General features: G+C 41.6%; 4 protein-coding genes across 5 annotated transcripts; 2 read left to right on the plus strand and 2 right to left on the minus strand.

Moving 5' to 3' along the window:
• Nucleotides 1–2173: 2173 nt before the first annotated feature.
• LOC133027820 (interleukin-8-like) lies at nucleotides 2174–3631 on the minus strand. Its single transcript, XM_061094966.1, has 4 exons — nucleotides 3499–3631; nucleotides 3197–3329; nucleotides 2998–3081; nucleotides 2174–2402 (listed from the first exon to the last, which is right to left on the minus strand). The coding sequence occupies exons 1-4, from the start codon at nucleotides 3548–3550 to the stop codon at nucleotides 2390–2392; spliced, it is 282 nt and encodes a 93-aa protein (XP_060950949.1). The 5' UTR covers nucleotides 3551–3631; the 3' UTR covers nucleotides 2174–2389.
• Nucleotides 3632–9585: 5954 nt separating this feature from the next.
• LOC133022659 (interleukin-8-like) lies at nucleotides 9586–10846 on the plus strand. The gene is made up of 4 exons (XM_061089518.1): nucleotides 9586–9836; nucleotides 9954–10095; nucleotides 10216–10302; nucleotides 10445–10846. The coding sequence occupies exons 1-4, from the start codon at nucleotides 9770–9772 to the stop codon at nucleotides 10455–10457; spliced, it is 309 nt and encodes a 102-aa protein (XP_060945501.1). The 5' UTR covers nucleotides 9586–9769; the 3' UTR covers nucleotides 10458–10846.
• A 2525-nt stretch (nucleotides 10847–13371) lies between these two features.
• On the plus strand, nucleotides 13372–50632 carry camk2d2 (calcium/calmodulin-dependent protein kinase (CaM kinase) II delta 2). Of its 2 annotated transcripts, XM_061092051.1 has the most exons (20): nucleotides 13372–13601; nucleotides 17193–17287; nucleotides 32432–32491; nucleotides 33921–33975; nucleotides 34716–34781; nucleotides 35483–35555; nucleotides 37559–37661; nucleotides 37820–37903; nucleotides 38151–38245; nucleotides 38698–38820; nucleotides 40751–40834; nucleotides 41156–41198; nucleotides 42286–42326; nucleotides 43370–43423; nucleotides 45162–45206; nucleotides 45862–45910; nucleotides 47279–47354; nucleotides 47463–47557; nucleotides 48778–49006; nucleotides 50359–50632. In XM_061092051.1, exons 1-20 carry the CDS (start codon nucleotides 13540–13542, stop codon nucleotides 50360–50362), a joined length of 1536 nt encoding a protein of 511 aa, XP_060948034.1. In that variant the 5' UTR covers nucleotides 13372–13539; the 3' UTR covers nucleotides 50363–50632. The 2 variants fall into 2 exon arrangements, with proteins under 2 accessions (XP_060948034.1, XP_060948043.1); XM_061092060.1 differs by lacking the exons at nucleotides 43370–43423; nucleotides 50359–50632 and having other exon boundaries at nucleotides 48778–49010.
• A 3846-nt stretch (nucleotides 50633–54478) lies between these two features.
• Nucleotides 54479–116991, minus strand: LOC133017516 (ankyrin-2-like). The gene is made up of 54 exons (XM_061083626.1): nucleotides 116857–116991; nucleotides 114974–115075; nucleotides 109750–109848; nucleotides 108987–109085; nucleotides 108615–108713; nucleotides 108341–108526; nucleotides 108002–108025; nucleotides 107527–107535; nucleotides 106949–107047; nucleotides 106463–106561; nucleotides 106206–106304; nucleotides 105774–105971; nucleotides 105171–105269; nucleotides 104955–105053; nucleotides 104724–104822; nucleotides 104376–104573; nucleotides 104152–104250; nucleotides 103877–103975; nucleotides 103491–103688; nucleotides 103207–103305; nucleotides 102734–102832; nucleotides 102509–102607; nucleotides 102310–102408; nucleotides 102117–102189; nucleotides 100859–100985; nucleotides 100697–100775; nucleotides 100502–100602; nucleotides 100080–100115; nucleotides 98896–99120; nucleotides 98665–98763; nucleotides 98000–98154; nucleotides 97641–97852; nucleotides 97328–97535; nucleotides 96992–97088; nucleotides 96607–96835; nucleotides 96194–96319; nucleotides 95976–96098; nucleotides 95842–95874; nucleotides 95721–95742; nucleotides 90703–93980; nucleotides 89569–90426; nucleotides 85857–89286; nucleotides 85081–85158; nucleotides 84852–84983; nucleotides 84380–84520; nucleotides 84077–84287; nucleotides 83721–83799; nucleotides 57372–59168; nucleotides 56802–56891; nucleotides 56273–56356; nucleotides 55982–56146; nucleotides 55671–55844; nucleotides 55393–55484; nucleotides 54479–54686 (listed from the first exon to the last, which is right to left on the minus strand). Exons 1-54 carry the CDS (start codon nucleotides 116989–116991, stop codon nucleotides 54479–54481), a joined length of 15297 nt encoding a protein of 5098 aa, XP_060939609.1.
• Nucleotides 116992–135196: the final 18205 nt, after the last annotated feature.

The raw sequence follows: 135196 nt of genomic DNA on the forward strand, positions 1-135196 counted from the left end.
TTTAAAAATAGAAAGAAAGGGGTGTAAACATAATACTCAACCAGAAGTAATACCTTTAATAGTCTGCATATCTGGTGCTGTAGTATGGGGTTAGGTTGAGACAAGCAGGTGAGCTTGTCCCAGCATGAGCTTCAACAACACAGTTTTACACACACAGGAATGTAAACTCAAAGTGTGAAGTATAGGAAAAAAGCTGTCAGTCCCAATTCTTTGTAATTTATATTTTATTTTTAGAATTTGAAGATAAAGATTGCTTAACAATTTTAGTGGAGATATCACCCTTAAATATAATATGTGCTGACATTTTTTCAAGTAAGTTTTGTATATAATGTTGAAAATATTGAAACGAACTACCTTTCATTATACATTATATCCAGACGTTTCTGAGTAATATTTACATATTATTTGATCTACCTTACAGCACTATATAACTATTGACTTCCTGCATTCTTAATATGAGCTACTTTTGTCAATACGATTGTTTCTATGTTAAACTTCTATAAAACATGAAATAAGAGATGTTTTTACAATACAGCACCTTTTATTCCCCCTCCTTAGATATACATTACAAAATATCTAAGTCAGTGCGAACAACAGTATTTCAGATTGTTATTTTAAACTTTGAGTCGGACTAAATCATTGTCAAATAGGTAATTTGACCTTTTTGATGCATTGTATCTCTTAAACAGGTAGATATCATTATTCACTGTGTAATTCAGCTGACCTGCAATGCATATTTTGGGAGTGTGATGGAAATTCATCTTGAGATTTGAATTGATGAAATTCTCAGACTGGAGTTGCTTTTGAGTCTTTATAATAATAAGCTCTGAAGGTTTATACAACAAGTCGGGGTGCTCAAAATGGAACTGGCCGCAAATTCACAAAACCCAGAACTTATACAAAGAGGTGTTTCCTAAGACATAATATGAAAAAAAAGAACACTTGAAAGACATGCGATCATCCTTTGTCTTATCTGCTGTGTCCGTCCATCTTGGAAGAAAGACATCACCAAATAAGGTTCCATTCTGTCATGCAGAAAGTATCACAGCAGTGAGACACCTAGTCAGGGGATTTCCACTTCCTTAGACACTGGTCAGTGGAATTTTCCTCCACAGGAGTAACATATGATTTTACACTTCTGTGTTTGTTTTGGTCTTTGGCTTATTTTGATTAATTCAGGTTTTCATTGTATAAACAGAGAAAAAAGCCAGAACGTTGATCAAGTATAGTGAATGATTTTATAAATCTGTTTAAAATGTATGAGGATCATATTCTCATAGGAATGTTGTGTTGTGTATAAGCAAAATTATGTGGTTGATAATTAGTGTAAGATGGACTGATGATCCTACTATCACTGAATCAACATCGCCATGTGTATTTGCTACTAACCGCTCCATGGTGGTGATGACCCTCTACCTGCGTAATGCACATTGGTTGACGTCTCTAAAAGATGTGTATTATGATGTAGGTAAATGTCATTAAGTTTTTGATTTTGATAGAAGTTGTTAAATCGAATACGTTTATTAAATTCTTTTCGAAGACACTGTCTCCTCTCCATGAGGCGTAGTGCAGCTGTCTGTCGTGTTCAGGGAGTGCGAGAGCAGGGCCAAGGTCAAAGGCTTCACTCCCTAGACAACATAGATATGAGAAGAGAGTCCCCACACTGACTTGGATATTTGGTGCTATACAAATAGAACGGAATTGAACAATATTGGTTGGAATGTAATTTTGATAATGATTTTGTGTAAATTGATTTCCTCCCATGCTTGCTCTTTGCTCATGAAAATGGTGTTTCCTATTTATTTTTGTGATCATTGTATAATCAAAAGGAAGGAGTGTATGGAAAATTATAACAGTATACAACACTATACTGTATATTATCTATACTTATGCGTACTATTTTTGCTTCTGTAACTGCCAAGATGACATCAGGTCCACAAATCTAAGACTGTGCTCGTCTCCCCCCACCAAGACCTCAAGCAGACCTTCTATTCACCTTGCTATTCACTCTGTTCACACACACACAAACACACACACACACACACACACACACACACACACACACACACACACACACACACACACACACACACACACACACACACACACACACACACACACACACACACACACACACACACTTAGCAAGGAGTAAAGTATACTTAAAAGACTATTATTCTCAAATGTCTTTATTTCAGAAGTCTCATCAGGTCAAATTTCCATCACACAAGTATTTTAATTGCTTTTAAAAACAGCTCTTTGAAAGTGTGACACTCTTCAGAATAAAGCCTTGTTTGTGTCCGCACTCGTTTGTTGTGTTGACGATTTATTTGCACAACCGCTGTCACGTGAATCCTTCCTGGGAAAACGTGTCCGGGTCCGTTATTTTTCAAGCTGTGCGCCTGAAGAGAGAAAAATGACATGTGTTATAGGGCAGGCTATCTAACTTACACACACACAGTAAATATATAACAATATGACAGCTGGAGCACTATTTACATCCTGTTTTGATCACAATAAATCAAAGAGTTTCTTATTGTGTGAAAATAAATGCATGACTTGAAACGGAATGAGATTGTAACTAGAATTTGTGTGAAAAAATCCCCAGTTTTGCCACTGTTTCATTCGTGTTAGGTGAAAAGTTTAGCTGCCGTCGTTGGTTTTCAACGCTTGCCTCACCCCTGGTCTTTAGCCAATTCAAGTCATGAATATTAACCAGCTGCATTCTTGAAGAGTTTTATGGGTAGTGATGGGAAACTTTTTCTGCAAGCTTTCCTTCCCTGATCTGTGTCTAAGAATGAAAGCCCAGTGAATAATGTTTTTTATGCCGCTGCCATAAAGGAACCAGAGAGTCTTTCAATCAACACAAAGGTGAGGAAATTCCCTTCAATAGAAAGACTTGCATGCACTTGTTTACCCTGAGGAGTTCAAATAAAACCTGATTCTTGTGCTAATCTTTTCAAACTTTCAGTCAACATGGATTGAAGCTTCACTTACTCCAAAATTCTCTTGAGCACTCTTTGGACCCACGGAGCTTCAGGGTCCAGACAGACTTCTGCCCCATTGTTTTTAAGAGTGGCACTGCAGGACCAAAAAGAGGATGAGGTAATATTAGAGCAAAACCAAACAGACACAGGTTAACACCTCAGACGTCTGCTATGCAGGAAAAATACACACTTTAGATCCTGTCGCTTACATAATCTCAATTTCTGGGCAGTGAGAGTTGGCAGAGATCAACTCCACCTTCTCTATATGACGTCCGATGTGCCTGCTCTCCTTGTTGATGCAGCGACATTGCAGAGTCACTCCTGGATCCTCCGTACTGGTACCTGAGGTGGTGAGAGGTCAGAGAAACGCATTGATTTCTGGATGCACCTCACAAATATTCAGCTGTGCAGCAATAAGGTGCAGGCAGCAATAAGTAAAGTAAGGCATCACATGTAGCCTTGCAAGAAATTCATCTTCTTATATTTGGTCTGTGGTTGACATATTACTCACCCTCAGCAATAGCCAGAAAAACCACGAGTGACACAATTGTAAAGAAAGACATATCTGCTCTTAAACTGGAGTCTGAGATTACAATCTGATCTTTGCAGTGTTCTTCAGTCGTACAAACTGGGAAGGAGGTCTGCTTTTTAAACCCTTCTCCTCCTTTATCATGTCCCTCCCTGAACTCTGGAGGGTTTTTTTTACATCAACATAAACTTGCTGATGAAGAACTGATCTTGTAACCCTAAGGAAGGCAGTTCCCCAATTTTTGTGCAATAATCAGTTTCAAATCAAAGCTGACACAGCAGTGATGCAACTTTGATCAGATGGCAGAGAATTACCATGGAATTAGGACATCTCTACTGTGTACGTGTATTTACAATCACATATGTCACCACTCAGAAACAAACTCTTTTCTCAACTTGTTATTCACATCAGTCTAAATATGTCACATGACACATTAATACATGTTACTGACCTCACCTCTTCCTCGGAGTCCTTGTGCTGATCCAGGATGGCAGCTGCGACCAATTATTTAATGAATCTTGTGACTATTAAAATTTATTTATTTGTACTGTGTTGTTTTGTTGTTGCTTATGTTATATTTTATGTTGCTGATTATAAATGTTTCATGTCCTCAAGCTTCTCTTGGACAAGAGATCTTGATCTCTTAAAGCTTCCGGAGGTTGGTCGGGCTGCCTTGGTCGATAATGATCCCACCGCAGGTTCACCTTCAGAGACTCTGTTACGAGTTTTACTTCCTCTAGATCAGGGGTGTCCAAACTACAGCCCGCGGCCCAACTGCGGCCCGCCATCCATTTTTGATTGGCCCGTATCAAAGTCTAAAAATATAATTGACTATGGCCCACTGTATTGCACTTCCTAGTTTAAACACTAGATGGCGCCAAAGTTACTCCTGACCTGCCAGCTGTCCATCAGACCGCAGGCCACCACCGCCACGCCCCCCTTCATCAGTCGCGAACCCGTCCAGGGCGAGGGGGCGTGGCGGTGGTTGCCAACATGTAATTTACCTGCATTTGATTAATTTTGCCAATACAAGTGAGGCCCAGTCCTTCTTTTATTTTTCTGCATGTGGCCCTCGGGAAAAAAGTTTTGACGACCCTGCTCTAGATAGTCCAGTTTGATCGTCTTCTCGGCGCTCCGGCAGGCCTGTGACCGACTCTGGAGGGGCCGATCTGAGGATCTCACTAAACCATCCAATGGGGAGCAGCAATGTGTGCATAAAGGGGAGGGACTTAATCAACGCAAGCACATTCCCCATCCATTTATTCCCTTTAGAATTATCCATGTTCTCATGCAGGAGCTCGGTCCAGTCTTTATTATTTGGTCTGAAACCAGTGTCCAGCTATTTTTTTCTTCTCTGTACTAGCATTGTCCAGGTTGTTAACACAAGAGGAAAACCATCATATTTTGGGCCTAGAACTTGTTTCCTTTTGCTGAGTTATCATAAGGGGCAGTGTGTATCATTCCTGCTTCTGATTAGAAAGTGAAAGGTCCATGTTTAGTGATATTTACAGTTAACAATTTGTTAGTGTTCTTAGGTAGACACAAGAGACACTTGTTTATTCTGTTGTGTTGGTTCCTTGTTGTCCCTAGAAGTTCAGAGGCACTAGTCAAATACTATTTGAACCTCAGCATCTGGGGTTCAAAATGTGTAAAATTATACATTATATGTATATTTTTGTTATAGTTTTCAGTAGAAATAAATCCTGAAGAGAGCAATTCTGGGTTGTTTTGTGTCTGTATAGGCCTACTATAAAAAGCACTGTGCATTTTTTAAGTTTGGTACTTGTACTTTTACTTTTGATACTTAAGTACATTTCACCACCAGACTTACTCAAGTCATTTTTTGACGGGTGACATTTACTTTTCCCGTACTTTCAGGTAAGATATCTGTACATTTACTCAAGTATGGCTTTCAAGTACTTTATACACAACTGCTGCCTGATTAAATGAAGATTAAATAAATACATAATATGCCTTTCAACATGTACTATTATTCCTGGTAGTACTGCTATCATTACAATTGTTATTGCTGCTCCCTTCATCTCTATCAGACCTTTTCCTTTGTATAGATACTTTAAACATTGTGATACAACTCCATTTATGCTGAACACTGTCCCTTCTCAAGAATGTTGCTCATATTTATTTTGTTAATTTGCCATTTCAAGATCCAGACCCAGATTCCAGGGAAAAATGCATTCCTTGCAGCAAGTTTGGTAGAAATCTGTTGTTTTAATCTTGCTTACTATCAAACAAATTCAAAAATAGAAGGACAGGGGAGAAAAAATAATACTAAACCGGAAGTAATACGTTTAAAAGTCTGCATATCTGACGCTATAGTATGGGGTTAGGTTGTGACAAGCAGGTGAGCTAGTCCCAGCATGAGCTTCAACGTCACAGTTGTACACACACGAGGAATGTAAACTCCTGCAGGGCCACCCAGCCTCAGACAGATACCCTCACTCAAAGTATGAAGTCGGAAAAAAGCTGTCAGTCCCCGACCCCTGGGTAGGTCATCTGTTTGTAAATCCCAAAATTTTCTCAGATATCCTGAAATCCCTGAAGGCCAATTGCATCTGAGAGTACTGTTTGTTAAGCGGTCAGTGCCTCATGTTGTTTATATTATCAAAAGTCCAAGCAAAACTCAGTGTTTGCTATGTGGATCCTGCTTACACTGCAGAACAATACTGCTCAAGCATGCCTCTCGGCTTAGCAGTTAAGCACAAGGAAGGAAAGCAACAAGCCAAACAGGGTGATGACAAATCCATGATTCATTCCTGATTTTCCCAGCTCCTGTTCATCTAAGTCTTTTGTGTTGAAGTATCAGTGAGCAATGTTTGTGAGCATTTGCCTGTGGTTTGTAAATCACACTTTTTGGATATGGTATTGATAGTGAGTGTTACCTATTAGTAAGCCATTCAATACTGAGTAGCCTATCTGTAAATGTAAAGTAGACTTACTATACCTCACAGAACTATATATATAAATAAATATATATATACAATAGTATATATACCAGATGCTATGCTATGGAATGCTATGCAGTACCTCACTGCACTATGCCACTTTGTCATTACAAAGCCACTGTTAGAGCAGTTGTAAAACCATGTAAAGTATCTCTGTACAGATTAAAATGGGTCCCCACTTCCTCCCACTATCCATAAATGAAGCCAAAATATCCCACACAGGAACTTATGCATCTGGAGCTTAGATCTGCGCAATAGCGATCGGCCAAAGGAGCGGCACTATTGAGGTCCCATTGATTCATGCACTTGCCCAATCACGGGTCATTCTTAGCTGTCTATCAATTAAAAACAAAAAAAACAAACCTATCTGGAGAACTTTACAGTGTAGCCTATGTTAATAGTAATAGGGACAAGCAATGCAATATTTGCCTTAATTGCATTTGAGATTTGAGTCTTGGGTTTGATATACCTGTTATTTCTCTTCTCTGCAACGATGAAAGTTTTAGCTCGGGTCAAGAGGAAGTTCTGGGATATCCAAACCTCGAAATGACACCAAGATTTCACGAGGCAATGATACCTAATTCCTCTTTTGCGTGTGTGAAATCGTTCTTCATAATTTAATGTTAGATATCTGTTACAATAATTCTGTATAAATAATAATAAAAGCGTTCTTGATTTCCCAGCACTTTTTGTAGGTAAATAAAAATGCCATCAATGCATTTCTCAGTATATTATTTATTTAAAAGCTCTTGCTCATATTTGTATTGTTATTAATAATATATTAACACTCTCCTACCTCACCACAGGGTAAATCTGGGGGAAAACCAATGGTTAGAATTTATCATATGTTCCCTAATTTATTCTGGTCACATGCGGTTTATCATGTGCAATCTCACCTGATACATCAGCCTATTCTCAAAAGGACCAAACACTAAGTTAAAAACTTTCCACTGAGGTTGATCACATCCTCTATTGGACCAAATTTTCCATTCCAGTCTTCAGTCTTAACAGATATGACCACTAGGACATATGTATGTATATGGGACATATAATTATAGATACATATTTGGCCATAACCTCTAGTCTATCTGAGATTTATTATGATTCCTGTTAAAAGAAATAAGTTGCTAAAACTAAAATACTATAATAGAATATTGTTATCCTCTTAATTAAACATAATTGTGTCACCTGTCTTTAACCTCTGAATCACCACATGCTGAAATGATGCTGCGACTGAAGAAACAATCCGTCAAAACCACACAGTTGCCCCCCTGGTTAAGCAGTTACCCCATACTTCCTTCTAACTTGTGAGTGTTGCTGAAGTGACGTGACCGCTGCAGACAAATGCGTGTTGGAGCCCGTTGAGATTGTGTCAGCTCAGCAGCGGAAGTCTTCTGGCACATATCCTACGTGGGATTTGAAACAGATGAGCTCTAGAATTGCATGACCTATTTGATGACTATCATATTGCCTTGGAAATAATTCAGTTTCCCCTTTTGAACTTTTCCTTATTTGGTGTAGGTCTTTAAGGATATGGTTCCGTTCACAGGTGACACTCAATTCATTATTTACCATACACAATGGTTCTCTGTATGTTTCTATATGGTAACATTGATAAGGTGGAAAGCCGCAACAAACAGCCAGTGTCTCTGCGTCTCATGAGCTGCTTCCACACGTGCACCGAACTCTGGAGATCCTCCGCAGGTTCACTGGAGGATGTGTATGTGTGAACGCAAATGTCCGAGTGAGAACCTCCGGAGTGTCTGCAGAATTTTCCCGCATGGCTCCCGAGTATTTAAGTCACCAGAAAATGGTGATAGGCACCACTCACAGGAATCCTGCGGAGGATTTGTTGCTGTTGTGAATGTGCCTGAACAGAAAACCTGCCGCAGCATTGTAAATAAGGCAAACTGCAGAGAAAGTTGAGATCCTCCGCAAAACATGTCTGAAAACAGCCTTATGGTAACATTTACATTTTACGGTTTACAGTTTCAGAGGAAAGCTGCTACCAGCATCACCACAGGCCAAATCACACAGGTAGGTTCAGAGCTGGCGCTGCTCTAGTATGAGTAATAATCAGTCCGTTGCAGAATTTAGGAGGGAATACGTGAATTACTCAGCAAAAGACGCAAACAAAGTAAAAGAACATATCAAATCGATCAATCTGGCTTTGATTGGCAGATGAAATCACAGTATATAGCAATATTTTACCACCAATACCTGCAAGAATGTAGCTAGAGATATGCTTGAGTGTTGCCTTTTGTGTGAGTGTGAGTCTGCCTGTTCTTTGGAGAAATGCCAATTGCAGATACCTGAGATAAGGGCAGAGATTGTATTAGGTGTTCATTTACAGTAAGTAGATCCTAGGCTTGTTTGGACAGGAGTTCACTCACATCCGACACCAGCTTTCTCTCCGTCTCTTCCTAAATACCTAAAGAATGTTTTACAAGGCCTTCGAAACATGTTTGTGCACATTAGACAGACGTGCGTCTTCTGTACTTTCACATCAATCACCTTGATGATGCGGCAATTACGTAGCTCTTGTTGCTGTGACATAAATGTGTGTGACATTATTGAATTTATACAGCAATGCATATGTGGCTATGCATTGCAGTGTTCAGAAATTCATATTGTCTAAAAAAAGTAGCTTTTAGAGTATGTGAGAGATTATTTACCTTCTTGAAAGTGAAATTTCAGGTGACAAAACCTATTGACTGAGCCATTCATTCACAGATTGTGACTAATTGTTCGTTATACTACATTTCACCTGTGAATCAGATGCCAGTTGTTCAATCTGTAATTATCTGTGTCAGTAATGGTGCAATACTCTATTAACAAGCAATGTTAATGGTATTTCTCCAATCATTCTTCTCATGTCAGTCAGTATTGCAGATTTTTAGTCACTGTCTTTTTATCCTTTTTTGTTTTTTTTCAAATGATAAATCTGCATTAAGACCAATCACCCGTGAGCTCACATCATGCGTTGTAAATTCCCCTATCAACAATCCCAGCTTGCGCAACCTGCTGAAGGCTGGGAAATGACTCATTTCCCAAAGTCGGCTATATAAGGTGTGCTCCTCAGCGCTAGATTCAAACAGCAGAGCAAGTAAGCAGCTGAACTGAGAGCAACAAAGGAAAAGTAGAGGAGAAAAGGAACTGAACTGAAGCAAAAGCTGAACAAAACCTCTTCACTTTTCAACTTTTTATTGCACTGCACTCTTCGTTCGAGAGCTTTCTGAAGAACATTTTTTACATTTTAATACTCGAACAGAATTGTACTAACCGCAAAAATGATGAGCAGCAGAGTCATCGTCGTTGCTGTAATGGTGCTCCTGGCCTCTCTGGCCATCAGTGAAGGTAAGACTATTTTGTTATTCATTAACTTTCTTGCCCTCTTTTTCTCAATGCATGTAGAGGTAGACCAGCAAACACTGTTGCATTTAGTGACCCTATGTGACTCCTTCCTCCTGACAGGGATGAGCCTGAGAAGCCGGAGAAGCCTGGGACCGGAGAAGCACTGCAAGTGCATCAAGACAGAGAGCAGACACATTGGCCGCTACATTGAGAAGGTGGAAATGATCCCTGGCCACTCTCACTGTGAAGAAACTGAGATCATGTAAGACCTTATTTCAAAGCCTTCATTCCTTCTAGATATGATGCGATGATGTTGGTTGTTGTCATTTGCTTTTGGCACCAGTCGACTCATTCTAACTGAATCTCTTGTTGGGTGTTGCAGTGCCACTCTGAAAGGAACCGGAAAGGAGGTATGCCTTGACCCCGAGGCTATCTGGGTGCAGAAAGTGATCAACAGGATGATGTTAAAGTGAGTACAGTTTGTTCATGCTGTTAAAGGTCATTATTCTATATCAAGATTAAATGATAACTTGACAGAAAATGTCAAAGTTGCCACTTCTGAAATCACTGGGTAATAATAATCATCCCTCTCTGTTTCTTTTCCCCTGCAGCAGAAGACGCTGAGCAGATGGAGAGTGATGGATCATGGGTCAGAGCTGTTTGAAGACAACTGAACACGAACCTAATGTCTTAGTTTGAAGTAAATTATATCGGGGGACTGCTCAATGTCCTGATCGCCTATTGAAATGGACAGATTTTATCTGACAAAGTTACGTTTGTATCAAACATGCTATTTATTAACAAGCCCATGCTTGTTTGAAGGGAACTTTTATAATTTATGAAGCAATTTGTATTTAATTTTGGCTGCTGCTCCTATTGTCTGCAAAAGTCGATTATCATTTTTTGTCTCTCATTTATGTATTTTGCATATTTATTGACATATTTAAAAAAGAAATATCCAAATGCTTGACTGTTATTTTATTGATTAAATAAAAGTGTTACTTAAAATTGAATGGAATTGCTTTGTTTTTTACTTAAACTAACTGTATTATTATTATGCAGCTATTTGTGCCACATGTCCTCACACGCATTGTCTTTTTCTTTCCATTAATTTTACATTATTTACATTATTTTTAATTAAGGGATGAAATGCACTGTAAATAAAAAAACAAAGTAGATATGAAAGCAAATTGAAAGAAAAACATTCCCTAAGGCTTTATCTGATCATTTGAAAATATTATCTAAACTATTACATTGCATTAGAACACAAATTCTCACATACATTACAATTACTACTGTTTTATAAAACAACTATATCTAATAATCTAATATTCTTTCAATAAACCCTCTTCACCCGTGAAGAATTTGGATGCTGGATTGTGTCCTGGATGGATTGGTTTCCACTTCCTCTGGTCCTCACCCAGACAGGTCCATCACTGTCGGCAACAGAACAGAGCCACAATACTTGAAGCTCCCACAGGGACAAACCATGAATCGATTCTCACACAATTAAATATTGTAAATTATTTTAAGTTGGTTGAGCTTTTAAATGTAAGTGAAGTGAGTTGACAGAACCTAAGTAAAATAATATCTAAAGAGATGGAAACCCACAAAAACAAATGTGATCTCATAACTTGGTCGTGAAGAAGAGATATTTCATGGGTGATGCTGCAACATAGTTATAACGTTATCTTAATCAGAATCAGTGCTGAGCATCAGAATATAAACAGTACAGTGGTAAGTTCACTATGCCTTTGAATGCTGATATGTTCACCTGCTGTTGTATTCACTGAGGTGCATTTCAAATGTGATGCTACTGCAAATGAATGACATATACATAAGAGATATGTCTTTGAACTGAACTGAATAATTTTGGAATCAGAAAAAGTTATTTATTATTCATATTTCTAACATGAAAACGATTCAGTTAACTTGATATTTTGGCTCGAAACAACTCAACAACAACTGATACACTCTTTATTGAAATTGTCAAGTTTAATGAATTGTAGTTTCATTTGATTAGACAAACTTGAAGCTGCAGCTGAAGACACCGCTGCATCTCTTAATACAAAGAGAATGTGAGAGGCTGCTCATGTTTTGTATCTTCCAAATTCCAATAAAAATCTGGTTTGAATGGGAGATAATGGTGGCAGGCCAGGAAGAGGCAACTGTTACTCATGTTTTTATAAAATAAAAAAAAAAAAGAATTTAAATAAAAATTCAATACATTACACAAAGCAATCCCAGCACAATTTCCTGAGAGAAATCATTTTCTGTTTCAAATTATGAAAGAAATTGTGACTTGACTAAATATCTTTTAACTATCAGAGATTAAAAAAAAAGAGCAGTGTGACCACAGACTAGCAATCACACAAGGAAGACAGATCATGAGTTCACTGTTCAACACGTGCAGGTTCCAATTTCATCCTTTTACAATTCTAGGAAGTTAGGAACATTTACTTGTACTTCTGTAATTCCAGATTCCATTGAGCTAATTTACAAGTACAAGGCACAGCAGGTTTGCATCATTTCTGTTTGCTTCAAACCAAAAAAAGAAGGATCTCTGAGGAGTTTCAACTCTAAAATGCATCATCCAATGTTGCTGATCTTGTTTGTTTAAAAACGTGAATAAATGTGAGCTCTCGGCAAAATGTGTTAATTCAACTCATGATTTCAGAAGTCCTATATTCCTATTTAGAAGTCCTGAATGACAACCAATTACCAGCTTGACTGGACTTTACCTTATGTTATGTTATCTTACCTTACCTTACCTTACCTTACCTTACCTTACTTACCTTACCTTACGAACCCTTACTTTACCTTACTTTACTTTACTTTACTACAAATGTGCTGCTTCACAACTAAGAAATCAAGTAAAGCTGATTGGTGGCATAGTTGCTTCTGCTTCAGCCTTTAATGACCAATAACTAATTAATATTAATAATTAATTCGCTTTTTTAGCCCCAGCTCCTGAGCCTATTTTGTGCATTTCTGGTTAATATTAAATAAACAATATTTTACCATATATATACTTTACATTTACATTATTATTACTTCAGTAGTATACCATATAATATAGTAATACCACAAGTATACAGAATAGTAATATATGGCCAATGCATTGCATGCATAGGCACACATACTGGAATTACTATATATATATTATTTTTCAAAATACTTTTCTTTTCAGAATATGAACTATTCATGAAATACATTAAACTACTGGTATGGTAGTACTATTGTGCACAATAATAAACGTACGATAAAGATGGTTATAATTATTATCGTCAATATTGTTGTTCTTATTTTTTTAACAAAAACAACAATAATCATAATCATTAATGCTATTTGTATCGCTTTTGTTACCGTCAATATTATTATTATTATTATTATTGGCCATGTTGAGGATGCAGGCAAAGTGGGCGGGACTGTGGGCACAGTGGGGGGTAGGTGCGGTAGTGCGGCGGCTGGTGCGCGCAGAGAGGAAACACACACAGCGCCGGACGGACTCGCACCAGATACACACACGACACACACAAAATGCTGCGTCCACGAGCCCTGTCAGGCTGCTGCATGTGAACCAGAAGAAGAAGAAAACGAAGAAGAAGAAGAAGAGGGTAGACGACTGTGTGTGTGCGGTGGACGTGGCTTGTGAGTGCACCTTGAACCGCTTCGTCTCCTCCTCGCCACCGGCCGCTCCGTCAGGATGGCGTTAACGATCTGTACGAGGTTCACCGATGAATACCAGCTGTTCGAGGAGCTGGGGAAGTAAGGAAGCATGCTTGTGCTTTTTTTCTCTCTCTCACAATATCCTCATCCTCCTCATCATCATCTGGCATCATCACCATGATCATCATCACCACCATCATCATCATCACCACCATCATCCTGTAGGAAATGTCAGCCTGTTATGCAATAGGCCGCCTTGGCTTAAGGACTCGGATTCCGGGCTCAGTGTGTGTCTGTGCGGGGACAGTGTGGCCATGCGTGGTGTTTTAAATATCATATGTCCCGCAGATCGTGTGCAATGACACACGATCTGCTTTAATGCCACATCTGAAGCCCTGCTCACGTCTGTGTGGTTGCGGAGGAAGACGTCGAGTCGAGCGTGCACGCGTCCTTTGCACGCCGATGCATTTCTGGCCTGTGGGTGCCACAGGAGAGAGAGGAGCTCCAGGGGGTGAAATGCATCGGTGTGTGTTAGTGTGTGTGTGTGTGTGTGTGTGTGTGTGAAATGGTGAGATTTGGTGGACCCACCTCCTCTCTGTCTCGCTCTCTCTCTCTACCATCCCCACCACCCCTTCCCCAAATCCTCCTCCTCCCCCCTGAGTGACAGAAATACACACTCTGTAATGCGACAGCATGCAGGCATCAGTCGGCGATGACACATTCCCCGGCCAATCATCCAGTTGCGGTCAATTATCAGACACAGGCAGGGAATTCCTCACCCCTGAGAGAGGGGGGGGGGGGGGGGGGGGGAGAGAGAGAGAGAGAGAGAGAGAGAGAGAGAGAGAGAGAGAGAGAGAGAGAGAGAGAGAGAGGTCCACTTACTGTATGTGAGTGTGTGCTCATGAAGATGCATTGTTTCTGATAGTGTGGTTCAAGGTTTATTTTAGGGCAAAGCAACATGACCAGACATTATATCAAGATAAAAAGGGTTCAGTCGATATCAGTAATGATCACGATGAATTCCACACATTATTATTTCTTGGCTCCTGAGTGAAGGTGGTGGATTTTACACTCTTCTTTGTGAATTTTACACATCTGAATTCAATTCAATTTGGCTCCTCACTGTGCATTCACAATGCATAATAATTATATATTATATATATTTGGTAATGATGGAAATTGATTGATATTGTTTGATCGCTCCACTCTCCAGCTGTTCTGTGATAAATCCTCCCTTCAAGAAGCTTATGTTCTTTAGTTTGTGTGGAAACTGTTTCATAGAGGTCTTAATTTAGCTTTGTGCTCATTTCAGAGGCTGCAGTTTGTGGTGCTCTTTAAAACAGTGCTGGCACAATGCAATAATATATCGATATGTATTGAACCTTTGTTATATTACTATTTATGAAAATTATATTCAGATAATTATTGATTTATTTGCACATATATATACACTAAATGTGTGTGGTAATTGCCCTCAGTCCAGATGTCTGCAGCTGAGGCTGATGTTCAGCCGGAGCGCAGAGAGAGCAGTGTACTCCCATCGAGCGTTCTAACTGGAGTAATTGATCTCTCATCAACCCCCATCTGATGCAAGCACTGGGTTTGAGGGAGAGGAAATCTTCTCCACCGTCCCAGCCCCCCCCCAACCGCTTTTATGATCCTATCCTGTGTTCATCTAACACCATCTGTCATTAATAATGCAAGCTTAATGCTTTTATACTATCTGAATCACTCACCTGGTCCCCTTACTGTGTGCAGCACCAGTTCCTCCAAGCCGACACCCAGAAGATGAGCTGGCACTGATGAATGGAAAATATCATGTTTCTGACCAAACATCTGGATATTGTCAGTGTTTCAATCACCTGCAGATGATTATTTCAAGACATTTCCATGCTGGAAACTGTTGGAAATGTCAATAAGTGATATCAAATATAGATATTCTGATCAATTCAGCCCCAGCATCAATTCTTTACATTTCTGAGTATCAAATGCATTCTATATAGTTTCTGTTTGTATATATATCTCCAACCAGGCACCTTTTGCTTTCTCTATATTTTTGTTCTTATAGTGTTGAAACCTGCTGAAGCTGTGCATTCCATCAAGGACAGACAAGTTTCAGTCAGAGTACATCATTGTTGAGAGGTTATGTAGTTTAAAAGTAGTGTGATGAAAAATAATTACTATAAAGTAAATGTAGTATTTCACAAATATAACACATTCCTAATCCTGACAGATTTGAATATTGTGCTGAAAGTACAAATTCAACCAATTGTTCAAGGAACTTAAATTACGAAAATAAACACATTTTTTGTGTAAAATGTGAAAATAGATAAACAACTTTTCTGCTTTGTTTATTCTGTTAAATAAACGTTTTCACAGCAGCACATATGAATGCAGATACCGTGTGTTGGTGGATGGCTCTTGCTAACTGACAAAGGGTTACTCTCTACAATTGCATGATCAGATGTTCCACTGCAGATGGTTTATCTGATACCACTGCACCTTGTTCCAGCCTGTTTTTACAATAAAACACAAAATAATGAGTACTTCAACTGTGCTGTTATTTCACAGACACAGTTGACGTTTGTACTTCCCGGTGCCTTGTTGCCCAACTCTGCAGGATAGTGAAATCCTTATGTAACATGTTACGCTATGATCATTTCCTTCACCAAATCCCCTATAAATTAGAGGTAAGCTTTAGTGGCAAGCTGCTCGCTCCAAAGGACGTTAGATAACATGGTCATGGTACACATCACTATACACTGAGCACTAGCTGGACATTGGCACAAGGCTTGAAATATCCAAACAACAAAAAACCTCATCTTCACAGTAAAGTCAGTAAAAGAACTGGGTTAATTTTAGGTTAATGAGTTTTCTCAGGTGTGTCCGTCCCGTGCCTCTGTTTGAGCGCCTCTGAGTGTTTGTGAGCCAGGAGGAATTTGCTGCGGAAAGACGGGAAGAGATTGTACTTGAGAGAAAAAAGACGTGCACAGACAGAGGCTGAATAGTAAAGCGGCCCTACATGGCTGCAGAGGTGAGCGGAGCTGAGGAAGCAGAGCCGCTCCACAGCTGCATTTAGAGATGAGAGATGCAGCACTCTGCTCTTCTCCTCCCTTCAAATATAGCTGACCTAGTTTTGTAATCTTCATACATGTGCCTGGAACACCGGAACAACACATGGCTGAGGCAGCAGTGGGCTGGTGCATGGGCGCGTTTTTGTCGGTGTTAGTTGTATCATGTGGCGATGAGGACAATGTGTACCGTTGGTGTGTGAGTGGGTCCGTGTGAGTAGTTGCATTGCGACTGGGTGGACGTGTTTATGTATATTTATGTAAAAATGTGACTGTGAAAACCAAATTTGAGCTGATCTACATTTGCAATTAGTCATTTTGGACATGCGTGGACTGAAAACCCTATTTATGAGGCTGGAAGCTGCTGGTGGAAAATATCCATACACACTATAATCTGCAGAGAATGTCAAAGTTATGGTAATTTGACACATGCTTCCATTATAACAAACTAAAAGAATCTAAAGTATCCAATTCATTTTTCTTAGGCGTTATACCTTGCCTTTGTGAGCCCCTGTTTTGAAACACCTGTCTGATTGCACATTGGATTCACGCCTTACTGTATGTTGTCTTGAAAACATGAATACACATCTGTGTGTGTGTGTGTGTGTGTGGATTTCAGGGGGGCGTTCTCTATCGTCAGGAGGTGCGTGAAGATCTCCAATGGACAGGAGTTTGCTGCCAAAATCATCAACACCAAGAAGCTTTCTGCCAGAGGTAGGAAATACACAATGTGTACAAAAACGACACGTGTAAACATTTACAGAGACACACGACATGCATACATGCAAACATACAATACACACACGGACGCACACACCACAAACACGCAGAAGGACACACATGAGGAGGAGAACATGCTCCCAGTCTCACAGTTTTGCGTGGATGAGTTGTGAACATTACTGCCCCTGAAGTAATCTCTGAAACTGTGTGTGTGTGTGTGTCACACAAGTGCATGGGGCAGAGACTCATCTGGATTTTGCTTGATTAACTTTTCGGTGTTCGCACTAGAAAAGGTGAAAAGTGTGTCAAGTGAAGACTTTAGCCGTTTGCCTGCTTGCACTTTTTTTGTGCTGTGTAGTACAGGTTCCCTTTTTTGTGTAATTCATATCTGTCCTCTGGTTTCGGTCTTAATGTTTGTCACCTGCAGCGTTGTGCGTGCACGCCCGTGTGCGCGTGCATGTGTTCCGTATTGATTCAGGGCTCGGGCTGGTCTTGTCGTCCCAGGGGCAGAACTCTTGCGAAGCCGACCCAATTCTTTCACATCCGTCACCGTAATTGTAGCCGCTGGCCTGGTTGCTTCAGGCTCCGGACCCCCCCCACACACACAGACACACACACACACACACACACACACACACACACACACACACACACGTGGCTCATGTTCATCTGCAAGCACACATATGACCCAAGAACCGCCAAAAGCGTATCAGTGATTACGAACCAATGGTGCGTTGAGCCTTTGCTGTGCCACCTTCTCTTCAGCCAATGACGGGTTTCGTCAGCACCTGCTTGTCTGTCACAACCAATGACCGCTGTCATGCCACACAAGGAGTCAGGCTGGTGTAGATGTGAGCCGAGTTTACTAACTGGAATTTAATGTGTTAGAATTTATTGGAATTACCTTCTGCTATTTTACACACGTTGCTCCACTGCCTATGGTTTTATTATGATGGTGCGAATTTCTGATATATTGTAGAGCCGCAGTAACTGTGTATTGCCATAGAGCCTCCTTCCCCTTTGCTGTTCCTCTCCAGAAACTTCCTTTCCACCCTCCTCTGCTTTGTCTACTAACTCTTCTTCCTTTTGCATTGTATTTTTCTCCATCTTTCATATTTATTGTCTTTTTTGCCTCCCCGTCTGTCCTTGCCCTCCGTCCTCCATCGCTCTTTCTTATCGCCACGTCTTTTCTTTTCACTTTCTTTCGTCCCCCACCGCTCCTTTGCCCGGTCCCTCCTTCTGTCAATCTTCCCCCCCATGATGACCCTGGCGCTGGCTGAGTGCAGTGTTGGTAATAGATACCTTGGCAGCCAGATCAGTGTCTCACCATTTGAATGCTGGAATAGGTTTTCCAAAAATACTGCAAAGAGGTTATCTGCCCTCATATGCACGTGGGTCTGCACACACACTAACACACCCACATGCATACGCACTAATGGGAGTACACATTTGTGACTTTAGAGGATGTAATTTACACATTATACATCTACTGTAAATTCCTGGAGCTGAACTCAAATCCGTACCCTAAAGCCTTAAAACACTCTCTCTCTCTCTCTCTCTCTCTCTCTCTCTCTCTCTCTCTCTCTCTCTCTCTCTCTCTCTCTCTCTCTCTCTCTCTCTCTCTCTCTCTCTCTCTCTCTCTCTCTCTCTCTCTCTCTCTCTCTCTCTCTCTCTCTCTCTCTCCCTCTCTCTCGCTCTATTGCATGTGTGTGTGTGTGTAGAGGTTTACACACCGGGCGTGCTGTCGTGTCAGATGTGGTCTTACCCTCTTTCTACGATAAGCCCTAGAATTGCAACTCTGATTCCCTTCTCTCTGGCAGGATCATGACCCCCCCCTCTCCAACACTGTGCACGTATACTTGCCTGTGCGAGTTCATGTGTGTCAGAGTATATATAATTGAAAGGGGTTTAGAGTAGGATTGGTGGTTGCAATGCTGGCAGATCAGGCAAGGCACTGTGTGTGTGTGTGTCTGGTTTATGCATGCACACATGTGTGCCCTTAGCCTATAGGACCAGTCACACAGTTTTGCAATCTGCAATCCTGATTATGCAGCATTTCATTAAGAGCAGCAGATGAGTCAGTGAACGAGAGGAAGCAGTGGGGAGAAGGGGGAAGAAAAGGAGAGGAAGCAAAGGGAGAGAGAGATAATCAGAGACAGAAAGAGGGAACGGGAAGTCAACACTTGTGTGTGTGTGTGTGTATGTGTGTGTGTGTGCACACTGTATCCCTCACAGCAGTTGAATATTTGTCCTCTCCTTTCATGCATGCTTCAGTGTCCTGTCACTATAACTCTGTCTGCTATCTTTTGTCACTTTGCATTTTCATGTGATGCGTGGGTGGGTGTGTGTGTTTGTTCGAGTGTGTATTTGCTTGTGTCTGTCTTCCCTCATCTGTGTGTGTGTGTGTGTGTATGTGTGTGTGTGTGTTTGTGTGTGTGCATGTGCTAGTGTGTTTGCCTACCCTCATCTGTTTGTGTGTGCCTGTGCTTGTGCGTTTGTCCTCCCTCAGCTGTTGTGGATGTGACCGGGATATTGTGCACGAGTGTCCTCCTTGTATGTGTATTTGTACGTGTGTGTCCTTGTGTGTGTGTGTGTGTGTGTGTGTGTGTGTGTGTGTGTGTGTGTGTGTGTGTGTGTAGCAGCCTGGTTGCCTGTCGATGTGACCCTCTCAGCTTGTCTTTATATTTGAAACCATTACAACAAAAAAACATCTGCTCAACTCGCTGTGTGGCTGTTGCATTGCATTGTGCGAGTGTCATAGTGTGAATAAATATGGCTGCATTTACACGTAGGAAGGAATCAAAACAGAGACTGGTGGAAATCTAATTTTATGCCGGACTAATGATGCTTGTCATCCTTTCTCCCAGTTTAAAAAACAATGCAGGCTCTTATTTTTCCTATTTTGTGTCGAGACGGCCTTAATATTGTTCCTGGCTTGATATCATTCCAGTTCACTGAGTCGTAACTGACCCTCCTCTGGAGTGGACAGTTACAGCAGTAATTGGGGTGTGCCATTGTTATTTTTGTAATGTGGAGGTGTCATGGTAACAGAGATGATAGCTGTTGCGGGGATGTAAGCCAGTCCGCCTCAGTGTTATACAATTCACACATCCTATCTTTATATATATATATCACGCTCCTTCTGCGGCGTATTCTCTCATTAGTAAAGATAATTATTATTCTGTCCTTCCCCAGCTTATCGTTTTCGTTCCTGTGTTTGTGTCACCGTGGTTCTTTACCGCCTCACTTTGAAGTGAGAGGACGGAGGGAGAGAAAAAGAAAGGGAGAGAGATGGAGAAACGAGAGGAAGGGAGAGGAGAGGGGGGATCAGCGGGAAAGAAGGGGAGGGGGATCACATGACTCACTGGGTGCTTGAAGGCTAAAAATAAATGTTGGTCATTCTCTCACTGTGGGTGTCTCTATCTGTCTCCCAATCTCAAGCACACACACACACACACACACACACACACACACACACACACACACACACACACACACACACACACACACACACACACACACACACACACACACACACACACACACACAACACAACCCCTCCCCCCCCACACAAACAGTATTGATAATAATTTTGAAAGAAGCTCGGTTCTTGGTTTCAGTCGATGCTCCTCTGTCTGACCAGCCAGTAAATAACACGTTTATTAGCACATGTTTTTTATGTCCTTGTATTATATATTTGTGTAAGTCTGTGTAATTCAGATACTTCAGTTCAGTGCAATACTTTTTGATGCCGCTCCCTTTCCGATGTGTGAACGTTTCTGCAGGCATCAGAGAAAACGCTCGGCTCTTAAAACCGTGTTAATGATGTAAACTGTAATGAAAAATCACAGCTTGTGTATTTCTAAAATGTCAGGATTTCAATGTAAAACTGATTGATTGTTGAGTCCGGAAAGAAACCTCCAGTCTGACTAACAAGGGTAATGGACTCTACGGAAAGCAAGGGCATTCTTAATTACAGACTCGTGCCTCTGTCCTCTCCCACCTCTTTCCCTCTCACCTCTGTCAACTCTGTCTGTGGTACTTCCTTATCAACCTTGTTTTTTCTGTTTGATTTACTCTTTCCGTCTATAACCTCTGTGTCCTCCCTCCTCTTCCTCCTCACTTCTCCTCTGGCTAAAACCAGTTTTAGCTTGATTAGAGTTTCATAATTGAAAATGCCAGGTCTGATCTCCCTGGAGTGTTTACAATTAACACCATTACATTCCAGGAATGAAACAGTTACCGGTTTCACCGTCGTAAAATTCTTGATGGTTAGTTTCCCCATTTCCATCTTTTCATTACCATGATTTGTTTGATACGGTAACAGCATGAGGGAGGCCGGTCGCTTTTTCTAAAAGTCAAGTTTGAACGAATTTGAGCCCTAGAATGAGCTGCTAGTATTCTGTCTGTATAGCAACTCCGAGCATCCACTGACCCACAAAATGCTAATATTTTGTCTGTTAATGGTAATAATTCTGGTCACAATGATCACGATGCAAACCTTTCACACTATTACATTCTCTATCAAACTTGTTCAACCTTACATGGTATCAGCCTATGTTGATAGACAGAGGCCACAGATAACACTACCATCAGACATGAATAATAAGAAAAAGATGTACAGACAAATGTGTGTGTGTGTTGTATTATTTTTCCAGCACTACCAAATCAATAAAAGCACTTAGAGTCCGTCAAAATCCATGCTAGACACGATAGTAATGTGTCTTGCATTTCCGTCTCAATGAACATTAAGCAGATGGAGATGGATGGATGCATCTAACACTGACGACAAAAACCTTTTCCATTTCTATAACCATCAAGTGGAAATATCAGGTTTGGTTTTAACAACTAATTCACAAGTTCCTCATCTAATTTCGATCCGATGCTCTAACATTTTGCAGAAGAGAATCAGCAGCAGAAGAGGTTTTTATTTTCTGACAAAAGGAGCTGCAGTGTCGACGTGTATTGCATCAACTCTTCATCCACCTTCACGTGAAAAGGAAGAAGGACGTAAAGTTCAGGCACATTCAGGAAAAAAATGTAGGAAGAATTTTGTGGACTGGATGAAGACATCATGGTGTTTTCCTTAAAGTATGAAGAGCAACAGTGGTGTGCTTCCACAAGTTTTCTCAGAATTGCTGTTTACATACTTTAATGTGCATATATGTATTTATATTAGATTAGTTATCTACCTTTTTAAAATATTTTTATATTCATTCACTTAGGAAATTTCCTTGTTGTGCTTGGCTGGAACGGCCATGTTGCTGAACTCCATATACAAACATCAACAAATGACTGGGGGATAAAGTTACACCAGTAAACATCCTGCAGAGCGTTTCCCTATTGGCTGTTGCTCTTTCAAAATAATGTGGTGTGAAAAGTTTCTCCTGCACCATCAAGGACGTCTTTGTCCAAGAACAACTTTACTTATATTGACTCAGTACAGTTAAAAAAGCAACCAATCAAGTGTCTCTTCTGTGGTCTATGCTCTTATCAATAGACCACAGAAGAGAGTCATCATGCACTTCCCCACAAATGCAAGGTTGGGCTTTCCCTCTGTAAGCACACTTCTGTGCTGAGGTCGACGTGGAGGAGGTTGTAAATAAGAGCAAACCAGTGGCTTTAGTTGGTCATATTGGTTATAAAAACCAGGGTTAAGTTACTATATCATAGGAAAAAAAGGGAAGTTTGTCTGCATAAAATCCTGTATATACAAACAGAGAGAGTAGGGAACAGGGATGTAACGGAATTGAAACTGCTCTCACAGCATTTCCAGCTACTTCCTAAATGAATCACAGTCCAGTCATATATATGTTGAAATAACAGCCCTCATATTCCAGGAGTCGACACCACATACTGTATTGTAAATGTTTCCTCAGCAGCATCACCAATCTTTGCACAGAATCCACTACACAGTCGGGCTTCATTGTTGCATTTAAATCTATAGCTTTTTGTGTCATATATGTGGATATATAACACAATATAAAGATATACCACACAGGTCTCTCAGATTAAACCACTTTTACACATTGGTGGAATGTGTGTGTCTGCATTACGTCAGATAAGATAAACGCAGGCATTACAGCGTGTTATGACACTCCCAGTATTACTGAGGGCATTTTATCTCCAGCCACCTTTTGTTTCTCCTTCGAGGAGAAAGCCGTGGACTTATCAGTCTCATAACTCTTCCTCAGTTGGGAACCAGCGGAGGGTGACGGTGTCTCGGCGTCCAGGATGGTTTCATTAGACCCCCGGGCTCTGCGGGGGGTAGGAGGGAAACGTATGGAGGAGCACTACTTAGCCGCTTGCCTCAGAGGATGTTACATTCAACCCACTACATCTTTTTTAATTAAAACTCCTAATTAAATCGAGGCAGAGCAATTCCAGCGCCCTGTTGCGATGTGTGGTGGGTGAATTTGTGTATTGAGGTTAAGGCTTCAACCGAGGTTTATTGTCGCCATTGATTGAATCATTGATTTCTTTAAACGGATTAATCGAATTATCGCCAGTTCCCTCAGGGTGTTTTCAAACGTTCATCTCATCTCACCAACATCCAAAGCTTTTACATTTACAATTATGTATAGAAAGGATAATTGAGAAGCTGCAATGAACGAAACTTTAGTTTTACATTATGCATTTTCAATTTAACACACTTCCAATAGTGCCTTTGTGTGTTTCCCTGATGACCCTCTTTATATTTGCTGTTGTAAAGGCAACGTTCCGATTTTTTTTACTTGGTATTGTAACTGCTCACACATTTTGCTTTGGTTGAGTTCGAGCTGCAGTATTCAACTTCAAACACCTGATAAGGCAACAAGAATCGACGAGACACACAATACATTCTTAACAGTAAAAATGATTTTACTCTCCTGGTACATGTCTTTCCTGCAGTAACAAATGTCCCTGCTCACATCAAGCTAAATAAAGGCTGAAAAAAGTCATTCTGTATCATATAGGTCACATCGCTAACCAGTTAATTAAGCTTCCATTTAACCACAAGCGTCGGTGGAAGAAGACATTGGATGCAGGTCTACTTGTCGCACCTGGAAATAGTCACTAACACTAAATCTATTACGTCCAGAATCAGGCGAGGACCGAAATGCACATTTTTTTGTGGGTCTGATTTATGAAAGACGACAGAAATAAGCTGGATAGGGCGATGAGGATACAAGTCAGGTGTAGGTTTTTTTTAAAGTGAGGTTTCATGTCCTCTATGACTCTTTGACTTTGATTACCTTTGTCTCCTTCAGCGGTTTGTTGTGTCTCTATTTCTGTCCTCGTCTCTTCCTTGTTTGTCTCGATAGCTATCTACGTAGGTTTGTGTCTTCTCTGTCTGTCCCCTGAATCTGTCACCAAACTAAAAAGCGGCCCAGACACACACACACAGACACACAGGGCACTACACTCTGCTGCAGTGCAGTTGCAGACGTGACACATCAGAAACTAAAAGGGAGACGTGCAACCATAGAGAGAGACAGAGAAAGGGGAAATAGAGTTTGGGGGGGTTGTTGAGGGTCGCCTTTACAAATTTCTGAAAAATTTGCCGGCAACTTTTCAAAACCTCACTCTGAAGTGAGGGGAAGTGACGAGGGCAGCACCGACAAATCCACTAGAAAAAGGGTTGAAGCGGGAAAGACACATGATTCATGTTGTGTGAAATCTCCAGAGTGGTGCGTGTGTTTCCAATGAAGCTTATTAATTTCCTTGGGACTGATTTTGCAACTCAGTCAGTAATGCTCATACCTCCGCCAAGGCCCAACAGACCCTTTTAATTCAATCAAGGCTGAAAGCTAATACCACAGTACGTCTCTCAAGTACACACTGGTGGTATTTACAAGTTTCTCACCACATTGTATTCATCATGTTGAAAAGATTCTCTCTTGCAATAATAAAGTTGCACAGAAATGTAATGACCCATGGCGTATCATTCCAAAGAGTTTTGTGGTAATCCGTCTGTTTTGCGTAAATCCCGCTAACTAACAAACAAGCAATCGCAGATGAAGACATAACTTCCTTGGTAGAGTTAATGACAGTCACTTCCCTGTAGGTCTGCATTGTTCCCCCTTTAGTCATGATTATATTTGTCATTAAATTCTGACTTAAAAACACAATATTTCTCTTTTTTGGGGAAAGCCAAAAAGAAAACATCTGACATCATATCCTGTTGTCAGCAACTTTTATGTTGAACCTGAGAAGTTACTGAGAAAACAAATCACTCACACCGCCCCCAATTTCTGCAATCAGGAAACGTAAGCATAAAAAGCTCTGATGTTTGAGTGACTCTTAACTCGAGATAGTGTTTGAACAATAGAGGGAATTTTTTTTATTTGAGTAATATACGACGGCTCTGATTATGTCCGGCTGGTTGACTCACTAACATAGATGGACCGTCCTAAATATGGAGTGAAGTGTGAAAACCTAATCCGGGCGGCACAGAGGTACATGCTTGGAATGCTGACGCCAAGAAATAGATGGTTCAAGACAAGATGGTTTATGACGTGACAAATGCAAGAGGTCAGTTTCCTGCAGACGGCAAAGCAGCTGGCAGAGACACAAGTCTCCTCGCTCGCAGCACGCTGTTAATGCCAACTATAAGTCGACTGAAATGACGGTTCAACTTTTCATTATGATTCTTGCATCTTTAATAATGCGACATATCATCTCTACAGAGACTTTTAATAAAGATTTGTGATCGAACAAACTCGACCATAAAACATTCTAAGATTTACTGTCATCAAAAAATTTACTGAAACTTTCCTGAAAGAAAAAAACAAAACCTTTATAATAGGAAGACATTTGATATATTGTAAATCACGTAACTGTCGTTTCTTTATGACTTACATAGACTTACATCAACATCTTGAGAACAACAGTTTATCATGACATGAAGGTCCACGCTGTCCTGAATGATAACAGCTGGGGTGGCTCCACATTTGTTGGACAATTACAGTTAGTACACACACACAATTACAAATAAAGATTTTCATCAGCCAGTCACAACTCTACCCCTTCCTGTTCAGGGGTCCTGAACACACTACGGTTGAAGGGGTGTTTGAAGAGCTGGATGGCCTCTACCCCTACATCACATAGAGAAATGGACAAACACTATCCCTTCATGTGGTGGAGCTTAGGAGTGAATTGGGACAGGACCTTTTACTCATTTCAGCACCACCCCATTCGAAATTATTAATTATCTAATTAATAATTATGAATATGTTTAATTTAGACGGACATTTAGTTTGGCTTTGGTATTTGTTGTTGTGCTGTATATTTCTCTTTTAGGATTATACACGAGCCCCATGACACTCCCACCTCTCCTACTCTTCTTAATGTATGTCCACAGTGTGTGTTTGCATTAAGGAATAAATGGTTTGATGTTCCACAAGAGATGTGTTTAAATTAAATTCCATGTCTTTTTATTTGTAACGTGTCCACGCACCTTCAGGATTAGTTTCTGGTGCTTTCCTGCGGAGTTTGATTGTTGAAGGCAAACTCTCGGATGTCGGCCATTTGCATGCAAGGCTGGTTCCACTGCAGAGGAGAGGAAAGGCATGGCACTCTGATTGGTGCAGGAGTTGCTAGACAACAGATGTCCAGTCGGCTGAGAGGTGGACTACCTGTGGAGGAGGAGGAGAGAGAGTGAAAGAAAAGTAGAGGTGGAAAAGGATGGAGAGATGGAGTAAGGCAATCTTATGTCCGACATTTAGTGTACAGTCAGATACAGTAGAGGAAAATACAGCCCAGCTAACATGACCCGCCTCTGCATACCCCTAAAGCCGTGTGTGCAATGTGAATTCACTATTTTCTCATAATACACTTACACTATTATATCTTTCTAATACAAGCCTAAAATAGCTCAAGACTCAGTGTACTGTTTTATTGCTCTAACAAATATTCTGCGGCAGAGAGGGAAGCTTATTTAAAAAGGCAGCACGTTAAATTTCCTTTTTGAGCATTACCAGACTTCATGTACTTTAATATATAGCATCATTATCTTCATTCTCACAATGGCCTGTTAAATGTGAGGAAAGTGAATTTGCAACAGAAAATGGTAGAGAATGATTTTTCACGATACAGGAGAGATGTGTAATGTTTGTGTAAACCAAAGAGTCCCCAGACAGAACCGAAACCACAAAATCCAAAATACTCTTCATCAAAAGAGGCAAAGTGCAGAGTCATGACAGTGTAAGGTGAAGTTGTTACTGCGGACAATGCTTCATTCTTCCTTTTGAGGTTAGAATTTGCTTTGATGTCAGTTAAAATCCCTCGAATAATAACACGTAGACCCTTCCTCGTGGACCACACCTGTTGCAATGTGCACGTTAACAACCTTAAAAGCTCAGTGTTTCCCTTAAGTTCAGATTTTTTGGTTAAAGAGCTCGGACTTTCGGAATCTGAAATCAGGTATTAAACACTGCATCCAAAAGAGAACATCTCCATAGGATAGTAGATGTGTTTCCTGCTGTATGAATTCACATGACGACTGCAGTGCTCTGCTCAGACTCAAGCCTGCACGCTTTGATAGTTGAACTTCATCACAGATTTTTTTTTTCCTAGCAATTAGTCTGCTGTTTGCTGCCATGATGAATTATGAAGCGGAGCTATTATACAAGCCTGTCAGGATTTAAATGAACACAGGGAAAGAGATTGTTTACATTAACACAAGATTGAGGCTTATTTTTCAGGTTACACATTATTATTATGCATATCTTTGTTTGTATAAAATATTATATATAATTTTAAAACATTACTACAGTTAAACATAAAGTGAATAGAAATTTCCCATCTACACACACATCCACACCACTGCAGTGCCGCTACATTCAATTGAGTTCAATTCAATTTGATCTGTATAGCAGCCTAAAAATATTATAGAGTAGTCCGACAGGTCCCACAATGAACAAGCTCCTGTCGACAGAAGAGAGAGAAAAATCTCTAAGGATGGAGATGAGAGGAGAAAAACTGGGGTGAGAGAAGAGGTGGGTGGAAAAGGAGGAGAGAGAAGAGAGGGAAGGTACAAGGGCAAAACGGAGGGAGAGCAAAGAGAGAGAGAGAGAGAGAGAGGGAGAGTGAGAGCGAGAGAGAGAGAGAGAGAGAGAGAGAGAGAGAGAGAGAGAGAGAGAGAGAGAGAGAGAGAGAGACTAGGAAGAGTTGCGTTTCTGTCATGCAACCTGCAACTTGATGCTTTTAGGCCAAAACAAATCTTCATGTGTAAAACAGAAATCTCTAAGTGACATTAAAAACTAGGTGCCAGTTCAAAAGTGTAATATATAGGGTTTGTGTGTCGGACTGAGAGCAGTAGAGGGAGATATGTGGCACTGAATAAAAAGACTGAGGCAGAGATGGAGAGAACAGTGACCTTGCTCAGAGGATCCTGCTCATCTTGAAATACTGGCTGAGCTGCTGTCGTTGCTCTGTCGGGATGCTTCTCTGAATCTTTGCCTCTCTGAATCTCTGCCTCTCTGAATCTCTGAATCTCTCCCTCTCTGAATCTCTGCCTCTCTGCTTCTCTGCCTCTCTGCTGTTGTGCTCTTCTCTAAAGCTGGCAGTACAACTCAAGCAAAATCTAAATTGGCATGTTCTCACAGGCAGTATGGCGGACTTGCGACCACACAAAAGAGCGGCAGCAGGCCTGGCCTGCAGCAGTGTGTGCAGGTCTTCTGTAGGAAATGTCCTCTCCACCACCTCTGCTGTTAGTTTATAGCGCCACGTGATTCTGCCCTTGGCCTCTGGGTGCATGTTTTCAGTCCGTCTGATAATTGCTTACTTCTCACTAAATCTTCATTTTACAAAATGGAACTACAGCAACTAGGGGCCTCTCAATCAAAACAATAATGAAATACCTAATTTTGATGATGTAATGAAGCAGAGTGGGCTCATGGGAGTTGTTGTCTTGCACATCATTTTTTTGTCCAGTAATATTCTCAGGTCACTTGGTTCCTCTGTGCGTTTACTAAGAGAGCTTTGATGACAGAACGGGCAGAAAACTGTGAAGTAAAAATAGTATAAGTAATCGTGATCAAAACAAGTGACAGATACAAAAAGTGGCAGTAAAAAACAACCGACTGGCTACTGGCTAACAGTATTTTTTCCTTACGTCATATGTTTGCCCTGGAAGCAGAGACGGACGGAGGGCCGACCAACATAAAACGTCTCATTACCTTGATTAAAATCATGGATTTCTCTGGGCTTTAAATAGTTTGAAACATTCTGCATAATGTAAGTACACAAGTCAACAAAACTTTAAACGAGATCTAGTTAGGGTTGGCTGTGTTTGGGCGGTTGTCCTCTTATCAGAAGGTCAGCGATTCGATCCCAGTCTTCCCCATGTTGAAATGTTCTTGGACGAAATACTGAATCCCAATTCTCCCTTCTCATAGAGAAAGTGCTGCACATAGATGCACTGTATAAATATGTGTGTGAATGGCAGAAACTGCCCTGTAAAGTGCTTTGAGAGGTCATCAAGACCGGAAAAGCTTTGTTACATGTTACATCTTTAAGTTGATGGACAATCATTTATGATAGTGGTTTATCATATGTGTAGGTCTGTAACACTGCAAATTAGGGCTGTTAAATGTATTTAACAATGCAGAAACCAAAAAACACGATTATTTTATGTTTTAATAAATAAAGGATTATTTTTTAAGTTCATTATACGTTGTTGATTTATTGGCTTTTTTAATGTCATACGTGGACAGAGGGATGGGAAAGATTTTCGATGAAGGTGTTTTAATCAAACCCACAGGCACAGACCCATCTCTTTGTCCGTGGTGTGGAAAACGCCTTCTCCTCTTCAGCTTTTGTGCTCGTAGCTAAAGGGAGGTTTTAAATCAAATTCTTCCCAATGTATTTTTAGCTTTAACTGTCGTGTAGCAATGGCTCCTGCTGTAGTTTGTTTCACTGTGGGGATTTTATTCTGGCTTCATCTCTCTCGCTGCGACTGATAAAGCTCCACCTCCGCTGGTGTGTGCACGTACAGACCTTTAGTTTGCAACACACACACACACACACACACACACACACACACACACACACACACACACACACACACACACATTTTTTAGAGAGCACGCCAAGATCTATTTCGTTCAAAGTACACTGGAGCTCTAAGTTTGTCTGTGCGTCAGCTCGTCACTTTGTATAGATGCGCTACACCAACACAAACAAACAGTTACCTGTACCTATAATGGGAACTAGCTGCCTGGCATTCTATGCTGGTCTCGCCTATGAGCTGCACAGTCCACGGTTTCCATAGCATCAAGAGGAGCAGAGGAAGAAGACAAGGATGAGAGTAAAAAATAGGTGTCCTATTTAAAAAAAAAGTTGAACCCGCTGCTCTTGTTTCTCTCCCTCGCCTCCTCATACGCTCTGACTCTTTCTCACTTCCTATATTTCCAGAGGAAAAGCTGAAATGGGTCGACACCTGATCGCATCGCTCAATATAAGGACCACTGCTCGGACTCCAGTGGTCCTGAATCAGAGTCACTGGAGCTAGTCGCGATGGGAGATTTGAACGTTACCTCTTGTTCACAAAGTCAGATCAGATCAATCTGGACTCACAGAGGAGAATTGTCAGATGATTTCTGAGCCGTCATGAAACCAGACCCAGTTAAACTGCAGGAGGCCATTTGAGTTCAGTTTGTGAAATTCATAGACTACATAATAATATAAAGATGGACAATGTGATGGATCATTTAAAGTGACACCTAAGCATATTGATCGCCCTTTGGTGGCTGGCTGCACTGTGGGTCATAAACTCTGCTTCCTCCTTGTTAGCGGATGGGACATGGACCAAACTAAAAAGTCAATGTACCAGTCAAATACGTTTTACTCAAAGATATGTTTTGTCATTTTAGGTAGTTCTAGTTTCAATTGTTAATTGTTTTTCAAAGTTTGCCTCTTGTAATTTAATGCTATACAAACATCATTATTGACAGGAATAACTCACTATTGGTCAAACAAGCATGTGTATGGGTGGGACCTCATTCCCATGGCTATATCACCCGATCGCTTCTGTGCAGAGTGTGATTGGTGCAAGACGGCAGAGAAAAAGGAGGAAGTGAAGACACATTGTTTATCTTGAGATACTGGCTATGATGAAATATGGGGAAATTACTAAAAAGTTTCAAAACAAAGTTTTTGATATAACCATTTAGGGATAAGTCAAATGTATACATGACTGGAATCCAGCTCAGTTCAGTGAACATCAAGTTGATTATTAGCTTCGGCCAGAAGGGGATGTTTTTTTGTCTGTGTTTGTTAGTTAGCGGAACTACGCAAAAACTACTTACTGATATGCTTTGGAGGAATGGGGCAAGGAAAGAAGAACTAGGTCAAACTTGTGAGGTTCAATATTTTTTGATATTTTTGTTAACTTTGAGAGAACAATTCATGGATCATGATATTTATGAGTGCGGGCGATTCGGTGTAGATGAATGTGGTTTCACAAGGGGGCGGCTGGTCATTCTAGTTTTCTATATGATTTTGCATAACTTTTCCACATGATGTTGTATGATAATGTATAATATCAATAAATACAAATACTTTGATTAGTTTTAGTGATTGCTTTCAACCTGATTGCCTAGCTCAATTCTTGTAATTCAAGAAAAAAGGTCTTGATAATAACATTTTATTAGGGTTAAACATTTCATAGATGATGTTAAATTGAATGTCGTTTTTTTCCTTGTGTATTTATATCCTCCTCACTGTAGCAAAGGGAACCTGTGAGCAGATTGCAGGAGCTTATATTGAGTCTGACAGTGGAGGTCAATGTGAGCGCACTGTGGCTGCTCACTGTGTTTGATGTTCACCGTTGTCTGTCTGTTTGTGGCACACAACCAAGCACATATCAGGTCAAATTATTTCTGTCAAGCATGTCAGCTCCGATAAGGAAAAGACAGGGCTGACACGAAGCCAAAACACAGACACAACACACACAGACACACACAAACACACAGCAGCGTGAATGTCAGGTACAGAAACACACACTGACGCTGACAACGACGCCCAAGCAGTGCAGCTAACTTGCAGCCAACTTCATGTTAGATGATCCAGAGAGCCAATCATAGACGGGAATTACGAAAAGTAAAGAAAATAACCTCACTCATTCTGTGTTTGTGTCTCCTGTGTTTTTTTAAGATCATCAAAAGCTGGAGAGGGAGGCGAGGATTTGTCGTCTACTGAAGCACCCGAACATCGGTGAGCTGCGAGCCCACGAGCTGAGAACACACTCACACACTCACACACACACGAGAACACAGATACAAATGAAAACAACAGTTTGTTCAGGTCTCTGGTGATTCCTGCTGGGGCCATTCATCTTCCAGATACAGTTACGAGAGAGCAAGTGTGTGTTTGTGTGTGAGCGGCTATCTAATGATGATGGATCTGTGTGCTCTCCCGCTGCGTCATCAGAAACTCAGGAGCCTCGAACACTCTCGCTCTCTCTTAACCACTGACCCCTCACACTCTTTTCCTCCTCTTTGATAGAGCCTGTTCATCCTCTTTTGTTCTGTTCACACTCGTCTGCTTTAATCCTCCTATCTTCACTGTCATTAAAACTGATCTGACAGCTCCGCAATTCCAGTCAATGTCAAACCACCTCTTATAAGGTTTAAGAACAGAGATGGCTGATCATTTTGATTCCAGACCTCTGTAATCTTAAATATGAAACATATATGTATATATAAGCCAGTTTGTGATATGAGAGGCACTACGGATAAAGGTTTTCGGACAATTTTTTTGTATGTGTCTCAGTTAAGAGGCTGCATCCTACGACGGCGCGACTGGACTGTTCCATTTCGAAGGCTCCTTCAAATTCGGCCCATCCCCAATGGGTGGATCCTTCCCGGCCCGACCTATCCAAGGATTCATTGTTTTTCAGTGACAAAACGGAAAGAGACTCCCAGTGCCTAGCTTATGGTACACAAAAAAACTAGAGAGTATAAAACCCTCTTGTCCTGTCTTACTTCAGCTCTGTTGCTAGGCAGCAGCAGTAAGGGTTGATGAGCTGGTGACGCTGATGGGGAAAGCCTTTGTAGACCTGACCATCTCATTTCGGTTCGGCCTTAATGGTTTACGCGGCCCATGAAGGAGGCGACCATGTCCACTGTGACTCCGAAGGATGCAGCCCAACATCCCGTGTTAACACCTCAGATCACAGACTGTATATAAAGATGAACGACATGATAATGAAGTAAAGCTAAATCATTCTGATCACCCCCTGGTGGCTGGCATCAGTGTAGGTAACAAACCCTGCCTCATCCATGTTAGTGGATGGGACATGGACCAAACTTAGAAGTCAAAGTATATGTTAAAAAATTTAAAAAAATATGGATTCCGGCATTTTTTAGGTAGTTCTTATCACACTGATGTTTGTTTAAGTGTTAAGCATTTTCTGGTAAGTCTCAATTTGTTTTGTTGATGATGTGAAGTAGTGGTGGTAGAACACATTTCAAACTTATTTTGCTCCTTGATTTATTCACACGACATTTCATGTTCATATTGTGATACACACCTCTGAGACAGAGCAGAACAAAGGGAGCTGTAAATGATGAGTAATGGCTTTATTTTCCCCCTGTCTCCTCTCCTCCTCTGTCCTATGCGTCTCCTTAAATCTCCTCGACAGTACGACTCCATGAAAGCATATCAGAAGAGGGTTTCCACTATCTGGTGTTTGATCTGTGAGTAAGAGACTCTCGCTCACGCTTTCTCAGTCAACTGTACGCACCCTACCACTTTCACATGTTCTGTCTTGGTTTGCTTTCTTTTAACATGTATTTGTTTGAGGTGAACACTGTTATGGACATCAATGAATGGCTAGATTGCTGTCACTCTCTATGTTACATGTAGGTGTTCTATGGGACAGTAAGGCCTAAAGTATGTATTCCTAAATCACATTGTGTCCTTACATCTTGCCACTGATGAAAAATGCAAAAGAGTTGAAGTTGGTGAGAGTTGAAGTTATTGCCTCTCTGTCTGGAGCATCTGAGTTAGATATGAAAGTCGCTAAGCATAGACACTACAATGTACTCGTGGTTGGTCCTTTATCTATAACCTGATCTGGGTTACTGCTTAAAGAGAGTATCTGTGGAATATTCTCCAGATTCCCCAGATATAATATACATTATATACATAATATATAGTGGCATATACAGTTACGTGTGAGGATGCCCAAACATTCCCCACAAACTTATACAGCAACATTCTCTTAAAGTATGTTACAATTTTTTCCTTAGAATGTCTAAAAACAACTGATTTAATTGCATCATATCCACTGCACGAAGACTCTGCCATGAAAGTACCACTGATATACTCGCTGTGTAAAGACGTCTATGTAGATGTGAGGTAAATTAATAAATGAGTGATTCAATCTAAATTTAAATGTTTGTTCTTCAGTGTGAACACTATTGTCTGCCCACAGCGTCACAGGAGGAGAGCTGTTTGAGGATATCGTAGCCAGGGAGTACTACAGCGAGGCCGATGCCAGGTAACACACACACACACACACACACACACACACACACACACACACACACACACACACACACACACACACACACACACACACACACACACACACACACACACACACACACACACACACACACACACACACACTGCTGAGCACAGCAGCTCTTATGCATCTCTGTCCGTTACCGGAGAGAACAACTGGTGCGCCTACATACTGTACGTGTGTGTGTATATTTGTGTGCCTCACATTTAATCGTCTCAGAGGTGTGATGCAGCTGCCTTGTCTCTGAGGCATCTCCTAGAGTTATTTATAAAGGTGATTAACGACATATAGCCTGCAGCATTAATCATACACAGCCTACTTGACCAGAGAGAGAGAAGGAGAGAAAGAGAGAGAGAGTGAGAGTGTATCTGCTTTCTTGTCATAGACCTTATAAAGCGTTAGTTTGTCTTGACAGTGTAATACATCATATCCTATGAAAAGTGACTTGCCATCATGTGACTTTATGTCACACATAAAGAAAACAGCATCACTCATAACAAGTCTGATGAGAGGAACACATGATACATTGTTATGAGGTTGTTTCCTCTTCTCTTCCCTTCAGTTGATTTCCCTTCTCCTTTTTCTCTACCTTCCTCTCTGTCCTTTCTCTTGTCTCTCCTTCCATTTTGTCTCATCTCATCCCTGCGCTCGTTCGTTGCTCTTCCTCCCCTCAGCCACTGCATACAGCAGATCCTGGAGAGTGTCCATCACTGCCATGTTAATGGGATCGTCCACAGGGACCTGAAGGTTTGTATCTGTGTAGCTCTGTTCAGACCTGACTCTGTACAACAGATGACAAACATTTTCTCATTGTCCTTACCTGTGCTTCTTTTATTATTTGTTTGTGTGTTTTCTCAAGTGAAAAGAAACAAAGTACAGAATATTAGGGTCATTTTTAAGAAAAAACATTCTTGAGATTTCGGGAATAATGATGGAATATTACGAGAATAAAGTCTTCATTTATTGAGAAAATAGTCTTAATATAATGAGAATATATCTGTAATTAAAAGAGAAGATAATATTGGTGAAATATTACAAGAATAATTTTAACGAGAAAAGAGTTGTATTATTAGGTGAATAAAGTTGTTATTTAATGACAGAAAAATTTTCCAGTTCTAACATTGCAGTCAACAACTACCAAACATTTCCTTCCGCACAAAAGAGTAAAATTTTTCAAAGTTGTTGTGGTTCTTTCTTCAGAATAGACAAATTAAAACAGACAGTTTCAAGTCTCAAAGTTTCAAAGTCCTGATACTAACTGAAAATTTAGGCTTTTTTTTATTAATAAAATTAAAACTTTTTCTTTAGTGTTAAACTTTTTTCTCATAAAATAACAACTTTATTCCCAAAATCTCAAATTTTTTCCCCTTTAATCGACCCTGATAATGTTGTTAAACTCTCAATATGTCTCTATAGAGGCTCTGGCAGCTGTAAAATGAGATTTGACCTTGAGCTTTGCTTCAACATTCACTGCATTACTGGGTTGCAGGAGTAGAATTCAGATCAAACTGCACGCACCCAAATGCTCTGCCCTGTCATAGTGTTCCTCTGGATCTTTTTCGAGACAGTCAATACTCTTAAAATTCGAAATGTCAAGAATAAAGATCCTTTTTTAACACTGGTGCTATGTTGCCGACAGCATGACAGCATTGTATGAGAGAGAGAATGTAGAGCTGGCGACAGGAATAGGAGCAATCACGATCCAGAACTTCAGAAATGATCCCTATTTGCATAATTACATTTAAAAAACAATCTTGCGATGTGAAAGATTTTCCAAGGTCACGTATATTCTGACTGTATAGTCTGTATTCTCACAATACCTAAAGAGTGTTTAAATGTGGAGGAAAGAGGGACGACGAAACAGGGAAGCTCTCTCGAATGTGCTCAAATGGATCGAGAACATGGAATTGTGCCAGTAGAGAAAAAGCAAAAAAGAGAGTTTAAGTTCTCAAGTTTTCCGATGCTTCATAATCAGGAGGATTTATTCCTCATTATGTAAATGATTATGCAGATGTGTCCAGATGTCAGATAGTGTCTTCGTCCTGTTGAGTCTCATGTCTGCCGTGAAGTGACGGCTCAACAGCCCGTCTGGGCTTAGACTTTCTAAATGTTAGGAAATGTTTTATTCATTAGGGCGAACTGTCTCACTGACCTTAGGTTAGCAAAGACTTTTCTGCACCTGTGTCCCCGTTTGTGTGTCTGTGTGTGTGTGTACATGTGCTTGCTGGGGGCTTGTATATACTTGTGATTGTGCTGAACTGTGTTAGTGTGCAGTGTGTGTATGTGGTGACCCCATGTTGCGCAGTCACTTTTTTTTTGTTTTTTTGACATGTCAGCGTCTTCTGTTCCACCTCCCCCTGTATCCTGCTCCCTGTGGCGTGCACTGTGCTCCCCCTCATGGATTTGAACAGTGGATTGGCGTCACTGTGGTTGAACTCATCATGCCTGCGACCAATTCACTGATTCTGAATCCATAAGACCGGGGAGCAAGTCCACCGCCCTGGCATGGAACATGTCCGTGGTCTCGTAGAGATTTGGTCCCGTGCACATTTCTGTTTCTCTGTCATCTGTGTGGCAGAAAGGGAGTTGCCTCAGACACTGATTTAACAGCAGTTTAGCGCGGTTGACCCCTAATGGTTTGGATTAGGACTTGGTTTGGCTAATCTGATTTTAGATCTGTGTCTGTGGGCGGCTTGTTCCCAGAGCGCGTGACCTCTCACCTCTAACCTGTTTGACTCCGCCCCCCCCAGCCTGAGAACCTTCTATTGGCCAGTAAGCTGAAGGGGGCGGCGGTCAAGTTGGCTGACTTTGGGCTTGCTATCGAGGTGCAGGGGGACCAGCAGGCATGGTTCGGTGAGTATTCATCCATCCGTTGTTTTTTCAAGGTGAATCAGTTGGTCGATCAAGCAACCAACCAAATCAATCAATCATTCAGTTAGCGTTGTCAATGAGTTGCCCGCTCCCGCCCTTCCATTCCGCCTCTCCTCCCTCCCTCCATCTCACTCCTCCAGGTTTTGCCGGTACCCCGGGCTACTTGTCTCCAGAGGTTCTGAGGAAAGACCCATATGGGAAAGCAGTGGACATGTGGGCCTGTGGTAAATAACATTCAAATTCTCTCACTGCAACTGTTCGAATGAACTTGAGGCTGGAGCTAAAGCCTCAGCCTCAGGCTCTGTCTGATCTGTTTAGGTGTGTGAAGAGCCGTGGTCTGCACCCACACTGTAGCTTCATGTTGTCTCAGGTGTATTGTGCAGTGACTATTAGGGACGTATTTGTGTCTGTGCACTGCAGTGCTCTGATATTAGCTCTCTACATGTTGAACTTCCTGTCATTGTCGTTCAGGTGTGATTTTGTACATCCTGCTGGTGGGCTACCCTCCTTTCTGGGACGAGGATCAGCACCGTCTCTACCAACAAATTAAGGCCGGGGCCTATGATGTAAGTTATCATTTGCATATAGGGATATAGTTAAAGTGTTGGGGTTAACCTTTAATAACCTTTAAAATGATTTAAAATAATTCTTCCTCACTTTACTTCTCAAACGGCTCGGTAGTTTTCTCTAGTTTGCATTAATGAAGATTAGTGACAGGGAAACAAACAGTATTTCTGTACACTCTACCCACTGAAGTACAAGTACAGCACAGTTTTTCTTATACTGTACAAGATCATTTAGAATTTTGAATTCAGACCTACAGACATAGCCCTAATGCACACACTCAGTCATACACACAGGTTTATTTTGTCTCTTTCCTTCTGATAATGGTTGATAGTATTTTCTTTCCTAAGACTCAAATATGAATAAAATGTCAGATGAATCTTTATTTTGTGTATATCTATATTTTGACTATACTAATAAGTTTTGATACTCTGTGTTATTTATTTTTTTACAGTTCCCATCCCCAGAGTGGGACACTGTTACTCCTGATGCCAAAGATCTGATCAACAAGATGTTAACTATCAATCCCAGTAAACGCATCACTTCTGCGGAGGCTCTCAAACACCCTTGGATCTGCGTATGTGGAGCAAACACACCTTTTCACACACACACCTTTTCACACACACACCTTTTCACACACACACCAGTGTTAATTTTGGCAGCTATTTTTGATTTAGTCTTAGTCTTAGTCTTTTGACGAAAATGCACATTAGTTTTAGTCACATTTAGTCATTTTTATCCTTCTTAGTTTTAGTCTAGATTTAGTCTACGAAAACAAATGACATTTTAGTCTAGTTTTAGTCGACGAAAACGAATTACATTTTAGTCTAGTTTTAGTCACATTTAATAGCCACATTAAACTCCTTATCTTCCCTTCTCCGGCCCAGGCCCCCCCCCCCCCCCCCCCGTGTTGTGTCTACAACTGCATACTAGTCTAGCTTTCAGTACTTAGGTTGTCCATTAGATGTCCCTCCTATAGGTCTATAGCAGGGGTTGCCAACCTTTACTATCAAAAGAGCCATTTTGCCCCCTCTTCCACCAAATAAAATTTGTCTGGAGCCGCAAAACACATTTGATAACAAAGCTGATAAAATTTTATATAAAGTTATACAATACTAATCTGTAGATTATTGCATTTATGAAATTATAGAACAACAATAAAGAAAACATTTTATTTATTTTTACCTGTTACAACAAAGGGAAACACCAAATGCTTATGAAGAGGAGAAGAAAATACACAGGCAAGTGTAGGCCTACTTTGAAATAAATTAAACGCAGAACTATGTAGGGTTATTTGAGTCATCCCCATATTTGTGGGAAATGTATGAAATAAGAAGTACACTATTTTGAAATAAATAAAAACATATAGCTGCAGCCTATATATTTTAGTTGGCGTTGGCGAAATGTGAAAACAAAAAGTGAAAGCAGATCAGACCGGAGGAGGAAACTGAAGCTCGGTAGAAACCAGCATCTGCGGCGCTGATCTCAGAGCAGCTGAGACCAGAGAAACTCTGTGTTTTCACTGTTTCCATAGTTAAGAAGCAGGTGAGTCAGTGACCGGCCTGCTTCACGTGAACGAGCTCTGATCTCACTGTGTCTCTCTGAGCGAGTGCGCGGGGGCGGAGCCTCGGGGCCGGTGCACTGTCTGGCAGCACACACACACACACACACAGACACACACACTCGCCGCTCCGGGTACTTCATGACGGCCTGATACGATTATGTTTTTAAAAATTGTTGTGACTTAGTCGACCGCCAACATTTTCGTTTCGTCTCGTCTCGTTAACGAAAATTAAAATAGATTTCGTCATAGTTTTTATTTTCAAAGATCCATTTCGTTACGTCTTCGTCTCGTCTTAGTCATGGGAAAAGGGGCGTTAACGAATATTTTTCGTTATCGTTATCGTCAACGAAATTAACACTGACACACACCCTAAAATGTTCCTATATTAACAGATAATGAGACGGAGACTATTGTGGAGGATAGGAAACTATTATTCATGTATTTGTTATGTACTTTTTGTAGATGCAACACTATTCTTTGTAATATGATACTTATTAACTATGATGTGTATTTCTTATACCTGTTCGTTCTTATGACACATCACATATGTTAATTGACGGGGATTGTATATAAAATGGCGACTCGGAAACGACACCACGCCAAATTCAATCCTTAATTTGGACCATTTAATTGAGCGGATCTTCTCCTCTTTTCAAACCTCTGTGATATTTCATTGATCCAGCGCCAATCAAAATCGTTATTGTTGGTTTCACATATTTTTTGGCACATACAAACCCTAACAGCAATGCAGAAACTCACACACAGATTCAGATACACAAATAAAGATCTATACAGTAATAATAGTTAACCACTATTGTTGACCCACTGCTTAAATGTTTTATCATCTGACGTACATGATCACGTATGCACGTCCACACGTTCCTGCCATCCATTGTTTCCAATTCCTCCCTAATCCTCGAATCCCTTCATTTTGTCTCCGCAGCAACGGTCCACTGTGGCCTCCATGATGCACAGGCAGGAGACTGTGGAGTGCCTGAAGAAATTCAACGCCAGGAGGAAACTCAAGGTGAGACTTCTGGCAATCCTTCATGTTTTCTATTTATGTGCAAAAATTCCTCCAGCCAGCGTGCCCCCCCCTCTCTTTCTCTCTTCCCCCTTAACGTTACCTTAGAAACGATGAGTTGCTCTTTAAAACCTTCAAGTTCCTGTTTTGCTCCGCTCCACTTTCATGCTGCAACCTGATAATGGATCTTCCTTTTCATTCCTTTCTTCCTTCCTTTCTTCCTTCCTTGCATCATCATTACTTTCCTCTCTTTCCTATCTTCCTTCCCTCCTTCCTTTCATCATCATTACCCTCCTCTTCTTTCCTTCTCTTCTATCACGGCAGGGAGCCATATTGACCACTCTGCTGGTCACAAGAAACTTCTCAGGTATGTCTCTCTCAGTGTAGTGTCCAAGAACTGGTTTCACAAAACATAACCGAAAACATTCATCTTAAAAAGCAGGTGGTTGGAAATGTTACATTGGGGTTGGTTTGTATAGCTGCTCCATCTTCTAGTCTCGAGGAAACCCACTACAAGCTCTACTCAGTAAAATGTGCAGTTAATCTTTACCTTTTACTTTAACAATGTTACAGCACCTTCGATCAGTTTTCTGTTAGACAAAGACGATCTGGGCACAAATATGACTTTGGTAAAACAGAGTTATCCTCTTTATCTGTCTTCAGCTGTTGCTCTGTCGCTCAACCTCTGTCATACTTTTTTGCATGTATTTCCTTTGACCTATCTGTAATTTCTCGGGGCTTCCTCCCTTCATTCTACAGTACAGTGCATTCGTGCCTTTGTGTCTCTTTTTATTCATTATTTTCTTCCTTTTTTCAATTTTCTTTCCTTCTTTTGTTTGGAATGTGGTATCCATTTGAGGTAAGACTTTTGGGGATGGCAGGGAAATACTGTATGTGGGTTTGGTCCCAACCAATAAGTTGTATCTGTCTTTCTTCTGATGGCCAGTCTTATATGCATGCAGTTGAGGTGTTTGGTTTTCAAAAACCAGCGACATTGAAGCCTACACCTGCAAAAGCACCAGTATGAGAGCAGAATTAAATGTAGACACAGATGCAGCATGTATTTTGAAATGCAACCTAATGTTTGGATTCTCAGGAACAAAGCGGTTAATAGTGGTTAAGTGCATGTGTGTGCGTGCATCTGTTCATTTAAGAATGCTGTGTGCCAGTTTTCTGGATAAAGAAAGACTTTCCCTTTCATCACCTGCTAAATACACCCCTCCCTCACCATGTGAATAAATGCTCATCATCAACAACTTTGCATAGACGATGATACCGTCAAGAGCATCTGTTGCATTGCATCATGGACCTTGCAGTCGGACTTTGCACCTGGAGTTTGAGGATAAGCACAGTTGATGGAGATGCTTGCTGCATGTTAGTGAAGCCTCAGGCCTCAGGACTCAGTTTGTCGACTCTCATGCTGAAGTGACGTCTCTTTTTCTTTGCGTCCACAGCAGCCAAGAGTTTGCTCAACAAGAAAGCAGACGCCGTTAAGGTGAGTGGGTTTTACACAGTGGAGAAAATGCTTTGTTTCTTTCATTAGTCTGTTGGAACGAGCTGTATCAGAGGAGCACATGGATTATTATTATTATTATCATTCAGGGACAGTCACTCCAAGCAGTGATGGTTATTTCCTCAGCTTTATCTAACAGTTGTTTTGTGGCACAGCACATTGATTATATGCAAGCTACTATATTTCTGGAATCCTGTTGTACCCTATCATTATCTCTCTGTGTTGAAGGCTCCCGGCTGAAATTAGCACTTGAAGCAGTTTGTCGAGAGTTTTGTGAGACTGATTAATTCGGTGTTCCTGGTTTGCACTGAAGCTGGCAATTGGACCACGACATACGTTGTTTGAATCAGTGTCGCTGTGTGTGAGTTGAACTCAGACACACAGTTTGTCACCCTGCATAATTCAGTCCACGGAGTTTGAAAGGGGTCACGTGAATAAGGGGAAGTGAAAATCAAAACAAAATACATATCATGGGAATTAATGAAAACTGAAAGGGCACTTCTATGGTGGGAAGATACGTCTATTTGCCGTATTTTGTGAATATGCAAAAAATGTGCTGAATATAGAAGATACCATGTATATTACATTATTCTATATTATATTATATATTAGTTATTACCTTTTTGATTTCCTTTATTAATTTATATCAAGTAAACTGAAAACTTAGCTGGGTCCCTTGCCCAGAATGATTCAACTGTTATATTTTATATTTATATTTATAAATGATTGTTATAGTACAAATCTACTTTAATATGAATGGATGACAAAATAATGTTCTGAAAAGACCAAGGTTGGAGGAAGACCTGTTGTCATAGCTTCCTACATTATTCTTGATTTGATATTAAATAAATGTTTTCTGACTTGTTCCTTAAACGATCTGACATAGAGGTTGGTCAAAAATGAATTTAGATGGCCGTAGTCCCCCACGGTTACTAACAGCCTGTTTTATATAGCACAATTAGCTTTTTAATCAGGTCTGAGAAGTGTGTGTGAGTCATCTACCCCTCTCCACTGCCCCCCTGCAGGCCAACAACAAAGCCAACACAGTGACCAGTCCTAAAGACCCTGCCCCTGCACTGGTATACACACACACACACACACACACACACACACACAGACACACACACACACACACACACACACACACACACACACACACACACACACACACACACACACACACACACACCCTCGCCTACAGTCGCACCTGCATCAGCAACACATCCTCCCAACCTCACCCCCCACTGTCGCCCAGACCAGGTCCTGTCCTGTTTGATCCCAATCTGCTTGTTATCACATAAATTCCTCATCAGGTGTATAAAAATATTAAAAAAAAAAAAAATGAAAAGGCTATCCCGGAATGAAATAGTCTCTAAAAGCTTTTGTGAGTGCGCAGCATGTGTCGGTATTTGATTCTATGAAAGTTAACATATTCATTATTCAGATTGATGTGTTCTCCCATTCATCTGAATTAGCATAGGCTGCATGGGGCACACTTTGGATATGCTCCACCTTTATAATGTTAAAGCAGGATTTGAGATGATAGGAATGATAAATAAGTTTGGATTTGTAGCGTGGAGTAGTAGTGTCAGCCTGGATCGGTTGTTAGGGGCAACCTCTACCTCACCCCGACCCCACCCCACCCCGTCCCCCTTCTCCTCTGCAAGAATCCCTCCTGTCTCTTCACACACCTACATAAGCTCCTCCCACGTCATTACATGGTTTTTTTTTGCATGTGAAATTATAAAATTCCTCGACACAAGTCCGAGCATGAATGATGTGTTATTACGAGTTTGCTGTCCGTACATGGCTGGAGAGACGAAGCTTGTCTGCTTCTTTGGTTTTTGTGGTTTGGTCGTCACTCACTGGCTTACACGTGTTGTCTGATGACTGCTGGCTGCCGACGTCAGGTCACATGACTGCTGCGCTGCATGATTTCAGAGGCTTTCTGCCTCCCCATTTGCTGGCAAGATGATTATGCATGAACACAGGCACATGACATCTGTCTCTATCCTCTTTTCACTCTCCATTCTCTCAAACACACACACACACACACACACACACACGCACATACTGTAAAACACACACAGAGACATGCAGAGGTCTGATGGTATAATCTAGTGTAATCTGGCTGAGTGATTAGAAGGACTGAGCTGGTCATCAGGATCGATTCCACAAAAGCCCAGACATCTAATTACTCAGGCAGGACACTGGTGACGCTGATGAGAGAAAATCAGAGAAAGAAAAAATCTTTTAACAACAGTATCATGGAGGAAGGAAGATAAAAGTATGAAGAGGGAATAAAAAATTGGTGCAGGCAGATGAAGAAGGATTTAGTTTGTAGTTTATATCAGATCACATTACAATAGATTGATGAAAAGATACATATCTACATGTACAGTATAGGATAAATCAGCAATCATTCAGGTAGATAGATAGATAGATAGATAGAATGATAGATAGATAAATAGATAGACAGATAGATAGATAGATAGATAGATAGATAGATAGATAGATAGATAGATAGATAGATAGATAGATAGATAGATAGATAGATAGATAGATAGATAGATAGATAGATAGATAGATAGATAGATAGAGAGATAGAGAGATAGAGAGATAGAGAGATAGAGATAATTTATACTATTAAGATAAATAACTTAAGGGTTGTACCAGAATGTTTAAAAGTCTATAGATCTATATCAAAATAAGTGTTGCGTCACTTTCTTCAAATACTGAGAATACACAACCGCCCAACCAGTTTCAGTTCCATTTAAAAAAATGTTCCTTTTTTCTTTTTTTTTTACTTCTCTTTAGGAACCGCAGACAACTGTCATTCACAACCCTGTGGATGGAAACAAGGTAATACAACAAACCAAACTAAAGTTAATTTTTGTTACAGTTAGCTGCATTAATTAATATCAAAGCTGTGCACAGACTCTAAATATCAGTCAGCTGAACGTGTCTAATTTAATCTAGATCCACAATGCCTTTTCTGCCAAATCAATGAAACAGTTAAAAAAGAACCCTTCTCTTTTGCAATGTTAGAGAAAGTGAAAACAAATTCCTGGGTCCTTTCTTGATCCTTCCACCAAGTTGTGTGGTAATACCTCCAGAAGTTTTTGTGCAATCTTAGAAACGAACGGACAGGAGTGAAAACCTAATCTCCTCTGGCGGTATCTCCCTCCACCAATGGGAGCTCTTATCTTTTGTTGTTATATAATAGAACATTAATATCCTGTTCATCTGATGGCCTCTAGGGGATCAAGACCCTGACCATGTGATTCGAACATCCCATGGCCGAGCTCTCTTAGTATTCCAAAATTGGACTTTGCAAAAGAGCTTTTTTATCAGAAACTTTCAGCTCTGACTGATATTTCAAACATAAACTGTGATACATTATGATGACTGATAAACTGTAAACAAGGCGATGGTATTGGTTCGCACTCGTTCAGATATTTGATGAATGATCTAAATACACAAATACAAATGACTAACATATGCATGTCGTCTTCAGGAGTCCGTTGAGAGTGCAAACACCACCATAGAGGATGAAGATGTTAAAGGTAGGAAAACTTGTGTCTCTCTCATGTTGCGTTTCCACCAGTGACTTCTCACCTCGTCCAATCAGACTGGTCCCCTTGTTTTTCTTCACCCTGCTTTTTTAAACGCAGTTAAAATACACAGCTAATTAAATACCGCAGCCTCCCTCTGGCTGTCGGCTCTTCTCGCAGAACCAATCCGCCCTCCGCCCTCTTCTTTTATTGTCCTGTCCTCCCTCACATCCTCAGGTTTCTCCCGTTTTATCTCCCGAGGTTGATGCTGCGTGCTGTTCCCCCTTCTTTGTCTTACGCTCCCATCTTGTTTTTTCAGTTTTACTAAATCTCTCTTTTCTGTTTTCTTTCCCCCCTTTTTATGTTTTGTGCAAAAACATCAATCCCCCCCCCCCACACACACACACAATTTTTTATCGTGCCTTTGCACAAACATACACATGGATGCCTTGAATCAACCCGAATTTCTGTGACCCCCCCCCCCCCCGACAAGCAAACACACGCACACACACTTGACAGCTTTTCGTCTGGGCAGCTTAGTGAGTGGTATCTTGAGCTCTAAGAGCCGCTCCTCACAGATGTCTGACTCCAGACAGACCCCCACCTCCTCAGTTCAGAGTAAGTCCCTCCAGCGTGAGAGAGGTGCCACGTCTGAGTCAGCTGTCACTGGAGGAGAAAACTGTGACGAGCCTCAAATCCTGTTCTACTATAGTTTCAAATATTTGCCTCCTTTTGTTGCACTGACGACTTTTCTTACTCGTAAATTACCTGCTCCTATTTCCTCCTCTGTATTTGAAAAGAAGTTCTCAGGTCGTGTTTTCCCACTCCTCCCTTCTTTTGTTACCTTAACCCTGACTCACACAATAAGAGGCTGAGTCACATACACGCTCAGCACTGGAGTTTTTGTCTTTGATATATAATATCTTTAATAATTTAATGTCTTTTTGTTGCACAAATTATGTTATTTTTCTAACATCCCCCAGCCTGCACCAATAACACTAAAGGTAACTGTCACTATTACTTAGTTCAAACTGGTTTTGTAGAGAACACTTTTGCATCTATTTGTCTTTGTTTCTTTTGAGCTTTTTTTGGGTGAAAGAAATCGTGTCATCCTGCATTTTCCTGCCTGATATCACTATTAGTCATGGGAGGCTTTCTTGTTCTTATGTTACACAGACATGTATAAAAAAAGCTTTGAAATACTTTTTGGAGCGCCTTCCATTTCTAATAACTCCGAAATCCTGCTAAATCGTAGACTAGACCCCATCAGATTGTCTTTCTCTGAACTCAAACATACATTTGCCTGAAATACAGTAACGCTTAGCAAATGATTCACATCCATTTGTGTAGTTGTTGATGTTGTGTGATCTTGTTTTGTAGCTCGCAAACAGGAAATTATCAAAGTCACTGAGCAGTTGATCGAGTCTATCAACAACGGAGACTTTGAGGCCTACGCGTAAGCTTATTTTTCTTTTATTCTGGATTTATACAGTATAGCATCTACCTGAATACTGATTTTCTCACTTCCTTTGCTGATTCTGTTTTCTTTCTCTGGCTTTCACAGGAAGATATGTGATCCTGGACTGACTTCCTTCGAACCCGAGGCCTTGGGAAACCTGGTGGAGGGACATGACTTCCATCGCTTTTACTTTGAGAATGGTGAATCCAAAAAGCATCAATCTCGACTTTATCAAAACAATTTATAGTAGCATCATCAGAGCAGCAGATCACATTCTGCACAACAGATTAACTAAATGGCAGATTAGAAGTTCAGCAGACGCATTGAGTTTAGAAGTTATGTATCACAGCGTATGATATGTTATCCAGAGCTGTTGGGTTGTAACAGCTGTGGGTCACGGCTTGTTCCACAGGGTCAAATAGCGAGCTGGCTCTGCACCCAAACAAGATCCAGAAGTTGTGTTTTGTTTATTCAATTCAACTTGATGTTTCCCAGATGTGCTGTGAAAGAATTCCAAAGAACAGATTCACCAAATTAAGTGGCTTTGTTTGGCGAATTGTTCAGACTTTTCTGATTCATGAGTTGTTTGCTCTGAGTGGGAAAACTTCCTGTGTGAACCTCAGAGAAGAGAACTTGTTTCTTCAATGTCATTTACTGGAAAATAATCTGTGGCCCGGTCACTGAAAAACATGACAAAATGAAGTATAGTTACAGAAACCAGCATGCGTAGTAATAGCACTCAATTTGTTTAGTGAGGTTTTTGACCCACAACATAATGTGCAGGCAAATTATGAACAACATATTGTGAGAATATTCTTTATCAGTGGACAAGTGAGGTAAAGTTACACAAACATATGATGCACCGAGACTAACAACATTCGACATTTTAGCTTTTAATTAATTGGTAGGATAGCAATGATAGAAAAACAATACAGTCTATAGATCTCAATGTTTTTAAAACAAGAAAGGTCCCAAAAAAAGGGGTATTGAGCATGTTTGCATGAAAGAGAGTGTAAATTATTCATCGCTGTGCAGGGGCTAGATTGTTTGTTCTATATCAATAGTCAAGCGCATCAGTTTACAGCTCGTGTTTGCTGGTGCACTCCAAGGGCACGGCTGGGACTGTGGACCAACCCTAGAGCTGAAAAGCACTAATGAATAATGGCTGCTATAAATGGCAGAATGTACTCGGTCCCGATTAAAAATAGTTCAAATAAACCAGATATGTCCCAGAAACCTCAATCACTTGGCGAGCCTGCGCTTGTCCACTATCCAGCATCGACACACTGGAGACTTAAGCTCCTCTTGTTTTCATATCAGTAAGTAGATCTTCCAAAGTACGATGTGTGTTTTGTTTTTTGCACGAACATGCGGCTGATGTTTTGATTGACCTCTGTGTAATCGGTGTCTCATCTTGCAGCCCTGTCCAAAGGGAATAAGCCCGTGCACACCATCCTCTTGAATCCACATGTGCACCTTATCGGGGAGAACGCAGCGTGTATCGCCTACATCCGCCTGACCCAGTACATGGACGCCAGCGGCATGCCCCGCACCATGCAGTCTGAGGAGACCCGTGTGTGGCACCGCCGCGACGGCAAGTGGCAGAACATCCACTTCCACCGCTCTGGCTCCCCCAGCATCCCTTCCCAGTAAGAGACAGTAAGAAACACGCAGCAGCTCAGTCATTTCAGCTGACGTCAGTGCTACAGTGAGGTAGCAGGGTGACACACTTAAAGTGCGTTCCAGGGTCAGTGCATCATTAATGACTTTAAACTTCAACTCTAATGAAATGAGCTACTGCTTTCAGCTTTACTCTTTGATGTAGACCAACTGAGTGGTACGTAGGGCTCTTACGAATACAGATGGACAACAGATTGTTTCCACTTCCTCCCTGTGCATGAACATGGAGTCTGTACAGTTGTGATTGTTGTGTGGAGCCGCAGTATCGAGGTCTCATATAATAAAAATACATTAACCTGAAAAATTTACACTTGAACAAACATCATTGTAGTAAGATTTACTTAAAATGAAATAATCTTTGAGGAAAAGTTATTTGGTGTCACATTTGACCTTGACGGAAGAGGTGGGGTTAATTACCTATATTGCAGTCAACCACAAGAGGGCGATCAAGATGATTAGGGTTCACTTTAGGGCAGCTACCATGTCCTCCATCTTTATTTAAGATAAGATAAAACTTCATTGATCCGCACATCGGGGGAATTCACCTGTTACAGCAGCAGACATCTCAGCATGAGGTAGACAAGAGAATACAAATATAAAAAAGGCCTTTTGAATGTTTTCCACTGACTCATCTTAAAACAAGAACTTGGGAAGGTGTCTTAAATGTGGACTTGATATCTAATTCCCAGAAAGGCCACCACCCTGCAGAGCTTGGTATAGGTATGGTTGCTAAACTTAAGTGGAGTTCTTCAACTGAACAGTCTTTGTCCAAGGTGGAGTAGCCTTAATTCAGAGAATCAATAGTCATCAGTGAAAAAATTCCGTCTTTAATGAATCACAAAAACAAGCAGGATGAACTGGTCTTAATTATAACGGATGTGTCTTGATTTATGAGACAGACACTTCCTTGTCCTTGCAGTAAAAGTAGAGCTTGCCCAGGTAAATGCTGGATGACGTCATGCTTACAATTACCTGAAGTCCTTCACAAACAAATAAAATCATTAAAGCTGATGACCTACTTTCACAAGTTCAATTAAAGTGACAGGAGAGGAAGTGCGATGTCAGTAAAGCAGCAGCCGATTCACACTTCCTGAAAAGACAATGTGTGTGTTGGCCCTAGTTGTGTTTGTCACATTTTCAGTAACATGCACAGTGGTTTAGTATCAGGGCCTCTCGATGTTAGTAATCACAGCTGTGCTTTTCCTGCTGTGTCCCAATGTCGGCTGTCTGTCTGGTTTTGACCGACAGGATAAACATTTCCATTGCTCTGTGTAATCTCTCTGTATAGATTCACATTTATTTTCTCTCCCTTTTTTTGCAGTTAATGGAATATCAACATTTGGTCCAAAAAAACAAAATAAAAATCAGCAAATCAAGCCGGGCAGTGACAACCAACCCATGCCTGCACTCTGACCTTTTGACCCTCTTATAAGGATATAACATCGCACAGGACACTAAGTATTAATACATTTTACTGTTATGGCATTTTATTAATGGACATCATTCGAAACCACCACCCGGTGGCGGCACACTGTATTTGGACATTATGAAACAAGCATATTGAAAACATTTGTTTGTTTGTTTTTTAAGATGTTTTGGTATGCATTTTAAATATGAAATAGAGATGTTTAAAAATCTACTACTGTAACCTCTCCCAAAAATTAGTTCTTGTATTTTTACGTGTATTTATGTGTGTGCAATACAAAAAAAAAATCAGTTGGAAGATCAGAATGTTAAAATTGAGCTTGCTTTAGTTCTGGTGATGTATATACATTGTGATTGTTGATTAAAAACAAAAACAAAGATTGAAAATTGCTATTCTTGCTATCAGAGGAATTAAGAGTTTATGTAAAATCCAGTTTATGGGCTACATTTATGTTTGCTATGAGCTAAGTCATACTGTTTGAATTGTCAGATTTCAACCTATAATACTAATTTAAATGTAAAGAAAAGCAGAGCAGCTTCCACTTTGCATTGAGGTATGTTTGCCTTTATATCAGTGAAATAAGAAATAAGAGAATGTAGCATATATGTAATATATGAAAAATCCAAGACTATTGTGTAGTGCATGGGGGGGATATTGTGAGTAAGAGCATATGATACTATAATATCTTCTGTTCAATCTGTGAATCACTGACTTGTTTGTTTGCATTTGTTAATGTTGTGCATTAGTTCTTGTCCCAAATGTTTCTGATGTCCTCCAATATCATGGAACTGCTGTAAAAAGACAGTAACAGTTGACATCCAGCGTTAATATCAAATCCTCATATCTCAAGAGGAGGAAAAACTAGACTCCTGGTTGCAGAAGCATCCCTTATATTTTGTATAAAAATGAGAAGAAAACGAGCCCACTTTTCATAATGTCTGTGACCGTATTGTATGACTGTATGTAGGGTTTCTGTTGTTATTTTATTCTCGTCATTTTCCAGTGTGTTACTTTGCCAGTTGCACAGAGAAGGTGGGAGATGATGAAGACTGAGCGAAGGCACCACAGTCTCTACCTTCAGTCAGTGGAAGCGTCAGCCTGACTGTTGGCTCAGCAGGTCTGCGAGCGTGGTCTCACTGGTAGCGTATGCTGGGAGGACGGTGAAGGAGAGGAGTCAGATGGGACTGTTGGGAAGTCTTCCTCGACGGTCAGTGATTGGACGAGCCAGTTGTCCCCTCGCCGCTGCAGGACAACGCCTCGTCTTTGTCATCCTTACTGTTTGCTCTTTTCAATTGGTTTGTCTGTTCTTTTTTTTTTCAAGGGGGAAAATGTGATAAAACATTTCTTTTGACGAAAAGTATGATGTCAGTGCAATGCACCACTCCTTATATGGTGTGTACCTGTTGCCAGCACGGCAATGGTTGGCTTAACATGTTTATGAAATAAATAAATCAGCTAAAAGGTGTGATAATGAACACGTTTTTTACTGGTTTTGTGTTGATCGTCTGCTCTGTTGTAAGTTAACGATTTGAAAACAAAAATCCTTCAATTGGGATTTTAGTCCGAACAATATACTCTTTGCATAAACATACATGATAACATTTGTCCATTAGTCCAACAGGAATATATTGCTGCTTTCATGCAATTTAGCCCACTTTAAGTTTCATTAAATCACTTTAAACCTTAATTTGGACCTGTTATAGAGTAAAATGGGTAGGTTTGTAATTTCAGTCATTACAGTAATTATAATCTCAATAATAAACACAGAAACCCTTCAGCTAGACAAATACATTTTAGGAGTCAAGAACAAGGCCTGGATCATCGTTATATCTGTTGATCCTCTTGTTTTATTATTTTCTGATTTACTGATGACACCTTGTGGATAGTTTGTGACATATAGGACGTGCTTATCCCTAAGCACAAAAGTAAGTTTTTACTCCCCCTGCTGGTACAGAAAGGTTCAGTCCTAAATAAGTTCCTTGAGGATGTCTCTTACCCAAACCACGGTTGAACAGACAGTTTTTACATTTAAGACATCATCGTATCACATTAGCTCCCATGCCATCGCCTGACTTATTAAAGATTTGTGTGGACATTCATATATAAAAGCAGGTCATTTAAAAGGTTGGACAGAAACTCATCCAACGTGTAGAAGACAGACGTGTGCATGGATGACATGTCTATTGTCAACTGACAAGTCAATATATGCTATACACATACTGTGTGTTTTATGTTTGTAAAAAGTTTTGCCAATGAAACTATGTGAAGTGCACAGTCAGCTTATGTTTTTTAGCAAAGGAAAAAAAATAATTGTAGCCTACACAGATAAATCCACAAAACACACCACAATACATTTGTAGACTTTTATTCTCTATCAGCCATAGACACTGCAGCCGTTTTGTTTTTGTCTTTTTGATACAGTAATACATGCCCTTATAGATATTTATATGCATTGTATATGTCTATAACTGTCATCATCACAGAAAAGGGATGCTGATTCTTCAAATTAAAAGCATACCTGTCACAGTGAACTTCCACTAGTTTGCATTTTACATGTTTCTAAATCACAAAGTAAACGGTGATAGTGAAATAAATACATTACATGTAGATACATACAGTAGCGATACTCAGAGCTGTGATTAATGATAGATTTAAGCTCTCAACCTGCCTCATTACATGTAAGTCGGCGGTATCATCATCTGTTGGAGACTATCTTTGTGGCTACGATATACTGCACCTCATATCCTGTGCACAAAAAGCAAGGAGGTGTCTCCTCCCGACATTCAGGAGTGCAAATGCGGTTTGAAGAAAATAAACTTTTTTTTTTTCTTTGCTTAAACTGGCAAAAACCCGTTTACTCACACTCATTCTCACGCACACACGCACACAACTGCCAAACGCCTGGTGCAACACTTTCTAGTTCAAAAGATAAAATCTAACATAAAAGCAGAAACACATTAGTGCATCTGTTGTATCAGACTCTAAAACCACTTTCTTATTTACCTGTGGCAAATTCTGTGGTACCTCCCTGTAAAAAGAAGCTTCTAGTTGGCTGTCAAAGTAAAGATTAAACTTTATTAACTAGTAAGCTTAAAAAAATAAACTAAAATAATATTTAACTTGACACATGCAGGGACAAACTCAAAACATACAGGAGCTACGGTACATCCTCACTCACACATTCACCAGCAAAACGATATGAGTCAAGATCCAATCCCCACCCTGTCAAAAAAAATCGAATTACAAGCAGTCAAAGCTAGGATCATAATGACGGATGTTGATTAGTCATGCCTGCTCTACTTCACATGAGTGATTATTAATTCCTAGGCTACAGATGTCGGTAATGTCTAGATTATAGATAATATATAATTCCCAAAGACCGATTACACATAGCCGACACAAAACACAGCAGCAGCAGCAGCAGTTAAATTCAGTGTTGATACCACCTGACTCAAAGGTACAGCTAGTAAAGTGAGTGAAATATATATATTTGTTTCAGTTAGGAATATCTGAGAAACTCTGGGTGTGAGAGGCAGTGCTGTGTGAAATAATCGTCTTTCAGTCCGAGCACCGAGAGCAGTAGCAGTATTGAGCAGGAAAAGTGTTCTTCACCTTTGTGAGTTAGTAGATGTGAGATATATTTGACCGTTTTCTCTATTTTTTTTTGTTGCTCTACCACAGAATCAAAACAATAATTTCAGAGACAATTCAAACGTGGAAAGTAAAATTAATCTGGGGGGGAAAAAAACATAAAGGATTTCTTTGGTCACAAAAAGGCGAAAAACAACATCAGAACATGAAAGAAAACTCATGAATAACGTGACACCAGCCAGGGAAGAGAACTCCACATCGGGAACAGGACGTCTTCTTCCAGGACTTCAGTGGGAAGACTGTGGTAGCTTTGAGGAGCCAATGGTGCACACTGGGATTACAGTTGGCTAATGCATAGGATTAAGGGGGGTGGTGCTTGACAAAGCCAGGAAGTCATGGGGAAGGGGGAGCATTACACATTCCTCTATTCTTCCTCCTCCTCTTCATCATCATCAGTGTCCTCCTCGTCTTCTTCGTGGAAATTATGAAAGAGCTGGTGGAGATGCTCCTGGAGCACGCATAGTTTTGACCCTTTCCTGGGATGGTCCACTTGCTCGAGCAGGACCTGTTTGCGCCGCCCAGCTTCCTTCACCACCGTCCGTCTGAGGGTGCGACCTTTACGCATGTGAGCCCTAAAGATGGAGGAAAGAGGAAGTGGATACACACAGATGAAGACACTTCAACCGCAACAGAAGTGTACCTGTAGCCATGGCGAAAGAAACAGACTTTTCTACAGTTGTAAGAGAAACACAACACCCACAATCTATATTATGCTTTGTTAATCTAGCATGCAGTTCAAGTCCAACTCCAGAAATCTAAAAATTATGTTAAAAACACTTCAAATCAGGCATTGGACGAATTGTATCTTCTGCCCTGTGGTACATTCACAAGAACTACATATATCTGCCATCAACTGAAAATAAAAATAATAAAATAAAAAACCCTCAACATAAAGCGTATTAGATGTTGTATAACCTTAAACTATCAAACCAACTCCGGTGCTCCTCAGCATAGATTTTCCATGTTTTTGGACAACTACCCAAGGAATGAACACAATCTTTGACATATTTGCTCTGATGATGGTGTAGAGGGCTATCTGACATGCCCCCCCCCTAAGTGTTCAGCTGGGATGAGATCTGATGACTGGCCAACAGCATATGGTTTACAAAATCATTTTTTAGAGGTATTTTTGATTATTTCACCTCAGGATGAATATATTTTGGTATGTTAGTACTATATTCATTCAGTATTAGTAGATGGAATACCAGTAAACCTCAAAAATCCACAGCAAAGAAGTCACACGCACAACCAAAGAGGTGCGCTCCAGCACTCACACACCTCCTGACCACAGTTCCATCTTCTTTGACAGTCTCTCTCTCTACTACATGAGGGAGCTGTGTTCTGCTTGAACCATTTATATAACCTAGTGCCTGGTGGCATTAAAGGGAGAAAACAGTCATCACTTCATTTGGAATGATTTAGATGTGAAAACAAAAAACAAAGATTTGGTTCCTTCCCTGAAATGATTTTTGCACAAGCACTGTAGGTGATACACGACTAATCCCGTAAATTCTGCAAAGTCTAGGTTATAGAATAATTATATCGAGGTTACAAACCTGTTTGAAGTCATCTTGGGCTGTGGGGAGGTCAGATGCCAAAGATGGATCACCCTGGTGCGTCATTGTCCTTTCACCCTCCAACACCTTCGTTCTTTCCCCGAGACTGACCTTGCGACCCTCGGTCGACTCCTGCCTTGATGCTGAGAAACCCTCACATTCAGCAAATGTTACCTAGGTCAGAGGAAAAGGTTACTTATTATTTACTTGCCAGATGTTTTCTACTCCTGATATATATGGTTTGTCTCATATTTTCTGTTAAAAAATAGATTTTGATGACAAAGAACACACATAATATATAGGACACACACCTCTGTATGTTCTCCTTCACTCTTCAGTACTGTCCGCTTCACAACTTTGGAGTAACTGTCTCCCTCTGCTACACTGATGGACGTCTGCGGAGCTCCTTCCAACGTCACCTCCTCACGCTCCACGCCATCGGCAGAAATACACTTGCGGATAATTTTACGGGTTACCTGAAGAAGACGGGTAATTGAAAGGTAATTGTCTTTATATTTTGTGGCAAACCAATTTTGTCTGAGTTTCACCAAAGAGCCTTTGGTATTGCTGCACAATCACAAAGTTGCTTTATTAGGCTTTACCTTTTTGACAACAAGGTGCCCATGTTCGTCCTTGTACTGCTCCTCTGTCATTGACTGAGTGGGCAGGTCAGGCATTTCATCCGCCTGTGAGGAAAACATGATAAACAAAAATCAGCAATGCAATCTCAGATCAGTGTAATGTTAACCTGTTTAGTTCTCCACTTCAAAAACACAAAGCCAACGCACGTTACAGAAGAAATGGGACAAAAAACTTGCATATTAGGATGAAATTCAGTGAGAGAATCAGGACTTCTGGGGATACAGGAGACAAACTTGCATTCTCGGGGAGGAAAAAGTTGTCAAATAAAACAACTGCAGCATAAAACAGGTCCAGCCATGTATGCAAATCAAGTCGTTTCTTTCAAATCCTACATCTTCACATACATATCTTCTTTCCCCATTTTGAAAGGATGTTAGACAGTAAATTCATGAACTTGACGATAAAGACCTTGCTTGGTTAAAGTTGCACTCTGGATGCCACACTCTCCATGCTCAGTAAAAACACCATCAGTCATGCTAGATCGGATACCTGTATGACAACTCTTCTTCGCACTACTCTGGTGGTCAAAAATTCATCGTCTGAACTTTCGGACATTGATCCGAGCTCTGCAGTGACCTCCTGACCAAGCAACACAAACCCCGTTAACATTTAATGTATGACAATGTACGAATGCTATGTTGTCAGCAAAGTGGGCAGGAAGCAGACTGATATGGTGCACTTTCCATTGGGTTCGAGAATCTTACAATGAATTTTTCATGTCTTACATGGGAAAGTACAACATGGCAGTCTGTAGCTTGGCAAAATATTTGCAAAACACAGCATGCTTTTACTTAAGTAAATAATTTATGTGATTATTGCTGTAGCTTATGCAATTACTGTAAGTGATTAAGTGACAAAGCTGGTTACAAGCAGCAGAGTGACATGCTGAGTAAGCACAGGTTAAATCTGAAAAAGTAAAAGGGTTATAGGGAGTTTTAGGTCCAATCCATGTGGCCAGAGGGTTAGCAGTCATTTCTCTTTTCAGCAAATATTAAATTTTTATAAGCTCAGCTCCGGGGAAACTTGCAGGCTGGGACGTTTTACCAAATGACATCTTACCCTTGTCAGAGATTTATCAGTATCATCATATGCCCCTATTTCACAGACAGGGGGCGGTTGTGTAGCCTCACATAGGGTGAATTCGTCATCGGAAGCTTCTGAATAGTGTATTAATTCTTCACTCTCTTCGTATACACTCTGAAGAGGCTCATGGACAAAAGGAGCATCCTCGTAATCTTCGCTTCCAGAGGATAAAAGCTCTCCTCGATTCACCCTAGAATGGCTGACGAAATCCAGAGGGACCTCTTCACTTGGCTTAGATCTTGACTCAGGTTCATCGGGCTCGGTCTCTGAGAAATCCGACGTAGCTTGTTTGCACTCAAAGAATGGCTCTGGGTCATAGTATTCAAAGGTAGGGCAGTCTGCACCACCTTGCACAACGTCCGCATATCTGGGAGGCACGCAGGTATTGAAGGTTGCAGGAGAAGTGGTCTCTGAGTATCCAGGTGTAATGATATATTCCTCATCAGTACTCGATGAAGTCGTCTCTGCTTTAGGTTCCACTGAAGTGGGTTGAGAGGCAAAACATTCATAGTCTACTGCTGATTCATCTAAATACTGTCCACTGATCCTTGGACTATCCACTTCTGGAGATGTCTCTACGTTCCTTGAAGAGGAGAATGGGATCGATTCCTCAAAGCTAAAATGTCTTGCACACGTAACTGTCTCAGGTGTCAAATCAGAAAGAGACTGGGAGGAAACGTCTTCAGTCTGAACAGCTTCCACAGAGGACACCCCCCACGAAAACGGAAGTTGATACATACTCTGTGTTGATGGTTCTTTGGTCACATCCCATGAGAAATTATATGGTGTAGTTGATTCATGCTGTTCTTTTCCATGAATAACCTCAGTTGTAGAATCTTGCTCAACTTGAACAGCCAGATTGTTTTCAGGTATGTGAGAATGACAAGCTATTCTGGGCAAAGACACTGACGAAAATGTCTCAGAAGAATTTTCACCATATTTGTTTGAGTCGAATATGTCCAAAAGAAAACTTGATGGTTCTGTTGCGTCACAAAATCTTTGGGGAGATTCTGGGTTTGAATGTGACTTAGTAGAGGATGCAGGACCGTCTTTATCTCTAGCTAAACTTGCTGGTGCACTTGTCTCAAAGGTATTTGTTTGATCGGGAGCAGTTGGGACTAATTCAGGTTCATCTTGAGGGGATGTCTGGAAACGTGAGATCTCCTCGATGTTTGTGTGATAACTGTCATTTGTGAGCTGCATAACAGAAATCCTTCTTACGGTATCATCATCATCTGTAGGACATTGATCTTCAGGCAAAAGATCTTCAAACTTGTAACTTTGATCAACTGCAGGGCTCTCAGCGCTGGATTCTGACACAAGTGGGCTAAGTGCCTCTGGACTAAACTTCAGTTTCATCTCCTCCAGATCTGACAGTAGCTGATCAAGCTGAGGGGACCCAGACCCTGGTGGTGTTGGAGTGGATTCTGAGGACATGATGATTTTATCATGTGTACTGTCTTGGGCTATTAGACAGAGTGAGTCTGGGGTCACTGAGCTTGGTTCAGCTAAGCCACAGTCTTCACTTTGTGTGGGGAAAGTCATCTGTTCATCCTTTTCTTGTGGTGAGCTACTTTGATCAGTCAATGCAATTTCGGATTTCATTTCAAATAGGTCAAATGTACTTGGAATCTGCAATTCTAGTTTTTGAGTGGGAAGTGTGTCTGAATCATATGCCAAGGGTGGCAGCTCGTTTGGAAAGACCTGACTCTGTCCTACATCAACATTTTTTTCTTGATCTGAAAGATCGGTCTTGAAAGAAGCTGCTGATACCTGCAAGAAATGATACAATGGAGTGGGGACAAATATAAACAAATATGATTTGGAAATTTTGGTGATATAAGGTGGAATGATTCAAATGAAACATGCACTTGTCAAGGACAAGCACTTGTTTTAGATGAAGAATTTCGTCATTGTGTCTCAATGAGGAAATTTACTTGCAGCCCACCGACCACACATCATTTAATATGCATTAATGACTGATAAAGATGAGACAAATCATAATTTTTTTTAAATTCATGATAATACTGTCACATGTTTGGAGATATTGCACTGAGGGCATCAGTGGCAAGGCAATATCAGTTTACAATGATTAAAGCAGAATGCAGATGAATTAGGTGGAAATCGGGATTTGGTATCACAGGAAAGTGGACAAGGATAATTTTTTTATTCTTTCAAATAAATGGTTGCTGTCCTGTTATAATGCAAGAGCAAGAAGCACTGCTTCTGGCTTTTATCACTGTCACAGTGAGTTTTGTCACTGTCACACTATTATTTTCTGTTCTGCTGCAAGCCTGTCCCTTATTTAGAAAAGTGAATAATTTTGTAATTAGAGTTGATTTTCAGATTTCTTCAGTAAAATTCTTCAAAAAATTGTATATTTTGTCAAAAAAAAATTGAAAAAAAAAATACAAAATACAATCAACACAAACAACCATTGGTGTTGTGTCTCCTGCCAAAAAATGCATCGGACAATAAAACCCAACAGTCGGAGACATCGTCTAGCTACAGACATGCAAAACATTACAGGCACCTATGGAGTAATATGTATGTGATCAGTTTATAGGTTTGTTGTAACAGTCGGAGCCTGTGTGTTACAAACAAGAAAGGAAATGTAACAGACAGCGCATGCCTCTAGCTGTAGATCTAAACGGGAGCCTATAACGTATTGCAATTACAGTAGAGGTAAGGCACATAGAGAAAATGTAATCAAGGCATTGAAATCCCCCGTTGCTTGAAGCAGTGCTCTAAAGGCATCACTAAGAACACTGGTTAACTGGCTATAGGCGCAGCATATGAGAACATTCCATGGCCGGGCAAGAAGCTTTCTGTATTTAATATTGGGTCACTGAAGTTTCCATTAGTTGTGCTTCACTGAGAGATCATCCATTTGACTCCAATGTATACATGCCACAGCAAGACAGTGAAGCCTTTGTGCATTATTAATAAAAGGTTTAAGAAAGTTCTACATTCACACTATAAGTATCGCCATATTCATTACTTTTGAAAGCCACACCGCAATCAGTGCTGAGCAAGGCCTTGTGCTGTCTTACCGACACCATGGAACTTTTGCTCTCGTCCTCACTCATGGGTTTTTCTTTGCATGTTCTTGGAAATCAAATCTTGGATGGGTTGTTGCCTTAAATTGTGATTCAGGGTCCGTCCATTTAAGTTTTCTTCGTTTCACTGATTCTCTCTTTACATGAGTGTTTTCATTGAAATCCTCCTCAAGCCAGACAGCATGATGAAATCCAGATTTTTGCTCTACAGATGGAATGTGACTCAACTCAAAACTAAAATGGCTAATACTTTGTGAAGTTACCTGATCTAATCTAAGTTGTTTGTTGTCCGGGGAGGAGACCTGATAAAAAAAAAAGACTGGTCATCTGTGTGTTAAGATGTAAGTATGGGTCCTGTGTAAGCTTATTCAGAGTGGGATAGTGAGGAATCCTGCAATGAGTCTGTTGTGCTGCTGTCAAAATGACATGGTGTGGCCTGGCTATGTGGATCCCCCATGCTGACTACTACATCTTCAAATGAGTTTTGATCGGAAGCCTTTTCAGACAAATTATCAGCAACCTCTTCAGAATAATTATTCTTATCACCGGCACATTTCTCTTCATAGACTGGATCAACCTCGTGTTCCATTGAAGTCCCAGAGAGTTGCTTAGATGTAATCTTATTGTCTTCAGAAATAGTGGCATCAGGGTCACTTTGCCCACATGGCAGCTGGTTTAATACTTCATCTACTCCTCCTATTGATTCTGGAAATTGGGGTGGAAAAGGTCCTAACTCAGACAAATGCACGTGACTACAGGGTTTGCAGTCGAACTGAGGAACGTGAGATTCAGGAGAAAGGGCAGATAACTCAGCATATGAGGAATATGATTCTGGAGAAGGTGGTCTCATATAATTGAAATGGGAAGGACTCTGATTATCCAACTGTAATGTTTCAGGTGACTGTGGTATATATTCTGAAGATGAAGGACTCTCAATTCTTTCAAATTCCTCTGCTTGCTCTCGAGGACTTGTGGATGTTGTGTCAGCTGAAATTCTATCATCTCTTTTGTCTTCTGATTTATGTGTTAGCCTTGAAATGTTGTCTGCAATTGTGGTGGCAAACATGGCAGTTTGTGTTGGTGGTGTAAAATTGACAAAACATGACTGTGTTTTTAGGGAAGATTTGATTAAACATATCTCACCACAAGAACATTTTCCCTTATACAAAGGATCATGTAAATGTGACATTAAGTTGATGAATGAAGGCTTTTGTCCAACCCGGCATTCTTTAATTAATGGCTTGGCGTTTAATGACATGGATTCAGATAAAACAAGTTTGTTTTGGTTGAGGTTTCTCTCTGGCTTTTGTACTGATGACGAGAGTTCAGCAGAAAATGTGATCCCAGGGGACAAACTATGCTCTTTAGTTGAAGCTACAGATTCCGGTGAGGTCACAGCTATGATTGTGATACTGGGTTCACTCCCTAAAGTCAATGAATCCGGGGAATCGGCTCTGTCTTCGTCAAACAATTCCTCAAGACAGAACGTGTAGTACTCAACATCTGACAATGTTGAAAGAGGGGACATTGGTCTGTCTTCAGAGTACTTTAAGTAATAGTTACAATGTTGATTATTCATATGTGCAAATTTAAATCCCAGAGACAAACAGTGCTCTTCAGGTGAAGCTACAGATTCTGGTGAGGATGCTCTAAAGTCTGATAACCAGCTCTGCAAGAGTGAAAAGTCAAAGTCAGAAGAGACAGACTCTGGGGACAATGCCCTGCTGCAAAATAACCTATCAATTTCAAAGTCTGATAAAACTGACTGTGGTGACTCTGGTCTGATCTCGTCAAACAGGGCTTCCAGACACAAACCAGTATCACCCCAGTCTGAAAGTATTGAATCTGGTGTATACGACCTGTGCCTCAACAGTTCCGCATCATAAGCGAAATAAGGACATCTGAACTGAGGAACAGGCGAGTCAGGAGAGAGGGGCCTAAGTTCACTTTGAGATTCAACTGACTCTGGAGACTCTGGTCTTAACTCGTCAATCCAATGGTCTATGGAGAACTCTTTATCTGATGGTAATGAGGGAAGGTAAGAGGGTCTCACTTCTAATGATTTGATGTTGCACAAATCATGAGCTTGGTTTTCTTGTGTTTTTCCCCCCACAATGTCTGCATATGTAAGAGGTTTTCGAGCAAACAGTGGCAGAGAGGAGGTCAGGGCCATATTTGTGATACTGGGTTCACTCCCTAAAGTCAACGAATCCGGAGAATCTGCTCTGTTGTCGTCAAACAATTCCTCAAGACAGAACGTGGAGTACTCAACATCTGACAATGCTGAAAGAGGGGATATGGGTCTGTCTTCAGAGTACTTTAAGTAATAGTTACAATGTTGATTATTCATTTGTGCAAATTTAAATCCCAGAGACAAACAGTGCTCTTCAGTTGAAGCTACAGATTCTGGTGAGGATGCTCTAAAGTCTGATAACCAGCTCTGCAAGAGTGAAAAGTCAAAATCAGAAGACACAAACTCTGGGGACAACGCCCTGCTGCTAAATAACCTATCAATTTCAAAGTCTGATAAAACTGACTGTGGTGACTCTGGTCTGGTCTGGTCAAACAGGGCTTCCAGACACAAACCAGTATCACCCCAGTCTGAAAGTACTGAATCTGGTGTATACGACCTGTGCCTCAACAGTTCCACATCACTACTGAAATATTGAGATCTGAACTGAGGAACAGGTGAGTCAGGAGAGAGGGGCCGAAGTTCACTTTGAGATACCACTGACTCTGGAGACTCTGGTCTTAACTCGTCAATCCAATGGTCTATGGAGAAGAAAGTTAACTCCTCGTTTGGTGACATAGACGGAAGGTAAAAAGACCTTAAGTCAAATGTTTCGATGCTGCATGAAGCTCGGTTTTCTTGTTTGTAGCCCTGCACAACATCTGCATATGTAGGAAGTCTTCCAGCAGACTGTGACAGAGAGGTCCCAGCTATGTGTGTGATACTGGGTTCACTCCCTAAAGTCAACGAATCCGGGGAATCTGCTCTGTTGTCGTCAAACAATTCCTCAAGACAGAACGTGGAGTACTCAACATCTGACAATGCTGAAAGAGGGGATTTGGGTCTGTCTTCAGAGTACTGTAAGTAATAGTTACAATGTTGATGATTCATTATTGCACATTTAGTTCCCGGAGACAAACAGTGCTCTTCAGTTGAAGCTACAGATTCTGGTGAGGATGCTCTAAAGTCTGATATCCAGCTCTGCAAGAGTGAAAAGTCAAAGTCAGAAGAGACAGACTCTGGGGACAATGCCCTGCTGCAAAATAACCTATCAATTTCAAAGTCTGATAAAACTGACTGTGGTGACTCTGGTTTGGTCTGGTCAAACAGGGCTTCCAGACACAAACCAGTATCACCCCAGTCTGAAAGTATTGAATCTGGTGTATACGACCTGTGCCTCAACAGTTCCGCATCATAAGCGAAATAAGGACATCTGAACTGAGGAACTGGCGAGTCAGGAGAGAGGGGCCTAAGTTCACTTTGAGATTCAACTGACTCTGGAGACTCTGGTCTTAACTCGTCAATCCAATGGTCTATGTAGAACTCGTCATCTGATGGTAATGAGGGAAGGTAAGAGGGTCTCACTTCAAATGATTTAATGTTGCACAAATCATGAGCTTGGTTTTCTTGTGTTTTTCCCCGCACAATGTCTGCATATGTAAGAGGTTTTCGAGCAAACAGTGGCAGAGAGGAGGTCAGGGCCATATTTGTGATACTGGGTTCACTCCCTAAAGTCAACGAATCCGGGGAATCTGCTCTGTTGTCGTCAAACAATTCCTCAAGACAGAACGTGGAGTACTCAACATCTGACAATGCTGAAAGAGGGGATATGGGTCTGTCTTCAGAGTACTGTAAGTAATAATTACAATGTTGATGATTCATTATTGCACATTTAATTTCCGGAGAAAAACAGTGCTCTTCAGTTGAAGCTTCAGATTCTGGTGAGGATGCTCTAAAGTCTGATATCCAGCTCTGCAAGAGTGAAAAGTCAAAATCAGAAGAGACAGACTCTGGGGACAATGCCCTGCTGCAAAATAACCTATCAATTTCAAAGTCTGATAAAACTGACTGTGGTGACTCTGGTCTGGTCTCGTCAAACAGGGCTTCAAGACACAAACCAGTATCACCCCAGTCTGAAAGTACTGAATCTGGTGTATACGACCTGTGCCTCAACAGTTCCACATCACTACTGAAATATTGAGATCTGAACTGAGGAACAGGCGAGTCAGGAGAGAGGGGCCGAAGTTCACTTTGAGATTCAACTGACTCTGGAGACTCTGGTCTTAACTCGTCAATCCAATGGTCTATGGAGAAGAAAGTTAACTCCTCGTTTGGTGACATAGACGGAAGGTAAAAAGACCTTAAGTCAAATGTTTCGAGGCTGCATGAAGCTCGGTTTTCTTGTTTGAAGCCCTGCACAACATCTGCATATGTAGGAAGTCTTCCAGCAGACTGTGACAGAGAGGTCCCAGCTATGTGTGTGATACTGGGTTCACTCCCTAAAGTCAACGAATCCGGGGAATCTGCTCTGTTGTCGTCAAACAATTCCTCAAGACAGAACGTGGAGTACTCAACATCTGACAATGCTGAAAGAGGGGATATGGGTCTGTCTTCAGAGTACTGTAAGTAATAATTACAATGTTGATGATTCATTATTGCACATTTAATTCCCGGAGACAAACAGTGCTCTTCAGTTGAAGCTACAGATTCTGGTGAGGATTCTCTAAAGTCTGATAACCAGCTCTGCAAGAGTAAAAAGTCCAAGTCAGAAGAGACAGACTCTGGGGACAATGCCCTGCTGCAAAATAACCTATCAATTTCAAAGTCTGATAAAACTGACTGTGGTGATTCTGGTCTGATCTCGTCAAACAGGGCTTCCAGACACAAACCAGTATCATCCCAGTCTGAAAGTATTGAATCTGGTGTATACGACCTGTGCCTCAACAGTTCCACATCATAAGCGAAATAGGGACATCTGAACTGAGGAACAGGCGAGTCAGGAGAGAGGGGCCTAAGTTCACTTTGAGATTCAACTGACTCTGGAGGCTCTGGTCTTAACTCGTCAATCCAATGGTCTATGTAGAACTCTTCATCTGATGGTAATGAGGGAAGGTAAGAGGGTCTCACTTCTAATGATTTGATGTTGCACAAATCATGAGCTTGGTTTTCTTGTGTATTTCCCCACACAATGTCTGCATATGTAAGAGGTTTTCGAGCAAACAGTGGCAGAGAGGAGGTCAGGGCCATATTTGTGATACTGGGTTCACTCCCTAAAGTCAACGAATCCGGGGAATCTGCTCTGTTGTCGTCAAACAATTCCTCAAGACAGAACGTGGAGTACTCAACATCTGAAAATGCTGAAAGAGGGGATATGGGTCTGTCTTCAGAGTACTGTAAGTAATAATTACAATGTTGATGATTCATTATTGCACATTTAATTCCCGGAGACAAACAGTGCTCTTCAGTTGAAGCTACAGATTCTGGTGAGGATGCTCTAAAGTCTGATATCCAGCTCTGCAAGAGTGAAAAGTCAAAGTCAGAAGAGACAGACTCTGGGGACAATGCCCTGCTGCAAAATAACCTATCAATTTCAAAGTCTGATAAAACTGACTGTGGTGACTCTGGTCTGGTCTCGTCAAACAGGGCTTCCAGACACAAACCAGTATCACCCCAGTCTGAAAATATTGAATCTGGTGTATACGACCTGTGCCTCAACAGTTGCGCATCATAAGCGAAATAAGGATATCTAAACTGAGGAACAGGCGAGTCAGGAGAGAGGGGCCTAAGTTCACTTTGAGATTCAACTGACTCTGGAGACTCTGGTCTTAAATTGTCAATCCAATGGTCTATGTAGAACTCGTCATCTGATGGTAATGAGGGAAGGTAAGAGGGTCTCAGTTCTAATGATTTGATGTTGCACAAATCATGAGCTTGGTTTTCTAGTGTATTTCCCCGCACAATGTCTGCATATGTAAGAGGTCTTCGAGCAAACAGTGGCAGAGAGGAGGTCAGGGCCATATTTGTGATACTGGGTTCACTCCCTAAAGTCAACGAATCCGGGGAATCTGCTCTGTTGTCGTCAAACAATTCCTCAAGACAGAACGTGGAGTACTCAACATCTGACAATGTTGAAAGAGGGGAAATGGGTCTGTCTTCAGAGTACTGTAAGTAATAGTTACAATGTTGATGATTCATTATTGCACATTTAATTCCTGGAGAAAAACAGTGCTCTTCAGTTGAAGCTACAGATTCTGGTGAGGATGCTCTAAAGTCTGATATCCAGCCCAGCAAGAGTGAAAAGTCAAAATCAGAAGAGACAGACTCTGGGGACAATGCCCTGCTGCAAAATAACCTATCAATTTCAAAGTCTGATAAAACTGACTGTGGTGACTCTGGTCTGATCTCGTCAAACAGGGCTTCAAGACACAAACCAGTATCACCCCAGTCTGAAAGTATTGAATCTGGTGTATACGACCTGTGCCTCAACAGTTGCGCATCATAAGCGAAATAGGGACATCTGAACTGAGGAACCGGCGAGTCAGGAGAGAGGGGCCTAAATTTACTTTGAGATTCAACTGACTCTGGAGACTCTGGTCTTAACTCGTCAATCCAATGGTCTATGTAGAACTCTTCATCTGATGGTAATGAGGGAAGGTAAGAGGGTCTCACTTCTAATGATTTGATGTTGCACAAATCATGAGCTTGGTTTTCTTGTGTATTTCCCCGCACAATGTCTGCATATGTAAGAGGTTTTCGAGCAAACAGTGGCAGAGAGGAGGTCAGGGCCATATTTGTGATACTGGGTTCACTCCCTAAAGTCAACGAATCCGGGGAATCTGCTCTGTTGTCGTCAAACAATTCCTCAAGACAGAACGTGGAGTACTCAACATCTGAAAATGCTGAAAGAGGGGATATGGGTCTGTCTTCAGAGTACTGTAAGTAATAATTACAATGTTGATGATTCATTATTGCACATTTAATTCCCGGAGACAAACAGTGCTCTTCAGTTGAAGCTACAGATTCTGGTGAGGATGCTCTAAAGTCTGATATCCAGCTCTGCAAGAGTGAAAAATCAAAGTCAGAAGAGACAGACTCTGGGGACAATGCCCTGTTGCAAAATAACCTATCAATTTCAAAGTCTGATAAAACTGACTGTGGTGACTCTGGTCTGGTCTCGTCAAACAGGGCTTCCAGACACAAACCAGTATCACCCCAGTCTGAAAGTATTGAATCTGGTGTATACGACCTGTGCCTCAACAGTTCCGCATCATAAGCGAAATAGGGACATCTGAACTGAGGAACAGGCGAGTCAGGAGAGAGGGGCCTAAGTTCACTTTGAGATTCAACTGACCATGGAGACTCTGGTCTTAACTCGTCAATCCAATGGTCTATGTAGAACTCTTCATCTGATGGTAATGAGGGAAGGTAGGAGGGTCTCACTTCTAATGATTTGATGTTGCACAAATCATGAGCTTGGTTTTCTTGTGTATTTCCCCGCACAATGTCTGCATATGTAAGCGGTCTTCGAGCAAACAGTGGCAGAGAGGAAGTCAGGGCCATATTTGTGATACTGGATTCACTCCCTAAAGTCAACGAATCCGGGGAATCTGCTCTGTTGTCGTCAAACAATTCCTCAAGACAGAACGTGGAGTACTCAACATCTGACAATGCTGAAAGAGGGGATATGGGTCTGTCTTCAGAGTACTGTAAGTAATAGTTACAATGTTGATGATTCATTATTGAACATTTAATTCCCGGAGACAAACAGTGCTCTTCAGTTGAAGCTACAGATTCTGGTGAGGATGCTCTAAAGTCTGATATCCAGCTCTGCAAGAGTGAAAAGTCAAAGTCAGAAGAGACAGACTCTGGGGATAATGCCCTGCTGCAAAATAACCTATCAATTTCAAAGTCTGATAAAACTGACTGTGGTGACTCTGGTCTGGTCTCGTCAAACAGGGCTTCCAGACACAAACCAGTATCACCCCAGTCTGAAAGTATTGAATCTGGTGTATACGACCTGTGCCTCAACAGTTTCGCATCATAAGCGAAATAAGGACATCTGAACTGAGGAACAGGCGAGTCAGGAGAGAGGGGCCTAAGTTCACTTTGAGATTCAACTGACTCTGGTCTTAACTCGTCAATCCAATGGTCTATGTAGAACTCGTCATCTGATGGTAATGAGGGAAGGTAAGAGGGTCTCAGTTCTAATGATTTGATGTTGCACAAATCATGAGCTTGGTTTTCTAGTGTATTTCCCCGCACAATGTCTGCATATGTAAGAGGTCTTCGAGCAAACAGTGGCAGAGAGGAGGTCAGGGCCATATTTGTGATACTGGGTTCACTCCCTAAAGTCAACGAATCCGGGGAATCTGCTCTGTTGTCGTCAAACAATTCCTCAAGACAGAACGTGGAGTACTCAACATCTGACAATGTTGAAAGAGGGGATATGGGTCTGTCTTCAGAGTACTGTAAGTAATAGTTACAATGTTGATGATTCATTATTGCACATTTAATTCCTGGAGAAAAACAGTGCTCTTCAGTTGAAGCTACAGATTCTGGTGAGGATGCTCTAAAGTCTGATATCCAGCCCAGCAAGAGTGAAAAGTCAAAATCAGAAGAGACAGGCTCTGGGGACAATGCCCTGCTGCAAAATAACCTATCAATTTCAAAGTCTGATAAGACGGACTGTGGTGACTCTGGTCTGGTCTCGTCAAACAGGGCTTCCAGACACAAACCAGTATCATCCCACTCTGAAAGTACTGAATCTGGTGTATAAGACCTGTGCCTCAACAGTTCCACATCACTACTGAAATATGGAGATCTGAACTGAGGAACAGGCGAGTCAGGAGAGAGGGGCCTAAGTTCACTTTGAGATTCAACTGACTCTGGAGACTCTGGTCTTAACTCGTCAATCCAATGGTCTATGTAAAACTCGTCATCTGATGGTAATGAGGGAAGGTAAGAGGGTCTCACTTCTAATGATTTGATGTTGCACAAATCATGAGCTTGGTTTTCTTGTGTATTTCCCCGCACAATGTCTGCATATGTAAGAGGTTTTCGAGCAAACAGTGGCAGAGAGGAGGTCAGGGCCATATTTGTGATACTGGGTTCACTCCCTAAAGTCAACGAATCCGGGGAATCTGCTCTGTTGTCGTCAAACAATTCCTCAAGACAGAACGTGGAGTACTCAACATCTGAAAATGCTGAATGAGGGGATATGGGTCTGTCTTCAGAGTACTGTAAGTAATAATTACAATGTTGATGATTCATTATTGCACATTTAATTCCCGGAGACAAACAGTGCTCTTCAGTTGAAGCTACAGATTCTGGTGAGGATGCTCTAAAGTCTGATATCCAGCTCTGCAAGAGTGAAAAGTCAAAGTCAGAAGAGACAGACTCTGGGGACAATGCCCTGCTGCAAAATAACCTATCAATTTCAAAGTCTGATAAAACTGACTGTGGTGACTCTGGTCTGGTCTCGTCAAATAGGGCTTCCAGACACAAACCAGTATCACCCCAGTCTGAAAATATTGAATCTGGTGTATACGACCTGTGCCTCAACAGTTCCGCATCATAAGCGAAATAAGGATATCTAAACTGAGGAACAGGCGAGTCAGGAGAGATGGGCCTAAGTTCACTTTGAGATTCAACTGACTCTGGAGACTCTGGTCTTAAATTGTCAATCCAATGGTCTATGTAGAACTCTTCATCTGATGGTAATGAGGGAAGGTAGGAGGGTCTCACTTCTAATGATTTGATGTTGCACAAATCATGAGCTTGGTTTTCTTGTGTATTTCCCCGCACAATGTCTGCATATGTAAGCGGTCTTCGAGCAAACAGTGGCAGAGAGGAAGTCAGGGCCATATTTGTGATACTGGATTCACTCCCTAAAGTCAACGAATCCGGGGAATCTGCTCTGTTGTCGTCAAACAATTCCTTAAGACAGAACGTGGAGTACTCAACATCTGACAATGTTGAAAGAGGGGATATGGGTCTGTCTTCAGAGTACTGTAAGTAATAGTTACAATGTTGATGATTCATTATTGCACATTTAATTCCTGGAGAAAAACAGTGCTCTTCAGTTGAAGCTACAGATTCTGGTGAGGATGCTCTAAAGTCTGATATCCAGCCCCGCAAGAGTGAAAAGTCAAAATCAGAAGAGACAGACTCAGGGGACAATGCCCTGCTGCAAAATAACCTATCAATTTCAAAGTCTGATAAGACGGACTGTGGTGACTCTGGTCTGGTCTCGTCAAACAGGGCTTCCAGACACAAACCAGTATCATCCCACTCTGAAAGTACTGAATCTGGTGTATAAGACCTGTGCCTCAACAGTTCCACATCACTACTGAAATATGGAGATCTGAACTGAGGAACAGGCGAGTCAGGAGAGAGGGGCCTAAGTTCACTTTGAGATTCAACTGATTCTGGAGACTCTGGTCTTAACTCGTCAATCCAATGGTCTATGTAGAACTCTTCATCTGATGGTAATGAGGGAAGGTAAGAGGGTCTCACTTCTAATGATTTGATGTTGCACAAATCATGAGCTTGGTTTTCTAGTGTATTTCCCCGCACAATGTCTGCATATGTAAGAGGTCTTCGAGCAAACAGTGGCAGAGAGGAGGTCAGGGCCATATTTGTGATACTGGGTTCACTCCCTAAAGTCAACGAATCCGGGGAATCTGCTCTGTTGTCGTCAAACAATTCCTCAAGACAGAACGTGGAGTACTCAACATCTGACAATGTTGAAAGAGGGGATATGGGTGTGTCTTCAGAGTACTGTAGGTAATAGTTACAATGTTGATGATTCATTATTGCACATTTAATTCCTGGAGAAAAACAGTGCTCTTCAGTTGAAGCTACAGATTCTGGTGAGGATGCTCTAAAGTCTGATATCCAGCTCTGCAAGAGTGAAAAGTCAAAGTCAGAAGAGACAGACTCTGGGGACAATGCCCTGCTGCAAAATAACCTATCAATTTCAAAGTCTGATAAAACTGACTGTGGTGACTCTGGTCTGGTCTCGTCAAACAGGGCTTCAAGACACAAACCAGTATCACCCCAGTCTGAAAGTACTGAATCTGGTGTATACGACCTGTGCCTCAACAGTTCCACATCACTACTGAAATATTGAGATCTGAACTGAGGAACAGGCGAGTCAGGAGACAGGGGCCGAAGTTCACTTTGAGATTCAACTGACTCTGGAGACTCTGGTCTTAACTCGTCAATCCAATGGTCTATGGAGAAGAAAGTTAACTCCTCGTTTGGTGACATAGACGGAAGGTAAAAAGACCTTAAGTCAAATGTTTCGATGCTGCATGAAGCTCGGTTTTCTTGTTTGAAGCCCTGCACAACATCTGCATATGTAGGAAGTCTTCCAGCAGACTGTGACAGAGAGGTCCCAGCTATGTGTGTGATACTGGGTTCACTCCCTAAAGTCAACGAATCCGGGGAATCTGCTCTGTTGTCGTCAAACAATTCCTCAAGACAGAACGTGGAGTACTCAACATCTGACAATGCTGAAAGAGGGGATATGGGTCTGTCTTCAGAGTACTGTAAGTAATAATTACAATGTTGATGATTCATTATTGCACATTTAATTCCCGGAGACAAACAGTGCTCTTCAGTTGAAGCTACAGATTCTGGTGAGGATGCTCTAAAGTCTGATAACCAGCTCTGCAAGAGTGAAAAGTCAAAATCAGAAGAGACAGACTCAGGGGACAATGCCCTGCTGCAAAATAACCTATCAATTTCAAAGTCTGATAAAACTGACTGTGGTGACTCTGGTCTGGTCTCGTCAAACAGGGCTTCCAGACACAAACCAGTATCATCCCACTCTGAAAGTACTGAATCTGGTGTATAAGACCTGTGCCTCAACAGTTCCACATCACTACTGAAATATGGAGATCTGAACTGAGGAACAGGCGAGTCAGGAGAGAGGGGCCTAAGTTCACTTTGAGATTCAACTGACTCTGGAGACTCTGGTCTTAACTCGTCAATCCAATGGTCTATGTAGAACTCTTCATCTGATGGTAATGAGGGAAGGTAAGAGGGTCTCAGTTCTAATGATTTGATGTTGCACAAATCATGAGCTTGGTTTTCTAGTGTATTTCCCCGCACAATGTCTGCATATGTAAGAGGTCTTCGAGCAAACAGTGGCAGAGAGGAGGTCAGGGCCATATTTGTGATACTGGGTTCACTCCCTAAAGTCAACGAATCCGGGGAATCTGCTTTGTTGTCGTCAAACAATTCCTCAAGACAGAACGTGGAGTACTCAACATCTGACAATGTTGAAAGAGGGGATATGGGTGTGTCTTCAGAGTACTGTAGGTAATAGTTACAATGTTGATGATTCATTATTGCACATTTAATTCCTGGAGAAAAACAGTGCTCTTCAGTTGAAGCTACAGATTCTGGTGAGGATGCTCTAAAGTCTGATATCCAGCTCTGCAAGAGTGAAAAGTCAAAGTCAGAAGAGACAGACTCTGGGGACAATGCCCTGCTGCAAAATAACCTATCAATTTCAAAGTCTGATAAAACTGACTGTGGTGACTCTGGTCTGGTCTCGTCAAACAGGGCTTCAAGACACAAACCAGTATCACCCCAGTCTGAAAGTACTGAATCTGGTGTATACGACCTGTGCCTCAACAGTTCCACATCACTAATGAAATATTGAGATCTGAACTGAGGAACAGGCGAGTCAGGAGACAGGGGCCGAAGTTCACTTTGAGATTCAACTGACTCTGGAGACTCTGGTCTTAACTCGTCAATCCAATGGTCTATGGAGAAGAAAGTTAACTCCTCGTTTGGTGACATAGACGGAAGGTAAAAAGACCTTAAGTCAAATGTTTCGATGCTGCATGAAGCTCGGTTTTCTTGTTTGAAGCCCTGCACAACATCTGCATATGTAGGAAGTCTTCCAGCAGACTGTGACAGAGAGGTCCCAGCTATGTGTGTGATACTGGGTTCACTCCCTAAAGTCAACGAATCCGGGGAATCTGCTCTGTTGTCGTCAAACAATTCCTCAAGACAGAACGTGGAGTACTCAACATCTGACAATGCTGAAAGAGGGGATATGGGTCTGTCTTCAGAGTACTGTAAGTAATAATTACAATGTTGATGATTCATTATTGCACATTTAATTCCCGGAGACAAACAGTGCTCTTCAGTTGAAGCTACAGATTCTGGTGAGGATGCTCTAAAGTCTGATAACCAGCTCTGCAAGAGTGAAAAGTCAAAGTCAGAAGAGACAGACTCTGGGGACAATGCCCTGCTGCAAAATAACCTATCAATTTCAAAGTCTGATAAAACTGACTGTGGTGACTCTGGTCTGATCTCGTCAAACAGGGCTTCCAGACACAAACCAGTATCACCCCAGTCTGAAAGTATTGAATCTGGTGTATACGACCTGTGCCTCAACAGTTCCGCATCATAAGCGAAATAGGGACATCTGAACTGAGGAACAGGCGAGTCAGGAGAGAGGGGCCTAAATTTACTTTGAGATTCAACTGACTCTGGAGACTCTGGTCTTAACTCGTCAATCCAATGGTCTATGTAGAACTCTTCATCTGATGGTAATGAGGGAAGGTAAGAGGGTCTCACTTCTAATGATTTGATGTTGCACAAATCATGAGCTTGGTTTTCTTGTGTATTTCCCCGCACAATGTCTGCATATGTAAGAGGTTTTCGAGCAAACAGTGGCAGAGAGGAGGTCAGGGCCATATTTGTGATACTGGGTTCACTCCCTAAAGTCAACGAATCCGGGGAATCTGCTCTGTTGTCGTCAAACAATTCCTCAAGACAGAACGTGGAGTACTCAACATCTGAAAATGCTGAAAGAGGGGATATGGGTCTGTCTTCAGAGTACTGTAAGTAATAATTACAATGTTGATGATTCATTATTGCACATTTAATTCCCGGAGACAAACAGTGCTCTTCAGTTGAAGCTACAGATTCTGGTGAGGATGCTCTAAAGTCTGATATCCAGCTCTGCAAGAGTGAAAAATCAAAGTCAGAAGAGACAGACTCTGGGGACAATGCCCTGTTGCAAAATAACCTATCAATTTCAAAGTCTGATAAAACTGACTGTGGTGACTCTGGTCTGGTCTCGTCAAACAGGGCTTCCAGACACAAACCAGTATCACCCCAGTCTGAAAGTATTGAATCTGGTGTATACGACCTGTGCCTCAACAGTTCCGCATCATAAGCGAAATAGGGACATCTGAACTGAGGAACAGGCGAGTCAGGAGAGAGGGGCCTAAGTTCACTTTGAGATTCAACTGACCATGGAGACTCTGGTCTTAACTCGTCAATCCAATGGTCTATGTAGAACTCTTCATCTGATGGTAATGAGGGAAGGTAAGAGGGTCTCACTTCTAATGATTTGATGTTGCACAAATCATGAGCTTGGTTTTCTTGTGTATTTCCCCGCACAATGTCTGCATATGTAAGAGGTTTTAGAGCAAACAGTGGCAGAGAGGAGGTCAGGGCCATATTTGTGATACTGGGTTCACTCCCTAAAGTCAACGAATCCGGGGTATCTGCTCTGTTGTCGTCAAACAATTCCTCAAGACAGAACGTGGAGTACTCAACATCTGACAATGCTGAAAGAGGGGATATGGGTCTGTCTTCAGAGTACTGTAAGTAATAGTTACAATGTTGATGATTCATTATTGCACATTTAATTCCCGGAGACAAACAGTGCTCTTCAGTTGAAGCTACAGATTCTGGTGAGGATGCTCTAAAGTCTGATATCCAGCTCTGCAAGAGTGAAAAGTCAAAGTCAGAAGAGACAGACTCTGGGGATAATGCCCTGCTGCAAAATAACCTATCAATTTCAAAGTCTGATAAAACTGACTGTGGTGACTCTGGTCTGGTCTCGTCAAACAGGGCTTCCAGACACAAACCAGTATCACCCCAGTCTGAAAGTATTGAATCTGGTGTATACGACCTGTGCCTCAACAGTTTCGCATCATATGCGAAATAAGGACATCTGAACTGAGGAACAGGCGAGTCAGGAGAGAGGGGCCTAAGTTCACTTTGAGATTCAACTGACTCTGGTCTTAACTCGTCAATCCAATGGTCTATGTAAAACTCGTCATCTGATGGTAATGAGGGAAGGTAAGAGGGTCTCACTTCTAATGATTTGATGTTGCACAAATCATGAGCTTGGTTTTCTTGTGTATTTCCCCGCACAATGTCTGCATATGTAAGAGGTTTTAGAGCAAACAGTGGCAGAGAGGAGGTCAGGGCCATATTTGTGATACTGGGTTCACTCCCTAAAGTCAACGAATCCGGGGTATCTGCTCTGTTGTCGTCAAACAATTCCTCAAGACAGAACGTGGAGTACTCAACATCTGACAATGCTGAAAGAGGGGATATGGGTCTGTCTTCAGAGTACTGTAAGTAATAGTTACAATGTTGATGATTCATTATTGCACATTTAATTCCCGGAGACAAACAGTGCTCTTCAGTTGAAGCTACAGATTCTGGTGAGGATGCTCTAAAGTCTGATATCCAGCTCTGCAAGAGTGAAAAGTCAAAGTCAGAAGAGACAGACTCTGGGGATAATGCCCTGCTGCAAAATAACCTATCAATTTCAAAGTCTGATAAAACTGACTGTGGTGACTCTGGTCTGGTCTCGTCAAACAGGGCTTCCAGACACAAACCAGTATCACCCCAGTCTGAAAGTATTGAATCTGGTGTATACGACCTGTGCCTCAACAGTTTCGCATCATATGCGAAATAAGGACATCTGAACTGAGGAACAGGCGAGTCAGGAGAGAGGGGCCTAAGTTCACTTTGAGATTCAACTGACTCTGGTCTTAACTCGTCAATCCAATGGTCTATGTAAAACTCGTCATCTGATGGTAATGAGGGAAGGTAAGAGGGTCTCACTTCTAATGATTTGATGTTGCACAAATCATGAGCTTGGTTTTCTTGTGTATTTCCCCGCACAATGTCTGCATATGTAAGAGGTCTTTGAGCAAACAGTGTCAGAGAGGAAGTCAGGGCCATATTTGTGATACTGGGTTCACTCCTGAAAGTCAACGAATCAGGGGAATCTGCTCTGATGTCGTCAATCAATTCCTCAAGACAGAACGTGGAGTACTCAACATCTGACAATGCTGAAAGAGGGGATATGGGTCTGTCTTCAGAGTACTGTAAGTAATAGTTACAATGTTGATGATTCATTATTGCACATTTAATTCCCGGAGACAAACAGTGCTCTTCAGTTGAAGCTACAGATTCTGGTGAGGATGCTCTAAAGTCTGATATCCAGCTCTGCAAGAGTGAAAAGTCAAAGTCAGAAGAGACAGACTCTGGGGACAATGCCCTGCTGCAAAATAACCTATCAATTTCAAAGTTTGATAAAACTGACTGTGGTGACTCTGGTCTGGTCTCGTCAAACAGGGCTTGCAGACACAAACCAGTATCACCCCAGTCTGAAAGTATTGAATCTGGTGTATACGACCTGTGCCTCAACAGTTCCGCATCATAAGCGAAATAAGGACATCTGAACTGAGGAACAGGCGAGTCAGGAGAGAGGGGCCTAAGTTCACTTTGAGATTCAACTGACTCTGGTCTTAACTCGTCAATCCAATGGTCTATGTAGAACTCGTCATCTGATGGTAATGAGGGAAGGTAAGAGGGTCTCACTTCTAATGATTTGATGTTGCACAAATCATGAGCTTGGTTTTCTAGTGTATTTCCCCGCACAATGTCTGCATATGTAAGAGGTCTTCCAGCAAACAGTGGCAGAGAGGAAGTCAGGGCCATATTTGTGATACTGGGTTCACTCCCTAAAGTCAACGAATCCGGGGAATCTGCTCTGTTGTCGTCAAACAATTCCTCAAGACAGAACGTGGAGTACTCAACATCTGAAAATGCTGAAAGAGGGGATATGGGTCTGTCTTCAGAGTACTGTAAGTAATAATTACAATGTTGATGATTCATTATTGCACATTTAATTCCCGGAGACAAACAGTGCTCTTCAGTTGAAGCTACAGATTCTGGTGAGGATGCTCTAAAGTCTGATATCCAGCTCTGCAAGAGTGAAAAATCAAAGTCAGAAGAGACAGACTCTGGGGACAATGCCCTGTTGCAAAATAACCTATCAATTTCAAAGTCTGATAAAACTGACTGTGGTGACTCTGGTCTGGTCTCGTCAAACAGGGCTTCCAGACACAAACCAGTATCACCCCAGTCTGAAAGTATTGAATCTGGTGTATACGACCTGTGCCTCAACAGTTCCGCATCATAAGCGAAATAGGGACATCTGAACTGAGGAACAGGCGAGTCAGGAGAGAGGGGCCTAAGTTCACTTTGAGATTCAACTGACCATGGAGACTCTGGTCTTAACTCGTCAATCCAATGGTCTATGTAGAACTCTTCATCTGATGGTAATGAGGGAAGGTAAGAGGGTCTCACTTCTAATGATTTGATGTTGCACAAATCATGAGCTTGGTTTTCTTGTGTATTTCCCCGCACAATGTCTGCATATGTAAGAGGTTTTAGAGCAAACAGTGGCAGAGAGGAGGTCAGGGCCATATTTGTGATACTGGGTTCACTCCCTAAAGTCAACGAATCCGGGGTATCTGCTCTGTTGTCGTCAAACAATTCCTCAAGACAGAACGTGGAGTACTCAACATCTGACAATGCTGAAAGAGGGGATATGGGTCTGTCTTCAGAGTACTGTAAGTAATAGTTACAATGTTGATGATTCATTATTGCACATTTAATTCCCGGAGACAAACAGTGCTCTTCAGTTGAAGCTACAGATTCTGGTGAGGATGCTCTAAAGTCTGATATCCAGCTCTGCAAGAGTGAAAAGTCAAAGTCAGAAGAGACAGACTCTGGGGATAATGCCCTGCTGCAAAATAACCTATCAATTTCAAAGTCTGATAAAACTGACTGTGGTGACTCTGGTCTGGTCTCGTCAAACAGGGCTTCCAGACACAAACCAGTATCACCCCAGTCTGAAAGTATTGAATCTGGTGTATACGACCTGTGCCTCAACAGTTTCGCATCATATGCGAAATAAGGACATCTGAACTGAGGAACAGGCGAGTCAGGAGAGAGGGGCCTAAGTTCACTTTGAGATTCAACTGACTCTGGTCTTAACTCGTCAATCCAATGGTCTATGTAAAACTCGTCATCTGATGGTAATGAGGGAAGGTAAGAGGGTCTCACTTCTAATGATTTGATGTTGCACAAATCATGAGCTTGGTTTTCTTGTGTATTTCCCCGCACAATGTCTGCATATGTAAGAGGTTTTAGAGCAAACAGTGGCAGAGAGGAGGTCAGGGCCATATTTGTGATACTGGGTTCACTCCCTAAAGTCAACGAATCCGGGGTATCTGCTCTGTTGTCGTCAAACAATTCCTCAAGACAGAACGTGGAGTACTCAACATCTGACAATGCTGAAAGAGGGGATATGGGTCTGTCTTCAGAGTACTGTAAGTAATAGTTACAATGTTGATGATTCATTATTGCACATTTAATTCCCGGAGACAAACAGTGCTCTTCAGTTGAAGCTACAGATTCTGGTGAGGATGCTCTAAAGTCTGATATCCAGCTCTGCAAGAGTGAAAAGTCAAAGTCAGAAGAGACAGACTCTGGGGATAATGCCCTGCTGCAAAATAACCTATCAATTTCAAAGTCTGATAAAACTGACTGTGGTGACTCTGGTCTGGTCTCGTCAAACAGGGCTTCCAGACACAAACCAGTATCACCCCAGTCTGAAAGTATTGAATCTGGTGTATACGACCTGTGCCTCAACAGTTTCGCATCATATGCGAAATAAGGACATCTGAACTGAGGAACAGGCGAGTCAGGAGAGAGGGGCCTAAGTTCACTTTGAGATTCAACTGACTCTGGTCTTAACTCGTCAATCCAATGGTCTATGTAAAACTCGTCATCTGATGGTAATGAGGGAAGGTAAGAGGGTCTCACTTCTAATGATTTGATGTTGCACAAATCATGAGCTTGGTTTTCTTGTGTATTTCCCCGCACAATGTCTGCATATGTAAGAGGTCTTTGAGCAAACAGTGTCAGAGAGGAAGTCAGGGCCATATTTGTGATACTGGGTTCACTCCTGAAAGTCAACGAATCAGGGGAATCTGCTCTGATGTCGTCAATCAATTCCTCAAGACAGAACGTGGAGTACTCAACATCTGACAATGCTGAAAGAGGGGATATGGGTCTGTCTTCAGAGTACTGTAAGTAATAGTTACAATGTTGATGATTCATTATTGCACATTTAATTCCCGGAGACAAACAGTGCTCTTCAGTTGAAGCTACAGATTCTGGTGAGGATGCTCTAAAGTCTGATATCCAGCTCTGCAAGAGTGAAAAGTCAAAGTCAGAAGAGACAGACTCTGGGGACAATGCCCTGCTGCAAAATAACCTATCAATTTCAAAGTTTGATAAAACTGACTGTGGTGACTCTGGTCTGGTCTCGTCAAACAGGGCTTGCAGACACAAACCAGTATCACCCCAGTCTGAAAGTATTGAATCTGGTGTATACGACCTGTGCCTCAACAGTTCCGCATCATAAGCGAAATAAGGACATCTGAACTGAGGAACAGGCGAGTCAGGAGAGAGGGGCCTAAGTTCACTTTGAGATTCAACTGACTCTGGTCTTAACTCGTCAATCCAATGGTCTATGTAGAACTCGTCATCTGATGGTAATGAGGGAAGGTAAGAGGGTCTCACTTCTAATGATTTGATGTTGCACAAATCATGAGCTTGGTTTTCTAGTGTATTTCCCCGCACAATGTCTGCATATGTAAGAGGTCTTCCAGCAAACAGTGGCAGAGAGGAAGTCAGGGCCATATTTGTGATACTGGGTTCACTCCCTAAAGTCAACGAATCCGGGGAATCTGCTCTGTTGCCGTCAAACAATTCCTCAAGACAGAACGTCGAGTACTCAACATCTGACAATGTTGAAAGAGGGGATATGGGTCTGTCTTCAAAGTACTGTAAGTAATAGTTACAATGTTGATGATTCATTATTGCAAATTTAATTCCCGGAGAAAAACAGTGCTCTTCAGTTGAAGCTACAGATTCTGGTGAGGATGCTCTAAAGTCTGATATCCAGCTCTGCAAGAGTGAAAAGTCAAAATCAGAAGAGACAGACTCTGGGGACAATGCCCTGCTGCAAAATAACCTATCAATTTCAAAGTCTGATAAAACTGACTGTGGTGACTCTGGTCTGGTCTCGTCAAACAGGGCTTCTAGACACAAACCAGTATCATCCCAGTCTGAAAGTATTGAATCTGGTGTATATGACCTTTGCCTTAACAGTTCCGCATCATAACTGAAATATGGAGATCTAAACTGAGGAACGGGAGAGTCAGGAGAGAGGGGCCTAAGTTCACTTTGAGATTCAACTGACCATGGAGACTGTGGTCTAAACTCCTCAATGAAATGGTCTCCGTAGGAGAGTGTGAACTCTTCATCTGAAGTTAACAAGGGAAGGTTAAAGGGTCTCACCTCTAATGATTCAAGTTTTCTTAAAGCATTATTTTGTATTTTGCATGGGCAGCCCCGCACAACGTCTGCATAGGTAAGAGGTTTTCCAATAGACAGTGGTCGGGAAGCAGTCCCAGCTCCATTTGTGCTGTTAGTGTCAGCTTGTAAAGTAAGTTCATCTGGCGAATCTTGTGTGTTGTTGTTAAACGATTCCTTGACAGAACATGTTGAATATTCAACATCTGACACTGTTGAAAGTGGTGACACTGGTCTACCTTCAGAATATGCCAAGTAATAGTCACATTGTTGACTCTCTACCTGGCCAAATGTAATCTCAGGAGACAGAAATTGCTGGTCAATTGACTCTACACATTCTTGGGAGGACGTTACAAAACTGGTTAATAATTGCTCCATTACACTAACCTGTTTTATTTTATCCAAAGTGTTTTCAAGACATACATCATTATAAAATGGTTCTGAACACCGGGTTGGAGTGTCTAATGTGAGTCTTAATTTGTTAATGTCATCTTCAAGTTGTGTATAATTGCAGTCAGTTTTTGCCTTTTCAAGGTAGGTTGTTTTTAAATTTGATATTGGTTGTACTTTATTTGCAAACTTCAGACTGTATTTTGGTCTTGCGGCCAGGTTAAAGATGAACTGTTCGGGTGAATATTGTTTTTTCAGCATATGGCAATCTTCAGGTGATTGTCTTTCATGTTTGGTATAAAAGTTTAGTTTCGGACATTCTTTCTGCCAATGCAAACTTCTGGACTCTTGGAAGTTATTGTTTGTTAAATCATTATTTGACTGACTTGGTGATGACGTGTAATCAGAAGATTGTGGTTTTAATTGGGAAAACCAGTAATCAAGAAAAGGATTACTGATCCCCTCTTCTGCTTTTGGGGGTTCAGATGACAGTGTCCTGGCTTCTGTACTATTTGAACTGTCTGAATGTTCACTTTGGATACTTTTGACATGTGTAAGATATGATGCAGCTAAAATAGCTTTTGTTTGCAAGGGTGCCCTTTCTTCATCTGTTGGGTTTATGCCTCTTTGGCATGGTGATGAAAGAGAATGCCCAGAATATTGCCAATAATCACTTTTTATATCCTTGTTTTGCGAGACCAACACATGTGATGGGAGATAAGCTTTTGTTGCAAGAGATTCTTGAGACACAGGAGGATTTTGATTTGAAGCTACTAATTTTGCTGTGAAGGGCCTACCCGGACTCACTTTGTTACTGCAGACTGTATTGTGAGGAGTTGATGTCATAAGTGGTGAGGGGAGATTTCCTTCTGAATATTGCAAATAATAATCACAATATTGACTTGAAAGTTGAGCACGAATAGGTTCTGACAGCACAAGTTCAAGAAATGAAAAACTACACTGGGAACTCTGAGATTCTCGTGACGATGGTCGACATTCCCTATCAGAAGATCCGTATTCATGAATAGAGGTAGCTGGGTCAGGTGAAGAGGCTCTTGAATCAGGAGAAATATCTTCTAGCAAAAATTCATCATACTCAATTTCCAATGTCCCAGGTGAGGTTGCTCTGACTTTAAGTATATTTTCATTATATTTAGGTGCTTGGGACTTAGCGGACAATGGCCTATTCTTCACCAAGGACTCGGTAGTGGGGTCATCTTTTGTAACAAATTGTGGGTAACGTTCCTCTTTGTGTGACTGATGGGGGTGTGATTTACTTTCTTTGAAATCAGTTGTAACTTCTGGTGAGCTCCATGCATCAGACCATGGAGACAGTCTATGTCTGCTGTCAAAAATAACGGAAAAGTCTTTAGTACAAGTAGGAGAGTCAGGTGACATTGGCCTATAATCATTAATTGACATGACAGATTCAGGAGATGACAGTCTAGTTATGGAGTCATTAAACATCCATGACTCTAATGAGTCAAATGGATTCTCTGAAGAATCTGAATCAGGGGTCAAAGGGCTAAACTGTGGTGTGAGATTGGGGATGGGGAAAAAATGGCTGGAAGAGATCATCTTTGACTTAGAAGTGTAAGATGTATTTTCCCTGACAATGAAATGTTCACTGTCTGGACTAATAAAACTGGAATTATAGTACCTACCAGTTGAGTCACAAACCATCGGAGCTGAGTCACTGGGTGTCAACATGGTCTTTGTGACCTTCATTTTGATTGGTTTCATCGAGCTGTACTTGGCTGTGGCAATAACAGAATCTGATGCCTGGACACCGTCCTTATCATCGATGAAGGGCATGTCTTCTGGATATCTATAACTGTATGCTTGGGGTTTTGTGCTTCCTTCCTTGCTTAATTTGACCTCATTAGACTTCTGAAAGAGCCTGCTTTTTGGAGCTACATCGGTTTCATCTTCAGGCATGGCCGGAGTTGCTTGATGGTCCTCTTGTGACAATGCTAGCTGGCTAGGGTCAGAGATCATTTTACCGCTGGTTTTAGCTGAATCTCTTTCTCCAAGTTGTAGTGTGTAGCTTAACTCATTACAAAGCTCACTGAAGTCAGTCTCAGCTTGGTCTGACTCTGATAGACTGAGACCAAAGTCGCTGATTGATATGGATGCTGGCAACTTCAGAATTTCAGGCCAATGCCCGTGTTGATCTTCAGAACCACAATGCATCAATGGTAAGATGTGGCTGAAGTCATCTTTGACTTGGCAGTGAGGGCCACTGACGAAATGAACTTGATCACTGCAGCAACTTTTCTGGTCTTTCATTTGTGGGTCATTAGCCTGAATTGCTTGGCTTCCCAATGCTGCATCTTTTGAGTTGGGAAGCGTACTTACTTGCTCATCAGAGTTGTCGTAACCTGTAGGTTCGGGTGTAATTACATCCTCAGAGGTCCACAGATTAGGGTTTAATTCTCTGTAACCCAAAAAAAATAACACTTGGATCACAAAATAGGACTTTGCTTGAGTGTGGTAAATCACAGACCTAATCTAAAATGACTGAAAGGCAACACCCCAGTCATCATGATGTGGCCCTGCTCTATTTTTTACTGGCATGCTGGGAAATACTGACCTCCAGAGAGGCAGCAGGTTTGAGTACTGAGTGTCAAGTGAAGTAAGACAAATGATTGACACCCCATTACGCAACTGATGTGTATTGAAGATTCTGGAATCATTAAAACTGAAAGACTTACTGTGGGATTTCAAGCTCGTCCAACAGGTCACCATGGATGCTCTCTGAGTGGGTATGTCCAGCAGGCTCTGCCCAGGAAGGAATATCCAGTAGGGAAGCAACTGACAGGTCCTCTTCAGAAACAGCTGGGGGTGGTCTGCGATCCGTCTCCACCATTCTCACAAACCTGGGGCTGTCTACATCCTCTTGCACAGAAGATAGGGCAACTGACACTGAAAATAAATCACAAATGTGATGAATACAAGTACAAGAAAACACAGAAATAGAGCCACGTGTATTGCTGAGTCTTTAGAGGTGTTAGTACCTTCACTGTGATCCAGTGTTTTCTCGATCTCTGCATAAGTTCTAGATGTTTGCTCTTGAACTGACTTGTTCATCTGAGTTTCAATAAGATGGACTATGTCCATGCGGTTGATCTTGGTTAGCCTCTTAATTAGACAGTCCTCTGTGGAAGAATTTATTCATTATTAATATACTAGAGAAAGCATTCAAATCACAAAATATAGAAAATAAAATGTAAGAATATATTTAATCTAAAATCTGACATAATAATGAATATGGCTCTACTATATGCAAAAATACATTGATCAATTTAAAACCAAAGATAAAATACATTAATTGAACAGGATGTGCTCACATAACTGAGAGTACATATAAATAAAAAGCTAATATTATGGTCAGTATAGTTAAACAAACAAGCATGGTTACAGGATTTGAAGTATTGAATTGACATGTACCACAAGATGTAAAATGCAATAAATAAAAACAAAATTTACCTGTGGCATGTTTACCTTCCCGCTCAACCCAGCACTGCAGCAAGGCATGGCTCTGCTCTTGGAGGGAATTAGGATTCTCTGTTCTCACTGACTGGATTTCATTCTCACTAAATTCCAATTCTCTTGCCAGCTCTGAGGTGATAAATAACAGAAGCAAGGGTTCAAATTCAATTAAAGTTTAAAAATTAAGATAAAAAACTATGAATGTTTACATAATTTAAAAACTTACCAGTCCAGCTGAAGCCAAGCAGATCTGCAATGATAGCTAATGTCTCCTCTTTCCTGTCAGCATCATCCTGCCAATCCACTAAAACGGCCACCAAAGTCAAACATCATATTTTATCATCAGGGTCAACAGTTGAAGGTAAATTATATTTTATGGTAAAACCTGTTCCACATTGTAAGTACCAGCTATGTAAAATATCAAGTCAAGATGTATATTGTTATCTCCTGAGGGCTCTATGTTATGGGCTGTAATACTCTGAAATGAATAGTGGTTCTGTGATGTTGACATGGATGATAACATAAAAGTTCGATTCTCTGACTCTCTGAGGAGGTATTGACTGGTTTACAGACCATGACTATTTCGTTGCAATTGACAATTTTTTTTTTTATTAATGATTAGTGTAAGCAATGCTATTATTGCGTTGTTCAAGCAATGTGCAAGCAAATATTAGTAATGTTGTATTAGTAGTAGAGATACCGATGCATCAAAATAGTTGAAGCTAATACTTTAACCAACATGGCTGTTGAATCTTGAGATTGCATATACAAGAACATCACAACAGACCCACACACATACACACACGAACACACATACAGACAGACACAGACAATGTTGACAAGGACGTAAAGCAAGATGGAACAGGACAAATCACAACACAACAAGACAACACAAAATGCCTAATGGAAACATTATATTTTTGGGAAGAGGGGTAGGGGTCTTCCAGCCAGGAAGAGATAGGAAAGCAAAAGCCCAGGTATTTCTGGCCATACCTGGCGTACATTCTGGAGTTTGGTCATCGGTGATTCTCTGCATCTGAGTTTCCACCGTGTCTTCCCAGGCAGGTCTTGATTCAAATACATCCTCTTTTCCAGAGGATGGTTTCACGCATGGCAATTGATTGCCATCAGAATCTGAACTATGTGAGGCTGGGATGTCATATGTGAAGATAACAGAATCTGGGCTCTTGTGACTGGCACTGCTTGTATCATCAGTATCCAAAGAAGACCTAACAGATGTTTCTATAGTCTTAGAAACTTGGTTTTCTTTTCTCTGATCAGAGGAAATAACCAGAGGTTTGGAAGGGGGGAAGTTTGCTTTAGAAGAGGATTGACTGCTCTCAGAATAACACCTTGAGTCTTTGTAAGAGGTTTTACTACTGACACTATCAGTCTGAGATCGAGTTCTACGATCCATGGTTAAGCTTTTATCTGCTTTTCTTTGAACTGGACCAAGCACAGTCATCTGTGAGTCTTTGGACATCATTTCTGATATGAAATGGGAAGCCTCTTGAATTGGGCTGATTGCAAATGGTGGGGTTGAATCCTGATGACATGCTGGGATGACAGCCTGCACAGCTGAAATGGACACCTCTATGACTGAGCACTGGTCCTCTTCATCTTCCTCCTCCCCCTCATCATCATCGTTAGAAGAATCTGTGGAGTTGTGGCTTTCCTCTGAATATGCCGAATGGACAACTGTGGATGCTTCTAATTGAAGCTCAGCTACAGTAGAGTCTAGATAGTCTAGACCAAAGCTGTCAAGGCTTCCAACCTCACTTTGCACATTGGTTAGTTTCTCCAAGGCATTGGGGGAAACAAGCTGAACCTCAATGGAGCTGCCAAGATTAGCTTCTGAAAGGGGCTTTTCACTCTCTGACTTGTTACTTGAGTGATTGATGAGCATTCTGGGTTTGGGTATAGGAATATTCTCATTTGAATTTTGAGCCAGAGGAGATGTGGGCATCTTTTGAGGGGTTGTGTCAGTACACGAATAACTCTTTTCTAAAGTAAAAGACTTAATGACTGACTGACCTTCCCCATTCTCCTCTGCCACATCTTCATCAACTGGATGCTCCCCAATATGAAAAAATGCATATCCTTCCGCTTCTTCGTCAAAACTTGTCAAATCAATAGCACCCCCTCTGGTCATTTCGAACAGCTTCCCCTCTTGAAATTGAAATGGGTCAGGATCAGTGCTCTCATCAGCTGGAGTCCGATTAGGTGTTCTGTCCACTGCAGGACAAACAATCATCTGTTTCTCCGCCTTAACCTGTGAATTCAGGGCCACATCAATGTCACCCTCACACCCAGGTCTGCTGATGGTATCTAAGCTGTCAGTCAGAGGAAACTCAACTTCATCATCATCTGGATGGTGCTCATCTCTCACAAAGCTGGCAAATTGTGTGTCATTGACTGAGGCATGGTCACTTTCTCTTTCATCTTTCTCTTGGTATATTTGCACTTCTTTTCTTCTACCTTCAAACATTGGAACATACTCCTCACTGTCTGGATCAGGTTCTTTTTCATTTGTAGGTGAACTCAATGAATCATCATCAGATTGAGTTATTTTCAGATGTGACTGAATTTCGTCCTTCTCTGTAATACTTGAATTAACATCTGTTGGTTCAATGAGTGTATGAGTGTCTTCTATCACCCATTTGTCTGACATTTCCCCTGGTGTTTCTTGTGACAAAGACTGTGTTACTGGGCCAGCATAGAGATTTAGTTCAGTGTCTTTGAAATCCCCAGTCACTAAAGAGGTGTCTCTCTTAAATGTAGACTCCTGGTCCATCTCCTCGAATGTTTTGATCTTTGCAGCCATTTTAAACATCTCCTCTTCTGGGGTGATCTGTTTTTTAGTGGTGTAATTAATGTCACTTTCCATTTGGATATTTACGCCAGTTTCTTCATGCTCATCATGCTCACCTTCATACCCGTAAATATTTGTGTCATGAGCGAAACATGCTTTGAGCTGGGAAGCATAATCCTCATACACAGCTGTCTTGAAGGGCATCTTAAATTCGGATCCCTCTGATTTAGTGGGACTTCCCTCGAGAGAATCTGGAGAAGGAGATTCTCCAGTAGGGCTTGGCTCAATTGAATCAGGAGATTTTTTTGAAGATCTATCCTCCTCAAGAGGACTGGCCTCGAGTGAATCTCGTTGACATGGCTCTTTAGCTGGGTCATTAAATAACATATTGTTGAGGTTCTCCAAATCACATGGACGCTGTAGTGTGCGAGAACTACTTGGTGGTAAAAATGTGTCTGTCTTGAAGGTTGAATGAGCATCAACTACACTGACATCTTCATGATCACTGTTACAGCCATCAGCTGTTGCATATGACGTTGTAATTCCCACTATCCCTGCAGTAGACCCATTAAAATCTGACATTGCATCAAGTGAGAATTTAGCCTCACCCTCCTCAGATGAGAAACTCCATCCACTTTCCAAAACCACCTTTTCATTGATATCCGAAGCGTCTAACTTTGTATCTTTGGGTGAGAGATTTTCTCTTGTTGAGACTTTTTTTAGTATGATTTGTTTGTAGCTCTCCTTGACTAAATCCTCTTCTTGGTGGTATTGTCTCACATCTGGCCCTTCCTTGAGATACTGATCTAAGTCACTACTGAGCAGTGACAACATGCCTGACATGTCCCTCTCAGCTGTGGGTGGCTGCTGTGCCTTTTTCATGATAGTAACTTCTTGGAACGGTCTCTCCAAAACAGAACTTGGTGACAGTTCTGAGCCTCCAACCACATCAGTGTGCATGTACTCATTTGCCTTTTCGCCTACGTTATCCTCCGAATTATTACGTGTCAGTATAACTTGTTTGCAGGTCTCATGGACTAGATGCTCTACTGGATGACATTCTGATGCAACTGGCCTTTCCTTGAGATACTGATCTAAGTCACTACTGAGCATTGACAACATGCCTGACATGTCCTTCTCAGCTGCAGGTGGCTGCTGAACCTTTTTCTTGATAGTAACTTCTTGGAATGGTCTGTCCAAACAGGAACTGGGAGACAATTCTGAGCCTCCAACCACATCAGTCTGCATGTACTCATTTACCTCTTCACCAATATTATCCTCCAAATTATTACGTGTCAGTATAACTTGTTTGCAGGTCTCATGGACTAGATTCTCTACTGGATGACATTCTACTGCAACTGGCCTTTCCTTGAGATACTGATCTAAGTCACTACTGAGCATTGACAACATGCCTGACATGTCCCTCTCAGCTTCAGGTAGCTTCTGTGGCTTTTTCTTGATAGTAACTTCTTGGAATGGTCTTTCCAAACGAGAACTGGGAGATAATTCTGAGCATCCAACCACATCAATGTGCATGTACTCATTTGCCTCTTCACCTATGTTATCCACCAAATTATTACTTGTAATTTTAACTTGTTTGCAGGTCTCATGGACTAGATGCTCTACTGGATGACATTCTACTGCAACTGGCCTTTCCTTGAGATACTGATCTAAGTCACTACTGAGCAGTGACAACATGCCGGACATGTCCCTCTCAGCTGCAGGTGGCTGCTGTGCCTTTTTCAAGATAGTAACTTCTTGGAACGTTCTCTCCAAAACAGAACTTGGGGACAGTTCTGAGCCTCCAACCACATCATATTGCATGTACTCATTTGCCTCTTCACCTATGTTATCCTCCAAATGATTACGTGTGAGTATAACTTGTTCGAAGCTCTCATTGACCAGATCATCATCTGGGTGGCATTGTATTGCCACTGGACTTTCCTTGAGATACTGATCTAAGTCACTACTGAGCATTGACAACATGCCTGACATGTCCCTCTCAGCTTCAGGTAGCTTCTGTGGCTTTTTCTTGATAGTAACTTCTTGGAATGGTCTTTCCAAACGAGAACTGGGAGATAATTCTGAGCATCCAACCACATCAGTGTGCATGTACTCATTTGCCTCTTCACCTATGTTATCCACCAAATTATTACTTGTAATTTTAACTTGTTTGCAGGTCTCATGGACTAGATGCTCTACTGGATGACATTCTACTGCAACTGGCCTTTCCTTGAGATACTGATCTAAGTCACTACTGAGCAATGACAACATGCCGGACATGTCCCTCTCAGCTGCAGGTGGCTGCTGTGCCTTTTTCATGATAGTAACTTCTTGGAACGGTCTCTCCAAAACAGAACTTGGTGACAGTTCTGAGCCTCCAACCACATCATATTGCATGTACTCATTTGCCTCTTCACCTATGTTATCCTCCAAACGATTGCGTGTGAGTATAACTTGTTCAAAGCTCTCATTGACCAGATCATCATCTGGGTGGCATTGTATTGCCACTGGACTTTCCTTGAGATACTGATCTAAGTCACTACTGAGCAATGACAACATGCCGGACATGTCCCTCTCAGCTGTAGACTGCTGGTGGTGAGTCTTTCCTTGGATACAAACTTCTTGGAATGGTGTCTCCAAAACAGAACTTGGTGTCATTTCTTTGACTTCAACCACATCAGCCTGCATGTGTTCATTTTCCTCTCCACTTATCCTTTCCTCAAAATGATGACTTGTCAGTATAACTTGTTCAAAGCTCTCATGGACTAGATCCTCATCTGGGTGGCATTGTATTGCCACTGGATTTTCTCTGAGATAATGATCTAAGTCATCACTAAGAAGTGAGAACATGCCTGACATATTCTTCTCAGTTGTAGACTGTTGTTGGTGAGTCTTTCTCTGGATATCAACTTCTTTGACAGGTGTCTCCAAAACAGGATTTGATTTCAGTTCCTTGACTACGACCACATCAGTAGGCCGATGTTCTTTTGACTCTCCATCAATCTTATCCTCCAAATTAGCACTCGCTTCAACTGTTATTGTTTGCTGCTCATTTCTTGGATCTTTGGAATTTGGGATCTTAGTGAGAGTGACTTCTTCAAATTTCTCTTGGGTAACATCCTCATCCCGAGGTCTATTATCCACTGGTCTGTCCTTGAGATACAGGTCCAGGTCACTGCTGATCAGTGATGGCATGCCTGACATGTCCTTTACTTTTGTAGATGGTTGATGTGACATCTTTTTCTTAACCCAATCTTCCTTCATTGAAAGTTCTTCAGTCAAGATTGGTTGGATTTCGTCAACTCTCCTTGTAATTGAAAGTTCTTCAATTGTTGCTTGATCTATTTCTTGCAAGGTCCCATCCATAATTGCTCCTTTGTTTTCATCAGTTATATATGTGAGGATTTCTTTATCCTTGTCCTTTGTTAAAATGATTTGTTCAAATTTATCCTGAACAACATCTTCATCTGATGGCTGTCGTACCAGAGGCTGAGCTTGTAGATCCTGATCCAAATCACTGCTCATTAAAGACAACATCCCTGACATATCTCGTACTGCAGTGGATGTCTGATTAGATGTTTTCTTCGCGATGTGGACTTCTTTAAGTTTGGCCTCCTCAATTTTGACATTTGGTACTTCAGTGTCAATTTGTGTATAGAGGATTTTGTTTCCGTGAGTAGTCGTATTGTCCATCCATGATTCACGCATTTTCTCTTCTGGTGAAGGTGTGTTGCACTTCTCTTCTCTTCCAGCAGAGTAAGTATGCATTTTGTTGTTCACTTGGTGGGTCAGTATGGGTCCTTCATAATTGTCGCTCTCTCCTGAGCTGGAATGAGGGGTCCTAATACCAACACTAGTGTCTGAGGTTTCAGCCATGCCTTCATGTTTGGGACTGTCAGGACTTAGTTCATCATCTTTCTTTTGAGTCTCAAAACGAGAAACATCTTTCCCAAAATAATCTTTCATACATGGAATCATTATAGATGCTGGATTTGCATTAGATTCATCACCCTGGGTCTCTTCCTCAGGTTCCTCCATCTGATTGCTAACATCTGCAGTTGTTGACGTTTGCTTGAATAGCTGGTACTCTGGACTTTGTTCCAGCTCAGCCTTGATGTCGGCACTAAAATCCTCAGAAGGTCTACGATCAGGACTGATTTGCATGTCCACAGATGAACTCCTCCCTTTGCTTATGACAGGCTCTTCTAAGTGCATCCTGCCACGGCTCTTCCCTGTGCACTCTTGTTCCTTACTTTGAGGGCTAACCCTTCCATCCTCAAATTCAATTGTATCAACATTTGTTGCTGTCTCACCCAAATAAGTGGTACCTGAAAACAGTTGTGATTCCCCAGAGGCATCTCTTTTTAGGTTTACTGTTTGAGGTTCTACATCCAATGCTCCAGATATGTTGGCATCACTCTCAGGATGGTAAAAAGCAGGATTCTGTATTTGTGTTTGTAATTCTGGCTCCTGTGTAGGACTGAGTTTGATCCATTCTTTTTGTTCAGGACATACAGATTCAGATATGGTTGTTGAAATACAAGAATAAGCCACTGCTTTGGGTTCCAATAGCCCTCCAAAAGATTCCTGTTCAGTTTGGAATGTTTTCATCCGCTCCTTCACAGAGATGGTCTCTTTCTCTGAAAACTCTGTTGTATCTCTCTGTGGGATAACCCTTCCATCGTCACAGAGAACTGTATCCGCAAATGTTACTGTCTTAACAGAAGGAGCAGCATCGGAATTCAAGGGCATTTTCTCAGACACATGTGTTGGTTGATCTTCCAAGTCTGTCTCGCCATGGATGTTGACATCGCTTTGTGAATGGAAAATTGTCAGGCTCTGAGCTTGATTTTGTGATTTTGGCGCTTGGGTAGGACTTTGTTTAAACATCTGTACGTCTTCAGCAACTTCTGATCGGGACATAAATGTTGAAATACAGGAAGCTATAGGTTTGTGTTCAAATAGCCCTACTCTAGTTTTTGATGGATCTTGCCCAGACTGGAATGATTTCATCAGGTCCTTCACAGACATAGCCTCATTTTCTGACAACTCTGCTGTCTCTCTCTGCGGGCTTACTCTTCCGTCTTCACATGGATGTGTATCAACAAATTTCACTGTCTTTCTAAAATTATTACTATCGGACCATAACTCTGTATCCTCAGAGTTATCTCTAATTAAGAGAACCGGTTCATCTGTTTTGTCACATTTCTTGACATCACTCGCTTGATGTGAAATTGTGGGGCCCTGATGTTGGATTTGTGATTGTGGCTCCTCTGGAGTTTGTTGAAATGTATCATTAGAGGCCACAGCTTTGTGTTCAAATAGCCCAGATTTGCTTTTTGAAGGGTCCTGCCCAGTTTGGAAGGCTTTCATTAGCTCCCTGACAGACATAGTCTCCTCTAATCTTTCTGTTTGAGATTTAGGGGATATGGGAACTCTTGGAAGCTCTGGAAAGTCTGCCTCCATCTTCCTTGTTGTGATAGACAATTTTTCTCCATGTGTTGGATCTTGAGTATTTTTTTGCACCTCATCAATTTCAACTTTGTTTTGTAAAGCTTTCACTCTCTCTTTTATAGATCCTATAGATGTTTCAACCACTAAAGGAGAAGCTGGAGGATCCATAACTGGGGTTGGTACAAGGCCACTCTCATTAAGGACAACATCACCATCCAAAGACTCCTCTGAGCTCATCCTTTCCAGCTCACACTCAGAGCTGCTACATGCAGAACGCTCCCTGTCTCTGAGTTTCTTCCTAATAGGTTTCTTGATATCTGGAGGACGCCGTTTGCCATCACGCTTGACTACAACCTGTTCAGATCCATCTTCGGCATGTTCTTCTTCAGAACTCTTCATCACTTCAGGTCTCTGTTCAAAGTATTCTTCCATGTCTGTGTTAAGGTGTGAAACCATGCCTGACATGTCTCTCACTTCAGTGGTAGATCCAATTAAAGTCTTCCTGTCAATGCAAATCTCTTGTATGACTTGTTCTTTGACAAGTGAAATACTCGTGTCAGCCTTAGTCTCACAGATTGAACACCGTTGATCTTTTTTAGCATCACCACCTTTTACTTCCTTTCGAGTGCTATCCAGTCCATCTCTTTGAGTCTCTGCAACATTTTCCAGTCTGACTACGGCAAAATGCTCAAAGGCTCCAGCTTCAGTTCCCTCCTCATTCATTTGCCCTGCAGTCAGAATGGCACACAATTTGATGTCCGACATGTCTGAGAGAAGGTCTGGGCTTGCAAGTGTTGCGGGGTCAAGAGGTTGATTAGTTCTCAGGGAGAATGTCTCAGTTGATTCTGATTCATCATCTTCATTTTGAAAAAAATCATAATCAAAAAGGGTAAAGAACATAAGGGACAAATGAAGTGGGGAAGAGAGACATCAGAAAATTGTGATCAAGACAATGCCATCAAAAATCCATCTTCAGTTCACAGAGCAAGTAGAAGGGCAGAGGATAAAGGAGTCTTGAAAGGAAGACCCAAAAAGGAGATGACCAAGGGTTCCAGAAGAGTTTAAAGGGGAAGAAGACCAGCAGCAGCACAAGCAAAGCCAGGCGGAGTAACAAAAGAGGTAGAATGTTGGAAAGAATAATGATTTTCTAATTTGTTTGACTACATATTCAGAAATGTAAAGGTTATATATACGATTTTCACCGCCACTATATTTCGTAATAATCAGCATCTCTCACCACAACAAATGCATTGTTGGCCATGCCACTGCCAAAAGTCTCCCCTCCCTTTGTGTTCTCTTCAAACTGTTGCCCTCACGGTCTATAGCTGAACACACGCCTGAACTGGCAACCAACACAAGGAACCGAAAAAAACTCGAATCCCAACACAAACAGAGGGAGTGTGACTTCATTCTCTGCTCCAGATGCCATTAGGCCCACTCCACAAGAAGATTGCTGATGGCGACAACTTCAATGTTTAAAACCTCGTATATATAACCTTTAACACAGGAAACACAAAGAACAAGAGGGCTACACAAAGTCTGATGAAACAGGAAGAAAACATAAAAGACAAACAAAAACTCTCAAGATTGTTGCTGACATGAAGCGTCATGTCTGCCCACAAATTAAAATTGTTCAAAGAAAGAATAATATATATAAAAATAATAAACTTTGAATACAAAATTAACATGGTTTGTTAGCAAGAAGAGGTTTAAGGTAATTGTTAATGGATTACATTTTATTTAAGTTTTGTAAATGAGTTACTCTATTTTTTAAAAACTTTAACTAAAACTTAAATCATATCTTATAATAAGAAGGAAGTTCCCGATTAATTAGGGAAAAAACGAAGTGTTGTAAAATTGTTTAAATTGTCAACTCCGTGAGTGAGTGAATGAATGAAAGCAACTAATGAAAGTTGGTAAATGAAGAAGAAATGTTTACATGATGTACACATGTAAGCAAAAGAACAAATAACATAATGTTCTTTGTCAAGTAATTCAGTATAAACATGCCACTGCAAACCTTTTAGGAAATGCAATCTGAGAGAATGATAATTGCCAAAAATGAAAATTTCTTAGATATTATTACAGCACAAATAAAACTCATCAGCATGGATTTGAATAAAAACTATTACTTTGACCTCCGTTTATGATTTATAAAAGATTGAAAAAGGTCATGGCAAATACAGAAAATGAAAATGGGTGGGAGAAAGTCAGTGGGGTTTGGAGTAAGAGAATGAGGAGTACGTCAGCCATAGCATAGCTGCCAGTAACAAACACGTAACCAAAGACAGTGTTAGTAGAGCAAAATAAAAAGGCAGGGTTATTCCAAAGAGGAATTAAAACACACCAATCGGCACATATCGTGGAACTAAGCGATTTCCATATTTCTGCACTTTATAACCTTTAGGATCAGTTATTTTTTTATGTGAACTGCACATTATATAATTGCAGATAAATTATGCACTAATACACTCAGGACCAAGATTGACCATCACTAATATAAAATGTCTCAAATGCGTTAAACTATATTACACGATCATTATATCTATCACTTAAAACTTTGTTTGTTCTATTCAAATATTTTAAGTTCAGCTTACATTTCTTGTCACTCTTTTCACTCTGCAGAAAAAAAGATAAAAAGGGGTAAAGTTAGCTGCAACCTAATACATATATTATTGTTTCTTTGTTGTGCTATTATATAAAGTAAACATTAGTTACCTCATCATCTGCATCTTGGTCTGAATCAGACTCCTAAAGAGAAGAATGCAGCAGAGGGAAAGCAGACAATGGAGTTACTGCAAAATAAATCACAGTTATAATAGGTACACAAAGTGAATTCTGTTCATAGGAACCTTTGAGTATGTTGGGAGGGTGATGTTCAGGTTGCAGATAGCGTTGTGGTTCAGACTACGGTACGTCCTTGGGTCCTTCGTAAAGGACAGGCGGCCACACGGCTCCTGCGCTGTGTCTCTAATCTGGACATTAAGGAAACAACAATTCACTTAGTTATAGATATTTGACTTCTGAACCTCTGAGTAAATCTGTGGTTTTGTCAGACGTATAGTCATACTTTGATGAAGAGCGCCAGTCTGTTCTCCTTGAAGGCAAAAAAGCTGAACGCGTGGTGTTGTCCACTCTTGGTAAGAGGCACCAGATTTCCAAAGCAGTCAGCAAATATGGGTTTTCCCTCCAGCACCTGTATGTGAATTGAAAGTTGTTTTCATGATTCAGACAAATCAGTAAGGTCTTTGTCCAAACAGCAATATTACATTTTTAAGGACATGAGCTGTGGCCATGTTAAACTTAACCTCAGTGGAACCCCATTCACTAAAAGTTATTTCCATCACACGTTCTCCCGACTCTTCTTAATAATACCTCTGCACTATTGCTACAGGCTTATTCAGCATTACTCCTCTCACTTCTTCTCTAGCCCCATTTCGATGATCCCTTTCCCACTCATCTGTCCCCATCATCACACTGCACCTCAACATCTCTGCTGCGGGCAACTTCAGTGAAGTTCTCCTGCTGCTCCAGGGTTTTGTCCATCTTGTCGTCCGTCATGCAGAAGCACCGCAGCCGGGCCTCGATGGGGTCCAGTGTTTTGGCGAAAATGACAAACTTGGCCATGTAGGGAACACAGATGATCTCTCTGTACAGCTGAGAAGAAAAACTAACGGATTCTTGGATCTGTCTGCAGTCTATCAGCCAGAACCTGTGTGGATATGAATATTGAGTGATGTTACCATATAGTTTCACAGTATGCTAGTTGCCCGTGGTATGATTTTAAATCACCTAAACAAAAGAAAAGTAGGATGTCACAAAGCGTTTCACTTAAAAGTGAAAGCCAGATGACCTGGGAAGTACTTACCTTGCTGACACATTTGTGGTAAAGGAAACACATTGGTTGACAAAGGTGAGCGGTGTGGAGCCGGTGATGTCCTCCCATTGGGCAGGAGTGGTTCCGCCTGAAACACAGAAAAATGAGTTTTACCGAACAAGTCTTACTTGTTCATTAATTAGGTTGTATTTATAGAAAGGATTATTAATGACAGAATTTCTCTTTGCCTTTCAGGCATAATGATGAAACAGCCCCAAAACATAACCAAACCAAAACAGGAATAAAAAATAAACATTAGATGACTTTAGATTACATATATTTTTACATTGGTTGCTTATTTGATGATTTATTATTTCCCATACTAACCAGTAATACTGCAAAGCAAACGTAAGGTGGGGGTCTCCCCACTGTACCCCGAGCTCGGCTCGTCAGGGTTGGAGCTCTTGGGAATCGGGATCGTCATGGTGATTGGTTTGTGGAACTTCCTCCTTCTTGGCTCTAGTGTCACAATTGGGCTAAATGTGGCTTTGTTGCCGAGAATCTTTCTCACCACATCCACATCAATGGGCTGAGCCTAAAGCAAGGTACAAAAGCCATATGAATTCACCAGTTTTATTGATTCCTTTAGGATTTAACGTTCCATGAGTACGTGTCTGGCCAATGAATGCACTGTATGTACCTGTAGCCCAACTCTGATCTTCTTTGTGAGGGCTCCTTCAGGGAAGACGGCTTGGACCTGAGGCACAAGAGTGCTGCTGAGGACCCCACCCTCTGGTCCGATGAAATGACTGTCTTGCTTTATCCGTGAGACCACCGCAAAGTACTGCGGGAAATCTCGGGTCATGATGCGGCATATTCTTTTCTTCTCAAGCTCCTCAGGAGAATCAAGTTCTGAGACAATCAGAAATAGTAAGTATAAATACCCTGAGTGACATTTCTGTGCTGTGGTGTTTTGATGTATTGTTTGAATCAGAAATGTTGTGGTGGGATTTCAGCTCCTATCAACAACTACATCACAATCCAGTTACGATCCCTTACTTTCATCCATGCCATTAAGTATCAGGTTCAGTTCTTCTTCGGTGAAGTCACAGTGGTGTTCCCTCCAGCTCTCCCCGGTCTCACTCCGCAAGATCACCAACTCTCTCTCTGTGCCCCGCAGAGCCGCAAAATGGGGAATCTCCACAATCACAGGCCTAAAGGGGGCGACAAAGTACAATCAAACACAAACGCCAACCAAAAGAACGTGGTAAGTTTGGACATTTTTAGGAAATAATATGATGTTTGGGTTGATTTATGCATGACCTCAGTAAAAGTAAAGGAAACAAAACAACAATTCAAATTAAAAGTTAAAAAACATCAGGTGCACTTCATGCGGAGTAAAACAAACAATATTCATTGAAAAGTAAACTGAGAATTGTTTAAACAGAAAGAAAATATCCACGACACATCAGCAACATAATCTAACTAGAAAAAAGCCTGGACACTAAGGACATTATGGAGACTATTCAAAAACATAAGAGGCAAAAGGTCAAGTGATTTGAGACTAAAGCTTGCAAGAAAGAAGGAGGGAAGTCAAGAAAAACAAAACAAAAAAATGTCTTCAAAAAATAAAAATAAAATTATATTGTCTAAGGTGAAAATATGGGGGAGAGGAGGTGAGCAGGATTCCAGACTAGTGGGGTATTCCCGACCCAGGGTCCTACCCGAGGAACTTGGTTCCTGGAGGACCCAGCTGAAGAATGCGACTGACCAGGCTCTCGCCCTCATTCAAAGGGGGCGGAGCTGTGGGCAGGTGGAGCTTACTGATCCGTACGCAGCACAGAGAGGGAGTCGAGAAGAAATTATGAACACACCACATTGAGTGTGGAAACACACAAACTCCGGCAAATGCACATACACAAGGTACACACAAACATAGTGAAACACACACTTACCCCAAGAACTGAGCTCCAGTGGGCCCTACTTCTATGATGCGCCCAGCCAGCCCCTCACCCTCCACCATAGGGGGCATAGACGCCAGGCGGTGTCTCTTCACCAGCCTGCACGTCACCCGTGTAGGTGCAGAACACTTCCTTGGTGGTACGATGATTCGCAGGCCATGGTGACGGCAACCACGCATGGCCCCGCCCCTGGCGTCAACCATGAAGCTGACAAGGAAGCTACGGAAAAAAAAGGCCCGAGCAATGGATGAAGTGGCATAAGACTCTTTGGTTAAAGACTCAAATCTCTTAACTTCAATGCAGAGAAGGCAACCAAAACAAAATTGGGGGACATTCATGATTATAAGTCAGTAGTAACATAACAACGAGCAGGTTTCAGTAGATCATATTTCATTCCATTGTTATATAATATTTCAGTTTCATTCCACTTGAAATTCAACTTGCAAGACAGGCAAGCAAAGAGGGGAGATTGCTGAACACAATTATTTCTCTTATGTGTCAAGGAGCAAAGTTTGTAAGTTTGATTCAGTAAGGGTTCACACCAGCTTAGTTTAGTCCGGTGAAATCGAACCTTGGAGTATTTATGCCTTTGGTGCGGTTCATTTGTATGGTGTGAACATCCGGTTCAAACCAACGGCAGGAAGCGTACTAGTATATGTGTCATTTCATTGGTTGAAAACAAAATAAACACTTCCATTATTGTCCAACATACTGTTACACCAATAATACTTAACAAAAATATTATTGTCATGGGCTTGTAGTTTGGTGGGGTTCGGAATGTACTGAGACACATTACTAGATTATTGCTAAAGAACACCTCATGGGAGTAAAATAAAGAATAATACTAGCCTCATTCTTAAAGGACTATCGAATTCAGATCTAGCTCTTAAAAATCCCTAACTGTGAGATGTTGGTACTCAATTCCGAACATACAGTGCTGATTCATGTTTAAGATATAACAAGATAAATTGTGTCTGGGTTCTATGTATCAGCAGATCCTCAATCAAAGTTAGATCTGCATCAAAGATGCAAGTCCCCAAAAATGACAAGTCGTGCATAACGAAATCATGCAGGCAGACATGATGAGAATGAGGTGGGGGTTGAGTAGTGGATGAGGAAAAAGTAAAGGCCCAGAGGAGAGAAGACTGAGAGAGTAGCCAAACTTAAAAGAGTATCACCTGCTGTTGTCATGGTCTAGGCACGGAGAGGAACGGCTAGAAACAGATACAGAACACACACAAACACACACACAATCACGAAAAACAGCCAAGACGAGAGGAGGCAAAATAAATTAAAACCAAAAATTGAATAAAGAAGATTGAGATGACAAAAGTGAGAGAAAAAGACACAGAAGCAAAGATCAGAGAAGGAGAGAGATAGACAACACAGATGTGAAGGAGTGAAAGATAATGTGAGGAGAAATTAAAATTGATTCACAGGTGACACATATAATGCAGAAATGAACAGTGACTGAGGAAGATGGAGTCTCCGTTTCAAGAGCAAGTGAATGTGTGTGCGCGTTTGAGAGAGAGAGAGAGAAAGAGAGAAAGAGAGAAAGAGAGAAAGAGAGAAAGAGAGAAGGAGATATAGAGTCATATACCCTGAGTGTAACAGACTGGAGGACAGCACCACATTATCAAGGTGCTCCGCTCCCCAGCTCAGACGGAACGATTCCTTGTCTTCTCTCGATAACGTTGAAACCTACAGACCAACAAATCATTCATTGAGTCACTTAAGACCCTCAGAAAATAAAGATCTACAAATTCTAAAATCAGGATTCATGTTTTATCCTCACCTGGTGGCTGGTGAGCATGTCTTCGATAAGAACGCCATCTCTCTGATGGAAGCTTTGGTGAATGGGAGTGTGCTGCTGCCTGTTGGGAAAGCCAAACGTTTAATGCCTGTGAACGTATCATAGATGTATGATTAGACTCAGTTGGAGTGTGAGGATCGTGACCTGTCCAGGTTGTGGCTCATGTAGCTGAAGCCGTCCAGGTAATGTCCCGGAAGAGAGTCATCTCCCAGCTCCCTGAGATCCTCTGCTCTAAGATACTCCCCACCGTCCCCTGTCATGGTGTCCTCACCTGGGAGACAAACGTGTGACATTTGAGATATTTTATGATAAAAGAACATGAAAGTACCTCTGGAGGATTTTAGTCCTAAGTGTATCCACAGTGCTGCTGCTCTTCCTTTTTATCTCTGCTCAGATGCACCTGAGAACTTTGAGTCGTGGGTTAGGAAAGAACGTACCGGCTGTCGTGATTGAAAAATGTCACGTTGATGAGTCCCAGCCGCCGCTGATCCCCTTTTTATTCATATTGAACTTATCACATGTCCAAATTGCACCAAATTGAACACTGCCCTTCCATGGCCCCTTAACATAGCACTTTAAGTATGAAGCCTATAAAATGGACAGTTCTCAAGATATGAGCCACATACAGAGATTTCTGGAATTGGTAAATAGATGAGATACTTTTCTCTTTGCTTATTTTGAGGTGTTTCACACATCAGAACAAATACCACTTGCAAGCATGAACATGTGCAATAAGCATTCCACTTCCTCACACTTTGTGCCGTTAGTTTCAACCAATGCATTAAACTACAATCAACCACACTCTCATTATACACCTATAAACATTAAAGTGTTGGATTAAGGTCTGCTCATGTAAAATCAGGTTTATAAACGCACAATAACAAAACTTATGGATTCTCTGGGAGCAGAGGACCTGAGCGGTTTACTAAGTTAAGAGCAAAAGGCCGAAGACAAAAATCTATCTCAAAAATCTTTATTCAATTTGGAAAGAGCTTTGATAAGACAAGTGCAAAACCAATGAAGTTGATTTATAATATTTGTATCATTGTGATTACTGAACACTATCAAAATGATCATACAGATTATCTATAAGTACACACAGAGAGCCCAAACCAAGCAGTCATAGCAGAGCAGGGCATTGTGCGGTACCTTCCAGCTCCACAGACATCTCAAATAAGGGCTCGTCCTCCAGCCTCAGAGCTAAGAAACACACAACTTTCAGAACCACAGATTCAAATCGACCTCACCCACTACATACATCTCTTTGTGACCAGTGCAGAAAGGGGGGTAGTGGGTTACAGTATCATAGTGAATCCTAAACATCTTTGTACATTTCTTGGATAGGAAAAGAATGAGTTTTTATATCATCTCTTTCTTGCTTTTTCTGTTCAGAGTAACTCACCCTCTTCATCAGAAACATCAAGGATCTCCGTCATGGTCTCAGGGACGTTGAGCTTGTGTTTCTCTGTGACCGTCTGATGGAAAGTCATGGAAAACATAGGAAGAGAAAAGATACATTTTAACTCAGCTTTGTGGGAAATGTAGAGTAAGTGATCCAATGTCCGCAGCCTAAAGGAATCACACTTGAAGTTTACCGTTGTGGTGGTGATGATCTCCTCAGAGACAACTTTCAGTGTGTCCACCACGGAGATGTAACCCAGACGCCGAGCAATCGACAGAGCAGTGTTTCCATTCTGAAGGAAAGCAGGGCGCAGAGTTTGGGCAGAAGAATTTGATTTACAAATCACAACAGTTCCTATGTTTATGAGAGTGAAGTGGATGTTTTTTTCTTACCATTGTAGTAGCATTGGGTTTGGCCCCATGTTGCAGCAACAAGTTGATTATGTGTGTGTTTCCTTGTTGTGCAGCCTGGTGAAGCGGTGTGTAACCACTCTGTAGAGCAAATGATTGAGGTTTTGTAGGGTCAATATGATTTTGAATATATTTTGTCTCGTCGTTGAGCTTTCAGATTTAAGTGATCAGAGTTTAGATGCTTTCGATTCAACATTTGACGTCTACCTTGGTTTTGGCATTGACGCCGGCTCCTTGCTGTAATAGGAAGTTCACCATCTTGCCATTTCCATAGTGACAAGCCACGATCAGAGGAGTATATCCGAGCTGAAGTGTGGAGGATGATGCAGAGAAAGAAAATGTTATGTTCACATCTGCTTGAATTGTTAAGATCCAACTAATAAACAACAAACTGGTGTAGATACCAAACCACCTAAGGGCTGTGGACGTGTGATGCTTCCAAAAACCAGTAGGTGGCAGATATGCTTAATTTCTATGAGTGGCATATTTAAAAAGCAGCTTACAAACCCAGACAATGGCTGTTAATACAAATATAGACAGACCTACAGTATGTCCTGCCATGATTCTCTAATATTTCACCTTAGAATTAAACAAATCCCCTAACTTCAATTCAGTCTCTTCAGGTCAAGTTGTTGACTGATTGTGTTAGTTTGCACATGCATGTGTGTGTCTGTTTCAACCTTAGTTTGTTGATCCAGGTTTGCATTGTGTTTTGCCAGAACTTCTGCAGCATTGACTCTGTCCTCCTGGGCTGATAGATGCAGAGGAGTCAGTCCGCTCTGTAACACATGAAGCACAAGGTTGTCCACCATTAGTATTTGTATTATATCTAAAGCAACACAACTAACTAAATCCTTGCTGCATATTCTGAATCAGAGATCTAATGATGCTCCTTGCACCCACAGAGGATCTTATCAAAATAAGTGTCTGACAATATTAGAATGTGTGTGTGTTCATGTGTGACCTTGGTGCATGTGTTGACGTGGGCTCCTTTTCCCAGCAGCAGACTGGCCATCTCAGCGTGTCCTTCCTGGGCTGCCAGGTGTAGAGGGCTGACTCCCTGCTTGGTCAGAACGTTGGTCTCTGCTCCGTACTGCAGCAGAGCTACTGCAATATTCTTCTGGTTCTTTTTGGCCGCGATGTGAAGAGGAGTGTAGCCATTCTGAATAGGGAGGATGGTTAGCAGTTAAATACAGTGATACCATAGGAACAGCACCAACAGCAGGGAGGCATAACAAAGGCCTGTTAGCATCCCTCCCTTATCATGCCAATATGTTTAAATATGTCAAAGGAAACAGTTTATCAATTAGTAAACTGTCTGTATCACTTCTTTGATGTGTTCAGTCTGACCTTTGCGGTAACATGAGGTGAAGCCCCTTTATCCAGCAGCAGCAGAGCTACTTCCTGGTTGTCATAATGAGCTGCCACATGTAGCGGAGTCAGGCCACTCTGTAAGAGGAAGCATGCCATTACAAAACTGAGATTTCTGTGCTTTTATGATTTGAAAACAGTTCTGTTCTTCTCTGTAATGAGTCAATTTAAGGAGGAACAAACAAATGAATTCTGGTCGGAGACTGAAAGATTAAGTGCACCGTGTATCTCAGTGAAATTAAAAGCATCACCACCTTGCCGGCATCGTCGAGAAGAGCTTTGCGCTGGAGTAGAAGTTTTGCTACGTCCAGGCTTCCATATTTAGCTGCTACATGTAATGGAGTAAATCCTTTCTGCAGAGGGAAAAAGGAGAGTGTTGACGCTCAGCTGGATAATGAAAAGAACATGCATCCATTACTGTGATCTATCAATGTTTCTCTGTATGTGTGAATCACAGCCGACAGTGTCCTCTGCTCACCTTGGTGGCCATTGAGTGTGAGGCTCCGGCCTCCAGCAGCACGGCAGCAGTCTCCACCTGCCCCTCCCTGGCTGAGATGTGGAGTGGAGTGTACCCGTTGGTCGTGGCAGCATCAGGGTGGGCCATGTGCTGAAGCAGCAACTGGACTATGTCGGTTTTCCCCAAACGTGATGCGATGTGGAGCGGAGTCTGCTCCTCCTGTGGTTGAAGGACGAAATAATCACCCAGAGGTTCAGGGATTAGAGAAACACAGACGTGTTAGTCAGAGGCAGGCGACGTGACCAGTGTGTATGAAAAATTTCCTTATTCACTATCAACAGGAGACTCTGATGCAAGGCGCTGACTCACCCTGGCCATGGCATCCACCAGCGCTCCATTTCTCAGCAAACAGCGAACCACTTCCATTTGACCTGCTCGTGCTGCCATGTGGAGAGCCGTCTCACCACGCTGATGAGCACACACAGAACATTTATTAGCATTTATCAAAAAAGTGCTGAAGGAAACACTTGTGGTCCGGTAGTGTAGATGCCAAGTGGGCGCACTGACAACCTATATTCAAATTCTCAAATTCCTACTCACTATGTTACGGACATCAGGGGAGGCGCCGTTCTGCAGCAGAAGCAGAACAATGTTGAGGTGGCCCATGAAGGCGGAGACATGGATTGGAGTCAGACCAGACTGAAATGAGAAAGAGACACAAAGATACAGAAAACAGAGAAGATGAGCATTTAGAGTGAAGGGGAATGTAAGAGTGTACATTACTGACAGATGCTGTCCTGAGACATTCCCACAAACCTCAGTAATGGCCTGGATGGAGGCGCCATATTTGACCAACAGTTCCATCACCTTCACCCTGTTCTTCTTACAGGCAATGTGGAGCGGGGTGAATCCATTCTGTCAGAGCAAGTGAGAGAAAGATGTATTTCCTAAATGTCTCAATGATCTACAGCTAAGAGAGAGCGTTTTTCTTATTGTCAAGGAAGATGTTTTTCAGTTGGATTACACAAAGACTACGGAACGGATTTTCATATAACTTGGTAGAAGGATTGGCCATTGAAACTTCACCAGTGTTTTTTTAATTTGGCCTTGGTGGAGTTGTGCACACAACTGAGTGCCATTCTAGTTTCGACTGCACTATTGTGCACTATTTTCATATTGGTATTCATATTATGTGACCATTACTTTTTTCTTCTGGTGAAGAAATCTTACTGGATGTCGTCAAGCAGCTCATCTCTCATTCTTTAATATGTCATTAATAGTTCTAAATTATATATTAACCTGTGTCCATGTTAAGCCGCTGTATGTTAATCACTTGTGTCTGTATGTGTGTATATTGATGAGTGTGTGTTGATGTCTATTTTTGTGCTTGTGCAGTTGCTATTTTGTGTGTCTTCCTACCAGTGCTCTAGCATTGGGATTGGCCTTCTTGTCCAGCAGCAGCTTGGTGACTCTGTAGTGGCCACAGTGAGCTGAGACATGCAGCGCTGTGAGGTAGTCCAGGGTGACATCATCAACAGGCGCCTTGTCCTGCAGCAGGAGTTTCACACACTCGACGTGGTCTCCCTGGGCCGACATGTGCAGCGGGGACAGTCCGTTCTGTGTGCAAGTGTCAGATACATGGAGAGAGGCCATAGGTGGTTAGGGAAAAACGCAAAGGAGTAGGATTATGGGAAACACAAGTTAAGTGTATTTAGTAGTTTTCATGTAAAATACTGAAAGGCTGTGTTTTTAAGTAAATTTTATCCCTGAGCCAAATTGAAAACACATTCATTTCATTGCAGGAATGAATCTGGGGTAGAGTAGGTCAGTGTTGTCACAGCCATTCAATACCTTGGTTCTAGCTAGCATCGGTGCTCCTTTCTCCAGCAGCAGCTCCACTGCAGGGTCATGTCCACTCCTGGCTGCACAGTGCAGAGGGGTCAGCCCATCCTGGACGACAATTAGACACAAACACATGAATATACACAAAATATCGTAGTTAATCCAGTTTGGCTTTCCTGACAAAAGTAAGTATACTACTAGAGGATAATTACACAATTATCACAATTTAATGAAAACCAATGTCCGGATTGAAAAAAAAGTCTCACCCTTGTTTTAGCGTCTATTTGACCCCCTCTGTCCAACAGCAGGGCCACCATGTTGGTGTTACCTCTCTTGGAGGCCACATGGAGCGGAGTTATCATATTCTGGAATACCATGAGGGAAACAAAGGGAGGTTTATCTCAATTCCCACTTACCCCAGTATATTTCATTATAGTGGGAGCTCACATTATTCCATTCTTACTCTAAAGCAGTAGTTTCAGTTTTATTAATAAATGATTTAAAATTTTGTAGGACACAGTTATTAAAAGTCAATAACTATCCAAGAAACTAAATTGTGAACAAGTGTCAGCACGGCTATTTCTCTGCAAACATTTGACCTTTATAACTATCAGGAAAACCAGTAAATAAAGGTTTATTTGAAAAAGAAAAGTGATGATTGAAATAGCAAATACACAGTTCCGGAAGCATCTCAGTGAAATGACACAGCAGAGCAGAAAGCTGTGCTGAAAAAGTGGAAATTGAGGCGCTACCCTGGCAGGGAAGTCCACAGCAGCTCCTCTGTTCATCAGTAGCGTGGAGACGTTCACGTTACCATAGTGAGCCGCGATGTGCAGAGGGGTGAACCCACTCTGTATGAGACAGACAAGGAGAGACAGAGGAAGGAAGGCAGGAAGGAAGGAAGGAAAGAAGGAAGGAAAGAAGGAAGCAAGAAAGATAGGAAGATGAGATCTTTCTGGAGCAGATGAAGGATGAAATCTGAATCTGCTGAAGCCGTATAATGATGAGGCATCATGCTGAAAAATGAAACCAGATGTGGTGAAAGAAGAAGCATACAAAAATATGCTTGACCCAAAAATAGCACATGCAATAAATAATGAATGCAAAGACTGTGTAATTCTGCCATGCATGGTAAAAAAAATATAACAAAGAAACTGAGAAAAAGAAACCACGAAAAAGGTCAAAATAAAAAGACTTTAAAGACTCAACATCAAGTACAGAAAAGCAACTATGCACTGTGTATTTGCTTGGACAGACAAATGGAAATGTGTATATAAGCTGCATATAGAGATAGTTACGGTACACAATTGTAATTGGGCTCAATCCTTACCTTCCCATTCTGATGGACGTGGGGCAATTTAATTAAGAAAAAGAGTTAACTTAAATATTGATTTGTTGTTTCAGAGGAAAAACACTGATATCAATGTGCACAGAGAAGATACATGAAGCAGGTTATGCAGAGAAAAAAATAAGTATATAAACATATCATGCTAATAACTGCTAGATTCATATTATTTAAATTGTAATGAATAAAAATAGGAATAAAGTAAACAAAAAGAAATATTATAAATGACTACAAAATGCAATAAACTAACATTCTCTGATATCTTTTATTACAAAACGCTGCTTTTACTGTCAGCCATGCAGGAGAGGTTATTACAGCCTAGTCAGTTGCATGCATTCATTTTAAAGACACATGATTCTGACGTGCAGGATTGTACAACTCCTGTTCAAAAAGGGACAGATAAGAACCAAAGAGCTGAAAGAGATGGTCAGAAGTGATAGAAGGTGATGAGTCTGTATACCTCTGTGGTTCTATTGACCATCATCTGGTTAGGATGCGTATATAGAGAAAGGGGAAATAGGGAGTCGGGTTGTTAGGGAAAGGGCTTCTCACAACATTCACAGATTACACACAGGGAAAGTCTCCATGGTCACACACATAGAAAAGGCTAAGACAAAGGAGGAAACAACGAGAGGGACTGTCCATTAATATTATCTTATTCCAAATAAAAACCAAACCGTTATTGAAGAAATGAATAAAACTCAGTACATTCCCTCTCTTATTTGTTCTCTTCTTTCCTGTTCTTCCAACATCTTTTCCCTCCCCCCATATCAGTGTCTCCCTGCCCGCTCTCCCTCACCTTCGACTGGACGTCGGCGTTGTGGTCGTTCTGCAGCAACAGTGCGGCCGACTTGGTGTCGTCCTTGCGGGCGGCGATGTGCAGGGCCGGCAGGCGAACCTTCCCCTTGGTGTCGTGCTCCAACAGCAGGGAGACCACGGCGTTGTGGCCCTGCTGGAGAGCGATGGCCAGTGGAGTGAAGCCATCCTGGAAGAGCAGAGAGAAGAAAAAGACTCAATTTGAATGAAATGAACGGAAAATGTGCATATTGTCGTAAGTGTATTCATTAACCAACCTCTGTTGCGATGCTTTGGTTCCCATCACTTTCCAACAGGTACCTCACCACCTCCAAGTGATTCTCCTGGGCTGCCATATAAAGTGGAGTGAAGCCATTCTGTAGAAACAATGAATATATTCTAATAACTGTGAAAAAAGGTGGACGACGTGTGTCCACTTACACTGGACAAAAGTGAAGCTAAATTATCTTGGATACGGGTGCTGCCATGTGGGGAAAAAACTGGTTCTATTACGGAAAGATTTGGTGCATAAGCCAGTCACCAAGTTGATTTTGGCTTCACTTTTGGAAAGCTGTCATGTAGTCTCTGATTTACTCACAAACAGCTTTATATAGATTGATTTAGCTTGTTTTCACCGAATTGCTACTCACCTGTGACTGAGCGTTGACATCCCCTCCTCTCTTCACCAGGATACATGCTACTTCTTTCTGTCCTGCCAAGGAGGCAATATGGAGGGCGGTGTTTCCTTTCTGCAGAGAAAAATAGGATTAAGGCCTCCAGCCAAGTACATATGTGTTTGGTTAAATCATCTGATGTGAATGTCGTGTTCCTTGTTTTGACCATGTGATGTCAAACCAAGGACGTGGACAGGAGAGTGACAGATTCCTTGTCAGCTGTTAACTGTCTCTCGCTGATAAACCTGATACAGACATCCAGAGTCGAAAAACAAACAACCCTCTCTCTACTGAGGGTTAAAAACCTATTTAAGATGTAATGTGAAGCCACTGTGACAAGTTCAAAGAACACATTTTATGTCTTGTTATAAGAATCTCGAGTTAGTTTTAAAAAGGAAAGTATCTTAAATTAAGAATTCTAAAAATGGACCATAAGACATTTTGTTGCTCCCTCATACCGAACACCAGCAGCCTCACGAATCAGGTTTCTCAGATCAAGTGAGAAGCATTGAATTACACAGTATTTCACAACTGATGCCATGTATTGCAATGCTTCTTTCTCTTTTTTTGTCTAGTAGTCACCAAGCTGGAGCTCTCACTCTTCCTTCCTAACTCCCTCCTTTTTTCTCCCCACATATCCTCCCCCTTTGGGCTAAGGATCCAACTGTACTGAGTTGCTTGTTAAAGGCTGATCTGCGTGTGTGTGTGTGCGTGTGTGTGTGTATGTGTGTGTGTGTACCTTGGTGGAGGAGTCAACAGGTGCTCCTCTCTCCAGCAACTCCTCCACTAAATCTGTGTGTCCCTCCTTTGCTGCCAGGTGCAAAGCATTCAGACCATTCTGAAGAGAAAACATCAGCAGCATCAATCAGAAGAGTTCAATAAATCAAATGTAGTTCACTGATTATTGCATCAGTGCACATGGAGTTACATAACAAACATTAATGCCCAGGCCCCAGAGCCTCGGTCAATGCATATACCTGAATTATACATTACAGGAAGCAGAACAAACAGGGTGTGGACATAATAACAACAAAACAGTAAATTAAAATAGAATATTCCTGCAATAAATGCTTAAGAATATAAAAGTAATTGTGAGTTATGAGGCAACATTTCAATGTATTCTGTTACATTTTATCAAACATGTATTATAAATATAATAACATTAAAAACACTGTTATATGTGGTAGTATATCAATATATAACAATATGAGAACCAGGAAATTTGTATATTTAAAAAGGCTGTGAATGTGGAATTGATGCACTGAGGGACAACTTGAACTTAATTTCAATGAAACAAGTTCATAAGACAAATCCTGTGGAGGGTGATTTATAGTTTCAAATTCTAAATATGATCATTGATTTTGAATATTGTGCGTGTACATTATGTGCCCAGCCTAAAATGACATATTAAGACACCAATATTCAGAGAAGACACTATTATTTAGAAAGGTCAAGAAAAAAAAGGTAATTAGAAACCAGAGTAGTAGCATTGAAAATATAATAATAATAATAAATTATTATTATCAGAAACGTCTTCGGACATCAACGTTAATCTCAAATACAGAAAGTGCTGCTTCAGTCAGGTAGGTGTGATAAGAACACCTGAGGCCTCAGATCCATCAATCACAGTGACAGGTCATCACAACACAATCTATACAACACACATGTGAAAATGATATTACAACTACGAGACAAACACGAAGAAGAAATCACCTCATCCTCCTCTTCTTCCATTCTGGGCTGTGTCTCCCTCCAACTAGGGGGAGTACTTCACCGCAACCTCGTTTTTATCCTTTCTGCTCCTTTTATCAAACCAAACGCCAGTCTCTCTCTCTCCCTCTCTCGCTCTCTCGCTCTCTCTCCGTCTTCGTCTTTCCTTTTTGTGCCTCTTTGCTATTCTCTAACTTTAGCTTTTCTGAAGCAAAACTATTTCTAAATAAGAGACCGAGTTGGACTTAGAAGTGATGGAGCAGCAAAGATCCCCACAGGTCCTCTGCCTCCTTCCTCTGCAGCTCAACCTTCTGGGTCTCTCTTGCCCCCTTTGCAAGTTCCCTCTGGGTTGGCTTAAAGACAGGAACTGTTGATCCTCTAGATGGAGGAACTGCTATGTTGCGAACAACAACTCCCCCCGACACACACACACACAGAAACACACATTCTCACTCTCACTCTCTGTCTCTGAGTTGCCAAATGCCAAACAGCCAAAGGGGTATCATGTTTCTGCACAGTCATAGAGAGTATGTAGGACATAAATACACACACACACACACACACATATGGAAACACATATTGAGAAGCTACTGTAAATGTCATAGATATATAGATATTATATAGATATTGTATAGATATTATATAGATATTATATATATACACACTAGCTGCAATTAAGAACCATTAGGCAGCTCATTCACCATGAGTATATTTAACTCGTTCATTCATTATTTAGTCTGTCATTTGTCAGAGAATTGATCACTTTCCCGAACCCAAAGTCTTCAGATTGCTTGTTAGGTCTAAAACAAAAGCCTAAGACATTGAGCAACTGTAATTTACACTGACATAAAATATGGCAGCTGGAAGCACTAATAACAAATATATTTCAGATATGTGAATAACAATCCATTACCAGAGCAAAAGGTGACAAAAAGGAAAAGAAATAAACAAATATTCCAGATTTCAAAATCTCCAGTAACAGTTTTACTTGATTATTGATTTAAACAATGAATCAATAAAAAAAAAAAAATTGTTCTTCATACTCTTTGTTGACAATCAATGAACTGGTTATTACAGTTGTTTAAGCACTTTCATGAACATCATCATTATTTTCATAATCCCCATCACTCAGGCTGTGTGAGGTAACACTGAGTTGGAAACCAGTGCTTCATGTCTAATAATTATTAGCCGTCAGTCAGTGGAATCTCTACTGCAGCAGATGAAATGAAACATCTTTCAAACGCGGGACTAAATCCTCTTTGCCGCAGTCAGAGAACATGCAGAAAGTTGAGTTTCAGCTTTACATGTCAGCTTTGAGCTCACTGAGTCAGCAAAAAATTACACAATCTTATTAAAGAGTGTTTCAATCACATTTCTACTGATGTGTGTTCCAAAAGAAGCAAGCAGAGGAACACACATGTACACACTCTGTCACACAAACTGAACTGATTTAAATCTCCGTCTCCTCTGAGCTGCAAGGGAAAGCTTCATTTAGCTAATGGACGTCGAGCCCAACGCAGTGATCCCTGCATGGCAGCGTGCAGCTCCGCCTGAAACCGCTCCGTACAACGCAGATTAATATCCCTGCGCCTGACACCACTGACCTTTGTTGTAATCACACGTGGTAATAAAGGGAGCTGGTTTATAGGTCCAGGTGTCAGAGGGGATGAATGTCAAGAGGAAAAACGGGGGAAATAATGTAAATGAATGCGGATTAAAAAGTAATATCACTCACCATGGATTAACATTTTGGTAGATTAGAGGGGAAGTCCTCTAACCGTGAGGACATGAAACTAAAATACAAGTACTCGTTTAGAACTAATTCTCTCTCACACACAGAGAGTTGTATTTTCTACAATTTTTAATAAAAACAAAAAGGTCTTATATTATAAAAAGACAAAAACATTCTCGGTACACAGCCTTAAAACTGGGAGATGAAGACACAGATCTGTGAGTCAGAGAAGGATCATTTGACTGTTGATCTGTGAGGTTGCCTCTTCATCTTTCCATGGAGCTGCGTTGGACAGCTGACTGTCCTTGGCGTCAGACTCTGGCCCTGACCAGCCTGTGGCTGCTTTCTAGGATCAGACTCCTCTGTTATTAGTGAACACGCTGCTATGGCCAACACTCTGAGTGACGCACCAGCATCTCCCAAGGACTTGCAGGTTTACAGGATGACTTCATATAGCTATTGCATGATATCTGGTGACTTGGAAATATATAAATAAAATATATATGTAAGTCATAAATATTAATGTTATACTTCAAAGCAGTGTTATAACTGTGAACGTATGATGTAATTTCCACCCGACTTGTTTTCATTTTAGCCAAGTGATGACACTGCACTGACATACTGGACTAACCCCACAAATTCAATATGTGCTTGGATACAACCCAAGGCTTCTTATTGTTAAAGTCGATGCAGATAAGTGAGTTATTATCAAGTCATGTTTGTTGATGCTCTTATCATCAGAGCACTGACTCTGCTGACTGCTGACAGCAGTGTTATACAGTAGATAATGGTTCTGTGGAGTGCTTTGCCACTGACTTGCTTCTGATCCACTCATTAGCTTGAGAGCTATTTTCCTGCAAATAACAGGTAACATAACCCTTTGAATGGTCTAAGCTTCCTATCATTGAGCTGTTTGTGGAAACCAGTATCTCCTTGAATTACCATTAAGGTTTAAATGGCACCATATCTGGGGAAATTTCAATTACCGCTGTTAAAATGTTTTTTACTATTCTGCAGTGTGTTTGTAACTGGCAGTAAACATACAATAATCATACATTGATCCTAAGTCAGTGAAGGCAACCTTGCAAATTCACCCTAGCGTTACACTGGAAAAGCTTCCTTCAGTCAGCTTTAAACTGCTCATGACAATGGAGTCACAAACCTGTGACCATGACAACAGGAAGTCTGAACAGCTGATGATGGTGCTGATCCCACCCAGGGTCACAGTCTGTCAGATGTCAGAGTCATGCACACTAATGGTCAAACTACATGCGTGCAAAAGTACATGACTTCTAGAAGTGCACACATGTATGAGGGCAAGCTGGTGCATGTATAAGAGCTGGCTGGTGTTCATCTCTCCTGACTCCATTACAAAATGACATTTACTCTATTATGGTATTACCATCTCTCTCTCAGACACAATCACACAGTCACACAGTCACACACACAGTCTCTCTCACACACGCACACGCACAAGCACACGCACACGCACACTCACACGCACACACACACACATTAAGTGATCACATTGCTAGGATTTAAATGTCACTCGCATGTTCAGTCATCTGACAAGGGCTCAAATGTGATCATCTGACCCCTGACAGATACTATGAAGGGCAGGGATCTCCTGTTGCAGTGGGGAGGGGACGGCGTGTGTGTATGTGTGTGTGTGTGTGTGTGTGTGTGTGTGTGTGTGTGTGTGTGTCCCTCTTGATGCAGAAAATAAAAGTCATGCTGTCCATGAAAACAAATAAGTGGTATGTGTGAGCAGTTGGAAATTCCTGTCTGCCAACCAGGCGTATAAACAGCTACTAGTTAAGGCCAAACGCAACGACACATTAGAAACTAGGAGGCGCTGGCGATGAGCACAGAGTCACGTAGAGAAGTTCTGCATCTTCCCACCTTGTGACCGCTGTAAATCACATGTAGATGACATAGATGGGCCAGGGGGGGCTGGCACAGACCTGTAGGAGGACATGTCTTCTGCACAGTGGAATGTGAGGGTGGGTGTGTGTGTGTGTGTAGGGGGGGGGGTTGAGAGCAGCTGTCAGGGGAACCGAGACTGGAGGCAAGAATGGGTGAGGTGGAGGGAGGGGAGGGGCTTTGATGCTGTGTTAACACATGTTCGTCTGCCACAAACAGTGACACATTAGTGATGATTTAAACATAATGTGTCACTTTACAAACTTTCTTGTGTGTGTGGAGATTCGGCTCAGACACAAAGCTACATGACTGGAGCTGTAACACAATTTCATGTCGACATGTTGAAAAATGCCGCTCCCCCCATTCTAAGACACAACTCTGACACAGTCACTGTGTGTGAATAACTCAACAGTGACTGTTCCCAGCATTTAAATAATGAATGTAGTTTACAGACAAATGCTCTATGACATCTGGAGGTATGAGCAGCACAGGTTTGCTACATGAAGGAACATAATGCTAATGTCTTACCGTACATTTTCTAAAAGAATAATGTTGATTCTTTGTGCACAGGCTCTGTTGGGAGGAGGTGTTTTCTTACCTGGTTACAAGTGCTGATATCTACTCCATTTTTCAGGAATTCAAGGACTTTGTCGATGTTTCCCGCCCGGGCAGCTCGAAGGAAACTGGTGTTACTGTCCGACTAGAGGGATGAGACAGAATGAAGACTAATATTAGAGAAGAAGAATATATATATTTTTTCTATCGATTAACTATACTGCTTATCCTTTAAGTATCGCAGGGGATCGAGAGTTAATCCCAGCTGACATTGTGCGAGAAGAACAACTTGTCACATTCGCACCTATGGACAATTAGAGTCTCAAATTCATCTAACCCCAATCTGCATGAATTTGGACTGTGGGAGAAAGCCGGAGTACCTGGAGAAAAATCATGCCGAAACAGGGAGAACATCCAAACTCCACACAGAAAGACTAGACACTGGTACCCCATGCATTGATAATCCACTCCTCTGTAGCCGCTGCGGGTTCAACTCTGGCTTGCAGCCCATTCACATTTGTTGACTTCTGTCAAATAAAGGCAGAAATGGGCCCATCCAACAGGTTTTAGTTTCATTAGGTTTCAGGTCTACTTTTGTTATATCCTCTCATGTGATGGCAGATAACATGTACATAGAAAATGCTGAGGATTCATTCAGAACATACTGGCATTTAGGTCGTACTGTATTCATTATACAAAAATGATTATGCTTATCTTTTTCCCAGCACATACAAACAAACTATCTCACCATTGTTCTATTTATGAATGTCAAATAATTCAAGTTTCTTTAGAGACATGGATGACGTAGCATGTTGTGGCTAAAATACAGAAGTCAGAACTTCTTGTATCAATAATTTGTCTGAGCAGACTTTCCAAATGTAACCACCAGACATCAAGGCTGCACAGGCAGCTACAACACACACAAGTTCTATGTTGTGTTGCATTAATGCATAATGACTCAGTGAATTTAAAGTTAAAAGTTTCAAACTAAACACCTGGACAATGTTGACCTTCTGTATGTAACAGAAGAAAAACGTCTCGGGGGGCCTCATCCTCTGACCTGGATTCAATTTCAGCTTTTAACACAAGTATTTACTGTAACATAAATCTCAGTGGTAACCAGAAATATCCATCCAGCAAAGAATGACAGTTTAGAGTCCAACAGATTTTAGAAATAAAAATAAAATCTAACTGTAAAACAACAATATGATGAAAACATTTCTTTTAAAGCACATTTTAAATCCACCAAATACCTCTGAGTTGTAAGAGTATGTCCTTAGAATTTTTACTATTTAAATTTTTTTTAACTCTACTTATGTAATTGTTTGCTGCACAGATGCACTAAAATGTATCTGTTATTCTGTTATTCTTTTTGTCTAATTTAAGTGTTAAATGTCCCCAAGAGCTCAAAATCATGCGAATAAAAACACTGTTTTGTATGAACAACGCTCAAAACCCCAAGTTATTCAGTTTATTGTCTCTTCAAACAAAGAAAAGCAGCAAATCCTCACAACTGACAGAATGATAGAAGGGATGTATTGACACTAGTGCTAAAGTAATGACTCAAACGATTTCAGCAGAGGAGAAATGAGTGTATAAGTTTGACTGTGTGGTAAGGATTTAACCTCTTTCTGATGAGGTTAAGACAGAACATGTTAGTCAGACATGTTGCTGCTGACTGGCAGGATCAGAACAAACTCCATGTTGTATGGCTGAGTAGGGCCAAGGGTCAAACACCCTACGTGAGATGTCACCTGACACACACACACAAAGACACACACAGTCAAGAAAACGTATAAATGCACACACACACCACAACATCACCTGCAACAAAACTATTCTTGAATTATTCTTGGTCGTACCGGCAGCACATGTAGCAAACTACAAACGTCATCAGAACCTTGTGTCTCCTTCTCCACTTCTTACCAGCGAGTCATCATCTTCAGATCCAGAATCAGCAGATCCGTAGTAGTCAGAGTGTTTGTAGAAACTCCTGTCACTCCCAGTGGTCCTTAACGCTCTATCTGATCCACACGCCTCACATGTTGCTGCATTTCCCATGGTTACTTCCTAAAACAGGGGTCTTTCCTCCCTCTCTTTAAGACTATCTGGTGTTGTACGGTCCAGTAAAGCCCAGCGCTCGTAGTTTCTCACTTTGTGTCCTCGGATAAAAGCCTCTCCAGCTCGCTTCCTGTCGTTTGGCTGCATCAAGCAATCTTACAACCTATCAAATGTGTTCTTGTCTTCGGTTCAAACACAATTAATGCCACCACTAATCTCACTTACTTCACTATTACCACCACTACATCCCCTCTCTGTCCACTTGTATCCCTTTGCCCAGCCCAAACTCCTCAGCTTCTCATACTTCTGGCTCTGTCTTGGTGCGAGAGCCGAGGCCCAGTCTTTCTCTCTGCTCCGTCCGGGGAAGAACAACTGCCACCATAAACATTTAACCCTTACTGTGTCCCCGCCGTGGCTATTTTTACCTTTCCCCATTCTCCATTTTATCAAGAAGACACCAGTCCCTGCTGAGTGTGTCCAGGGTGGGGTGAACGACAGCTGGGTTCCGGTCTGGAGGGAGAGCGCTTGGCCTGTGGTGCTCTCCAGGAACGCCGAGGCTCATGATGGAGTGATACAAGCAGGAGCCCGGACACAGTAGCCAGGTCAAATGTCACTAACTTTACAACCTCACACAGATTCCTTTGTTCATCATAAGAGGAATTTTGAGAATGTAATGTCATGTACCTGTGGTTCAGAAGTTTTATCTGAGCTAATATTCCAAATACTGGTTTATAACTTGTTGACATGCCTCTTTGATGTAAATAATTGACCCTCTGTCACAAACGTAAGCAGAATTCACAACTGACTTACTGTTGAAACACATCTGAAGACTGAAGACCACTCTGAAGTCAAGTTAAGCTACAATTACTAGGCACTGATTTCACAAATGTTTGCCTCAAGTTTTCTAGTAAATATGTCAGTATTATGTGTGTGTGTGTGTTTGTGTGTGTGTGTGTGTGTGTGTTAGTGTGTGTGTGTGTGTGTGTTAGTGTGTGTGTGTGTGAGTATGGGTGTGTGTGTGTGTGTGAGTATGGGTGTCTGTGTGTATGTGTGTGTGTGTGTGTGTGTGTGTGTTTGTGTGTCTGTCAGGTTTTGAGTCATTTGTGCTTTCCCTGCTGTCTCATTCATCTCTCCGCCAAGCACACTGCACTAACAGAGATTGGATTGATTGGAAACCAGCTGTAATCTGTGTTCTGTGAAGGATTTGTTTAGATTGACCTGCAGTCGGTCCTGGGATGAAAGCTACTGGATTATACACTGGACTGTGTCTACGTCCATGATGACACTGAACTCAGTATTACAGAGATGTCATCAGCAGCAGCATTTAAAGATTTTTTTATTCTTTTCAAACCATTGTCAGTATTAAACAATCAAATATACTCACACACTACCACTGGATGAGGATGGAGTCCTAGTTTACTAATTTACTAACACACAACTAAAAACTCAACGGTGTGAGGGGTCTGCCTCATGAATTCAAGTGACTACAAATAGACATTTTTGAGGATGATTTCCCACAATCTGGCATCCCAAAAGTTTTTGGGGTTTAATGGCTTGAAGCTGATCTGTACAGTGAGTACAATATTTATTCACCATTATTTGTGCTAGTGATGACATGCGTATAGACTAAATATTGGTGCCTAATCAGACAGTGATATTTCAGGTGACATTGAAAAGTACAACAGCTCAAAACCATGTTTTGAATGGTTAGATGCTTAAGGTTAAGATAAGATCGGATCAGACAAGATATACTTTTACTTATATTCCCTTGAGGAAATAAAAACTCCAAGGAACAAACTATTTCTTTAGCTTTGATAAATATGTGACTTTTTCACTTGAGTTTTATTTCAAATAAGATTTGGTCCATAAAAGGTCCAATACCACCTGCATGTAAACTCCCACTGAACTTGAGTCCATATCTATCACCCACTTCACCATCCTTCTCCTGTTACACGATAAACCATGTAGGGGGACAACGGGACAGCAGCAGCACCAGCATGACAGGTCAACCACATACACATCCCATAACTCACACTCACACAAAGTCATAATGGTAGTAGGCACAGTAAACAAAACAAATTATGAGTGAATGTGATTTTGTTTTACCAGTCGCTTTCGCTCTGCTCTTTCTCGCTGCCGCCTCCTCCTCTCCCTGGCTTTCTGAAGAGCGCAGTACTCTGGATGTTGCTCGAGCTCTCGAGCCTTCTTCAGGTGGGCTGCAGCGTGAGCCATGACCTGACTTTTCCACCTCTGATTGTCTCAAAAAAACTTTTTTACAAGGTGCTGAAGTTTTACTTTGTTCAATTAGAAATGTCCTTCCCTGACATGCACCTTAATTCTCCTGTTGGCCAAAACTCCTCAACTAAAAACACAATATAATATAAAATAAACAAAAACTTGCTAAAAAGGTATTTTAGCTCCAAAGATGATCATCTGGAAACAGACTGGTGACTTGATTTTGCTTTCCTTTATCCTCCTCTTCCGATTTTTGATCTTGGAGTCATCTCCGCATTAGGCCATGGGAACCGCTACTGGATGGTCATATTCTCACAAAGGTCCACACATCCAACATGAAAGTCACATTCGTGTGTGCAAACATGAAACAGGGCAGGAGATGATGAACTGAAAAAGGATGAGTGAGTGACGAACGTAAGACCCAACCACTCACACACTCAAATACCCACGGGGAACAACCCAGTCCAGATGCACATGAAAACCCCACTCAATGTGAACAGATGTAGCTACAAAGCATGTGTGGGTGTGTGTGTGTGTGTGTGTGTGTGTGTGTGTGTGTGTGTGTGTGTGTTGGTGCTTTTGTGTGGCATGTGCACGTGCATGCATGTGAGTGTTAATGAGTGTATGTGAGCTACAGTCACAGGAAGGAGTGTGTTGTGTAAGGGGTTTAGGAGGCTGCATGCCAACGGCCAGCTGACTGCTACAGCTACTGTCTATATACCACTGAGGGACACATGAGGAGACGGAACCGTTAATGGGTGAGGCGGGGGGAGGATGGGCTGGATTAATAGTTGAGGGCAGGGAGAGTGAACAAGGGAATGAACAAAAAATATTTTGTATAGAATTTTCCAGTGAGATAAATAAGATAAATAGGTATTTTTTTCTCATTTATTCTTTTACTTATTGCTATTACTATTCTTTGACTTTAGATCACATTCGTGAGCTGGATGGTAATTTCATTCTACTGTGAACTTGTCTTGTGCCGATGACAATATAGTGAATGTTATTCTCCTTATACCGTCACAATAAATTTGACAGCTGCTTGCATCATGAACAAAGCACCACTGTGTTACACAATTCTTACTTAATTATGCTTGAGCAATCAATATTAGACCCCGACCATGGGGTGAGAGGTCAAATGGATGGGGGCCTCAGCTTTAAGTGTATTCCAAAACAATTTTGTCATTTCTATCTTTTTGTACAGGTTCCCTTTAAGATTTGTAAACAATACATTTGACAAAGATATAAACATGTTAAAATGTAACATAGAGTGGTTTTGGATGGAAAGAGCATTTGTTTAGGTAAATGGGGAAGGGAGCAATAAAGGAGACAGTGAGGTGATACGTATACTGTTGAAATACAAGCAAGTTAATTATGGAATAAATTAAAACAATAAATTATGAAGACAGGGCCGCAGTAAGGAGGAAGAAGAGCGGTGAGGAAGAGAAGCATGATGAAGGTGGGTACAGTCTGTACTTCTGTGAGAAAGCGGAGAAGACAGGACGCTCCACTTAGTCCAGAGGGGGACCAGCCAGCACAGAACAGTGGCTCCCAATCACCTGCAAGTTACAGGCTTCCCCCTGCGGGGAGAAAGTGGGTCGGCCCGAATCTCAACTGCACTGCAGCCTCAGTGCTGATGGTTGCTGATGAAATATGATTTGACAGCTTGTGTGTGTGTGTGTGTGTGTGTGTGTGTGTGTGTGTGTGTGTGTGTGTGTGTGTGTGTGTGTGTGTATGTGTGTGTGTGTGTTTGTGTTTGTGTGTGTGTGTGTGTGTGTGTGTGTGTGTGCCAACAGACGGATGTCACTCTGTCTCACTGTCACTGCTGCGAACGGTAGGAGCTTGAAATTCCAGCACCAGGGACAGGGCCACTATCTCACACCTCTATTTCTGTTCACACATTTTGCCTGATCCGTTTCCTGCAGCTCGGTCACAAACAACGACATCAGCCTTTTTCTCTTTACTACTGATAATGAATGCGACAGATCTGCTGAATCACCACACACTGTAATGGTGTCTCTAAAGCGTTCAACCCCGGTGCATTCAGCCTGAGTGCTTCATTCAGTTCCCGGAAGGTCCTGCTGTTTGAAGGAACAAGCCTCTCAGTTCTCTGCTCCTCTAGCACCCTCTACTGGCTACAGAGAGAACATGATTTTTCTCAAGGCCACAGCTACAAATATTTGGTTTAGTTCAGTGAGAAGAGGTAATGAGGGAACAATAATAGCGGCGATTACTGTGAATGAAAACTTATCATCTGACCATACTTCTAATGATTACTTTAAAATAAAGACATTTAAAACAAAATACAAAAATAGTGTTTATCATTGTTAAGTAACTTCAACATTTTATCAAGTTTTTAACACTTTTAATTAAAAAAAACTAAACTAAATGTGCGTTACATTGAAAAGCAATAAAAACAATAACCACAAGGGCCTCCACACCAGGTGAGACAATATTAAAGGGAACTGAGGAAACGCAATCGTAAATCTCATAAATCTGAAATGAGAAAAGGACCTAAGGAAGGGGAAAAAAAGGATTGAAGAATACAGATAAAATAATAGAATGCTGGACGATATGAAAGAGAGAAATGGATAAATATAAAATATGAAAAGAGGAATAACCAATATGATAGTAAAGCCGTATACAGTACGGTATATGCATGTCACTCAACAGGCACTGCTTTTATTTAGGGCAAACTGAGTTTTTTTGCCAAAAAAACAGCATAAAATACAGCTCAAAAAATAGGCTGGAGTTACTGTCCTAAAACAAAATGACCAAAACAGAAAATTGAAATGTCTGCAGGTCTGCATGTTCCCCTTTCAGTGCTTGGCAAGACTAAAACACTGAAAAAAACTTGCTCTTTACAAACAATAAGTGCAAGCAAATCTGAAATTCTACCAGAAGCTTCTGCATTGTCTGACTTCTTGAGTCTCAGATTGAACTGTAAGTGTATTGATTAGCATGTTAGCTGATCCTGAAACAGTTTTTCTACACTTAACTGTGTGTGTGTGTGCTTGCGCAGTTTGTACTTTATATCAATACTGTGACATTTTTGTACGTCTATGCATCAGCAAAACCTGATCGATGACCCCTGCTGATGCTCTCCATCACCCGTCCAAGGTAATGAGGATTAGAGGAAAACATTAGAAACTGAGGATGTGTGTGTGTGTGTGTGTGTGTGTGTATGTGTGCCTCAATTTGGGTTTCAGATTACATCGGGGAGTGGGGTGGGGTGGGGGGGTTGTCCAAAGAGAGTTGACGTGAGTCTCTTGTTTCTTACTGGTTTAGCAGATCTCCCAGATGGGGAGGGGTTAATGGTCTGCTTTCCATTTTATAGATCCAGAAGCTTTTATATGAGCCATTAGGACTGGATGATAGACAGATATGAGAGACGCAGAGATCAGCACATGGATCCCTGCACGTGCCTCTTCATGCACAAACACACACACACACACACCCATACACATACACACACCCACACACCCACCCATACACATACACACACACACACACACTTTTCATGATATTCAAAGTTACCAACATCAAGTACACGACCAAGCAAAAGAAGTGTTACTTTATCAGTAAATTAAAATAAATTGAATGATTCTATACATTTGAGTGTATAGCAAAGTGTGTTACTTGTTAATGAGCTTAATCAAACACGACCCCAGCTTCTCTCTCTGCTCATGAAAACCAGCGCCTTGTTTGTTTTGGTCATTATCGGCGTGGTTGTTTTGGTTGTTGCTGTTGTCGTCGTTGCTGTTTATGATCCGTCTGCCTGCTAATGGAGCCACAGTGCTGACTCTCGGAGTTATGCCAGGGATGAGTGTCTGGCAGTGTATAATGCATCTTAATGGAGGAAGGATCTGTCTGTTTTCAGGTGACTCATTTAGAATTGGAGAAGCTCATGCATTTTTCATCAACAACAATTTTTGACCCCGTTCCAACTGCTCCTCATTCGGGGAAATGCTAGTTTACATTAGTGCTGCTTGGTTTAAGTGATGCATTATGCGTAATGTTAAATTGGTAAGTGAGTAACTGAAAAGTCTTCCTGTGCAGATATAAAGCAGTAGCCCCGATTCCCCTCGTACTTCACCAACAACAGTGAGAGGCAGATGTAGAAGAGATGACTGGAAGGCTGAAACCAGAGACCTAGAGGCTTTCCATACTTTAATACGTCTTCCACTGCGATCAACACAAGTGCATCACTGAGTGGCTTCTTCTTAAGGCCTTTAGATGCAGTCCAATGATGCAGGCGAGCATTGCCAACTTCTCTGCACATCCTTTCTTCCAAAGAAAGCTCAGGCCTCTGTAGTTAATATAAATGTTGTATTACAGAGATTACAGTCAAGTATTAGTAGTTTGAACTCCCCATGTCACTGCAGCTCATGATTATTATACATTCAGCCAATCAGAGTAAATGCCATTTGCAACACAGTCTGCATTATTTTAGACGCTGGCTTCATAATAAAGACAAGTCCAGAGAGCTGAAGCAACATTTCTGTTCAATCTGCACTCAAGACAACAGCAGGAGGTCTGCAGTGCCCACAGGCTCAGAATATGTATACGCACGATTGCAAACACACACACACACACACAAACACTCTCAAATCCTTTGCCCTTCAGGACATTGACTCTGGACTGCAGCTGAACCCTGCACCACATGACTGTGACATAGGATTTAAAAATATTAAATCCAGTTTTAGTGTTAAGATAGATTTTTGCTCCTGGGGGAAGGTTGTGGTTTTAAACTCTTATTTATGAGCAGAGACTGACACTTCATACACAACAAAACATATTATAAATCAGAGGTAGATCAATTATCTGTTATACCTCCTCACTGAGCTCGCACAATGTGTAAGCTGCATATCGATATATATTGAACCTTTGTCATATTAAAATTATATCGCCATAATTTATGAAATTGCAGCCCTATTTAAAGCACAGATTTCTACGGTATGTTGCCCATTGGAGAGGATCTTAATGTGAGAGGTGTGTTTGTAACATGAGTATCACAGGCTTCACTACAGGAGTAAACTGGTTCACAGACATGTGAGTCTTCTAACACCATGAACAATAAGAACATAAGAGTCTAAAAGTCTAAAAGTCACAGTTTTTTCTCCACTTAAACAGATGACTTGCCATAATGCACATAGGTCTGGGCAAATATTGGCAATGGCTAAACTGCTAGTCTGTAAAAAATATGTTGCCTTGCTCAGACGAAAAATGATCAAGACCCAGAGTAGAGACAGTAATGGCTCGGCTCACAGATATGATTTAAATGTCAAGTCATATTGCAGCCTTTTTTTACTGCTGAAGAAAGGTCAGAGCTGTAAAATACACAACACACATGATCTCCCTCTCTTTCTCTCTCTCTCTCCCTTTCCTTTTCTTTTTGTCTCCCGATCACATGGTCAATTTAATAGAGAGCGGGCGATGCAGACGATTCAGGATTCAGATCAGACCACACCCAAGCACAGGGAGTAATGACACTGAGACAGTGTTGGGTGAAGTGGTGGGGGTCTGATATGATCTGGGAGGGACCAGACAGAGTGTTGATGGGACAAATAACCTTCATGCAGTCACAGAGAAAGTCGAGAAGACCACACCCTGCTGGACAAGAAGCAGCAACACGCCCTCACACCCAACACACGTCTCAGATGAATGCATTACATGACGAGCTCCATTCGTCCTTCGGTGTTGCTAGCGTTCTAACAACGCTGCCCATTTCCGTACACAGACAAGGAGCCGCCTTACACACAGACACCAGCACCATATTAACAGATTGCTTGCAGGGTTTGCTTTTTCGCTCCATCAGGCCCACTGCTTGTTGTGAGAAGAAAAATAGGAGCACCCCAAACGATCTCAGTGACCAAATATGCAGGGAAAGCAACCCGTTATATCTATAAATTTATTGTCCACTTACTGCAGGTTACAGTGGGTTTATACGGTGTTATAAGTTAAAAATATGGCGCGACTCCTCTGTATGATACAGGAGTGTTGGTATGAAGCCGACTGGCTAATGGCCGTCCCACTAATTTACGGCTTTTCCTCTTTAAAGTGCTGCCCAAGTCCCTTGAGATCATATGACGTCAGTTTGTCGTTCCTGGTAATGAGATGACAGAGAGGCCCCGGGCGCAGTGGAAAATAAACTACCCTATTCTAGTGAAACCACAGCAGCATCATGGATGAAATGTCCAATGCACTGGTAAATGGTAAATATCTAAACCCTTCAATAAGGTGGATGTGGATACAGGTGGTCATTAGAGATATTAACACAAAGTTCTCAACTACGAGACATTCATTTGCCTAATTAGTGTAGCTTATCTTGAACTGTGGGTCAGTTAGAAGTTGTATGAGTTATGGGATTTCTTTCCCATAAAACCCCAAACTGAGTTTTAAGCACACGGTGTCTGGATACCAGAGAAAACTGAATTAACAAAAAAAAATCAGATACCGTGGATACATGGAAGCAAATGGCCCAAATGGTAATTTCTTAAATCAGATTATTCTCCAGACCACAAACAGAGCAACAGCCCTCCCTGTTGTGTGCAGTTAGAACACCCATCTATCCATCTATACCACTTATCCTTTAAAGGGGTAGCGGGGGGATTTACTGGAGCCATTCCCAGCTGACATTGGGCAAAAGAGTCGGGTACATCACAGGGTACAGCCTGGACTGGTCACCAACCAATCACAGGCCAACATACAAAGACTTTCACCATTCACACCTCCAAACAATTAAGAGTCTCCAATAAACCTAATCCAAATCTGTATATCTGTGGGAGGAATCTGCAGCACCTTTAGCGTTGGTTAAACGTTAGGAGATGGTATTTCCAAACACAGGATTATCTCACGTAGCGTCAGATGACGAAGCCTTTTCAGGCAGAAAGTGACGTCAAATATTTCCAGTTGAACGTATAATGAGTAATGAAGCGTGTGACCTACAATTTGCTGCAGCACAGTCGTACCAGGGATGCTGTGTGATGCTGTGTGATGCTGTCAGAGGGAGAGAGAGATCTAACCAGGCAGGCAGATAATTAATCAGACAGAGAAACATATAATAAAGGAGTGAGAGAATTACTAAGAGAAAAGGAAACAGATGTGAGGAACCCACCCTGACTTCACCCACTGGGTTTGTGAAATGCTTTTTTTTTTTTCAAGCCTCGAGTTGGCCATTCTGACTGGCGCCATCTTGGTTTAGCTGCACCCATTGGAAAGTACAAGCTATTAATCACATGTCCCATACTTTATCGTCTATTTGACTCTACATGGAGCCATAATTTACAAAAAGAACATCAGGCTGCATTGAAACTAGCGAAATGAGACCACGAACACATTAGGAAATATTAACTGAGGTTATAAATCAAGTGAGAAGTGGGGTAAATTTTTCATATAAAGTCTTTGAATATAAACATTTAATTATCAGTCACTCTTTACAGTCCTATTTTGGGTTAGAAGCAAACCAGCTGTCAAAGTCAACACAAATCCCAAATGTAGGTATAATGAATGGCCCTGGGTAAAAAAACTGGCATCACTGTGTTTTTTACAAGGTGTGTGTGTGTGTGTGTGTGTGTGTGTGTGTGTGTGTGTGTGTGTCTGTGTGTGTGTGTGTCTGTGGAAGTGTGAGTGCTATGAGCAATGCTATTCTCAACCACACAGCGAAAAGCTTTGATGTGTTTCCCTGTGAGAGATCCTTCACTTATTCAACCCCATCATGATCAGATGCAGCAGAGAGGGAGGGGGGTGAGCCACAAGAGAGAGAGCACATTTAAAAAAAAAAAGGTGAGCTGAGCTTCTGAGAAGTCTATTGATCACCGACCACACCCTCCTCTCTCTCTCTCTCTCTCTATGTCTCTCTCTTTCTATGTCTCTCTCTCTCTCGCTCTCTCATTGTCTCTCTGTCTCTCTCTCTGTCTCTGTTTCTCTCTGACGGGAACCCAGTTACAAGGCCATGATGAATAATTAACACCTAAATGCTTCCCACTGCCCCCCGTGCAAAACACCTGCCCTCTGTACAGCATGAGAAGTATAGCATGATTCATCTTGGGACAAGACAATCATTCTACATAGCCTTCCTAGCTCAAGCGTGGGATTTAGTAGTTTTCCTTTTTAAATATTTTGAAATGTGAAATGGCTTCCACATAATTGTTATTTTTAAGTAACTTGTAAATATTAAATTCAGTTTAAATAATTGGCATTATTTTATTTATTTTCTTTGATTTTAGGTGTTGTATTATTATATGTCCTGTCTCATATTTTAGCCATTGTATTTTTTTGTTGTTGTTTTCCTTTTTTTGTTGTTGTCCTTTAGTTCAACTGTTTTGAAAGATGCTGTATAAGTCAAAGTATAAATCATATACTTTAATAATTGTACCTGCAGCTGTGGCCATTTAATGCAGATAGTTTGTCAACATAACACAATTCATGTTTAAGCATTATAAACTCTGGTTTGAACAGTTTATGTTGTCACCTTTCGACTCTCTATGTGCTCAGACTGTCGTCTATGTAAGGAAAGCGTGACATTAACATGAAGATGATCGTGATGATGATGACAAGCTGTGACTCATCAAGTGAAGCCATCTGCGCCCGGCTAACATCCACCAGGAGAAGACTGGCCAGTGTAAGATGGTGTCACATATAACTAGGACACCCCAACTAGTTATGCGGTATCACAAGGACCAAGCAGCCAACACAGGACAGTGTCAGGACGTTGTTTGTAACCAAATATAGACGAGTGCTGATGCTCTGTTTGGATCTGGGACAGGAATACCAATGCATATCTCACCACCCTATCACCATTACACTGTATGGAAACCCCTATAGATAACATCTACGGTGACCGTTGCTTGCATGTTGCATCAGAGCTGGTGGAGTTGCCTACCTTATATGGCCACACATGAAGATAAATTTCGTGGCATATTATTAATATATCAGTCAAGTCTTCAGATTGAATGCTGCAGAACAACATATGATTCAGATCAACAGAGAGAAGATGATACTCGGGTTATACAGCATTTTCTGGGATTTCACGGCCTTCATTGCATTACCTCTGGACAGCTGCAGCCACACATACACCCACACATGAATACATCTGCCTTCTACCGCATGATGCCAAATAAGACTCGTTGGGGTGTTTGTGGGAGCAGTTTTATGGGATGTATATGTACATACAGTACAAGTGCACACAGCCAAACACACATTTAGGGGAAAAGCTGCAAGTTTTCAAATATCAGAGGATGGAACCAGGAGACGTTGTTACTGATGCGGATTTGTTTTCTGTTAACTTATTGACGAACGGACTCATCTTCAATCTCAACTCTGACTCTGGGAATTTATGACAGGTCCTTTTTATAATTGTTATATATTTAACTAATATCTCAACCACTCAAGCCATTGCTGGACAACAGGTATTTCACAAGAGCCAGTAATTACTCCTTAATGGAATTTGTTAACCTTCAGTAGAGGTCCTGGAGCGGTTGACTTACGGTCATCCACAGGTCTCTCACTTACAGCCAGGCAAGTGCTCTAATGGCTCGAGTAAATGCAGCTATTGAATGCTGTATGAGTATGCGTGTTTGGGTGTGTGCACTTGTACTGTATTTACATATACATCCCGTAAAACTGCTCCCACAAAGACCCCAACGAGTCTTATTTGGCATCATGCTGTGGAAGGCAGATGTAATCATGTGTGGGTGTATGTGTGGCTGCAGCTGTCCAGAGGTAATGCAATGAAGGCCGTGGCTCCATTAAGACTCACTTCCTGCAGAGTCCCATCTTACCCCTCCCAGTGGAGAGAGAGAGAGAGACAGGCAGACACAGGGGGGGCAGAGGAGACGCAGAGAGAGAGAGAGAGGGCGGACAACTAGAGATGGAAATGTCAAAGGCTGCAGTGAAATCTGACCTCCTGGCACATCAGGACCTTGGTGTTGGGACCAGCGGGGGGGAGGAGGAGTGCAGGGGTGGTGGTGGTGGTGTGTGGAGGGAAATGAGAGATGAATAGAAATGACAACCAAGAAGAAAACTGGGGTAAGGAATCAAACCTCCTCTATCCGGCAGCGAGGAATTGAGACTGCCGAGAAGTAAAGATGGAAGACAAACAGACAGAAAGTGGGAAGAGTTGAGGTTGTATCATGAAGTTCAAGGTATGAGTGAGAAAAAGGTCAAGTTGCCTTAATTGTCCTAAACACAAGTCATCATCAGATGCAAGACTAGAGCCTTATTTCTTCATTGTATTTTGCTGGATTCAGTTCGGGTCTGACACAGACTGGCATGTCTTCACTGAAGCCTGGAGGTGCAAAGAATCCCCTGATCGATATCAGACAGCAGTGGACATAAAATCCACTGGAGTCCTGGACTGATCCCTGCTAACTGAGCTGAGAGTATCCACTATTCATCCACAGGGAGGTGGACTGGCACAGTTTGAGGGGGTTAACACATAATGAGACAGTCTCTGTTTTGTTCAGATAGGGAGCGAAAGGAATCGCTTAGCGCCAGCTTCTAAAAGCCCAGCGACATGGACACACAGACACTTGGCTACGATGAAGAAGCTATTTTTCTCTGGGACAATCACACGAGACGGGAATTATTTTTAGACCAGAAAGTAAGAGCCAAGCATCACAGTGTCTCTCTGTCATTTTCTCTTTTTGGTTCACGTCTCATTGCTGTACTGAGCTCTATACTCCAGCAGTGAGTTTCTTCAGATACATACATTTGAATCTTTCCTAAACGATCAAGTCATGTTTTGCAGCAATTTTTTTACTTCTATCAAAAAGATTTCACTGAATAAGTAACATCCCCACAGAATCTAAGATAACAGCTTTTTTTCAGTTTTTCATGGCATCCAAACATTTACATGTATGTTTTTGCAGATATTATGAAATGGTGGTGGGCACATGCCCAAGCAAAACAATGAGGGTAAATTGAAATTCGTTCAGGGGTGTTTCAGGTATTGTTTTAATCGTTTCCAGTTGCAATGTTCTAATTCTGCTAACCAGGGCATTTTGGAGACAATCAAATAAAACGAATTGACCATTGTCTTCCAAAGAAAAAAGTAACAACCCTCCACAGCAAGGTCGATGGATCCCGAGAAACCAAATTAGTGTCTCTGGAAACACATTTACTAAAAAGTATTTTAAATAAAACCAAATTACTTGGATCCAATTACAAACTCAACAGACAGTAGATTATTTCGTACAAACCTTTTTGGAATCTGACAGCTACCATTCTACAGAACAATTATTTATATTTTTATATCAACACTGAATGAAATGACTGCATGTGTTGTGAAATATGATGAGCCTGCATCATTTGTGACTTATCATCCGACTATGCAGCTCTCTGAAGTCTTCCAGCCTCTCAGCTCACTGATGGAGTTTTACTGCACACAAACTTTACCTCAGTCCCATTGCTCTCATCAACCTCAACTCCAGAAGGGTTCTGGTGCATCTGCTGTGTCATACCTTCCCATCACCTTCTCATCACCAAACCACAGACAGACAAAGTATCTATCTGGTGAAGAAACATCCGGTGAGCTCTAGACCGAGAGATTTCACTCAAACCCAAAACAGAGGGCGAATATTGGACTTGTATTTGAGAGGTGGCCGGAATGACGACATACAATCAATCTTACAATGGTGCACGTCTGCTTTGTAAACAATCAAATGCTTGATCACAGGTTAAACTTCATAAGGCAACATTATGTCAAGGCTATGTCAATCAGTTCGTTTTGGTGTTCTCCCAAAAGTCCCCAAAAAACAAAACGATAGAATGAATTCAGCAATAAAGCCCCTAAACAGCTTTTGAAATGATCAAATCCTGAAGAAGACACAACGTACACATCTTCTTATTCATCTTATTGGTAAATGGTACGTTGAGTTTTATGGTCTCACTTATTTTCCTAGCAGAGCACAACCTGGTCGCAACCTGGTGGGTGTGTCGGGCCTTTACACTAAGACAAAGTCAAAATACTGCCACCCCTACTATTGTTTCCCAGTATGATTCCTGCAGTTTAGTTGTTGCTGATCCTTGAGTGGGACAGACCAACCAGTAGAAGTCACTAGTAGAGTAACAGAGATGACATGATCATTCATCAGGGCCGCAGCTTGTTATTGATCACTGGGGCCGGGGGCTCAGCTGCTCGGGACTAAACATGGGCCCCTGCAGTGGTAAGTGATATTCCCATGTTCTACCCGGGTGCCTGAGTTAGTGTGGAACCTTAACAAGCAAGCTCCTTCCACGGCCAAAAACGACTCTGCACCTTAGTGGTCAATCGATAGGAACACATGCTACCTTGTGCCTTGTGTGGTGCGTTTGTAAAATGTGTTTATTTGGGTTTTTAAAAAGCGTATCAAATCAATGTGATACTTGAGATGCTGTAAGATCTGCATGTACATAGAATCAGATCTCTGTCAAATGCAGAGTATTGAAAACGACAGCTGGGTTCGAAGATGAACGTGACCCCACCTCTTTTAAGAAGAAGTCTCCTTCGCACTTTCACTACAGAGAACATACATCACAGATGCCTGCAGGACTTCATCTTCTCGCTGTGTGCCGACAAAAACAAACAGCTATTCCTGGACCTTGCATACAAGCGCAGGACGTGTCCACTTAATCATGTTCGTTTGATTTTTCAAAGATGATAATGCAAAAACTTCTGATTGGCCCCACCCTAGAAGAAAGGACGAAAGGTGTGTGTGTGTGTGTGTGTGTGTGTGTGCGTGTGTGTGTGTGTGTCTGTGTGTGTGTGTGTCTGTGTGTGTGGCACTCGAGTCCATTACTGAAATCACATTAGCCTGAGCGAATGCACTGACACAGGAAGCAACCATCCACCATCTCCTGACTCACTTTTACTCAAACACACACACACAGCGGACTGCACAATCAGATCTAGATGGTAACACTTAACATTAATCTTCCTGCTTAAAATCATACATTGGTGAAAACTGACGTCCGGATGAATACACTACATACTTTTTTCCAATTAGGCTGATGTCGGTTGTGACAGTGGATTTAGTTTAATTTGTAAAAGCGCACCATGATCTGAGAGGAGAGGAGGGGAAAAGGAGAGGAGAGGAGAGAAGGAGGAGGAGAGGGAGAGGAGAGGAGAGGAGAGGAGAGAAGGAGGAGAGGAAGAGGAAGAGGAAGAGGAGAGGAGATCTTCATACCAGAATTTCAGTTCACACAAGGACAGAAGGACTTGCTGGCAAAACAACCCAGCCCAGTGGACTGAGAGAGAGCACTTAGTAAACAACCTACACACACACACACACACACACACACACACACACACACACACACACACACACACACACACACACACACACACACACACACACACACACACAGAGAGAGAGAGATACAGACACACAAACACACACACACACACACACACACACACACACTGCATAATACTGTATGAATCTACCAATGTAGGACAGAAACCACATATTCATCTTCACTAGAGCCCTACACTTGCACCATGTCACTGGGTAGAAGGTTAAACTGGTCGCCACCCTGGGGGTCGCCACCCATGGGTTCCCACCATAGACTGTGGTGCCCACCCTGCACCGCTCCATGTAAACAGTGCACCTGCATAGAAGTTGTAAACACTCCGTGGGGCCTGTACCAGTACAACCAGTGGGCTCAGTGCAGGCCTGCTGCTGTTTACGTTGACGGTCATAACAACTGGCACCACTGGCCTGTGTTCTCGCACTGCTCTAAACATCCTCTCTGCACTGCTCTGCTCCCATCAGCAGCGCTATGGTTCAATCCCAGTTCAGTGCAAATCACAGACAGATCCCAGTGCGCCAACGCCTCTGCCTGCCCCCCCATCAGCACCAGCAGCCGGGTGCAGGGCTGAGGGGACCGGGCACTGCGGAGGAGGAGGAGGAGGAGGAGGAGGAGGAGGAGGAGGAGGCTGCGGACACACGGGACACCCACCTGCCGGACGCGGGCACGCTGCAGCGGCGCTGGGGGTCCTCCCTCCGGGGACGTGTTGCTGGAAGAGGCCATCTTCAAGTCCCGGTCGGAGCCGCCGCCCCTGGACAGACTTTCCTCCGTGCTGCTTGACATCCTGTCTCCGGGGCTGGAGCTGGAGGAGACGCGGGCGGCCAGGCTCCTTCTGCCGGGGGAGAGGTGGGTCTCTGCGTGGGGGGGGGACCCTCACTGTGCACCAGGCTCGCCGGGGTCCGGGATCATTCTGCGGGGACAGAGTCCGTGTGAGTCCCGACGTGACGGAGGCGGGGACAGTGGTTGTGTCAGGTTGTCAGAGCTCCACAGAAACGAGCGCTCCTCGGCGCAGGGATGCTCCCGGTGTGCTGCTGTAGCCTGCGCGTGCACGTGCGTGGGAGCGGGAGCGCGCTTCACAGGCGCTTCCCCGAAACTCCGCAGGATCCGTGCTGCCTTCAAGGACCGTGGGAGAAGATGCTACTGCACCTTGATTGGGTTAATCAGTCAGAAGAACTCGGTTTTCTTTCAAATACTATATATATATATATATATATAACCTAATTGACCGATAATTTTTGCTCATTAACTTTTACCACTGAGTAGAAGAGTGCTCCACATGTCTTACAAAAAAAATAACAGGACTAGAACCAATAGTACCTGAATGCATCTCCAGCAGTGGTACTCCTCTGTTTTGCTTTTGCCCCCCCCCCCCCGCAGCAGCACAGTACCCACCAATCATTACCACATCGACTTAGCATTGTTTGAACGTTTAGTCAAGAAGTTGAGTAACGGTTCATAAATACTCACTAAATTAAAGATGTGCGACATCCTGGATATTACCTAGGCCTTTTTGAAACGTCACAATATGACACAATCACGAATGATCTATTCTACTAATATTCATGTATGCATTGTGCTTTCAGCAAATCCATCCATGTTTTTCCACCTTAACAACATACAATGCTAGACTGAGCCAGATGTGAGGTACATGTTATAAACAGTTCTACAAGACTTTCATTTCCATGAATTCATTAACCTTGATTACATTATAAGGCATCCTACACTGACACCAGTAGTCGTAATACTCCAAGGGAAATATCATGGTTCATTTTAAGAAATCAGTTTGTTCTCATGGTCACACAATAGTCACATGATCTCTGTTGTGATTAAAATAAATGAAATTGATCGTCAGTTTAAAACAGGAAACAATCGTCTGTCTCAATCTCCATAAAGCATCAGATTTTCTGCCATATCCAACCTGGTGACACGAAATGTAAAACACTGTGTAAAAGGCAGATACCTCCTGTATTCACAGTCATAACATTGATGTGTCAGGACAGCTATGGTAGCAGACGTATACAGTAAGTGAATCAGAGGTTTGAAAAGTATTGAAGAGACTTCTACTAATTATCTCTGCCAAGGAGGCTACATTTTCACCACTGTCAATTTGTTTGTTTCTTTGTTGTCGGCAGGATTATGTAAAAACTCCAGCAAAGATTCCCATAAAACGTGGTGGAAGGATGGGACATGGCCCAAGAAAGAGTCCATTAAATTCTGGCATTGATTTGGAATAATGGGCATACCCTGGAATTTTGTACCGGCTCCAGACAGGAAAATCAACAGTGTGGTCCACGATGATGAATGATAAAAGGAAAATGGTTAAATGTGAAATCATCACTGCCCATGCAGGAACAGCGAAGTAAGCATACATAATCTCCCTCTTTAGTATTCTTAAGCCCTCACCTCGGCCTGGTTCTCCTCACTGAGCTGCAAATTTAATGGAAGCTGACAGTGCAAAATCCATAGCAATGTCTTGGAGACATTTTTCAGGCAGGACGTGAGGAGAGGAGCGTGAAATGGAGAAAGAGGAAGTCATGTTTAACTCTTTAGATCTGGATTCTTCTGCTTGAGCCGACAGTGAAATCATTTTTCTCCGAGTCATATATTATGTTAATTTACTGTTTCTCTAAAATGTATGAAGTTTAATCTGGAATCATGGGACTTCCAGGAATAAACTTTC

The sequence above is a fragment of the Limanda limanda genome, chromosome 2, assembly GCF_963576545.1.
Source record: "Limanda limanda chromosome 2, fLimLim1.1, whole genome shotgun sequence".
In the NCBI taxonomy this organism is placed as follows: domain Eukaryota; kingdom Metazoa; phylum Chordata; class Actinopteri; order Pleuronectiformes; family Pleuronectidae; genus Limanda; species Limanda limanda.

Bases quoted from the DNA above. Each gene is read 5' to 3' on its own strand.
- LOC133017516 (XM_061083626.1), bottom strand. From the start codon at position 116,991: ATGGGAAATGCAGCAACATGTGAGGCGTGTGGATCAGATAGAGCGTTA. The intron at 105,972-106,205 runs GTATTGAATGGC...ACTTGCACACAG, and splicing joins CGATGCTAGCTAGAACCAAG to AACGGACTGTCCCCGCTGCA. The intron at 84,521-84,851 runs GTAAATTTTGTT...ATTCTTCCACAG, and splicing joins GGAAGGTAAACATGCCACAG to AGGACTGTCTAATTAAGAGG.
- camk2d2 (XM_061092051.1), top strand. From the start codon at position 13,540: ATGGCGTTAACGATCTGTACGAGGTTCACCGATGAATACCAGCTGTTC. The intron at 33,976-34,715 runs GTGAGTAAGAGA...GTCTGCCCACAG, and splicing joins CACTATCTGGTGTTTGATCT to CGTCACAGGAGGAGAGCTGT. The intron at 37,662-37,819 runs GTGAGTATTCAT...TCACTCCTCCAG, and splicing joins GGACCAGCAGGCATGGTTCG to GTTTTGCCGGTACCCCGGGC.
- LOC133027820 (XM_061094966.1), bottom strand. From the start codon at position 3,550: ATGTCTTTCTTTACAATTGTGTCACTCGTGGTTTTTCTGGCTATTGCT. The intron at 3,330-3,498 runs GTGAGTAATATG...TCACCACCTCAG, and splicing joins TTTTCTGGCTATTGCTGAGG to GTACCAGTACGGAGGATCCA. The intron at 3,082-3,196 runs GTAAGCGACAGG...TTGGTCCTGCAG, and splicing joins TGCCCAGAAATTGAGATTAT to TGCCACTCTTAAAAACAATG.
- LOC133022659 (XM_061089518.1), top strand. From the start codon at position 9,770: ATGATGAGCAGCAGAGTCATCGTCGTTGCTGTAATGGTGCTCCTGGCC. The intron at 9,837-9,953 runs GTAAGACTATTT...TCCTCCTGACAG, and splicing joins CTCTCTGGCCATCAGTGAAG to GGATGAGCCTGAGAAGCCGG. The intron at 10,096-10,215 runs GTAAGACCTTAT...TGGGTGTTGCAG, and splicing joins TGTGAAGAAACTGAGATCAT to TGCCACTCTGAAAGGAACCG.